We start from the raw sequence: 144,179 nt of genomic DNA on the forward strand, positions 1-144,179 counted from the left end.
TCTTCTTTCCCATAATAGTTTATATTTACTCATGCCCTGGGATGGACCTCCCTTATTGTCCTACACTTGCTGCTACAGCAGTAGAATAATGTAGTATATCACTAATGGTGTTACTCTGATCTGGTACTCATTCATACTGTTTTGATACCTTTGAGTACTATTCTGCTGTTCCTAATGCATAATGCAATGTTCTTTATTATGTTGGTGCTCAAATTTTGGTCTCAATCTGTTACGAACATTTTAGTAGTGTTAGCATATCGATTATAATGTTTATGTGCAATATGTGTATTGATTGGTATTACTCATAATTATGTCTTGTCCCCTTAACCCTTGCGTAGGCTGTCTGTGTAACTTAGTGTAGAATAACAGTCTAATGAGGACCACATGCTTTTTTATGTTATCGTCGGCAAATGTAATTGTAATTTCGAACTATGTGTTTTTTCATTATCTGTATTTGGTTTATTGTCAAATAAAATTATTATTTTTATTATCATCATCATCATCTTTATTATTATTATTATCATTATTATAATTTCAGACGACATGAAAAGGAGACGGTTTAATAGAAAACGGAGACGTGTTCATAGAAAACTTGGATGCATGTGTAGATGGAAGCTGGATTAAATTATATGCAGTGCTGAAACGATAGATGTCAGGAGGGGTTTTGATTGAAAATCTTGTAAAGGAGTAGCACATGAATTGAATATTCAACTCGCAAGTAATGGGAGATGTTTTGGCGCCAAGAATGTGTAGGTTTCTAAATATGTTGTGGGCTTCTTTGGTTTTCTTCGTAACATTATACTCGTAATTATCGCTCCTCTGTTTATCACGCCTTCCGAGAAACAGATTAGTTCAGCAGAAATATGAAATATTTTAATTAATTTACTTATTCATGTTGTGTATTCTTGCATTTTTGTTCAGAATATAGAACTATGGATACATTTTGACCAAATGCCATGTCATTTATTTTGCTTGTTCTATTTGAAGATTAATCCAGAAAAATCAGAGCTTGGCTTAATGTATACTAAATCAAAAGATCAAGAAACGATATCGTTGAGGAAAGACGCAATGACGTCATGTCGTGTACAGCCTCTAAAAGCAAGTATTACAGAATTTTAACAAATCTCATTTGATACCTCTTTTAAGGTTTGAATTCAATCCTGCATTTGGTATTTGTCAGGTATATTTTTCATAACTGAGGGGATACAACACAGTATTTATAATTTATTACTAAATAGCATATATTTATTACTTTGTGTTCTGAGTTCTCCTCATGGGAGCTGTTTGAACCTTCGAGGCGTTGACGCTACTCGTCATGTAGCGGATGGTTACTGTCAACAGGCAGAAAACGCATGCGCGCACAAACGAATGACCATTTCACTTATAAAGTTCTCTAAACAATTAGTAACACTGAGCAATAACCTATATCAAATAATATTAATGAAGATAAGGATAGAATTGGAGTCGTGTGCGAGTATGATAGGTTAGAGGGGGGACAACAATGGTAAGTCCATAATTTTGACGATGAGATTGATCATGTAGGGGGTGCTTACGAGTATCAACCAACTTCATCGTAGCAATGGCATTCTGTAGCTGAATAAAATCGTCTGACGTCAGTTTTTATGGTTGAAAGGAGTGAGGTCTACCACACTACAGCGTGAGGTCTACCTCCTGTTAGTACTATAGCGTGAGGTCTACCTCCTGTTAGTACTATAGCGTGAGGTCTACCTCCTGTTAGTACTATAGCGTGAGGTCTACCTCCTGTTAGTACTATAGCGTGACGTCTACCTCCTGTTAGTACTATAGCGTGAGGTCTACTTCCTGTTAGTACTATAGCGTGAGGTCTACCTCATGTTAGTACCATAGCGTGAGGTCTACCGCTGCATTATCCCTCCCTCATGGATATCACACATGTCCATGCATTTATTTTAGCGATAAACACATAATTTGTACATATCCTAGGAATGAATTAGGTCACGTTTTTGATGGATTTGGGCCGGTCACATGTTTGATGGACATGTGCGGGGAGCGTCCCGGAGGAACGCGAATCACGCACATCTAACATTCGTATTCTAGGTTTAACTTCTCTTAGTAACCTAAGTGGCTTATGCTCAAATGAAGTAGCAAAAGGTAGTATCACGCTGGCGAGAAATGCCTAGTGTCCACCTCATGGGAGACAAAAAACTGAACAAGTTTTCTATTTTTCAGTCTGTCATAAACAAAGCAGCTATTATAGTTCTTGACTATCTTTATACTGATGTCAATTCTTAAGGCAATTATGTATGATAAAATGTGTAAAAAGAACAAATACTGTTGGTGAAAAGAATGTAAACATTTACTAGTGTTTTTGTATTTCCTTCGACGAAGTCCTTAGGCAGTTTGTGATTTGTTAATTTCTTCGTCAGACATTCGCCGGGACTTTGAATGAGAGTTCATACCCGTTGCAACTTGTATCAGAGATTCGTCTCACGATTACGAGTCACAGGACGTCGCATCAGAGGAAAATGAAACAAAAGGAGGAATGCCCATTGGCATATATTGTTAAGTAGCCTTAGAAAAATAGTTTTATCACAAAGGAACCACGTTCCTCAGCTAGTCGGTCGGTTGGCTTCAAGCACAAGCCATCTGTCGTACAAAAAAAGGAAAGTATCAAAACAGGACACACTGTCTGCACACTTCCACAAGGTGTCGGCCAAGCGACTTCTCTTGGTAAAAGTCACACTTCAAAACATTGGGTTTTCACAACCTTTGCATACATTTCTTTTTTCTTATTTGGTTCTACAAGTCGGCAGGTGTTCGCCAGAGATACGAGGGCGAGAGAAAACGAGAAATGGTTTAGCAGTAATGCTGCAAGTTAAGAATTAAAAGATAATATCACGACCCAAACATGCTGGAATGTAGGAAGTAGGACAATTTGTGTGCGGGAGAGGGAGGAGAGGGCAATTGAAGAATTACATGAAGACCCAGTGCTGGAAGTAGAGAACCCGATTCCCTTCCTCCCAGGTGTCTGGGTTGAACAAGCTAAACTTCGTTAGTCAAAACCTGGTGGAGATGATTTTCAGGAGTGCTACTGTATAGCAAGCTTTGAAATCCACATCGTATTAGGCGTTTATTGGCAATTTCTCCCATATAAACTAGTGTTGGCGTGTTTTGAGGTTGTCATTGCATTGGGTTATATGTTTTTTTTTTTTTTGTTCTCTAGATGAGTCTCCATCAGGTTAGAAAGAACAGACTATGGGGTAAAAGGTTGTGGGATTCTTGGTGACGGGGCAAGTGGGAAGGTGCTCATCATGCCCAGGATCAGAAAGTGGACAACCCTTACTGGGCAATAGCTGAGAGGGAGGAAGATGAGGATGAGCAGGAGAAGGAAGGGATGAACACCAAGTACAGTTGATATGGACAGCTACGACTGCAGCTAGCTAGCTAGCTAGCAAACTCCAACTAGCAGTTAAGATTAGTCAGGGAGATACAAAACCTAAGCTAAGGAATTATGTACACTAAGTAGCAAGATGAATAAATATTGTTTTATTATTATTATTATCATGTGTGAGGTAAGATGAACGCTGAACTGAGTCGGTCTTGCAGGGAGTTTTAGTTCTTTTACTTGAGCGTTCTTAGTTGTTTGGTAAAGAGGAGTTTACGGGGGCTAAAGGGGGGTCGGGAATGTGGGGTATGTGTGTGGTGGCCCACAAACAAACGCTCATAGTACCTACAAATAATGATGGCTATTTGTGAAAGACTGCGCCGTGGGAAAAGAGGGAGTGAGAGAGGGGGGGGCACAGAACTTTCCACACTACAAAAGCAAAAACAAATCCCCATAATGTATGGGTTGTGTTCACAATGCATAGGAGGCGCGTGGGTCGTTTGCATAGCGGTAGCAGCAGCACCACGATGGGCCTCTGACGGGGGAAAGGAGGGGGCTGGGATGGGGGGATTCATAAGGGGGACCTTTGGCATCAAATGACTCGTTCGTTAATAATCACCCCTGTTTTATGACACTCTGTCACTTGTCATCATGCATAGCCTTGCATATCATTATGGTTATTGTAATACGAAGTCCTAATGCACAGCATCAACATCACTGTCGCCCTGGTCAAGCATCGGCAGCATTACTACAGGAGAAGTTTCGTAAAGGGCCTCGACACTTGTTCACCGTTTAGGCCGGGGCCTGAGCTAATAGGCCCACGGCGGCGCCGGCAGCAGCGCGTCATGGCCTCTGGGAACACATGAAACTCTTCGTCGTCTCGATCTCCATTGACTTCGCGGGACGAAGGTTAACATGGGGCTTGAGCTTCAAGTCGTGGAAACCTTGGGCTCCTCCTCCTGCGCGTGGGGCGCTCCCAACCTTCCCCACGTCCCCCTACCACCCGGGTGTTCTCGTCGACTTCTTTTCCTTCTGCAGCTTCCTGAGGAGTCTTAATATTCTTTTCTTTGTTTTTCATTTTGCTTGGACGGATGACCAGTGTCACAAGACTCCCACAAACCATCATAATGATTTTTTCATCTTCTTCTTCCCAAAGGAACCAATGGTCTTGTGCGTTCGTTGCAATGCGGAAAAGACTTGAGAACCGACGCTCCCCAGCCGGGGACCACGACGAACTCTCAGTCGGACCTAGTTAGGTCAGGTCAGGTCAGGTCAGACGAGGGCAGCGGGGCGGATGTTGTTTTCTTTAAGGAGGGAGGGGGGAGGGAAAGGATGACCATCTTTGTCGTCCTCGAACTCGAGAGGCGAGGAGGACTTACTTCCCAACTGACGAAGACGACGACAATTTATTCATTGTCAGGGCGGCCCTTGCGCCCACCTCTTCGTCCTCGTAGTCCTCGTATAGCTTAGATCCTTGGGTCATGGCAGCACTCTCGTCCTCGATGTCTGCGAAGTGAGGCAGTGAAGGGTCTTCGTCGGACGGCAGCGTCAGGCTGAAGACGACGGCCGTGTGGCCTTGGTCAGGACGGGGGGAGATCGACTCGAAGTGGCGGGGGGTCGGGGTCGGGGGCGCTCCGCCCACGGCCACAGAGGCGAGCGACGAGTCTGAAGCGATGGCGTTGAGGCCGTGCACGAGGGGCAGTTCGATGGTCGTGTCGTCGGGGGCCAGGGGAGCTGCCGCCGCTGCCCCACAGACACAGTCGACATAGTCTAGACGCAGGTCCTCGTACCTGGAGAAAGAGGGGAGACGTTAGTAAGACTACTCCAGATAAGAAGGAGGCAAAGTAGGCTCGAGGAAGGTTGTGGTCTCCCCTTAAGATTAAACTATCTTCAAAGTAATACTACAAATATTACATGTAATTGCGTGATGTCATTTAAAGAAAAGTTCATTTGTATTGAATTATCTTTTAACAGGGTAACATAAGCCAAGGTAGTGTGGCAACGCTCGAACGTAGTGTTCTAGGTCAAGTATTCTTAGTTTGAGGGAAGAACACTGAGGACGTGATCAATGTTTGACGGATCTGGTATCGCAGACACTACTGATGAAAGTGTGAGGATGTTCCTCTCCCACGTCAACTCGCTGTACGGGTAACGGTTGAGAGAGAGAGAGAGAGAGAGAGAGAAAGAGGTTAGGGTTGTATATAGTGTTCCGCCATCAATAAATTGCTTTTCCGTCTTTAAGGGACACTATCGCAACAAAGACGTTGAATTATCGAAGTGTGAGAGAGGAGAGGTTTAAGGAGAGTAACAGGAGAACGAGGGTTAATATAAATGTGGACAATCCCCACTCACCTTGGTGGTTTCTCTGCGATAAGTGAGAAATAGTCTGGGGGTAATCCATCTAGTTTGAGTATCTGGTCATAACTGGGAGGTTTGTCATCTGGGTCGGAAATGTTCCCTCGCTGCTGCTCACGTATCTGTTGAAAATAAGAAATAAAAAGGTGAATGAAGATGTACGGATAGGCGGGGTAAAATGTTCGGATACGGGTACAAGTGTTCGGATAGGCGGGGTACAAGTGTTCGGATAATTTCTAAGATGATTCTCCTACAGAGTCTTTGGAAAGGATATATTTTTTCCGTATTTCATTCCTCCATTAGTTGCGACAAAATTATTAAGCCTTAGTGTTGTGTACCATTCCCTGAAAAGAGAGAGAGATCCACGGCAGTTCATAGCCAATATCATTATTGAACGCACGGCACAAGATACGAGTATAAGACAGACGTTATAGTTCTTGCTTTTCATTTCAGCGTCTGCCACGTTCATCAGTTATGTATCACTTTTGGTCTAAAAATAACTCAATTCAGAGTAGTAGAGAGAAAGTATCTTAATCGAACGACAGCTGGTCGGAACAGACACTTTGCCTTTAGCCAGAATAAACGACTAAGCTTAGCCGTCTTAAGGGAAAATATCGTGGATCTTGCTTGGTCAAGTGTAAGAAATTCTTTTAAGGCCCCTAAGTTTATGAAATAAATAAAACAATAGGAATAATATTCGAGAACATAAAGGAAATCGTTCAAGAAAACCCACTTTCTTCCACTCTCCTTTCATTGGGAATCGATGAACGAAACACGTCAGTCATTGAGCTTATACGTAATGCACCGTGACACATGTATATTCAAACCGACAACAGTTTGCTAACCCTACTCTACGCCATGCACAAGGAACTACGCCCTATTCTATGCCATGCACAAGAAACAGTATATTTTGACCTCAAATGTGGGAAAACCTGGTTCTTAAGACCCAGGATGTGCATCGTCACCACAACTCTGAACGTTGTTTGGATTCATACGGTCCCAACTACCCAAGCCAACGGTCTCAGCTGATGCACCGTCTAATCCTTGCAAACGACCTTGCCATACCTTGAGCTCCTCTTTAAAGACATGATGCATATATTATTATGACGGTTATGCTTCCTGTCAGTGATATATAAACTTATGTCATCAACAAACAACCGGATAGAGACCTTGGCTGTTTTTTTCTTCAAAAGAATACATAATGAAGGATGCGTCACTACAAGGAATGCGTACTGGCTGTAAAGGCTCTACCACTCCCTAAAGGGGAGTGCTTACATGGTGAAGGAGTGGCAAGTAGGGTTAGGAGGGGGAGGGAGAGGGTACCCATAGAACCAAAATTGTCAACACCAGTTGGATTTGTTGACGTCCTTTGATCATCTTCCTGGTTACCATTCCTGGGATTTAATCACATTTGTTTTACCCATTATTTGCATTATATATACCAACGGGACATGTTATGCAAGCTACTGTAGAATGAGCAGGTGTTCGAAATGGATAGCTACTTTGAACACGGGAAAGGAGTATGACGTCATGTCGCGTAAGAAAAAAGCGCGGGAATGAGTGAGATAAGCACGCGATCAAACTGCCTTCCTCACTCCCCCACCTACTGCGTAGATGCCAATGCACAAACGGGCCGTGCATGCAGGCTCAAAACAAGAAAATAAATATGATCTCAAGGTACGGTGACGGCAAGTCATTAAAATAATTTAAATGCAAGAGGCTATTGACCTTGTGTTCTTCCTTGTTTGACGTGTTTGCAAGTACACCACATTCTTTATGTATATAAGAATCTGAATAGTCGCTAGGCATTCCCAGATGTAAACATGGTGTACCGCACATCGAAGCTGACTTACTACTTGTGCTGACGGAAGCGTACATATAATTTTTCAGCAATGTATACGTGGATACACCGAAAGGCACGTTTGCTAAAAAAAAAATAATAATAAACAAGGACAACAAACGCAGTTCCTTTCGAAGCGAGGAGGCAATGGTACGACATAATCGCATTTGCCAGGTGTTCCTGACCCACTGAGGTGAGTGGGTTGGTGTTGGGAGTGGGGAGAAGTCTGGTGTGGACGGGATGTGTGTATATGGACGGGAGAGGAGTACTGCACGCCAAACTAGTGAGAATAATGCCTCTTCTCTATTACCTTGGCGCCTTACAAATTTGGCAGTAGATGCTAGCATCTCTCACACAACCGAGGGTAGCTATCCATTTTATTTATGTTTAATTACTTATATTCTATTTTTATACTGAGTGGGATCTATAACGAGGGAAAAGGTGGGGAACCAATATAAACAAAATTTCTTTGGGATAGGTAAATGAAAGGGGAATAATACCATCTAGTACGGTACATGCAGATACGTTTTCAGTTTCTTCATTACAGACGGAGGTGCCAGGGAGATAAATGAAATCAGTCGTGTACTCTTCAAGAATAAATAAAAAGTGCCAACCGGTATGAAAGGGGTTGCCTCGCAACCAAACACACATTGCCGCTGCCCTCCACTCTCCTTTACCGCCTGTACAGTTCCGCCTATTTTAGCGATATTCCCCCCACCCCAATCCCAGACAGAAGCGCTGGAAATCGGGGAAGAAACGCAATATTATACTGTTTCATAACGTTAAGGTTAAGAGGCAAATTCGTGATTGAGTCCTCAGTGAGTGATGTACTGTTTTGTTTTGTGATGTGACGTGTACTATTACCAGGCCTGTTCACAAGAGAACGGGTAACAGGACTCAACGCAATAACAGATCGTTGCCATATGCATGGGAAAATTTACCTCCCTTACGGAAAACGCGCCAAACTCGCTGACATATATTGAATTACGGAATCAGTGTTTGTCGTGTTATGAATATATTTCAATTATAGAAACTTCATTTGCCAATTCCTCGCTTTGAGGATTTAGCAAAATTCAGAATAATTATTTATATATCCTCTGAAATCTTTGAGTGCGTACAAAAATAAAACGTTATACGAAAGGCTCGTCGTTCCATTCTTAATAGTTATACAACAACTGGGTAATATAATTACATTTATTATTTTCGAAAGAGAATGGAAACATTTTAGAGTATCGCCATGTTGAAGTTTGTGCACGAGTATCAAATTATAATATACTTTCTCCGACCATTATGATTACACCTAGTTTTGAATTCGTTTGAATTTTAAACTTAGGCGTAGAACAACGTTCCTTGATATATTATCATCTCATCAATATTGTGAAAAGTGAGGTTTCTATGAGTTTGTATAACGGTTATTTAGAGAGGGAGAGACAGACAGAGTGATTAAATATTCGCTGTGAGAATGTGACGGTAGTAATGTCGATATAATTAGCGATGGTAATGATAGCGTATGTCCCGTAGTGGAGGAGGAGGTGGTGACTCGACTCGGCCCGCACTCTGAGTCCGTGGGATTGGAAAGAGAAACGGAGGCAGCAAATGACAGCTGGCGGTAATGTAAAAATTACTCACAATAGAAATAACGTGACCGTCTAAAAGCACGATGACAGTCCTGGCCAGGCTCTTCTTCGAGGAGTAGCAAGCACAGAATGAAGAAGAAACGAGAAAGAAGAAAAGTAGACGTTTCTTGAAGACAAAACTTTTTAACAGTCCATTAAATAAACCTTCTGTTGTGCCAGTTGCCACGAGATTTCATGCAATCGTTTCGTTTTTACCTCAATCACGATTGTAAAAGGTGTCAATATCTTGAAGCGTGAAAAAAGCTAACTGAGGGTTTTCCACAACACAAGAAGACCTTGAGCGCCCACCCCCTCTCGCGTGAGCTCCAAGCGATGTTTCCATCGTGGTCAAAATCAAGTTCCAGCTTATCTCTTCCGTGTAAACATGTATTCCTTGATATGAACGGTAAAACCCACATCACACAAGGTTTCTATTGTGATGCTATTGAAGAATCTTTGGACTAAAACCGCAGAGTAAGCCTTGAATTTTATAACACGAAACTGTTGTTATAGCGTAATCCAAGTAATCTGACTCCCCAATTTAAATATTCCACAGGGCTTGGGAGAGGTTTTGCGAGGAGGAAAATGCCTCTTGGCACGGAAGGGGCAAATTTAATTGAATAACAAGGACACCACTAGTGATGGGATAGAAAACGTGATGACGAAGGCCTGGGGAGTGACGTCATGTCGCAAAACAACGCGAAATTTTAAACGTTGTTAGCTCCACAGACACTATTCTCTTCTAATTATATTTTATGTTGTACAACATTGCCTGGAAATATCCAAATGTTGTTGACTTTTGAAGATAAATGATAAACACTTTTAAATAAGAATGTTTATTCGATGAAGTGTAATTTCGTAAATAGCTAAGTTAGAAGCTGATTCATCCCTATGGAATTTCCAAAAATGCCTAAAGTTAATTAATTTACCCTTACTTTTCCAGTGTGACCAGTAATACCAGCTCTAGTATTGATCAACATTTCTTGCTATACGAGAAGGAAACAGTAAATGAAACTTAAGAAAGGGACGCAATACGAATGAAACACGAAGATCACTCAGCTAGTCTGCAAACCTCCTCCTCCTCCCACACCTTACAACGGCCTTGGTGGTGCCCAACGTCGCCGATTCAACTTAAAATGGATTTCCTCATACGTTGCAATTTACAACCCACTTCGTTACACTTAACAACCCATTACTATGGGCAAATGCCCCTCTGGACGTTGTTCTAGCTGCATTGGGCAGATCAAAGTACCTGTAGAGCCGCGCTATCTAATGGCGGATGCTTGCAAGGCGAACAGGATTGAAATATTCTTATCCTCTCCCAGGCAGCGAAGGTACGGCAACAAGAGGATCTTTGTGTGTCCTGCAGACGGCTTGAGGTGTCTGGGATTTGCGCACTTGCGGCCTGCTCGCACGCACACGCTCGCGTATGCCTAGTTTGTTCACAGAACGAAACACTAAACTCGCCGCAATAATGGGAACGCGTTTATTAGGTTAGCGTTGGGCTGGAAACGCCTCGGCACATAGGGTGTTTTTTATTTACTTATTTTTTAATTTATTTTTCTATTGTTGACAAATCCAGGAGACTTCATTTTACAGAAGTGTGACTTTCGGCCAAGAGTTCTCAATCGATCGTGACCCCATCCTAACCTCAACAAAAACCATAATGCCGAAAATTTGGACTGGTTGAAACCAGGGGTTCTCAACTTGCTTTCTCATGTATTCTCATGTATCCCATTGCTGTTCTTTATCATCTTGGAGAAGACCACTTCAACAATAAATTCAATCCCTAGACACATACTAACTTTAGGGGGGGGGGTTGTGGACCATGTTGTGAACTACTGTAGCGGGGGGAACGACGACATGGACCACACGTTGTGGGCCACTCGTTTAAACAAAGGGAAAGAATTGCAAGAATGAGTTGTAAAGAAGAAAAAAATGGTCTCCAGTTAGTTGTAAACGCATTTTTCTAATTACATTTGGTATGCAAAATTAATATGTTAATGTTTTAGCCTCTACATACAAGCGGTGAGGTAAAACAGCAAAGAGGTGTGTGTGTGTGTGTGTGTGTGTGTGTGTGTGCATAAAGGAGTGACTGGCTTACCTGCATGAGGTGTTGCGAAGAAACGAGAAGCAAAACCGGGGGTGTGGGCTGATCTGGTCTGGGAGGTTCTGCTTTCTTCTCCCGCACCGTGACCCAAGCCAACCAGCTACACGGAGGAGAAAGAACGACGAAAATTAAACAAATATTCAAACATCAATTTGTATTGATCGGTGAAAGCTCTTGCACAGTCACGGCGGCTACTGTCACGGCTCACGAATGAGGTTGACAACATTCAAGATGGTGTATTTGAATACAAACACCTTTGTGGTCTGCCACCAGAGAATTCATTCTTGAAACCCAATCGCTTCCTGATTCAACCTGAATGCAGACGCCTTACAATCTATTCTACTGGCAGACGAAATGTTTCCTTCAAAAGATGGTGAACAGACAGGAATGCGTCATGAGCAAATGACAGACACCACTCCACACTAAATCATTTACATCACGTAAAGCTCACGTCACAAGACATGATCCAGATCATGACTCGGAGATATCAGAGACGACTTGGGACATAAGACAGTTTTTTGAAGGCTAGATTTCGTGAGATCAAGTCTATTTCGAAGGAGACATTGATGCCTTTGGGATTGAAGGCGTCTTTCAAAAACCTGTGGGTTCAATAGCGGTGGCATGGTGCTAGATTATGTCTAAGACTGCACGAATACATTGAACTTCGTGACCCCTTCAGGGGCATCACTCATCGTCTGTCAGTGAGCGACATGACGTCATGTCGTCAGCAACTTTTTCAGCATAGGAAACACTTTACACGCTTATATTTTAGATCCTTCAAAATTGTGTGCTGTCACAAGTGGGCTTGTAATTTCCAATGGTTCTACTCACGCAAATTAATGAGGATAGATCATTGTATCAGAGGGAAAGAGAAAATGAGATGTGGCCCACGTACCCTAGCGAGGACACGACGAAGACGAGGCCGATGTAGATGCACTGCTCGAGGCCGGAGATCATCATGGTGAGCCCGATGATGGTCACCGCCCCGGCTATCACCTTGTTGGTCCGTCGTTCCCATACTGCTGACGTCACTGTCTGGTGCATGCTGCTTGCTTGCACGTCTGGAAAAATGAGAAAGAAGAGCTTGAGTTGCCAGAAACCACATTAGTTTTATTTAGTCGCATGGGATCTCATGAAACAATTATCGATAATCATATTGTCAATATTTCTATTATTGACAATATCTATGGCAATATCTCTATTATTGACATTTGATGTTACCGATGACCGACATCAATAAAACATGCCGTGTCCACATTTATCAAATATTTTCATCATCGATCTAACATGGTCAGTTTTACTGAAAAAGTTTGAGATATTATCAATAAGTATTTATTTGTTTAGAGTTACACAGAATTTCGTCAATATCATGGCACATTGTCTAGTCTAAGTTAAGATATACCCAATATTTCCTCGTTATATTTGTTATGTGGTAGACTAAACTCCCTTGCTGTGCCTCGCTGCATTAACCTTGCCCCGAGATGTGTGACGGGAGTAAGGGTTAACCCAAATTCCACGTGTTGCTGGAACAGGGGATGTGGGTTAAATTGATCTTAACGTGTGTGTGTGTTTAACCTAGCTTAATCGCTAAGTGATGACAATCCATATTTATAGCAAGGGTCGTCGTCAGTTTGGATAATCTTAAATGGATCTATCGCTGTTTATAGATTAAAATTAGTTGTGATTATTTCACACCGCCCCATCATGGAACTGTTTGTTTCGTTATATCCTAACATACTACGAAAAGAAATGGAATATATATATATATATATATATATATATATATATATATATATATATATATATATATATATATAATGCAAGAACAACAGGTACTTATGCACAAGAAAAAATAAAATAATTGCTGCAATATGATTGGTCGGGTGATTAGGAGTAGCAGGAGGGAGGGAGGGGGGATGGGAGGAGTGGCCATGAAGAAGTCAACCCGGCATACGTTTGTCCGACCTGAAGAAAACGGGTTTTTCCACGTGTCACTTCACAATAAGACAACATAACATTGCTCTCACACACGGGTTGCTGGTGTATTGGTTAGTGTCGAGGGCTGTCATATAGTGGTACAGAGTGCGTGCCCTGCTCATGGCGTGTAAGTTTACACCAACTATACAAGCCGTTACTGACCCCCTTGCGCAAAGGATTTGGCGAGAGGAGTGTTTGAGTACAATCACACAATTATCTACTGATCGGACTTCATGAGCTCTAAGCTCATCCGACAAATCAATAACTGTCGATCACGATTTCATATGCACATTCTTGATTAAACTTACGTCTCTGATAACCACAATATCTTGACTTTCAATCTACGTTAAGCGATTTTATCTCTTCATAATTCTGATTACCTTTCCTGGCACTCAACCAATCTTGTATATATATTTTATAATTACTATTTCCTAGTATCTGTTTTCCCAATTGGGAGGTTGATTAATGTTATTTTGGGAATTCTAAACATATAAATGTGTGCGTGTGTGTGCGTATTTGTCTGTGTGTATCTTGTCATGTGCGTTCGAGATCATGCGCAAGCTCAGGTTGTATGAAAATACACGTGTGAAGAAAATAAAACCTCATATTTTATGAAGTCACTCAGATTTTTATTTTCATAACTACTTCCGTGACAAGCAAAGCCAAGATTTCGAGTATTGTCTTATCTAAAACACTATTTTCATTTGTTACCATAGGTGGCGAACTTTATATATTTTCCCTCCTCATGCAAACAACGGGGCATGATGTCTTTTTTCTTAAAAGTGAAAAATATCACAAACTCGTAATAATACTACAGAATAAAACAAAATAAATTTCTATACATATATTTTTGAAGAGGCATATGAGCCTTTCCTACCCAGACTGGTGAAGCAGGCTGAACCGACTGCGGCCACTGTCGCATCGATGCGGAGACGACTTCGAGAGCCCCCCCCCCCCACACACACACATAGACCTTGCCATTATAACGCATTTTCAGCGCACGGTCATTTTGCATTCCTTCACGTTTTTCTACATGGGAGTGTTCACTTTTTTCTATGAAGTGTTCATTCTATTACTATCATAACGCGTTTGCGAACACGTGATTCCCATTGTCGGCTGTGAGCGTGAAGACGTCTTCGTGTCGATTCCCGCCCAATTCTTTTTTAAGTCATGGTCCGTAGGCCCTCGATGGCGGACGCGAGAAGATATTCTTCTCACTGTACTCCTCTTAACCCATTAAACTCCGATAACAAGATTCTTGTTATTTGGTCAAATGGGTTAAATGGGGATCTAGGTACAAGTTCAGTTTAATATCATTTTATGGCAGAATGAATGGTGTCACTCTACGACTACTAATACAATGAATGCTATTGGATACGCCTGCCCAAGATATTATGTAAAATATGCTTTGGAGATCATGCTTGTTTTTCGTGCCTTTAACCGATAACCATAGAAATGTGACGAAAATTGAGTAGATTTTTTTTTCTAAATAATTATTCTCTGGACGTTTCAAGTTACCTGCGTTGGGTGAAATGCGTCCATCCATACCCAAATGAAAATAATAAAAGGGAAAACTGTTACAGGCAAGGCAGCCGCTCCGTCACTGTCAGACTGTCCCAAATTGAATAACTCTATGTTATCGAGGCACATGAGCGAGTTGCCCTTTGTGATCCAATCGGGAGATTCTGCACGGTCGTCAAGTTCCCCTGGGAGCAGGTTCCTAAGTATCTGCAGTACTAGCAGCAGCTGGTGTAGTCTCCGACGTGACTCTTGTTTCCGTTTTCTTTTCACAGGATTGTAACACCGTTCGCCGTTTTATTTATTTTCATCAGACGTTATCCGTGTTTCACTCTTTTGGTTACATTCCAGTCTACAATTTGGGCGCTGTGATGGATCAAATGCTTGCCCATTTTCCACAGGTTCGTCGGTTCGAATCCTGTCCGGGGTGTGTGTATATATATATATGAGAGAGAGAGAGAGAGAGAGAGAGAGAGAGAGAGAGAGAGAGAGCGTAAGTGGGGAGTGAAGGAAAATCCGAACTGGCAACACAGTTAATTGCCAAGCCCTTCACATTGACTTAACCCAGCATTATCTTGAGGCGATGAAATAAAATCTAAGAGTGTTGGAAATGCTTGTTCTCTGTAGTCATTTTGTAATTGTAGTCCCAGTAAATAACCTGATGTTAGTGTGGTGGGTTACCTAAGCCTGATGGCAGGGGTGCTATGGTCGGAAAAGGTTAAGAAAGGTTGGCTTAACTTCTTTGCTGTGAGTGTTTTATCACTGAGGTGGAAAAAAAAAATCGATCCCAACATCACTTCATACTTTTGTTTTCCTGTTCGAATTCCCAGCAAATTCCGAATTTCGAGCAATGTCCGGATTTTCAGCGACCTCGGACGAATTTCCCGCGAATTCCGAAATTCCTGCATTACCTCCCCATGCAGACGGCGGGTCCTCCAGCTAACTCTCCATCTCCTCTCGCACGAATAGGTTACCAATTAATTCAACAAGTACAAATCCTCTCCACCGACTCATCAGTCCTACCGTGTCTCCTGTGAAATCCCTCCTCCCCCCTCCTCCACTGCAGTCCCCCTCCTCACGCTCGCCACCTCGTCCACCGCATTCTTTGTCCCTGAGGTGGAACAGCCGCCGAAGGAGCTAAGTGGTGGAAGAAACAGGGTTCTGCAGTCTGGTAGCAGGGGACGAGGAGCTAAATGCACAAGGGAGGGAGCTATTGTGTATTCATCGTTTTCAAAAGAGAGTACAAGGGTAGCGAGGGTACAGGCACGTGCAGAAGTTAAAGGAAGACAAAGAAGACGACAAATTCAAAGAAAAAAAGAAGAAGAAGAAAAAGAAAAAAACGAATATAGGATCATGAGGGCAGGGTTGGGGTGACCTTGACGACGGGGTGGGGGGTCAAGCGGGAGAAGAAAGGGAAGCAGGTGCACATTTACGAAGCTTATAATGTCTTCTCAGTCCTGTAAAGGTATTTGTTCGTTTGTTAACTCCAGTTCTGACTCGACGTGACGTCCCTCTTGGTCACGACGAGAAGCCAGCTCGCTTGTTCAAGTCCCAAGCGAGTTTGAGTGGCTCAGTGTGACTGAATTCTGTTTCGGGACGTGAATTGAATGCTGACTGGTGATTGGCTACGCGCGATGACGTCATCGTCGTCGTCGTTTCGCACGACTATCAAATGCTTGAGTTACTGTCTGTTTTACATATCGGGAAAATGATATTTTCTTATTATTATCATATATTTATATTAATCTAATTCTTATTTTTAAAATATACTTTCTTCTCCATTTTTCATTGATCAAATTTCATATACATTTTAAGCGATACCATGATGGCATCTTCACGTTTTTCATCATTAATTTTATTTATGATTGAGTAGAGCGTTGTCTTCAGTACGACTTGAGATTGTGTGGAATTCAGAGTTTGCACGAAATGTAAGTGAGCATTAAAACCTTTCAATTCTCCCTAATTTCATTGTTGTATATATAAGCAGACATTTAACTCCTTTTCGAGAACATTTTTTTCATTCACGAAACTCGCTTTTTATTTACCCTTTTTTGGTCGCACAGATATCCGTCTCGCCGAAGACCTGATAACAAGTCTTGCCAAAAATTGAGCCTTGTTTTGTCCAGGCATGAAATTGGGGGGGACCCAACAGTGATCCCTGTGGGACGGACATTGGGCAAAATATTTCCGCTACTGCCTCTCCTCTCTCTCTCTCTCCAAAGACCATCAACACCCCCGCTTGGCATTTCCAAAAGGGGACTAGCGTTCTTCAAGACTGGACCCAAGATTTCTATCAAGTTTAATAAATTTCACACAACTTTTTCCATATAAGGGAAAATTGACACACAACTACCTCCCAGCTACTGGGCCAAAATTTTCTATAATATTTAATAATTTCTACACAACTTTTTCCACATGAGGAGATCAGACATCTACTAAATGACGGACACAAATCTACGCTTGGAGAACACAGACCAAATTTAATCAGGAGATAAGCGAATTCAGTGATCGTTGTCGGTTACCACGAAGTTCCGATAAAAGAAATTTGATATTTGAAAATTCTTTCATTATTCTAATTATCTTTAGCACCACGACCTATCAATAGCGTTTGGCATTCAAGCCTTAACACATTATTTGTAAACCTTGCACACACAAAATCGTAACTACATGTGCGTATGTGTGTTATTCATCATGGTCTTGAATCACGTGCTGGTCCCCAGATGGAAACTCAAAGTTCATAACTTGCCCGATCAATGAGTAATGCTGTGATCTTACACACACGCACTAACTCTTAGATAAAGGGAGCAAATATGACTTGGTACATGACGCTTTCCATCAGGGACCGAGCTCAGGACCGCGTAGATAGCAGGCCAAGTCGGTACCTCAACACCATCGCGTGCATGTGTGCCTGCACGCAAGCAAGCAGGAAGATAGAGTCACAATCCCAATTAGAAACTGGAAGATCTTCAGGAGTTAGGCGGCACATTCTCACAGTATACATACATACATGCATGGGAGACAAGCCTGTTCCCGCGGTTCGGCTATTCAGTCCATTTTCAGACCGATTCTCTCTCTCTCTCTCTCTCTCCCACCTTTGTGACCTCCAGGGTCCTTTGAACCCACCATTGCTTGTTCACCTTGTGTGTTAGGGCTCTGCCCAAGCAAGCAAGCAAGCAAGCAGATCTTCCTCGATGCAGGTCTTACGACCGATACACAAACACACACACACCTGATGGTGCAGTTGATAGAGTTCCCAGCTGCCACCACGGCGGTCCGGGTTCGAATCCCGCTCAGGGCTGAAGTAATTTCAGTATCGATACGCTGCGAGTCGTTACTCCAACTCTCCTGGGTGGGGAGTTGGGGGGGGGCGTGTGCGCGCGCGTAAGGTCACAGGATTACCCATAGATCGGACATGTATGAGCTCCGAGCTCTCTTCCGGGAGGGAAATAGCTGTCGATCACGAGTCCAACACGTGATCCAAGACAATGGTGAAACACATACGTAAGTCTGAAGCAATGGAGATAGTTATGCTGGTCATTAAGACACAAGATAGGCGTGAAGAAAAGGGAATTAGGAAAAGAAATATAAGATATTACTGGACAGATACACGTGTAAGAAGACAAAGAATAAAGTAAGAAGATGAAGGTCTGAGAATTTCACACACAAGCAGTCAGCTCTCACCGAATTACGAGTAGTAGCACAGTGAGTATCGCAAGTGACACTTGTAAGATGAAACATTCATCATTCACACTTGTTCCGGTCATGACCTCGTACTGGTCATATTACATTTAAATAATTCACTAAACTGTACATCTCTGGCTATGGTGGGATATTGCCTTGACTGAATAAAATCAGTTGACGACAGTAAAGACGCAAGGAAAAATGTTAAGAAGAAAAAGGAAGAAATGATGGATGAGCGACCCCTTTCACCCAAGGCCTCAGATTTCAAGAAACGAAATATTCGCCAAGACTGCCCGGAAAATATTTCAGCAAAGTCAAGTTTTTTTTGGAGAAATTTGAGTCCGGGACCGCTGGCCAGGATCACTAGTGACCTTTTCGTTGATTTCTTCTTCTTCTTCTTTTCCTTTGAGGAAAGGAAATCCGCGGTCTTCCCATTTCAAATAAGTTTCTTTTGCAATATTGGGACCGAGACCTTAAATGGCGGTCTACTTTCGTCTTGGCAAATGACAATCAATTCTGTTCAACTGAATCACTGAACACTTGAGTGAAGATACTAACTATACATGCAACCCCTCTTCATTATCACGCCTTCGTCTTTGAACAAGCAATGATGAAGTTCATCCGTGCTCTGAACACACTCATGGTATCATTAATTATTTGACTTCGTTGTCAGAGCCACTAGGAACACTATCTGACCCGTTCACTACAGGCCAAGTCCCACATGTTAATAAAATCGCCTGACGGCACACAGGATACGAGGAAAAGAACCACCCGGTACGTAAGGGTTCAAGCGAAGTAAACTAAAGCTCATTTGGTGCCTATAAAACCTTATGGAGTTGTGTTACTTGCTGTGGACTCACCACGGGAACAATTCTTTTTTTATATAACTTTTCGCCCATTTCTTAAATATATCGTCCTCAAATACAACTAACGGTTTTCGATCGCTAATTTATTTCGAATGGTATCCCAGGTGGCTGCCGTCAGGCGATTTAATTCATCTCCGTCTCTCCCCAGCGACAACGAACAGAATCTTGTTTTCGTATTTGACTGAATATGCAAAACCTAACCCCAGCACTGACTCTTTATGGTAAAGGTGACACGACAATAAACACCAATTGAGGAAAAAAAAAGTAAATGGAGAGTGGTTGGTGACTGCAAGGGCAGCAAGTCCTCAGGGAGCCGATTTGATCCGGTGTTTAAAGTGCTCTGCCCACATCTTCAGGCAACTGGACTTGTGGTCCGATTGGTGGGAATTGTCCGCGAATTGTCCCGCAATGTCTTTTATTAATCCCTGTGGCGCCCTTCCTCTGTAGCGACGGGGTGAAAGCAGGCAGAGTTGGGTGATATCGACGTTGTTTGCCAGTGTGCGCGCGCGTTCCCCAAGACCCACAATCTGCCACTGTTAGGTAAACTCCCGGTCATCGACCGCTTTCCTGGGGGCATGGGTCCCGATCTGACGACGTGACAGGCGAAAAAAGGGGGGTGGGGGCGCTGACGTAAACTGCATTTGAACTGGGAAACCCAGCGGTCACCATGACCACTCTTGCCAAAATAATCCAACATAATGCTTAAAATACCATTCCCGTACGGGCTCACTGCTATATGCTTCAACCCGTTAGATAATGAAGCGAGTTTCCTCCAAACGAATAAAAGCTTATGGTTGGTTGAATATGATCTCGTGCGACAACCCCCTTCTTCCACTCTTTCTATTTCAACCCGTCAATTTCATCAACCTGACCGTCATCACGCAACACTCCACTTGCCTATCGCCACCTCCCTTCGTAGTTTAGTGTCGTTATGCGGCGCTTTGAAGCTTCTGTCTCGATACCACAAGATGGGTTATCTAGCGGGGAAGGAAGAACCAAGGTATAAATGGGAAATATTTAATGGCACGTACACATACCTTAAGCTCAAAGCAGAAAGGGCCCTGATAGAGAACAGAACCACTGACTTGCGCGTAAGGAGCAAAAGGTTGGATGGTGGGAGTCAGGAAAGGGAGAGGGGGAAGGGGGGGGAGGGCAGGCCACGAAGGCGAACGCACTGGGCCGCCTTAAGCAGGTCAAGAGGGAAGGCTCTTCTAGATGTGTTATCACACTGGGCTATTTTTCCTTCAATCTCCAACAAATCGGCGGTACCGCCCACCTCCAGCACTTTTTCCGCCGTCAAATCACTCTCTGGCAAACTATTTTGTTTTCTCAACAATTTACACAGAATGTCATTTGATATGCTGGAGGAAAATTATTTTCCTCCAGCATATCAGATTCCTTCCCGAAAGGTGCGAGCTGCAAAACTGCTCCAACAGTCGAAGGAAGAAATTGCCTAGTGTGATACCACTATATGGGGTCAGTGGAACATTCCTCGAGGCTCACCCGGACGCGCGCACGCAATTCTCCCTGCGACTCAAGAAGCACCGAGTGTACAGTGCATTGCACTATGCAGCTCTCCGCGTTGGGTTGACGATGTCCTTTGACAAGGACACGGTTGCGCGCGCGCACGCACACACACACACACACATTAGATCCATACAACTGGAGAGCAAGATACAAGTTCCTACGAGTGTAGAGCGTTTTCTATGTATTACAATTACGTTAGTAACCACACACAAGGGTCCTGAAATATATTAAAATGATAGACCAAATTAAAACGATGAGTGAATTCTACAATAGTTGGAGGAAACAGACGAATTCCACAAGCGTAGCACCTCCATTGTCTGTAGTTATATAAGGGCAAATACACACACCCATACATCATATTTTGAGTGGAAAACGGCACGTGGAAAGACTATGCGATAGTGGAGCAAAAAGTCCACATTATCTATAAAGAAAGAGAATTAATCTAGAAATCTTTCTCAACCCGTGGAACGAGCTAAATTGCCATCAATCGAGGACGAGAGGTGGGGGAGGGGAAGGAGTGTGTGGAGGGGGGATGTTTTGTGGTCTATGAGATCTGGTAACATCTAGAATTACTTCCATTCTTAGCCAAAGAAGACGACCAATAACGACACCGCCAGTTTACGTTATTGACAATTACGTCTCCTCCCGTCAATCAAGAGTCCTTTAGATGTCTTCATTGGATATCTGATATAAACTTGATATTATCAGTATTGATTAAATTAATTCAATATTGTTAATATTCGAATAGTTTCCTGCCTACTGATGCAGGTTCTGGAGAAAACAGTTGAGGTGAGAGGGCGGGCTCGTATTATTGAAAGTCACCTCTGAGGATTCGAACAATTTAACGAATTCCTCTGACGTCCTTGGTGGATAAAAGCTGAGTTTATAGATGTGAATAAATAAATTAATGAAGCAAATCAATAAAATCAACACAGATTAAATGCACTATGATTTCAAGGAAAGAATTGAGAGTATGTAGGTGGACCAGTCAAATCCGTTAACTTTCGAAGGTGTATCGACATGACGTCATGAGACAGCGGGAAGGACCGAGAATGTATATGCGAGTAAATCGCTCCCATAATTCCATCAAGTGACCTGTTCTTAGGCCAGAATAGGGCAGTGTTGTCCAGAACTGTAGGCAAGGATGTTGTGACGCATTATGTAGTCAAAGTGGGAACGAAAGTTGGGTGGAAGGGTGAAGGGCCTGATGCTATCAGGAAAGTGGAGAAGCTAGAGCGTCGACATTTTATCCTTCTCGATACGATGACGTGCGTGTATTGAGGGAGACGATGCCATACTATTTTTTCACGTTGATTTTTTTTTCAAACCTTTATCACTACCGTAAAGCTACGAACACTGGTGAGTCATTGTGATTCTCAACCCACAAACGAACCTCACTTATACAGTGGCAGAGAAAGTAACATTGCCCTGCCGTGTTGTATTGGCTACTGGTGGTATGTAGCGACTCAAGCGTGTTCTCATGTTTTTCTGTAGTATTACTGCCAGGCAGGAGTCATGCGACCGTGACGTCATGTCGATTATCTAAAGGTCGACAGATTTTGTTTTACTTAGGTCATTCGTTGGAATGTCGACAAAATACACAAATCACACACACGTAAAATTCAAGTTTGGTTTGTGCGAAATTATTACACACCATTCAGTTAACTGGATTATTTCTGTATCTGAGGTTATTTCGATAAAGCCCTTCAACCTTATGACTTTATAATTTGAAAGTTTGTGAAGATGAGGGTGAAAGATGTATGACGACGTGGAAGGGAGGCGGTTGGGAGAATTCAGGGGAAATGATGAGGTCGAGAAGTTTGTAGAAGTGACGTAGCAGAGGCTGACACATTCGAACGACTCGTGGAAGCGGTTAAGGACCCCTTTGTCCAGCAGTAGACTTTGATTTTTACTTAATTGATGGGACAGGAGAGTTCGTTCATTGAAAGAGAGGTTGGTGGGGGGAGGGGGGGCTGACACTGGTGTAGAGTGTCCCGGATATGGGAGGAGGAGGGCAACGGCAATGGAAACGGAGGGAAATGCCGTCGACAGTTTTCGTGTAAACTCGTCATCAGATATTCCAATGTTTTCGTCGGGGGTGGATCCTATACCTGCGTTTCTAGAATAGGGCATGGGTTAAGTCGCATGGCCATGGAAGCACCGAACACGTTGCCAAGACAAAGGAGAGGAGGAGGAGGAGGAAGAGGGTGAAGGATCCACGTGGGACGCCTCGCGTGAGGGTGTCAAACGAGTCCGGGTACCTTCTTTAAACCAATTAACCCCTCCCCCCCTAAGCCACCCCACCCCCTCTGACCATTCCCTGTCCCTGTAATTAACTTGATGTTCTACTAGTCCCTCGCTTTATGAAGTATGTTCTCTACTGCGGTTTCCCAATGAGAAGGGTTCTCATTATGTGAGGACGAGTGAGTTTTGAGGTAATTAATGGCACTGCCCTGAGGACCACAGGTATGAGATGGGTATTTAGAAGTGACGGAAATTGTCTAGACGGGCAAGAGACGGGGAGCGAAGGGAGGAGGGAAGGGAGGAGGAGGTAGGGCAAAGCGACAAAGCGTTCGGATACGTGTTTTTCTGGTTGTTTTCCTGGACGGGAGATAGAACGCGCGGAAGAGAAAATTTCAAAATTAAATTGTTAATATGGTTTGGATGACAGTATTTATAATGTGTCGACGCTTTTCGAGAGTAGAATGCTTCATCGTCTTAGTTAGGACGAGTGTGTGGTCTGAAACGAGTTTCTATTGTAATGTCTTAAGGAAATATAAATATCATGGTAAGAGGAACAATATGACTATTAAAAAATGGAAAAGCGAAATAAATGGGAAGGAGAGAACAGCATAGCGGTAAAAACGAATTACATTAAAAAAGAAAAATGTATGTGCAGTATTATCATTACCGAGAGGTGGTACACGAATAAAATCTCCTGTTAACTTGGAATAATACAAGTGACATTCTGTGCGAATGGGGTTAATATCCACTTCGCCGATGCAATGGTATTCTGCTCTTGTGAAGGGTGCAAGTAGCCACCTCCCGAAAGAGAGAGAGAGAGAGAGAGAGAGAGAGAGAGAGAGAGAGAGAGAGAGAGAGAGAGAGAGAGAGGTTGCCTTTTATGTACACGTGAGAATAATCACGTCCATCAACTCCTCCACGGGCCCCCTTTCAAGAGATAGAAGGAGGAGGCACCTATTACAAAGTACCAGACCCCGAAGACTTCTACTGGGATCTCCCGCCTGAATGGAATAGAACAGAGCGGTAGCTTGTACAAATCCACTAAGGTATTCGAGAGGATGCGGGGAGAAGTGTTCACCTCATGACGGTGACAGCCGACTCACCTTCTGCCAGCGTTGATTCGAATCCTTGAGAGCTCCTGACTCATGCAGGAAACTCTCTCCTTCATTCTCCCTCCCATTTCTACAGTGCTACAATAGTTATGTACCATCACGACAGCGACGTGAGATTGTCCATACGTATAGAAGCGCTGGTTAACGGGTTTGGTGGTCCATGAGAACACGTTGCAAGGAATCCGCAGAGAGAGAGAGAGAGAGAGAGAGAGAGAGGGGGTTAGGGTTAGGATGGGTGGGTGGGTCAAACTGGTATGTGACTCAACGCAGTTAAAATAACATTGGATTCCCTTTCACCCCCCTCCCCTCCCCACCCCTGACTGGCCCAACAGGTAACCATTTCCTACCAAAAGACGAAATTCCTTTTCCTTGCAAGGTGAGACCACCGAGGCGAAGGCGGGAATGAATAAAATCGCCCAACGGCATCCCAAATCAAATAGAAAGTGCCACTTAGCAGTGCTCCACAGGCGTACCTACAATAAGAAGTGCTTCCATGGACGACTACTAAGACTGAGATCTACCACGAGAACCAAACCTCCTAACTACCGATGTAGTTAATCTTAATCAGTTCATCTAAGGGGACAGACGCTCCGACACCGCAGAACTGCACGTCCTATTCGTAGATGTGGGAGGTAAGGTGGGCACTCACAGGTCTGAAAACTAAGAAACACAGACCAACACTCGCCAAACAAACGCAGTGTCAAGTTACTATTAATGAAGGTATGTTGAGCTCCCTACGCGTCAGCTGTGCCCTTGTTGGTCCTTAGCGGATGTAGATTAGGGGCAATGATTCGTTGAAATGTAAGTATGTCTATGGACGGACCACTTGGCCAGTGCCTACGTGCTAGGTCAAGCAGGATCTACGAGCACCTTTCAAAACCGCAGATTCAAAGAACCTTTATATGACGTCACGTCTATTTCCAACGGTCGACGCAATATCCTTTAATTTTTTTAAATCTTTTGGAAATTTGTTCTTTTGATCCTAGTCCTTAACATGCATGATCTCTTAGTGTGTGGTTAGTCCTGTAAAACGGATTATTCTTTGTGGTATAATACGGTCGTGTGGTATACTTCAAAAATTTGTGTACACGACCGCTTTCCCACACGAAGTTATATTGGCTTTCGTACACAAGGGAAGGTAATTTGAGGGATTGAAGATAAAGGTTCATTATACACATGACGAAAAATTGACAGGGAAATGGAACTTTGTACAACAGTGGAAAAAGGCGAAATCTAAATATACAAGTAACGTCCAGAAATAAGGAAACAGTGTTACAGTCGTATAGTGAACGGCTCTACATCATATACAAGTCTTTATTTCATAAGACGAAGTCAGACGTGAGTTCTGGAAGGCTCCGACACATTAGACAAATAAACCTTTAACTTCTTCTTTGAAGACACATCATCAGTATTTCTTTTTACAGCGAGAAATAAAATATATTCAAAATGCATATATATATATATATATATATATATATATATATATATATACATATATATATATATGAATGATCCAAGACAATTTTTATACAATCAACGTAGATATTTAAAGGATGTTTACTTTTAAACCAAACTTTTTGTCAAAGTTATTGTAAATTACCATTTGTCTTTATCAATACGCATAAGACACATAAATGCGTAACAGGCAAAACAGAATATTTTCTGTGGGCATATCACGAAAGCCTTCTGAGATAGTTCGATCTTTGAGTCCTGAACGACATGACGTCATCGATCTCGCAATGTTTGTCTGACAAAATGGATCAGGCAGTGGGTGCACATCCTTACGGGTTGTTCATTATATACATACACACACACACACACACGTGTGTGTGTGTGTGTGTGTGTGTGTGTGTGTGTGCGCGCGCGTTCCACCAAGTCATGTCGACTTGCAAAGGATATTTGCCCAAACACTTTGCTTACGCGCTTGGAAGGCATTTCTGATTCCTAGAACCGAGCAACGAATCGTTTAGGTTTCCCGATGTGGAAATGCCAACGTGTGGAACAGATAATTTTCTGTCATGATCGATTCTTCTTCTCTCAGTCACCGGTTAATGACACGCGTGTAACCCGTTACTTTCAAATGTAACGGTTAAAACGACAATTCTCAATACATCCACTACAGAACTGAATAAAATCGTTTGGCGGTAATTCGTCACACACTGTAACACGTATCATCCATTGATAAAAATAATGAAAATAAAATAAAACCAGTCTGTGACCCTTACATTCTCTACCATCACGTATTTTGTGATGCTCCGTGATGACACGGTGACGTGACGCGACAGGGGGTAAGGTTATGTCATCCTTGCTTTCCACATGCGCTTGAATTAATGGTCATCAAATATTCGAAAACTGTCATACTTCAATGTCAGTCCATCGGTGCACTAAAAGGTGTACAAATTTTCCAGGTCTTTGCCATTACTTGTACACTGTATGTATGTGTGTGTGTATATATATATATATATATATATATATATATATATATATATATATATATATATATATATATATGTATATATGGTCTATGGCTCCTGTTATGAAAATTTTCGAAAAATTAATTATCGACACTGGAGCTTGGACTTTAAGGTTCTTGGAACCTTTAGATTCGTTTTACACGTATCGACATTTCGCCGTCCACGACACGACGTCGTGCTCTCCAATAACCATGGGTGTCTATGGACGCACACGTAACGACTATGACCACGCGTGAAAGCGTCCATAGATATCCATGGTTACTTGAACGCACAACGTCGTGTCGTGGACGGCGCACGGCGAAATGTCGATACATGTGAAACGAGCCTTAACTCCCGGATACAATACGAATACCTGGAAAAGGGACTTCGTTTCCAGTGGACTAGATTTCCCAAAGAACATTTCAGTAAATGCCTAAAATTCGCGTAGGTTGATTTTCTCTTAGGTTCATTCAGCTTCTCGTTATGTTGTCCAATTTTGGACGTTTGGAGATATAGTCGCCCATGGAAAAGGACCAACGATTAACACAATTAAATCGCTAACATTTTTGCCAACGCCTTCCACTCCGTTCCCACGATTTCCGGGTGGAAGTGCGCTAACGATCGTTGGACGTAATGAGGCGGATGTGGACATGTCAACACAGTCCTTGTTGGCAAGGCAGGCAGTAATTGTGGTGACAACAATTTGTGTTTGTTTTGTTTACAATAAAAAAAAACATGGAGATACAAAACAGTACCCATATATATACGAGTATATATTGCACCTGTGCGTGTGTGTGTGTGCGCGTGCGTTTATTTAGTCCCAGTTCTTTCCTCCCGGGATGGCCCCCATCATTCTTACACTACCAGCTAGAGGTGCAATGTATTTTTTTTCTGATACGGAACCAAATTCATCACCTTATCAGCCACACACACGCGTGCAGGCACGCATGAGTAACGAGTGTTACAACACGCGCGTGTGGTGGGGGAGGGGATCATTACACACGTTAACAAAATTTCAACAAAGGATGAGGAGGACAAAACATGTCCCATAAAGAGAGAGAGAGAGAGAGAGAGAGAGAGAGAGAGAGAGAGAGAGAGAGAGAGAGAGAGAGAGAGAGAGAGAGGCATCTTTACCTACATGTACGACACTCCCCCACCCCCGCCCTGTTCTCAATCGAGGACAGCTAGAAGCAGATATCGTGGGTTGCCCGTAACCGTGTCTGGATATTACTGGCTCAATAGATGATATCAATGAAAGATTGACGTCTGCATTCTGGTATTTCAAAAGTGGTATGTCTCCCTTTCTTCTTCTTTCCCACAGATATGCCAACGCAACTTGAAATGTGTGTGTGTGTGATTCACCATGGTCTTGGATCACGTGTTGAACTCGTAATCGACAGCTATTACCCTACTGGATGGGAGCTCAGAGCTCATATAGACCCGATCTATGGCTAATGCTGACTTTATACGCACACACACAACCAACTCCCTCGCCACGAGAATTGGAGTGCCGGCTCGCAGCGCAGTGATATTGAAATTATTTCAGCTCTGGTCGGGATTCGAACTCGGACCGTTAGAGTAACAGTTGCGAACGTTATCACTGCGCCGTCGAGCCGTGGGAGAGAGAAAACGATTAAAAATAATTAAAGAAATTAAATTAATAAAGTAAATAAATTCGACCGTCACAGCGAACAGTTCCCACTTCAAGGTCACGTAGTTACGGCCCTTCTACCACCCCAACCGACCCCTCCTCTGCACAGACTCAACGATACAGAGCAACAGTCATGCCCTTGGTTGGCAACACTGAGTTCCAATCTCATTGGCCCGACTTGCGTCATCTGGTAGGTCCCGTCGCCCCCGTATGACGTCACCGCTGATTGATTAGCCGATGTGGGTGCCCGCTTGCCTGGACGGCCATGCGGGGCTTTCGAGATGTTATCGGGATCCCCGTTTTCTGTAGAAATGGTCGTTAAAGTATATTTCTTCCACTTGAGAAATGGCGTGTGAAAACCAGCGCATTTTTTTTTTTTTTTTTTTTGTAGGTGATATCCTGTACTTCAATTCATCAACACACTTTCCATGAGAATGACCTCGATCATATTACTCCTAATTTCCGACGGGAATTTCTTATGAAAATAATAAAATAAAATAAATAAATGTGTGACCTTGGGACAAAACGGGGTCTCGATTCTTCACGACCTCTTTCAGTCACGTGTCCGTCGCTCATTGAAACGGAATTGTCTGCAAAAAAACGCATCGCCATGATGGAGGGCCTGATGGGACGACGACCAAGGAGGTGTGAGAACGGTCACGTCCTCACCATCCAGGTTCTCGGAAACTGTCATCAACGAACTCGGACGAGGAGAAAGAACAACGTCACATTGATGCGTCATTTTGACAGTTTTTTCCCCATCTTCTGAAGAAGAAACTTGCAACAAATAAATAAAACAAATGGGGGAAGGTTGGCCGTTTATTATGCTTTGATTTGAACACTTTTTGTGAATGGCGGGATTATCTTAATTACCAATCCTGCCTTTGCTATCTGGATCCGCGACCAACACTTGCATCATGCAAGACAGTTTGTCTGTTTATAGACATTTATCCCACTGAAGTACCCGGCTTTCGAGCTACGTCCATAGAGACCCGTCTTTGTATTTCTACACATCAAACTTTATTTCAAACTCATCTACTATAACGCTGAACTGGATGATCTCTTTCATACAGTGTGCGTGCATGTGGTTACTTGTAATACAAAGAAAAGGAAATAACATTATCTCGGGGTATCCTGTCTCTAATTCTCTGGCATCCTCATTACTGAATTCACTTATGGCTTAGGTAATATAGTTGTGCGTGCGGGCTTAGATGTCGTGTCGAACGAGAACGCAATGAAGAGAAACCTGGAGACTTTCTTTTCCTAGAAAGCACATAACTACCTCGTCATTAGCGAAAGAAAATCGGCTCAGCAGTTGGCCAGAGAGAGATGGAGAGGGAGGGGGGGGGAAGTTCTAGAATTTAACAATCCGAGAAATGTGTTCCTCTTTATTGATCAGTTACATTTACAAACACGCACACATCGGCCCGAAGGTCTGGAGATGGATGGATGACATTATGATGAGGCATTTTGTTCCATCTGGCCATCATGTGGAAGAGAAAACAGTCACAAGATGTGTTGATGATTGGATTGGATTAACGTCACAACCCCCCCCCCCTCTCGCCCTCTATCAGGAGGCTAGGACAGTGCCCCTTACAGAGGGCATTGTAGTGTGGAATATAATAAACCATGCTCTTAATTCAACTCGACGGTGGCAGGGTTCGAACCACCATCACCTCGACCGCAATTAACGACGCCTTAACTCGCTCGGTCAGCGGATGTGTTAGTCCATCCAGGATGAAAGGACATAAAGTAAACGAAAGCATGAATGGATAAAGTGGTGTGTGTAATTATACCATGTCGTCACCTACAGCGACTTTTAAGTCTTAAACGCAAGTGGATGGATTGCACTGAACGCCCCTGGATCACACGAAGAATCGTCACCCCAGACTTCATGTGGGTCATCCTGGGCCTCCGTTTTTTTCGGTTGTGTAAGTTGATGACAATAAGCATAACCATAATTCAACCTAACTTAATCTTTATTCCACTGTTGATATTCGGCGTACTGGGGTGACAAATCTTCAGGTAGGATCTCATGGGGTGACGATTCTTCGTGTGGGCGTTCTGGGGTGACAGTGACCCATGCGCCCCCCCCCACACCCATTGGCCCTAAAAGCTCCAGCTGGATATCCCCTCCCTCCCCCACACCACCGCGATCGACTTGTTTTGACATGATACCTCTGGTGACACGCGGCTTGTCCAGCTTTTCTATCCTTGTGGAGTATCTCGCGTTTCCTAGATCAAGGAAATGTGATTTTGGTGAGTGTAATTGTGATGATTGTAGTTGTAGTCCTGGCTGCGGCTGTAGTTGTACATTGGATCACACGGTGTAAAGGGAAGTTTCTAGTTTCCTCTCCTTCGAAGACACTTCTGTATTTCATTTTCGATTGGAGGACGAGAGAGAGAGAGAGAGAGAGAGAGAGAGAGAGAGAGAGAGAGAGAGAGAGAGAGAGAGAGAGAGAGAGAGAGAGAGACATTTTGGTGGAAAGTACACGCACACTAGTTTCTTGTCTTTATCAGTTGGCTTCCGTAGCTGCTGATACTCAATTGTTCCAACAAGCCACGGGCTCTTGTCAACTGCACCCAAGCACGTCACTCAAATTGTCATTCATACACATGTGAGCGAGCGCAAACACGAGAATCAAACCATCATTCATAAAGGCAACGGAATGTGTGTAAATGTACAACGAATGGTGGTAACTTCAGAGCAAACAGACTTAGCTGTGAGAGAAAAAGAAAGAGATCAAACCGAGCATCAACAAATAAGAATGAATAAATACAGAACATGACATAATGTCGGAAACAAAACCTTTCGACTTCAGTTTGAGCAAACTTTCATTTATCCTATATTTATAACATCGCCTACATGTCCTCTCTAACGAAAGAATATCAAACATGACGAACCGTGTAGACATGCCATGGATCATAAGAGCAAGATTTTCTCTCGAGATCGTTCGGATCCAGTAATGAACCCACAACAGCACGTGATGACTTGTTTTCCTTGCAACACCTGCCAATGCCATCAGCGTTATCGACGTCTTTATTTTGACGTCTTTATCAAAGCGATTCCCATCTCTGAGGCGGGTAACAGGAGTTGATCTTGCTCGTGAAATAAAAGGAAACGTCGACGTCTTATTCCACGCCATTAACTCCACTACCGAGGAGGGGAAGGGGGGCACGGAGATGAATGCCTGTCGAGAACCTGAACAGAAGGAAAAACCCACTCGATGCGGAAGTGGTCGGTCGACAAGGGTACCCAAAGTCCACGTAGATGAGGAAAATAACCTGGGAAGAACAAAAGATGGGGGAAATTGTTGGACATGAGTCCAACATTAGCCACTTCATCTGGAAGAAGGGGGGGGGGGCTATTGCTGTTGATTCTGCTGTTCCATGTTCGGCTGCTCCCACAGCTGACGCTCCACTGGTGTTGGTCCCTTCGATCAAAGCCCAGGCAGACGGCAGCCAGCCCTGCGGGTCTTCCTGGGCACCGTGCCAACTGATGCCGCATCGAAGCACACACAAGAACGTCGTCCATTGCGGGTGTTTTCGTGTCATCCTCGTTGAGGATGCCTTCATGAGGAACTTGATTCACACAACTAAGCACGAATTCAAGCAAGCACGATTTTCTTTCATCCATCATTTTGTTTAGTACATCAGGCTCTCTATTAGGCTTGAGCTCATTTACGGTGATTTGGAGTATCCCTCGTAAATTTTCAGCCGTTCAATTGGGCGTTATTCCGTGATAGGTTCCTAATATGCATTTACCAGCCTCATAAACTTCGTTCAAGTTCGTGACAAGTATATCTATTCCTACACCCCATATATACTTAGCATCTGTCTTCTCGTTCCATTGAACTCCTTCCCAACCCAACTTGGTTCTACTTGTTTGAAAAGACTTACTTGGTGGAATCTAGAAGTCTAAATAATGCTGGTTGCCAATCGATAAGGTTTTATGTGCTAAACGGCTGAATGGGAGTAACAGTGTCTTTCGCTACAGGAGTTAGGTCATCATTGAGTATAACAAGTGTGATAGTCACAGTTATCGGATATATACACTGACGGATGTCACAACCATACAGATATGTATGCAGATTCAAGTCTACATGCCCAGCAAAGGGGAGCCAGAAATGATAACATGTTCTCGCTGGGTTACCCCAACGGCTGAAGCAAGGCGCGATAAACCTCTAAACGTTTAGTCGAGAATTGGGAAGAAAATAAAATTGAACGGCTCACTCGTTTGGCAGTCTATTCGAAGGAGAAGCGCGCGCGCGCGCGTGTGTGTGTGTGGAGGGGGGTTCGAGTCTGCGCGGTCGACGTGAACTCGAAATTTATTACAATAATTATTCCAGAGCCCGTTTCCGGCGGTGGCATATTAATCTCGACTTTTCCTCCGAGGTGCCAAGCGAGTCGTACTTCATCGGGTTCGAGTTGACGGGTTGCCTGTCCCTTTTCTCAAGTGTCTCTGTCACATGACAGAATTTATCGACTGCTCAGCCGTCCTTTCTACATCCCCTGTTCCCATACAACGACATGTCTCAGGCATCAGTGGCTCTATAGCCCTGAGGTGCTGGAAGAAGAGGAGGAAGAACAAGAAGGTAGAGGAGATTAAAAAGAAGGAAAAGGAGATGAGAAAGAAGGAAAGGGAGATGAAAAAGAAGGATTGGAAGAGGAAGATGGAAAAGGTAGTAGAAGCAAAAGGAAGAAGACGGAAAACGAATAATAATAATAATAATAATAATAATAATAATAATAATAATAATAATGAGGAGTAGGAAAGGAGAGGGGGGGAAAATCCCTCGGAAATGGAACACAATGCCCCACCCCCACATACGGCTCCTGTCGTCATTGGCCCAAGTCACCAACTGTCTCACCACAGTCACATATGGACTGCATGTTAGACAGTGCATGCAGTGCCTGGGCGTGGGTGCATGCAAGCGTGGCGGTATGCGTGCACGGCGCTTCTGCGCATGCGCGGTCGAACGGTTCGTCGAGAAGGCGATGTTCTAATTGTTCGAACGGTACACACGGAGCGCAGACGAACCGCAACAACCCCCTTCCCCTCCCAGCCACCGTATCTTCAGTCTGCGGATGTGAACGTGGGAGTCCCTCTTTCAGTCAAGTCACGTGACTCTAAAACCCGAAGCCAGTCTTTTATTCAGCTGAGTCGAGATCTTGAGGATCTCGATCACTACCCCGTTCAAATTAGGGGGCATCCGCCTCGCCAGTTATATGAGACGTGTTGCATTGCCTTGGAAACGAATAAAATCGCCTGACTGCAGAAAAACACCTTGTATGTAATGGGATAAAACGCGTTTAGCTCACTACAAGTGTCGACCAAAGCCAGCGCAGATATACAGGTGTTCGGTCTTAAAGGTCAATATGGCCAACAGGAAAGCAGGTCTATAGGCCACACGCCCTGAACGCCGGTAATTGGTAACAAATATCGACCTTATTCTCTCTGGGTACAAGAGCGTTTTCAAGAACACAAGTCATGGTCGACGACTAAACAAGCAGCAGACAGATGTTGGTAGTTCCAGCTTAGTCTGTCTGTGTGTGTTCGTGTTATCTTCTCGCCCATACTTAGTTCATCCTGTATACTTTTATTATTCTACCCAAAGATCCCACCAACCACATCCACCTTCATGGTCGTGTTATCTATCCCTTCCTGTCATACACGTACCCACTTACGTTTGATGTTTTTTCACCCATATACCGCCGCTCACATAAAGAAAATGCACAGAAGCATAGAAGAACAAGAACAGAAAAATATTAATTGTTTATACAAAACAAAATTTAAACAATAACATATACGTTCCACACATTTTTGAATTTGCAGGTGGCATAGTCACTCACGTGCCATGTAATAATTCACTTTAAAATCCTTGACCACGAAGACAGAGAGAGAGAGAGAGAGGGGGATATATATATATATATATATATATATATATATAATATATATATATATATATATATATATATATATAGAGAGAGAGAGAGAGAGAGAGAGAGAGAGGGGGGGGGGAGATAGATAGATAGATAGAGAGAGAGAGAGAGACCATGCCACCGCTTAGTTCAATTCACCTCAGGCAGCTCGACGTACCCACGGCTGCCTGGGATCCCTACGTCCTATCTCATCCTGTAAGTTCCCCCAAAGGAAATTCCCAAGCACGTTACGCAATCCAGACTAGGGTCTCTGGCGAGGACAACCCGATTCTTCACGCAGAGGAAGACTTCCCAGAAACGCTCAACTATTCACGAGTACACGCTCAGTGTTTATCGGAAATGAAAAAAGTTCATCACGTACACACAACATACTTACACAACGCCACCCAGTGGAGCACTGGCCTAGCCCAACCGTCTACCCCTAGAGTACGGCCAGGTTGTCACGTACGCAAAGCGAGTTTCACTTCACTGGCACACCCACGTAGGGAACTGAGAGGAGTCGAGATTCTCGAGAGTATGTGTTGGGTAGGGAAAAACGAGGCTCCCCTATTTACTATGCGTGAGGATATATAGTATACTCTTAATAAGTACGAGGCAACAGGTACAAGAATCCTCATATATACATAGTTCTAAAATTTAACCAAATTGCATATTGTCAGTGTCTCGGTTAACTCAATAAACAATTTATTACTATCATTCACACACACACACACACACACATATATATATATATATATATATATATATATATATATATATATATATATATATATATATATATTGAACAAATTACTATTTACAGTGATGACTCAAACCATCATATCCAGCAGACGAGCTTCAATCTCGGGACCTCATGATTAGGAGGCCCGACTACTATCTTGCCACGCAATGTGTAGGAACCTGATATGAGGTATGGACGTATCTAATTTCCTCGCCACACATAACCCACGACTGAACACTTACCAAACCTTCTATTTCGGATAGGCAAGAGGAGTAATTTCCCTCGCCACCCATGCGTGTTTCCCTGGAGGTAATATTTCTGACCTAGAAGAACTTTGTAACCCCTTTTCGACCGCCTGTGACACGTTAGTCTTTTGTTCTGTCAGTGTCGAGGACGGTCATGTCTACGGGGACTTACATTCGTGAATGAAAGAAGTGATAATGACGATAATAGAGGGAGGGAGTGGGAGGTATGGAACGCGGGATGACCTCCGGTACAGACATGTGGCCGGCCGGCCGGCTAGCCAGACAGTCAGCCAGACCGAGATCCTCAGCCCAACCTCACCCCAGACGCACACGAGGGCAGGGAAAAGACAAAGGGTATAGCGAAGTCAACATTACTCCTTTAACAGTGATGTACACTATGGAATTTGTCCTGGCATAGGAAGATATGATTCTTATGTAAGCGGGCTCCTGGTTAGATGTTGGGGTGGGGGAAATCCTGATCTACATCACCCATAATCAGATCCAAACCATTTGCCTCCGTGTTAAAAAGATTAACGCCTTCAACACACAAAAATCCTCTCTGTGAACTGGTTATTTGTGAGCAATTGAGAAAATAGAAACTCACTTGAGAGCATAGGTCTCATTTAATAGTTGCAGTCACCGGGTTAATGGTTGGGGGGATGGTGTCTTAGTACCTCATCGTGGTGACTTAATCTGGCTTAGCAAGGTTGTACGAATGGTTATTCTTACTTCAAAGTCGAGAGTCGTGTTCAAGATCTCTCGCTGGAACTGCCACGCTTTTGGTCGTACACGAACACCGATGGAAAGAAAATGAATTTTGTGGGCAATGACCATTTGGATGGGTTGGATGTGATTCATGGATATAGGATGAGCCATCCTCAAGTTCTATCAAAGACAAAATTTGACTTCCCAGCATGGCCGGTTAGCTGTAAGGTAGTAAAGGAATCTAGTTCGTAAGCTATGGTATGTTCATGGGAAACTATTTTTAAATCCTTCCCTTGGGTAGGTATTGAAAGGTGTCTTCAAACGGGTCGGAATGAAACCACGAGTCATAAAACTCATTGCAAGACTGAAACGTCTTAGTGGCAGTCTCGTTCTGTGCTGAGATAAAGTGGTTTCCTTTGTGGAGACGGCGGGAGAGGTCGACACAGCTGACAGATGCGACACCTACAAGGCTGTCCAGATTGCGAACGAAGGAAAGCAAAGTAACAAGGTGAGAGCTCCTTGTCAGCATTAAGTAAAACTAAAATAGTTGATGACAAATTGGTGAGTAGACAAGAGCCATGCCATGTGTGTACTGTAGATGGTTGATGATAGAACTAGACACGTGGTTGACAGAATATCCAATGCGGATAGCCAGATTGAAGTTACTAAGTACCGAAAAAAAAGTTATTCTACACAATGTGCAGTTGCTGGTAATCCCAGTAGTCAAGCTCAAAGAGCCAAGTGAACAAAGACTTCTATATCATAAGAACACGACCATGCAAGGCGAACTTGCAGTAAAAACGCGATATGATACACTTACCGGTACGACGTGATTCGAACAGGAGCTGTAATGGCGGAGGGTCGTCGCAGAATCGTGCTTACGTCGGGTCACAAAGCAAACGTTTTTTTTTGTTTTATAGCTGCCTTCGTTTATCTGCTCACTTATGGCACTTTTACAGAAATGTATGGTGGATATTGGTTAGAATATCCTTCAAGTTCTGGTTTTGCGTAGAAAAATGAAAAACAAGATCGAAATGCTGCCTATCGTACAGGCGTGAATGTTTTGACACATGAGTCTTAATTTCGTGCTCTGACGAAAATGCATAGGTTGTTGGGCAGAACTAGATCTGCATTCTGCTGCAAACAATAACACGTTTCGATTTAATGACTTTCACGAAGATAAAATAAACCGGAACAAAATTGGGTAACTAGGCGGTTCGAGTCGTTTGAATCTTGCCGCCAAATCAAGCAAGTGGTCGGGCTAACGTCGTCTGCGCTCGACTGTTTACTTCTGCGGCTGCGTAGGTACTGAGTGACGAGGAGATACCAACAGCTGTCTTAGCGGCGGAGTTGGAGGGTGGATGCGGGTGAGGGAGGGAAGGGTCTGCATGAGACGTTCTCGACGGGGCAATACCAGAGGTTCCAAGAACAAAAGGACTACCCAGCTCTAGGATGCCCCATGATTCAGGAACATTCGATAGATCGTGACGTCATGGTTTACCGTCCAGCTCGTGCAAGCACTTTTGTGTATATCATACACGCGCACACACTCATACACACCCGCGTGCATGCGGGCACACACACACACACACACACACACACACACGCACGCGCGCGCGCGCATGCACACGTTTGCGACGTTATGCGCGCAGGATGTCCAGGTGTAGGTGCAAGTCAGTCGTATGTGAATGGGCACGAAAGTACCGTTCCCTTTCCTGGAAACTAGACACTCGGGAGAATGCTCGCGGGCGCTGATGCAGTACTGAGGCTGATGTCATCATCCAGGTGCTTCTGTTCTTGGGAAAAATATCCCGGAGGAACGGAGATGGGGAAGAGTGTGATGTTAGGCAGGTTAAGGAATGGTGGTTGAATTTGAAATTTGTCAATATTCTTTTTTGAGAAGAGATCAGTCCTTAATCACAACTGGTTAGTTTCTTGGTTCGCAGGGTTGTCACCAAATTCCTAAAATATAGACTGTGCAAAACATGCAGTCAGTACCCTATACTGACATCAGGAATGAATAAAGAGATGCTGACGTCACTCTTGCGTAAGGCGAGATAAAACGTTAAAGGAATTTTGGAGTCATAAAGCTTATGACACCAATTGCAGATAGTAACAATATCAGGGAAAGGGAGAAGGGGTTTCCTCGGCTGAATAAAACAGGTTTAAGTCGTCAGTAGCGTCCAAATGGATATCATATTTGTCCAACAGGACGTGACTGCATTGTCGAAGCGGTTATGTAAAGACTGCAATTTGACCTGGGACACTGGAAGCCGACACGTTTCTACACCTCGTGTCACTTGTGATCCTCAAGTCACCAGTCTTGAATGACATGTGTCTCCAGAACGTGAGCACAGTTCACCCTGGGTTCAGGTTGCAGGGCCAGCAGCTACAGGGAACATCACTGGGCCATGGGTTCCGTAAATGCATATTATGTATAATATGGGTCATCTATCTAAGAACCCCAAGTGCTTCAGACCACGTCCACAGGCAATTGGCTTTTTACAAAGGGATTACAAAGGCAGAGCATGCCGACAGGAGACCTTTTGGTCCATATCTAGGTCGGATGCGAAAAAAAAATAATAGTAATAAAATAAAATAAATAAAAACTATAATAATGTAAATAACAAATAAAATACATAAATAAATGCATAGTTATAGTTAAATAATAAACAAACAGGTAAATAGTAAATAATAATAAATTGACATATAACTAATAATAAATGAAAATCAAACAGACGAGTGATAACAAAACAAAAACAAATAATATAAAATAAATCATAATCATTACAGCATCTTATTTAGGTGTTTATCTAAATAATTCTTAAAGCTTCGAACTGAACTACATTGCACTACCTGTGCAGGAAGTTTATTTGCGCCACGTCAGGTTTACCTCTTGATGGGGGAAACAATACGAGGCAAACACCTTTCTACCTCAGGCACACACCACCTTTACTCTGCGTGTGTGACATAATAGAAAACAACCTCGGCACTAGGATTCCCCCCAATGATTCTCAGCGACGTGGGGGTAGCCCAACGTACGGCGTAGCGTGTTTCAACGAATTACATCCCTCTTTCAGAAGTACCTTCTCACGTAGACGGTTGACACCTGACTCCTTGGTCGTAACAGACGGCTCTGCCAGATAGCTGACGAATGTTCCGTTTATTTGAACCCGGCGACGGTTGGTGTGCCTCGTTCATGTGACTAATTGGCTAACAGTTTTCAGGTTTCACCACGTAGCACGCGAATCCAATAGCTACTAGCTACCTGCTCTGGCAAACCGAGCTTATAGTGCAGGGGCAACGATCTTTGTGACAGCTAAGCGTCTACTGGCGTGAGCTCCATTATGTCAAGCGGGTGCTAACACCCTAGGCACATGAGTCAACCGGAAGTGTTAAATTTGTTTTGAACCGTTCGTCCAGAGGTTCCTTGAGCTGAATAAAACAGTTGGGCGGCAGCCAGGATACAATGCAAGAATGTTACATCTCCCGATCATGGTTCAAATCGTCTGACTCACACGCATCGAGACCAAAACCTTGACTTCGGGTCAAGGTAGGAGACCAACCCCTTCAGACGGAGCCGCGCCACTAAGGCGGACTTGCGTTTCAGAAACCACTTCTAGCTACAGACGGGGTCGACCTCCAGGTCAAAGTACTAGATTGGTCTTGCCCACGTGTATGCATAGAGAGAAAGTGAGTCAGCGGGTAAAAGTCGTGCATGAACGTGAATAACGAGAAAACAGAGGGGATGAATTGGCGAAAAACAAAACAAAACATAAAATAGAGAATGGACAAGAATGCTGACAGAACAGAGAAGATAAATTAGCGAAAAGACAATACACAATGGATGGACGACAAGAATGAGAGAGAGAGAGAGGGGGGGGGGAACTGGTGGACGTACGAGCCTCAAGAGTTAATCCTCCCAAATATCGATGTCGAGCTCCGCTCTCCGACTCGATCCCTCCTGCCATCACTTCTTGCTCCCTTCTGGAGGACTGGCCTTGACTCGAGAAGCACAGACGGGTCATGCGGCCATACATTCCAATAGGCGAGATGGTGATAATGGTCTTAGGTCTTTGTTCATGAGTTCCTTTCCCGTATCGGATCGACCAACCGCCCTCTGGCGAGTCCACTCAAGAGCCTCAAGATAGCATCCACTCTATCCTCGTTTTAGACGGACTGAAGGCTCATAACACGGGCTTCTCCGAAAGAAATCACGATCTGGTCACTGTATGATGTCTACAGTGATGCGTAGCGCAATGTAGATGTTACGAACGACATTTGCGAGACGATATTAAACAAAATAGTTCGGAGGACACCACTTTTTAATCTGGTGAAGAATAACCCCATTTGACGTTCATTTTAACTAAATAGATCAAGTTTATCGAGGTAATGAAGGCATTTGGATTAGACTCAAACAGATTGAGAGAGTGCGTGAGGGTTGAAGCGGCTGAAGGATTTAGGTGAGACCACATCCTGTTGTTGCCTTGGCAACGAAAAGGCAGGTGTCGCAACTTCCACCGTCGCGTTTGGTAATCATCCTTAAGGGTCCACTACAGGACCATCGTCCTATCCCCTGAAGAATAATACAGCCTTTGTGTCTTATCACGATGGTGTAATCCAGCTTGGTAAAGTTATATGGATGATGTGCATCTCCCTGGGACATCAGGGCACGGAAACCACAAATTGTAGTCCGCGTCAGCTCGGTGTCATCGGAGGCTGCACCCGATATGTTGCCCAGTTCGACCTCACACTGAGTTTATGTCTTCTGAAAATTATATCACTCAGGAGATGATATTCTCGGTCATGCACCCGTCACTAGAATGGCTCAGATACTACGATAGTATTAGAAGAAAGAGAGGTGACAACAGTTGGGTTCAGTTCTGGATAAGGAATGGGAGAACGTTGACAAGCGGCGTCTCTTCTTTATGGGCGGAATGGTGACACAAGGTTACGGGAAAAGAAGAAACTAAATACATCAGGTATCTGAAGGATGTCCAGAATCTGATCCCCATGCAAATGTAGGGTTTTGTAGAATAACCTACGTAAGGAAATGGAGAGCATTTTGTTCGGTGAGAACAAAGAATATGAGTGGTGCTGGCGAATAGCAAGTCTGTTTCAACCATGCCTCGCATGAAGCGGACCCCTGTTCGAATCCAGCAATCACTAATCGACTTCTGTTTACCCTGGAAGTCTGAGTACCTTAGGCAAAGGTGGTGAGCTTGGTCAGAGCTAAGTTACACTTATCGTAGGATCTCACCCAACACCGTCGCAGTTAACACGATTAAATAAAGTCTTTGAAGTAAATGTGTGTGTGTGTGTGTGTGTGTGTGTGTGTGTGTGTGTGTGTGTGTGTGTGTGTGTGTGTGTGTGTGTGTGTGTGTGTGTGAAAGACCTATGGATGCGGAAACGAGGCAAAACGGTCAAGCGACAGAACGTGTTGTGAAAGGCGGAATCTCCCCATTGTTATTCATGTATGTATTTAGTATTCTCTCGAGACAGTGCCGTGTCGTGGACTTGCACCTGGACACTGTACCTTCTCATGTGCTTCCTATATCATGTGTCAGCGCTGTGGCAGAAGGTTTTGTTTCTGGTTCGGAGTTGCAAGCACGAACAGGAAATGGTTCTTTGGTGCATGCAAGGACGATCCAGCGCCCATGACCGTTCCTTGTCCGGTTTGAAATCTAAAAAGAAAAGGTTCGAACCCCTCCCCATAAGGATTCCCTAGTAGTCTAAAGGCTTCTTCGACGCAACACGGAGAACTCACCGTTAACTGTGGGTTGGTGAATCAGGTTGGGCTGACAAGGGGTGGGATGGTTCATTGGATAGAATTCTTAACCAATGTGATTCACCATGGTCTTGGATCACGTGTTGTACTCGTGATCGACAGCTATTTCCCTTCCGGAAATGCTGTGACCTTACACGCACACACACACACACAACTGCCCACCCACAAGGGTTGGAGTAACGACTCGCAGCGCAGCGATACTGAAATTAATATGTGCTCAATGTCGTGGGTTTTAGTCCTTTCTAGTGGACTTGCCTTTCTGGAAAAACGCATGCACATACACATACATACATACATATACCAAGGCTTTTTCCCCCTTACAAGGGGGGTAGCCAAAAAGAAAAAGGCATAAATTCATTCCCACCCATTCCATCCCTGAATACACACATAAGTTATATATCTAATCATATAGGATGAGGTGTCAAAATACAACAAGGCATCACCCCCCCCTCTCTCTCTCTCTCTCTCTCTCTCTGGCAAATGTGGACAGGAAACCCAGCTGAGACAAACCATCACATTGGCAAGAACAGTAATTAATGATCGCAAGATGGCAAGTCCAGTCCTTGCATGAAAACTAATAATACCCTTTCTAGTAACAAAAACAAAATGAAAGAAGAAGAAGAAGAAGAACAAAAGGATATATAAATAAGTAAACAAAAAAGAGTAGTGGATCTTGACAATGCAGACGTAAGGAACACCAAAGGGAGGAGGAGGGGGAGGAGGAGGAGGAGAAGGAGGAGGAAAAGGAGGAGTGTCGAATTCCCTGTGTCACCTCGGATACTTGACACTCCAAATCCTGGGTTGGAGAGCTGGAATTGTCGTTTGAGACACATGAATGTTAGAGATTCTCCTTTTAATTATCATTATTCTTTTCGTCACATGGGCTGTTTTGTGGGATAATCATATGTTGCAATGAATTTATTTGTGTATATAATAATTCTTCCTTTTTGTGAGAAAAATTTGGAAATCCAGATTTCCTTGTGGGAACTTTGGAAAATAAAACTCACTCATTTGTAGGAACTGGCATAGATCACAGTTGACAACACGTTTTAAAGTATGGAATAATTTTCTTTATCATTAGATCCATTGATGTTTTTGCCATTAGACCAGCGCTTCTAACATAAGGGCCATGGAGGTTTGGCCAAGGAAAGACTAAGGGAAGAATAAGAAGGATTAGCACGAAATAAGAATGACCAGTAATCTTCACTGAGTCGAATTTAGTCTCTCATTCGTAAAACCAATCTGCGTGGCTCTGATCCGTAGGGGTACCACTCAGGTCCCTTGTGGATGTGTCGGCTGCATTGAACTTTTGCAGTCGGTATGCCATTCGGGGTATGAATATAATTCTATGAATAGACTATAGTTTTATGTTGTGAATATATATATATATATATATATATATATATATATATATATATATATATATATGTAGTGTGTGTGTGTTGTGAATATGTGGACAATATTATGGTGGGAGGTGGGGGGGGGTAGATGTCGTCTTCGGGGGTGAGAAGTCTTTGTTTAATTCTCTCCGGATGACAAGCACCATCTAGTCCGAAATCATCTTATTCCGGTCATAAGAATTATCATAAATTCTAGGGAACCTATCCTCTGATTGATCTAATATAGTAACTGGAGTAAATATACTTAATATTTCAACTTTTTATTAAAATGAAAATGTATCCTAACACTCCATGCGGCGGGAAGGGTTAGTCATATTTTATGGAGCCTTCTCTCATCATTGTTCCAAAAACTTGTTTAAAAAGAGGGCATTGTATTACGACAACATGACTAAACGCATAAAAAAAGAAATGGAGTAAGATGGATTGGAGATTCACTCACATCGCGAAGAAGTGTGAAAAATGAAGAACTAAAGGATCACATGAAGAATCGTCCCCCCCCCAAAAAAAAAAAAAATATATATATATATATATATATATATCCATATATAAACAAACAATCATAATACTGTCGCAAGGATCCAGGCGAATGCTTGTACTATGACTAGTAAGCCTTGTTTGTATGTGAGACTGGTAAACATCAGGGTGAGTAATACTTCTTAGCTGACTGCTCGGGGAAGCACGTTTACACAAGGAACTAAGCAAGTAAAATCTCATTACCGATGCCATCTCACGTAGTTCTGCGTGAAGCAGTACTCGTTGGTGTAATAGGCTCGGTGTGTCCACGATGAAGAACGTGAGGAGCCTACGCCAGGAGGCGCTGAGTAGCTGCGGCCGAAGCCGTCACCTTTGCCCTATGATGCTCTCTGGGCACTGCTGGGAATCGGAGAGTGCGGGATTCGAAGCCATAAATAAGCGAATACGAAAGCAGCACGTTTCCGGTGATATCACATAACTACGACGGGCGTGGTTGAAATGAGATAATTATGTTCTGGTTATTTTTTCATATTTATCGATGACATAACAGTACGGAGTAATTTCTGAGCAAGAAATAGAAAGCAGGAAATGTCTCGTATACCAAGATAATGGTCAAAGAATGGAATAGATTCAGTAATCATGTATTAAATGATGAAACAATTGTTTTTTCTTACGAGAAGATAGCTTTAAGAATAGGGCTGGCAGGTGGTAAAGGACAGGGAACTGCCTAGTATAAGCCTTATGGTCTCTTGCAGTCTCATGTTCATATCCTACGGAGAATTTGAAGAAGTGTGAATGGATGGACGAGTGACAATATACCATGATGGGAATTATACAGACGTGATATTGTAATTGTGTCACGATTGAATGGATATTTCTGGAATCTGCAGTAGCTACTGTTTTAATTTGTCTCTACACGATATATATATATATATATATGTATATATATATATATATATATATATATATATATATATATATCTTCTCCGTAACTAATGTTTTAATTAGTCTGTATATGAAAAGGCTTCTCCCCCTACCAATGAAATATTTCAGTTAATATTTCCCCCACCCTACTGAGGGAGCGCCACTGAGATTAATAATTATGAAATGCCCTGGCGGTGTTACAATATTCCTGGCGATGATGCGAGCTCCTTGAAACAATGAGTATGATACTGAAGCTGACAAATCATTAGCGTTTATCCCTGTGACTGACTCTGAGGTGCATATGGTCACTAAGAGGTGATGTATTTGCTGATAAACATGATCTATTGGGTGAAAAGTGATCTGTCAGTTCTCACTCTGGTTTGGTAAGAGTCGACAACACGGAGCTTCTGATTACGTCATGTCGTCGTGACTCATTGCGTCAGGAAACGGTCAACGTGTTTAAAAAATAGATGATATCCATTATATTTTATCTGTTATTTGACGATTCCAAGTGTCTGTTAATAACAAATACAATGTAAAAAATTACTTGATAATCCTTTTGTGTGTAACGTCCGTTAAAATAGCTTTCGATTCGAAATGACAGTGAACTGTAAAGAAATGATCAGCTACAAGCAAGTTTTCTACAGTTTTGTCTCTAATTTCCCAGATGAAAAGAAACGTATCAATACGAAACACAAAGGAAAAACAATGGAGGAAGGAAGAAATTCAAGGCGTCAGCTCAGACCATGGGAACAAGAGAATGCTGTGTACGTGTCCACCTCCAGGTAAGTGCGATGGGGTGAATGAAACACAACGCCGAGAAGGGAGAGAAGGACGAGAGGAGGAGGAGGGTTTTACAAGGACTTGTGCAAAATGGATCACTTAGAAACGTTTACAAGAATGCGTGGAACTAGAGATTGGGAGGAGAAAAAGGGAAACTGGACTTTGTTATATAAAGAAAGGACGAAGAGGATGGTGAGAGAGGAAGGTAGTCGGAGAAAGATGCCGTGGAATTTGGAAAAGGAGAGAATGAAAGTAGAGTTCAAGAATGCACAACATAAGATATTGAAGAATCTATCTCCTCAATTATAAGTAGTTTTACATAAAGTATGTCGGAACTAAATGAAAGAGGGACATTGTGTGTGTGTGTGTACCCGTGTGTGTGCGCGTGCGTGTGTGTGGCAACAGGACACAAGCCTCACCGTTTTCTTTTCTGAAAGATCGCGACGTCACGCGGGAGAGTAAGTGCAACGTAAACAAACGAAGACAGCAATCGTCTACTCTCTTCGTTTCTTTAGACGTTATCATGCACTCACTTTGGCGTGATATATATATATATATATATATATATATATATATATATATATATATATATATATATATATATATATATATGTGTGTGTGTGTGTGTGTGTGTGTATACATATTGTTACGAATCTCGCTCACATATCTGACTTAAGTAAATGAAATGAGTTCCCAAGACCCCATGTCTTTGGGATAACTCAAATAGAAATTACAAAGCTGTCAGACTCGTAACACATAGTAAGAGTGATGGGTGACTGATTTCCCAAGACCCCATGTCTTTGGGTAACTTAAAAGAAATTCAAGGTCGCCACTTGATTTTATAAAAATCAAGAAAAATTAAACGCACAGATAACGTTTAACACTATTCATTAAAGTTAATAGGATTACATGAAGGATTACAATCACTGAATATTCAAGTGAGTAAATAAGTTTACATTCAAATGAGTAAATAAGTTTCAAAACAGAAATTCCCGTTCGTAAAACTTTTAACGGGGGTGAAAGAAAATTTAATTAATTAATACTTTACCAACGAAAACACTGTCTAAATCACTACTATAGACATTTCCAACACTGCATGAATCACTAGATGAAACACTAGCTGAGTTAATTATCTTACGACTACAGGGGGAGTACAGAGGACTTACTTCAGCCGAATAATCCGCCCCGAGGCACCACACCTTTACATCGTACCCTCTACTCTCAAACTGATTCTTCTGACGCTCAAGGCGCTCTGGTTCTCTGCAAAAACCCTCTGATTGGCCCATAGGAATTGCGTCTATGGAGGTTGAACCTCACTGGTCAATTAACTAAAAACGTTCTCCTTCGTTCTAGGCTGAGTATTAGAACAAATACTCCATTGAGTAGGTTTTCCTTCACACGCGTCCTCCAGTACTCGTCCTGTAATCTGACACCCCATGTTATCGCGAGGCGCCGTTATCCAAGTAATAAAATATTCCCGTCTTACATATATGGGAATATATGTGACAATATATATATATATATATATATATATATATATGTATATATATATGTATATATATATATATATATATATATATATATATATATCACGCCAAAGTGAGTGCATGATAACGTCTAAAGAAACGAAGAGAGTAGACGATTGTCTTCGTTTGTTTACGTTGCACTTACTCTCCCGCGTGACGTCACGATCTTTCTACTTCCTCCTACCATTATCATATTGTTCCCTCTTTTTCTCTTCGTTCTTATTTTCCTCCTCATCACTCTTGTCTTCTACTTCCTCATTCCTTCCCGCCCCTGGATTTTTCGTTATTTCCTCCATCTTTTTTTCACCGTCCTCCATCACTACATTTTCCTCCGTCCCATTTCCGCGCTTCCTCCTATTTCATATTATCTATTCATATTTTGTCCCTTTCCTCCTCCATCTCCTTTCTTCTTTGCGCTCCCTGTTCCCCATTCGCCATCTCCTCCTTACATCCTTCATCCCTTTCCTCCTCCTCCACTTATCTCGTACTCCAGGTAACCCTCTCACGTGGTATGAGGAGGACTGAAGAGTTTAAGGGTTGAAGGCAAAGAAGCGGGCAGGAGGAAGAGGAGGTGGAGGAGGAGGGAGTGGAAGGAGGCGAAGGTGGAGGAGGAGGGAGTGGAAGGAGGCGAAGGTGGAGTATGTCGCATTCACAGGAAAAACAAAATAATAATAATAATGATAATAATAATAATTTTGAGACCAATTATTCTCGGCTCAATAAAATCTTCTGGCCTTGAGGAAAATAGGTCAAGATTTGAGGGGTTCGTATGTGACCCGTCCAGTATGGGGGGCTAACCTGCATACCTACCCACACGGCAATTCTGCGGACGTTACTGGGTTGATGGTGTGGGGTGTCAGTCCATAGAATGCATAGATCTTCGCATCACTCATTTGTTTTTGAAGTGTCTCTGAGAGTTTCTCTCCATGAACACCAGTGCTTCTATCCGTGTCGCAGAGGTCGAATCTTGGTGAAAAAAGGGGGGGGGGAGAGGAACCTGATGCAGACTGACAGTCTTTCCAAACAGGTGCCTCTTCACGACTGATCAGAGTCGCCTAATGGAAAGACAAGTTCCCACCAACACAAAAAGAGCTTGGCAGGATTCCCGAAGAGATAAAAGGATGAATCAACTCATGTAGACAGAGAGTCCGCGGTCCAGAACTCGAACCCACGAGCCAAAGGACGCGACCCAAGCACGCTAGACGCCCGGCCACCACGACCCCCCCCCCCACCGTGTCCACTTCAGGCCAGGTGGTTGGCTCCACGTGGCACTCCCTGGCACTCAAGTCCACCTGCGCAGGTGCCTCGCCTCGTCGCACTTTCATACACAAGAACTTAAGAATGGAGGAGACTGCAAGAGACCATAAGGCCTATATTGGGCAGTTCCATGTCCCTTTACCACCTGTCACCCCCATCCATAAAATTATCTCACCTTCTCTTAAAACGACCAATTGTTTCGGCCCTACATGGTTACTACGTCTATTCCATCCATTAGCCATTCTGTTGATAAACCAATTCTTGCTTTTTTCCATCTTACCTAAGGTTATCCAGTTCAGGTCTATTATTACGAGTCCTTCCCTGCTGTCTTAATATGATGACCTTGCTTGCATCACCCTTGTTAAAGCCCCTGACCCATTTGAATACCGGCATGACAGAAAGGGTGGAAGGTATGTGTGGGTGTAGGTTTGTCGTGATCGACCGACGCCATTTTGTCCCAATCTGCCCCCCCCCCTTCCTCCCACACACCAACTGAATGGCATTAGCTATAATCAAAGTTGTAAAGAGTGCCACTATAGTGAAGATACAACGCACTTCGCTTTCTCTCTCACGCACGCACACATACCCACTTCACTACTTCGTAATCACAACTGAATATAATTTCTTGTCTTCGAGTTTTAATCGTTCGTTTGCGTGTCTGTTTACTTGTTCTCACTGCAGCAGCAGACGCCGCCTCAGAGCAGCTGGTCTTTTGACGGATAGATCTCGTCTCTGATTTCATCGTGCTCTTTCAAAATACAGCGTCCTCCTCTTCCTTCTCGTCGTCTTCGTCGCTGTTCTTGCTGTCCCAAACATCAAGTCCTCCTTCATTCACATATCGACTCTATGCATCTACTCTTCTCCTTTCCCTCCCACATGTCACCTGAACCTCCCCTTCCAACAAGACCTGTGGAGAGATTTGAATGACAATGGGCATGTCAGTCACACGAGCCTTCCCTCTCAAACATTAACACCCATCCTTCCCGCTCTCCATCCCCATCGCTCTTCTGGTATTCCCTCGCGTGGCTTTGTGACCTTCTGTGCTTGCTTGTCAGTCTGATAGGTGCCCCGTCCCGTCACGTCTCTCTCTCTCTCTCATACACACATACACTCGGACACATACACACGCTCGCCCTTTTTGCAACGGCCCTCCTTGTCTGCACACCCCATGCCCCTCCACATTCCGATACTGTTCGACAACTTCTTTGACTCGTCCCTCCCATCTCAGCGCCTCTTCTCCTCCTCCTCCTCCTTGCCTTAACCTTCCACTTCCGTCAAGTATGGAGGCACTGAGGAGGGATGACCATGGAAGTGGGGGAGGGTATTCGAAAAGAAAGGACAAAGAGCAGAGTAAATACGATTAAACCTTCTGTCTACCGAAACGGGTATGACGTAAATGAATGAAATCGTCTAGGTAATCAATCTGTTCTCCGTTTTCTTTCAAAGGAAACTCGCGACCCCCTCCCCCCACCTCCCCGGAAACCGGCCACGATCTCTGGTCCAGCCCGTAATTCAGTGAAGAGGGTTTGTGTTGATCCAAGTGCATAATATTGCATAGGTGACGGCTTCGGCCGTAGCTACGCGCTACCTGGCGAAGAATATTCACTTTCTGGAACAGGTGAGTATTGGCACATGAATAAGGTCTGTGATGTCTGTGCAGTGACTGAATTTGGGTCATTTAGTGTCTGTTGTTAGACTAGTTCTGTGTTGGCCCAGTTTCCGTACTGACTGGTGGCTTGAACGTAGGCGCGTCAGTGTAATTCTTGCTTGCCTTTAGAAAGATTTCTCTATTGGGTTGAGATCTGGAGTAGTTTGGTGAATCATAAAATCTGGATGTCTGTTAATGAGTGTTCGTTTCTCACTGTATAAGTTTTTGTAGTGACATTTTGTGGAGGACTGATGGTTTCTTGTACATGTTCGAGTATACTGATGCCAGAGTTGTTTTCTTGTCATGTTTGGTGGACTGGTAGTGTAACATGATGTGGTATGTGGGGTGTATCAATCACTCTTTATGTGGTTCTCTAAATGCAGATTTTTGGTTTCTGAGTAAATGTTCTATTAATCCTACTTTATAACGCAACCATTTATTGTACAGCCTATTTCATATTGTCTGTAGGCTGTCTTTGTTTTCTAAATGGTTGGACACCATACTGTGAAAGTATAGCCAGGTGTTATTTTTATGAGTTGTTTATATGCAGTGGTAAGTGTTTATTTTTGTCGTCTTGATATCACACCTCCAGCTGTTCATTGTTCACTTTCTCATTTGTTTTACGGATTTTTTTTTCATCTTCGTTCGCCAGAAGAAGACCAGGGGCACAGAAGGTGTTCCTACATTTAACAACAATACTTTTCCTCAGCTGAATGAAATCACAAGGTAATAATTTCGCTAAAATCCCTAAAGATATTCGTGTTATCACATGGATTTGGGAAATTTCCTTTGACCCCGCTATCCTTTCGGTTTGATATTTTTCTTAACCAGAATGAAAACATCAAAGAGTGGTCTTGTTTGTAGGCTGGGGGGGGGAACGCTCCCAGAGGGACAAGAGGAAGTGCAAGGTGTGAATGACTAACGAGGAAAATGCAGGAAAAGGAGTGAACGATTAGGAGAAGGTGGTGGTGGAGGAGGAGGGGGAGGAGGACGGGGGTCGGGGAGAGTAAGGGGCAGACACCGTCATAACACTCATTGTTGCTCATTAGCAAGTCACCAGGAAACCGTCACACCCGGCTGTTGTGTGGCTACCGGTATGTATGCTGACGATATGCACGCACGCACACACACATATATACATCAAGACGGTGATATAATCGATTTACAATAAAAAAAATCATATTTAGTGAAAGACGCATGTAGGTGAACGAAATACCGCGTATCAAACTGATTTACGTAAAATGTCTGTATGACACTATGCGTGCGCGGACATACTTCCGTGAGCGTGGGTGGGCGACTCCAGCAACATAGAACATTTTGATTGTCGCCCGATCCACAGTAGAAACATGAAACTACAACAAGAGATGAAAGCCCTCTTTTCAATAAGAAAGTAAATAACGGGTGTCTGTTTTCTCTTCCTGTCTTTCCTTTCAACATTTTCTCTCCCCTAAACATCTCTCTACCCTTTACCTTGAGAGAGAGAGAGAGAGAGAGAAGACCACATGGAGCACGGTTGAGCCTCTGTATCTCAATGGAGATTTGTATTTCAAATTACAATAATGCCTTTCATTGTGTTCCCACTTGTAAATGTATATATTTTTTCACAAATTTATTAAAGTCATATATTATTGTATGTGTGCGAAGAATGTTTTGAAATTGACATTTCCTTAGATATTTTATGCTTTACACCTTCCGGAACTGGTAGGCTATCTTATCCATCTTTATTATCTTCCCACTGAAGCAAACAGGTTAGCTTACTCATTTTATTATTAATTTCTGTGAGATCTCACCAGTGGCCAAGAATATGACATATCAATTTATGTCTCCATTTGTCTTTTTGTCCAGGTCTATGCCATACTATTCAATTCCTCTCAGCCGTTGTACTTCCAAGGCAGAATTCGCAGTAATGGATTTAAATTGAGCAAGTTTAGAATTAAGAAGGAAATAGGCAAGAACTGGTTTATTAGTGGAGTGGTTAACGAATGGAATAGCATTGGTAACCATGAAGTACGCGCGGAAACTATTGGTTGTTTTAAAAGGTTAGATAAATTTATGGATGGTGATGATATGTGGTAACGGTCATGGAACTGCCTAGTGTATGCCTTATGGTCTCTTGCAGTCTCCTTCATTCTTACGTTCTCATTAAAATTATCACATGTTGATATTCATTTTCGCGTGATTGTGGACGTATGACTTGCAGTGAAAACTGTAAAATGTTCGTGGTTGTGAGGCTTGAGTGTTTTAGTTTTGTCGAAATACCTCGATAGCCTGCGTGGAGCAGTGGGTAACGTTTCTGCCTCGAAACGCGGAAAGCCCGGGGTCGATCCCCGGGAACTGCAAAGCACTTTCACTTTCTAACCCCTCTTCACAATGGCGGAGTCATTCACAACAACGGTCATTCCAGCATACACAAAAATTCACATGTACTTCTCACCGTATATACAATCTTACCAGCCTCACCACGGTGAAGTACAGACTCCGTATCGTCCCTCAGTGGATTGACCGGTCCTGGAGTGGACCATTAAGACCGAATTACACAGTAATACCTCAGAGCAGTCGGAAGCTGGGCAGAATGGAGAAGATGGTCGGTCTCTCGCTGACAGATGTAGAATAACATGCTTATGATCAGAGAGTATCCAGGAAGGAGGCAGGGAGGGCAGGTGGGGTTGCCAAGTGATGGGCAATGTGAGCACCCAGGTGCCCTTGGGATCGTCACCAATATGACTTGGGTGGTACGATATTTGCTGAATATACTTCCCTCTTTCCGTGGCATGTTTGGCGAAATGTACACGGATGAAGTCACCGCGACCCAAGGTTAGGCAATATTCGTGTGTGGGGGGGGCATATTTTCCCACTGTGCCACTGAAATCCTGGATTTAGCATTCATTGATATCAGTAATTCGACCCACAACAGGAAAACCACACGAGGTCTTGCATAGAAAAAAAAATGTCGACGAAAAACATGCTCAGATGACGTCATGTCGGTGCGCAGTACACTGGAGCAAGCGGAAAAATTGTAAAGCAGAACTTCGCCTATACTTTCTATAAATATTCGTCGGGCATTTCTCTCTCTCTCTCTCAACGAGAACCATTAAACTGTACACAATGCTGATTACTGAATGATATTGCTATTCATCTCCTGCAGTATTTTTAATTATTTATTTTACAAACTGCTTTTGGGCTAATGCCTGGCAGTTTTATTCAGCTGAAGGTGGGAGCCATTAATCTAACGAACAGAGTATGCTGAATGAATTACGTTAGACATAATTTTTGTCCTGTGTACTATAACTAGATATATACGAGCGCACACACACACGCGCGCGCGCGCGCCTACACGAACTTAAGACCAAGTTAGACACTGCGAGGTACAAAAACGGGACACCACGTGCGTAGCTCCCCTTTCCGTAATATACAACTAGGCGCGCACCTAACCTCTCTGCTAGCCCCTGGGTTTTTCATCAACTTCCATGACACTTTCTCACGAAAATGTTAAACACCACAAATGTGTGTGGGTGTATGCAGCCCCCCCCCCCACAACCCCAGGTGGCTTCAGCCCTGATAATGTGTGTCGCCGTGACGCCGCAAAAGTTTGATGTTGTAACTCATCTGGTTGTACTCCGTTCCAAGAAGAAGAGGAGGAGGAGGAGGGGTGCACCCAAGAGGCATAATGTCACTGTGGCAATAGTAGTGAAATGCCTCTGCTTGATCGACTTCCGGTTTAGATATTCCTTTCTCTCTCTCTCTCTGTTTTCTCAAGTCACTCTTCCTATGTGTGTATGTGTTCTTATGTATAGTACTTCTATGTGTGTGTGTGCGTGTGTGTGTGTTCGCGTTCTTTAATGTGATTGTGTAAATACAATAATAATTTTTGTAAAAAGTAACAATATTCAGTTAATACTATACATTATTAGTGTAAAGAAAAAACAACAAAAAGGATAATGTATGAGTAGCATAAATAAATGTCAGTTAATAAATGAATGCATAAATAAATAGATACACAAATAAATAAATAAACAAAATGAAAATAACGACGCATATTTCTGCCACGTAGACTAATTTTACTAGATTTACCGGTTAGTAGGTCTTAGCTTCCAGGTTGGTGATTTATTGTCAAACTATCTTATTTCCTAACATTGTAATTCGTCGTCTTCTTTCCCAAACGGAAAGTCCATATTCATACAAATGATAATGGTTTCATATTATATGTGCATGCATTATTTTTTTCTTATGTATTTGTTTGTTTGTTTATTCATATTTATCTACTTGTGTTCATTTTATCAATTTATTCATGTTTATTCTATCTATTCATGAATTTATCTATTCTTATTCAAATTTCAGTCGTTACTCGCCCTGCGAAGTGGCTAGGTACGATACCCTCTTTCAGAGCTCGTTCTGATTTCCTTGGCTCTCTCTTTTCTTTCTCACACACTTTTTTCGTTTTTGACGTTCATGTGGGAAGCTACGTCGTATTAAATCGATCAAACTTTATTGATGTGACAATGACATAGTTCATAATCTCTCAAATAATTCGATCAAATTTCATTCGTTACTTTTAGTCTTTAATTACCTCTAACGATACTCTTATTAATTCGTTTTATGGAAGTATATATGTGTATATATATATATATATATATATATATATATATATATATATATATATATATATATATATAACCACTTCCACTTAAGTGGATTTCTTTGAATATTTTTTTTTTCGTTAAAAGGTTTTATGAGGAATCAAATAACCCAGTTTCATTGGGGTTACTAAAATCGTAACTGCAGCTTAAAGACTATCAAGGTGTGCAGTTTGAAAATAATTTGAAGGTTGGAAATGTTCGTTACTATTCCTTCCAAAACTTTCGTATATACATCGTCAGACGATTTTATTCAGCAGTGGGGCACAGTTGTGGATAAATGTGGAATCTCGATTCTTCTTAATGACTTAAATTTTAATTTAATATAGAATAATTTCGTCACAGCTAGTGATAATAATAATAATAATAAACAAGTTTAGTTTACACATTCTGTCGTCATGGTTTGTAAAGTCGTTCGAATCGACGTGACGTCACATCGTTTTCAAACTCGGGCAAGGCGATATGACGTCATCAAATAACACGTCTTTCCGGTGGATTTTGGGTAATATTCTTTTCAAACCTCACAAAAGAATCGGTGTTATCTTACATCATGACTTAGGCCACATCGTTGACATTTGTCAAAATGCATCTGCCAGGGAAGCTAAATTTTTAATGATGATTAACCTTTGGGAGGCCAGGCAGTCAAAAAGTTAGCAACGTTGCAAGACTAAGTCTTATTATGCTCGTTTCACGTGTATCGTTTTTTCGCCGTGCGCCGTCCACGACACGACGTCGTGGTCTCAAATAATCATGCCTGTCTGTGTACGCTTTCACACATGGCCGCGAGGTATGAAAGTGTTCACATATATCAATGGTTATTTGAGAACACGACGTCGTGTCGTGGACGGCACACCTCGAAAAGTCGATACGTGTGAAACAAGTCTTTTGGGGTACCAGGATTTTGAGAACGCCTGGAGGTAGCTGCACAAGTCCCAGCTGGGGTAGGACGTGCCCGGGTTAAACTGTGACCCATTTGTCTAACGGGAAATAATAAAATCACCAGACGGCAGGCAGAAGATAAAAACCGGACCGAGGCGTTTGAGTAAAGGTCGTCGAATTCAAGGACGACATGACGTCATGTCGACGTGACTTCAGTCAGAAAGCGTGATCACATCTCTCGTTCTTTGGGCAATGGACACGAACGATAAGTACTTGGTTTTGGGTGACGACTGGGATTAAATATCAGGCTGAGAAATCTTGGGGTTAATCCCACACTTATCTAAACCGCTCTTATACTGCGGTGGAGCACTGTATAGATGTGTGTTCTTCCTATCAACACATTATCCTATTCAATTGAGCGCTGGCAAGGTCTTGTTAAGTTAGCGATTTTATGCTTTCGTAGCGATTTCTGATCTGCGATGATTTGTGGTACTTGGGATGTAGTCGGACGTTCGAATGTTGGATATGAACCCAATTATGCCTTTTGAGGCCTGAAAAAGGACAATTTGCCAGAAAGGGGCTGTTTTGTAAGACTTGGGCTCTGGGTCTATGTGTCGTAGAGATCATTTTACAAAATACTGCAACTAGATGATCGCCTTTCACAAAATGTGGTAGTGTGGATGTACATGAATCCCAGGTGAATTACTATTATTATTATTTCCCTGATGGTAAACTCAATTCTCTGTGCGTCAGAGAAGGATGGTAACGTAAAATTTCTCTCACCCTCTCTCTCTTTCTATGTACGAAGTTATATGATAACGAAAATGGTGGTAGAGATATTGATGGTGGTAGGAGTGGTGGTGGAAATTATGGTGATGTTGATAATTGTATCTGAATTTCTCTTCACGGAAACACTTCACCGCCAATTAGAGAATATTAGACAACTTTGTGGATAGGAGTGACAGGTGGTAAGGGACATAGAACTCCGTAGTTTAGGCCTTATGGTCTCTTGCAGTCTCTTTCATTCTTATGTTCTTTTAAGTCTGCTTACGCGTTCGTTGTATCAGCCGTATTTAACCAGTACCCCTATGGACCAGCGTCACACAGCATTCTGCAATGCTGACGTTCACAGAGGAATGATGAGCTACTTTTATAGACTTTTAATTAACCCTTTCCATACGGTGCCGCACACGTAGACGTCATGAGGAGCAAGTGGATTCGCGACGCTGCCATATCGACTAAATGGAATAAGGTTTGGAAATGGGGGGGGGGTCTTTTCCGGCAAACCGTAGCGACATGAATTGACAAGGCAATCCAACTGGCAAGAGAGGAAAAGGAGGACATTGATGTGTGTGTGTGTGTGTGTATATATATATATATATATATATATATATATATATATATATATATATATATATATACATGCAAATGCAGAAAAATACAAAGGAAAATAATAAATTGGTGACCAAGCGCGTCTACTTAGGCATCCTCAGAGTACATGGCGAAAGAGCTCGGTCATCAATTTAGAATTTAGAATCACGAGTTCATGTGATTTTTCATGCCTATATATATATATATATATATATATATATATATATATATATATATGTGTGTGTGTGTGTGTGTGTGTGTGTGTGTGTGTTTTCACTGAGGGTGTTCTTCTTCATTAATTACGAATCTGGTTCACGGGTCAATCTACGCATCGGTGAAACCTGACCAACGACCAATAAATCCCTTCCGTTCCGTGTGGCATTTTCCCTTTCATTCTCTACTGTCCCCAGTCTATTTCATTCACCTCCGTGCCACCCCATAGGTTGTGATGAGGATACAACCTTGCACAGTCAACTCCCTTCAATCCTGTGTGTCATTATCAATCTTTAATATTTTTTTCGGGAAGATTTTTGTTTTCAATTCCGTGGCACGCACAAACGGCCACGATCGTCAGCTGTTTTCTTATCAATGTTGTCGTCCATCTGTTATCTTTGTCTTATCGCCGTTTCTTTGCGAGTAATTATCGCAAATGAAGTGATTGAAAGCACGTGTCAATGGACCGTCTCCTTGACCATTGTGCGTCTGAAGCTTGTATATATATAATACAAATACTCTAGGAGCTAAGATGAGAGGGGAACAAGGAATGACAGATGGGAGTGTGTGTGTGTGTGTGTGTGTGTGTGTGTGTGTGTGTGTGTGTGTGTGTGTGATAAAACCACAGGAGAAATAATAAGGAAATGACAGTATTTTGATGTATTTTACCTGAAGTTGTAATATACGAAAGATTTTAATGTCATTTCGTCATCATTTCTGCTGCTGGTTTTGTCGCATACATACCATAAAATCAAATGAGGTTTCTGCACATATAGATACACACACACACACACATATATATATATACATATATATATATATATATATATATATACACATATATATATTTATTATTCTTTTATAGTAAGTATTGCTGAAGAAGTCTGAAATTAATAGTAGCGGTATTGAATTTTGAAATTAATACATTTGTTACCTAAGTCTACGGGAAACGCACCCATTATGTCGTTTTGAAAAAGTCGAGAAAAGGCAAATAAAGATTGTCAGAATGGAGATCAGGTGGCAATGAAACATTAAGGCTTTACTCAGCTTTATTCAGGTCTCCATGGTGTCGAAACATTTGGTTCTAAATAAATCTCAATACTCTAACGTTTCATTACCACCTCATCTCCAAAATGGACTTTTTTTTATTCATTTTAGGGCGGTAATAGCCTAACCTAATCGACCCTAATCTGGAAAATATATCATATTGGAAAAATGTTGTCAAAGTCGTCGTCGCTTCCGTTTTCTTCGAAGACGGGTTAACAATTCTGACTTGCAGGTGGATCTTTGCAGCTTATCTGGGAATGATAAATTTTATGTCCCTTAAATGTTTTGAGGCAAAAATCTAGATAGGTCATTTTTTTTTTATTCTTTAACAAAATAAAACTGTTTCGTAAGGTACAGGAGCACAAGCACCGCAGATAGAATTAATTTTGGGAATAGAATGTGGACAATATGTCGACATTTGTGAGGGCAAAAATGGCGGGCTTTTATACCAGAACTTGATAGCTGGAATAACTGCTCTTTACTGGAAAAAATAATACATTTTTAAAGGTACTGTGCCTCTATATTGACCGAGTCGTAATAGGAAAAAAAAGACATATGACATTGAAGCGATTGTATAAAATATATTATTTTAAAAATCAATGGCGCTGTTGTTATTGGCTTTCACCCATATGTTACTTCGTGTAATATGTTTAGAAAAATAAATATATTAAGAACGAACGAAGAAACGATCGGAGTACTTACCATCCGAAACATCATAGATATCCTTCCTTCTATATATTTTGAAAAAGGGGCGAAAAAAAAATAATAAACAAAAATATCCGCCCCGAAAAGGTAACTCAAAGTACAATCGATACACCAGTTCCCATATCGTGCCTAAATGCATAGATATGGCTTATGTTAATAGCATGTCATACTTTAGGGGTGGAGGGTGGAAATCGATGAAGTTAAGTTGTTCACCTCGTATATATTCGTAAGTGCGAAAACACGAAGGAAAAAAAGTTGATTCGACGAACTTAGTGCACGTGCACGTTTGTTGTCAACACCCCCCCCCCCCGAACCTCATAGACATCACGGCAGAACTCACAGTAATGGATCTAGATTGGCCAAATTTAGTTTAAAAAGGAAATGGACAAGAACTGGTTTACCATCAATGTTTAACGAACTGGCTTAGTAACCATGCAGGGAACGCTGAATCAATGGGTTGTTTTACGAGATGGGATAACATAATAGATAGGGATGATAGGAAGTAAGGGACATGGAACTGCCTAGTGTAGGCCTTATGGTCTCTTCCATTCTTATGATCAATTTCGTATTCTCTCAACGCGTGGAATCATCTTGGTCAAGGTCTGACAGTCCCACAAGACACCACAAGCGCCAGGAAAAAGCTGTTGATCTTCCAGGGTAATCAAAGACCTGTATCAGGAACTGTCTAAAAACGGTGAGGATGGAACGGGTGTCTGCCTGTGGGCCTGTCCGGGATAATGGTCGAGATGGAGGTGATGTGAGATTGTGTGGATTCTTTGGGTATCTTAACCACTCTCCTGACATAGATTGGGAGATTTATGGTTTGATTTGAGTGCAATTAGAAATGAGGTTGAAAATCACTTACAAATGTATACACGTGTCCACAACACACACACACACACACACACACACACACACACACTTAGAAGGAAATACAACCCAAGTTGAAACCATGCGTTGATCCTTCCCAGTAAACTGAAATTAAGTAATTTATGTAAATACATAAACACGCACAGAGGCAATTTGAAACTTACGTGTTAATTCCACGGAGTCGCCTGTGGCTTATTCCTTATTAATCCTAAACAAACAACGACAAAAATTACCCCCTGAGTTGTCTTGCTCCAAGGCCAAGTTCAAAACCTTTTTTATATGTGCACAAGTATCCTGCAAGGCCACTGGGAAGAGGGGAATATTAAGATGTTCAACACGGTGACGTTTTGAAAGAGATCTATTTCTTACTACGCATTAAACGATTGTATTCAACTAAAGGAGAGTTCAGGAATAGATAGATATTAGGACATCAATTCTTGAATTTCCTTTTTCCATTCTACCACCTTTTTTTTTGTGAATAAATCCATCTACAGTCGGCTAGGACAAAGTAGAGGAGGGGGGGGGGGCTCTTAAGTGCGTTACCGTATTTAAGGGTTGGGTGGGTGGATTTGACGGTTACAGCGCCCGAATACAAAGCGCGACGACATTGCGTAGTTTCTTAATATGTTGCGTAGCAACGTCCACCTGGTCTGTGCGAAGCAGGTGCTCGTCCAGATACGTTCTAGTGAACTTTAGTATGGCACATCTCGGTACAAGCATTTTCTGCGTACCTCTTTGATTCAGGCAGATGGAAGAAAAAAGAAATATGTCACACGGTACGGAAGGGTAAGGTGTCATGTCGCAGGCAAGATCTAAGGATATAAGGTCTAACCACTTCCGACCGAATTTCGAGGGAGTTGGCGCAGCGGGCCCGTGAACGTCACCTGGCTGTTCAAAGTGGGGTTCTCGGGTCCTATAGCTGTCAGTTGAAGCTGGTGCGTCGTTCGGGAATGTCGTTCCTTTCGCTTGCACCGCTCCACGCAATTAGTTATATTCTGACAAATATTATATAAAATATATATATAAATATATATAAAATATTATAGTTCCTGTCTATATATATGAATATATAATATATATGATATATAATATATATATATATATATATATATATATAAAATATTATAGTTCCTGTCTTCCTTGGCGTTTCACAGTTTTCTTCAGTGTTTCACAAAGAGAAAACGTACTCAGCCTAATGACGTCAGAAGCTGCGCACAATAATTCAAACGGTCTGACCTGTATATTTAGACCTTGGTCGCAGGATTACATAGATACATACACACGTACACACACACACATATATATATATATATATATATATATATATATATATACATATATATATATACCATATATATATATATATACATATATACATATATATATATATATATATATATATATATATATATATTCAGATACAACCAGCCTCCAGACTGTAAGGGATGGGGGTGAGGGGATACCACGCAGATGAATAGAATTTGGTGGCGTTAACTCTGAAGAAGTCAGAATAAAAGTATTTCCCTCAGCCCGTGTTCCCTTACCTCCTATCCACATTCGTCATAATGTATACACATTATTGTTATTATCAATATGATGTTCTTGTCAATATTATTAGAATCACTGTCATTATCATATCGTTATCTTATCATGCCATTGTTATGTTATCATATTACTATTATCATTATTATTATTATTATTATATTCATACACAACCACGCAAAACAATTTACTTCACCATTTCCTCCCCTTTGTACAATTACAGCACTTCATCATAAGAGAATCAACAGTAATATTTTTGTCTTCTTTCTACATCTTTATCATAAAAGATTTACTTCATCTAAATAGTGCCGATGTCATACCACATATACCTCTTAAAGTGACACATCAAATTTCTCTTTGTTTGGATGCACTGTTCCAAACGCTGTGGGACTCGTCAATGGCGCGGTATTGTTCAAATCAGAGAAAGATACGTGATTATGAGTTTCTGTTTCCTTGTGCTTCGGCTACTATCTCCTGCCTCTTCAAAGATAATTAAAATCTTGGTTTTCATCCTGAGATTTCTTATAGTAGACCACGGCACTCCTATTTGAACAAATGTCACCATTTTTCTAGCTCTCCCAGATGAGAGAGCGAGAGAGAGAGGGAGGGCTAGGAAGATAACCATCTCAAGTTCCGTAAACACTTGCGGAGAAAAATGTCATAATCAGCCGATCTCCTTTTCAGAAATGTTCTATAAACATCATTGTAGAGCATCGACCTACTGAACGATAACAAAACGACACTGAACGCTAAAAATTGACGAATCTGGCGAGCGCTGGCAATCTTGCACAATTTACATATTAATTTATTTACGTATGTATTTGTTGTGTTTGGGGACGTAATGACACACATCTGAGTAAATATTTACTCAAATATCCGAGATTCTTGTGAAACGGTCCTGTTGGTGAGGGGAAGTTGTTTCTGTCTACAGCATGATTATAAATAAATCCAACAAGGCGAGAGGGTAACCTGGGCATAGTTGGATCAAGGAACGAAAGAGGAGTCTTTCATCAACCGCCGATTGGGGAGTTCATAATGAATGTGCAAAGTAGCAGGTTGGTTTCGAGTGCAGGGTCAAAGGTGACAATCTGAGTGGAAGTTCTGCGTCTCCTGGCGTGAGTGAGGTCTTTCTCTCTAAGACTGAATATTTGAGCAAGAGGCCAAGTCCGACAAATGCTTCTGCTAATGCAGTCATTTACAGATGGCGAAGCAAGTTCTTCGGGGTTTTTAATCGCATGTAGGTGAAGGAAGAGGAAGAAGAGGAGGAGGAAGTGGAAGAAGAAGAAAAGGAGGAGGAGGAGGAAGGAGAGGAAAAAGAGTAGGATGAGGAACAGGAAGGTTTCAGGTCACTTATGCCTCCACTGCTGATTTGGTCGAGATTGCAGATATTCATTTGTGAAAAATAGATACGACAGTTTCCAATGCGTGTTTTGATTTATTTTCATTTAGTTAATTTGTCTATATTTATTTATTAATTTAATTTATTTTATTTATCTACTTCCCTATCCATACGCATTCTATTTCTTGACAACACACAAACCACTATCGAAAAAATTGGCATCGTGTTTATTTCGATAACATTGAGACTGGTCATCTGTTCTATCTAGACGCAGAACCTTAAAACACCGAGAGGGGAGGGGGAAGGGGAGGGAGAAGTTAATCCATTTGATCCTATTTTTAAACACAAGAGTTAAGTGGCTCGCCATCTTCAAAAAGTTTCGTATTTGGATTTGGGGAGGGGGGAATGTAGCTCCATTAGCTTAATAGTATCAGTCGGTCAACTTCCATCAAGTACCTGTCACCCCCGCCCCAGCCCCACCTCAAACTCTGTTTATTTTCTCCAAAGTTTGAAATGATAATGCTCTTGCTCTTGTGTATTTTTCACACACACACATATATATATATATATATATATATATATATATATATATATATCATCATTATTCACTATTGTTTTTAAAATGCACCCCATCTCTTCACTACTAAAAGGGTGCCTCAGAGATTAATAAAATCGCCTGGCGGCAGAGAGTAAAGGAGTTAATACCACCTGGCAGGGAAGGAGTTCATCGATACTGGGGGGAGGGGGTGTCTAGGAGATGAATGAAATAGACTGGAGGCAGCTGGAAGAAATGGTATCTGGTATGGTAGAGGAACCCGCAGAGAAGCTCAGTGGATACCGTGTCGAATTCGCGAGCAGGTGGTCGTGAGTTCGATTACCGGGACCCGCTGCCTGCTTTTTTGCGTTGGTTCCCGACAGATCTGGCCAGGTGGGGAGGCAACCCAAACATCGAAAAGAAAGAGAGAGAGAGAGAGAAAGAGAGAGACTTGCCGCAACTGACAGGACTTTCCCTACCAGGGGTTTCTCACTTCCCACTTTGTGTGAATGGGATGGTGAGTATGGTAGTCTACATAAGAATGGAGGAGACTGCAAGAGACCATAAGGCCTACACTAAGTAGTTCCATGTCCATAACCACTTATCATCCCCATCCATAAAGATATCTTCCCTTGGAACAACCCGTTGTTTCAGCGCTCACTGTATGGTTACTAAGCCAATTCGTTAACCACTCTGATTGTAAACCAGTTCTTGCCTATTTCACTCTTAAACATAAATTTGTCCAATTTAAACCCATTACTGCGAGTCCTGCCTTGCAGTCTTAATATGATGACCTTCCCTGCATCACCCTTGTTAAAGTCCTCGACCCGCTTGCATACCTCTATTAGATCACCCTGGACGCTTCATCTTTATTAATAAATTTTATTGCAACCTTCAAGTGAATCAAATAATGTGGCGACTACTACATGTTTACCTACGGGTTGGTCCCCTCTGGGCGGGGGCTCACAGTGTGTGTTAGGGTCTTGTGTTGCTGGGTTGGCCATTTTCTCCATTTCCAGCCTTGTTTGCATGGCGAGTGTAATGTTGGTTACGAGCGTGCCTCCCACTGCGGAGATCCGAGTTCGATTCCCCAAGAGGAATGACCTGTAATTAGCCTTCTAGGTTGACTAATACACTATCGAGTAGTGTGTGTATTTCCTTAAATGTAATGTATAAAAAGGGGGTTACACTCATAAGTCCCCGTTTTCTCTTCTGCAACTATCATTCCTTGATTTGAAATCTGTAATGGGTTTAACCTAGGTAACATTTATTTCTTATCTCTTCCATAAGTTGATGCATGTATGTATGTATTTCGATTATTATTTTTCGTGTCGTCCATGATATGGAAAACTACTTTTTTAGTAAATGATCTGTACTTTTTGTCCAATTTTTTGCTGATAGCCTTGTCATGTGATAAGTAATCTAGTGACCTAATCTAGATCTCTCTCTTTCTCTCCTATTTTAGTAATTGATACACTTCTCACTAGGTAATTCATTGAGGATCTCTTTGAAGCTTTACAATTTCCACTACTTATCACTGTGGATGTGTATGTGTGTGTACCTGTGTGTATGTGAGAGTGTGTGCATGTGTGTGTGCGTGTGCGTGTGTGTGTGATTGAAAATAAAGAAAAACTTGGGTATATTGAGCACAGAACGAGAGACGGAATTGGCTTGGGAAATAGCCCAAAGTCGTTAAAATCGTCGTCAGCCTCGTTACAATCGTCGCCAGCCTTGTTATTACAGACATGCTGGCATTACGACTAACGTATAATTTACTCCACTCTTCTCCGTGCAACATTGCATGATTGCAAACCCATCTGTTTCCTTGCCGCATCGTAAGGCATACAGCGCTGAGACAGTCTAGACTCATTTCATATAAAAATTTCTTCCCCGTACTTGCGAACTGCCAGGTAGATTTTGAAATAAATTAACGCCTTTGATACATTGGGAGGAGAATGTTGTGGAAAGGCGTTCTTAGCGTTAACAAACAAACAAAAAATCTTGCATGACAAGCACGCTCGTCGCCTTCGCTGGCGTGAGATACAAGCGTAGGATTTCCTCGTCGTTGGTTCGTCTGACAAGAAGAGAGGAAGGAAAGGACAAGGATTAGTCAGAAGGGGAAAAAATCGTGGTGTTCCTGTGAATAGATAATATCATATGAATACATAATTATATTTAAATTATACTACTGTCGCATTCATTGATACAAAAGTGATTTGATCCCATTGATTTGACATATTTTGATACTATGCTTAAGGATCCGTTATGCTAAATTTGGAAGTCTGTGTCGTACTTCTGTATGACGTCATGTCGTTTGTTTCCGCTCCGAAGTGAACCGACATCTTGATGTGATGTAGATCTTAGAGTGGTCTGTGAATTTTTTCTAAACAGTAGGTATTAGTGACTTCAAGGTCCTCGTCACTGGATCGACAGGTTTTTAGTGAGGGCGAGGAGCGAAATGAGAAGAAAGAAGAAAAATAAAAAAGAACCGGCTCCACGAGGTACATTTGCGGAAATATAAGTTGTGCCAAACTATGTGGAATGTCATCATGGTATCTAACATCAAAAATGCAGAAAACTGTCGTATAAATATTCATGACAAACGCACGCATTGTCCTGGTGAGCTATTTTCCCTCCCCCAAAAAATAGCACGAAATAAAGCAAAATTATTTTCACTACATGCTTGTAAAATGTCGACTGCCTTGTTTACCCAACTGGACATGATGCGGTGATTCTGTTAGTGGACTTGCCTTAAGCTCATGATTCAATGAAGAGCGAGTTTGGACATCGCCAGCGTCGTGACGTCATGTCGCTCGAGTTGAATAATCTCGGGGCAACAGTCGAGGTGGTCAGAGTCTGTGGTCGACAGCCACCACAAACAAGATGCCGGTAGATGTCTTCAAGGTAGACCGGTATGAAAAAGAAGTGGGGGTGGGGCGTGGTTCTGTGTGTGTGTGTGTGTGTGTGTGTGTGTGTGTGTGTGTGTGTGTGTGTGTGTGGATACACGTGTGTGGTTTGTGCGGCGTGCCTAAGTGTGTGTTTGTTTATGCGCACATGTATGTGTATACGCATCCAGTGTGTCTGTGTGTACCTGTGAACATGTACGTGAATGTGTGACCGCGCACACGTGTAAACACGTCTATGCATTGTATGCATATTTCCTTTTGTGCACGCACACAATGGCAATTTTAATCTTGATTTTATTGATACCTACGATGGCGAAATCATAGCTCTTACCAATGATATTAACGTCTCTTTGTACAGGAATCAAGAGCATTGATCAAGTGTTCTTTATTACGGAAGCATTTAAGTTCGTGAATTGCATGATAGAGAGCGTATTGTTGGATACAAGAATGAAGAGTAAATGTTACTAAACATATTTTTCCTACGATTGGAAATATAATTAAGGTGAAAGTGTCGTATTCTTGGGTGTAAAAATACAGGTCTGAGTGTTGAATGCACGCACGCGCACGGACACACACACACACACACACACACACACACACACACACACACTGACTAGCAGTATCTGTGTCCAACTGTGCGATATTTGACACTGGGGTTGTGTGTGTGTGTGTGTGTGTGTGTGTGTGTGTGTGTGTGTGTGTGTGTGTGTGTGTGTGCGTATGTAATCCTCTCCAAGCTACCAAGACTTCGGTGATTTATTCTCCCGATTATTTTTTTTAGCTATTCTCTCTCCCTCTTTATCCAGTCCCAACGAAGGAAGACATGCACGGGGACAGGGAAGGGAGTGCATGGGCGGAAGAAGAGGAAGAGGAGGAGGAGGAGGACCCTTCTCCCTAGCAGGAAAGAGGAGTACGAGGTCGACATCGATGCTCCGAAGGAGGTTAGAGCGAGATGACGCGATATACTCCGATGTGGTGGGAAGATGTCCTCCTCGGGTCAACGCAAGGTCATGTGGTGACAGTAAGACCACAAAGTGGTCGGAGAGGAGGTGGTGGTGGCAGGGTGAGGGAGGTGATGGGAGGGGAGAGGAAGGGGTGGTAGGCGAGTAGCAGACAGGAGGGATTAAGAGGATTGGTGTATTGTACGCAATAAGTAGGAGTTTTGTCCTTGGTGGACAATATCGCATCAATACAAAAGTGATCACTAGTCTTTCATTTTTAAGTGGAGATTAATTTCCAGTCATAGATGAATGCCGCGCGCCTCTGGTCCGTAGGGATGTCATGCGCCCCTACGGACCTGACTCGCCAATATTGTGCTGGAATTACAGAGAAAATACTAAACATTCGTTTTGTATGTCTCTCTTTCTGAAGAAAAAGAGAACGAAAGAAAACTCAGCAAGCACTGTCAATGCTTCTAAGAACATAAGAACGAAGGAGACTGCAAGAGACCATAAGGCCTAAACTAGACAGTTCCATGTCCTTTACCACCTATCATCCCCATCCATAAAGTTATCTAACCTTCTCTTAAAGCAACTGATAGTTTCAGCGCTCACTACTTGTTTTGACTATTCAATTCCTTAACCCCTCTGCTGGTAAACCAATTCTTGTCCATTTCCTTCTTAAATATAAATTTGTCCAATCTAAATCCATTACTGCGAGTCCTGTCCTGCTGTCTTAATGTTCTCGTAAGATTTCCACCAAATCTCTTGCTGTTTGGGAAGCAATATCGGCATTGCCAACTCTTTTAATACTGACAACAAAGACCTCCTTTGTGTTGTCAGTGACATCCTCGGATCCTGTATATTTCTCCCAGGTCTTGGCCGTCAGGCTAACATGGTCATCATTATTGAAAATATCGGAATTTTGGTCAATAAACATTGATTGGGTTAGAGTCCAATAAGTTATTCCTAATTGGAAACTTTATAGCCATTCAGCTCTGAAGGCTCGTACCGGGGGAAAGGAGGTTTTGTCCATAACCGCCGTTTCTGACCTTGGAGACAATATTCCACCGAGGTGGAGGAGTCGTAAAGGCGGTAAAGGAGATATTTCTAAAGGAGGGAAGTCGAAAGGAGGGACAACCAAACATCAAAAGTGACCTGCATCTCCTTTTTTTTTCTTTTTCTTTTTTTTTAAAGGAGATAAGCTTCCAGTAATAAAGAATGATGTGTGACTCAAATCCGTAAGGGCGTCGCGTCTCTGCAATCTGGAAAGTGGTTTGGGCTACCCGGAAGTCGTAAAGAGAGAGAGAGAGAGAGAGAGAGAGAGTCTTGAAAACCCAGCTATGGTTTATACTCAAAAATTTTCAATATCAAATCTGATACTCTTAACGATCCAACTCCCACGGCAGAGTGAACATTTTATCTTATTCCTATTTATTTATTAACTTATTTGTTTATTTTTGCAGCGCCTTCATCCTTATCTTTTCGTGGGTTTTAATTTTGTTCGCCAGTTTTGAATTGGAATGTTATGGTTAACGTTCTCTGCAAACATGCCTCCCTGGCCTTCTCTTTTTTCTTCTTCTTCTTCAGGTTCTTCTTCTCATTTTTCACCTTCTCTTTCTCTTCGTTCTTCTTCGATCTCCGGCCACTCTGCTGTATGTGTATGTATGTATGTATGTATATATATATATCATATATATATATATATATATATATATACACACACACACAGATTTATATAAAGAAGACATGGGGTTGTCCACAAATTTGACACTAACAAGGAACTCATGAACTTACTGGACAGCTGCTTTAGGGACGGAAAACAAAAATCAGACAACTACAGGAGGGCAATGATGTCCGCTGCTTATTTATTTATCAATTTGTTTGTTTTGCACAACCATGCATTCCCATGACGGACTCAAGCACTGTCTGGCACTCCCTATGGTGCCAACGAGTATGGCTTCCCCAAAGAGGATTTCCCGGCTGTAGTTCCTCAGGAACTACAGAGCGTCCAAAAAATGTGTATTCATTCTCTGAATCATTTTGTAACGCTATCGAATTCATTTGTCCGCGTTATTGTCAGCTAGCTGTCTGGACGATATCAGTCATTAGTTTGGAGAGAGGAAAAAAAAAAAAAAAAAAAAAAAAAATATATATATATATATATATATATATATATATATATATATATATATATATATATATATATTTTTTTTTTTGCCATAATCTAGCCTAGTCTCTCCTACCTTTTCGCAAACATTCAAAATTATGAACCATTTTCCAGATAATGCTCATAACGTTGACCAATGGATTCGAAAACGTTATTACGAAACGTTTCGAAGAGTGAATACTTTTTCTGTGACACACTTTATATCAGGAATCCAGGAAAAGGTTAAGGAAAATTGTGAAGGAAAGGGTGACATGGAAGGGGATGGAGAGAAGGAGAGTGTGTGTGTGGGGGGGGGGAGAAACCTTTGACTAAGAGCTTCTGAGGGGACGGAGGGAGGGGAAAAGGTAGACTGAGAAGACAAAGAGGGGAAAGCAGACAGATATAATTCGCCAAGAAAGGACTGACAAAGTTGGTTTCAAAGGAATCCGTGGTATAGCAAGGGTGGCTGGGGGTGGAGGTATTATCGTGTTTGTATAAAAGTTAACCCCCTCATTGTGGGCGAAGGAGTTAATCGAGGTTTAACTAAACTCCTTACTTAACTGGGAAGACAATCTAATAGAGGTATGCAAATGGGTCAAGGGCTTTAACAAAAGTGATGGAGGCAAGGTCATCATATTAAGACAGCAGGGTAGGACTCGTAGCAATGGTTTTCATTTGGATAAATTCAGGTTTAAGATGGAAACAAACAAGAACTTGTTTAACAATATAGTTTGATTAACGAATGGAATACAAGTAGTAACCATGCAGTCAGCGCTGAAACAATTGGTTGTTTAAGAGATTATAAAACTTTATTGAAGGGGATGAGAGGTGATAAGGGACATGGAACTACCTAGTGTAGGCCTTATGGTCTCTTGCAGTCTTCCTCATTCTTAGGTACTTAATGAAAGAAATGAATAAAATCGTCTGGCGCAATATAATTAAAATTAAACGTGTCACAGATACGGAAGAAGTTAATATAATGTATCGGATCGAAAGATGTGTGTGTGTGTGTGTGTGTGTGTGTGTGTGTGTGTGTGTGTGTGTGTGTGTGTAATCGAAGGAACCGCGCCCATTTGAACTTGGGCGACACCCCTATGGACCAGCGTACCGCATTACCTTTTTACGATGGGAAACCGGTGTAAAAAGTAAATGAATAAATAAAAAGTATACAAATGGACAAATTAATAGATAAATGAATAAATAAATACATAGATACACCAATAGATAAATAAATGGATAAATAAGTAAACAGATAAATAAACAACTAAATAGACAAAAATAAAGATAAATAAATACATAAATAAATAAATAAATAGATAAATAAGTAAAGAGATAAATAAACAACTAAATAGACAAAAAAATGAATAGATAAATACATGAATGAATAAATAGAATTTCCATTTATGTTGTTCACCATGAAAGGCCAGCATCGTTACCAGACCGACGCCGACAGTTGTGAGTTCGTTTGAGTAAAAACGACTTCGGTTACAATATTTCATTTTTTCAAATCTTCAAATATCAAATCATCTCTCCGTCACATAGGGTAAAGCTGAATGATGAACGAAGAGATTGTAAATTTATACGAGTGTTAGACATACCGCTGAAGTCTTCTTAGAGAAGTGTAGATTTATGTAACCGAAGTTATATTCTAGTTATTCAAATGAAAGTTGGAGTTTGGATGTGGGAGGAAAAATAGGCCAGTGTGATATCCCCTATACCTGGCGCGAGATTGTCCATTTCTTGGCGTTAACCTAAATAAAATATTTAAAGGGAGGTGTGCACCCCCTGTCCTTGACATTTTCTGTCCTGATTCTTCGCATGATAATTTTTTTTTTCTCTGACACAAAATAAAGAATGTCCCTTAGTTGATTTTTTTTAGTCTCAGTAGCACACTTGGTTAAGTTCTTCAGACAATTCTACAATTGTTATCATTATTATTGTTTTTATCATTATTATTGTTATTGTCATTGTTACTAAAATTCTACGTTCATATGTTTTGTATTTATTTTCCACTGCTATTTAATCAATTATTTAATTACTTTGTTCAAGTCAAGGCTTGTTAGCTGTCCTGTTATGGTAGCAGAGATGGAGCGAGAGAAAATCGGCAGGAATAGAGACCTTTCGGTCCATAATGAGCTCAAATGAAATAAACAAATGGTGATGATTCGTATCGTATTATTCATGTATTCATTCATTTGCTTGTTTAATTCACTTGTGTAATTTATATGTTTATCTATATATTATTTCTTACGCAAGAGCAAAGGGTAATTTTATTTTTTATTTTTGTAAAGCGATGACTGGTGAAATATGCGTTAATAAAAGAAAAACGTTATGACGTCATGTCGTCTCCACAGCCATAGCCTGGGACGCCTGTCTTCATCACCCTCACTATTGTTCTCTCCTCATCCTATGCTTCCCCCCCCCTCTTCCTTCACATCTCCCTGCCCTTGCTCCTTCTTCTCCCCTTCTTTCTATTCACTTCCTCCTCCTCCTCCCCTTCCTTCCATACCTCCTCCTCTTCGTCCTCCTCGTCGTATCTGCGTACTTGCTTCCTGACATTTTCTTTGGAATTCCGTCCTCTCCTCCTCTTCGTCTTCCTCCTCCCTTTCTTCAAAGAATAAAAGATGAATATGCTCGATGGAGGTACGTGTTTACTAGCATGTGTCTGTTTGCGAGAGAACAGAGTTAAGAGAAAGATGAGAGAGAGACAACAGACGAGAGAGAGAGAGAGAGAGAGAGAGAATGTAAAACAATAATATCCTTTTAAAATATTTTTCTGACCATCAGGCCCGAGGACAGAAACGGTGGTTATCGGTGACGAAACATCAGTTTTATTCATGTCCTTGATGAGAGTTAGACACGTGTAATGATAACGGTTTGGGGAGCTTTGTGAAGAAACTTAGTTATTAATTATCAATAACATTTCCTGGATGGGAAAGGGAGGTTAAAAACAAGATTAGTATCTTTGTTTGTAATCACCCCTCCCCCTCTTATCTCTTATCACCGTGAACACAGTGATACAGACCATTTACCTATTTACTTATTCATTTATTAATTTTTGTTCAGTCATTTTTAAACTCTAAGAATCATAGACAGATACCACTAAATGATATACTATATTACATTTTATGTCAACATATTATGCCAATATTTTGATATCACCATTCTTATGTTTTGTGGTGCATCTATTGTGTGTATCGGAGATAATTTGAGTTATTTTTCTTTTCTTCATATATTGTAGCCCTGTTATGGAGGCGGGACATCTGCGTGTATGTGCGTGTATGTGTGTGTGTTTGCGAGCATGCGCGCGCGCGCGTGTGTGTGTGTGTGTGTGTGTGTATGTATGTGTGTGTGCGAGTGTGCGCGCGCGAGTGTGTGTGTGCGCGTGCGTGCGTGTGTATGTGCGTTCAGTGAAAACCAAAACTATCTCAGGTTTGTCCGAAGTTAGATCAAACATAACAAAACACTGAGAGAATCGGCAAACCGTCTTTATCCGATTTTCCATAATGTTTCGCCACGTTTCATCTACCTTCGTACAAACCAGGAAAGATCGTTTTGTCTTTCAATGTACGTATATCTTTTCGAACGATAAGCTGCGAGCGAGTGAGACGAGTGAGTTAATCGACTGATCATCAGAGGTAGGAGTGAAGTCACATGGTCTCTAATTGCAATGCCATCCCACAAATTCTTTTCAATCCTGTTTGGCAAATGGATACCAAATCTACTCCACCACCACCTCCTCCTCCTCCTTCTCCTCTTCCACCTCTTCCACATCCTCCTCTCGCTGCCATACTATCAATTCGTTCGCTACAATATAATAATATTCTTCAAGGGTTCGTTCTATCGGTACAATCCAATCTTATATGGGATAGACACAGTCCTTGGTTGAAAGCAGGATCAAAGATTGAAGCCCAAATTAAAGGTGTGTGTGTGTGTGTGTGTGTGTGTGTGTGTGTGTGTGTGTGTGTGTGTGTGTGTGTGTGTGTGTGTGTGTGTGTGTGTGTGTGTGTGTGTGTGTTTCACCGGGGAAAATTCTGGGAATTTGAAAATAACATTTCACCAACCTGCAGTTCATTTATTTCAAGTTTCTGGTCTTTGAGAAATTTAAGCAGTATTCATTTCCCTAATCTCAGTTATCTGAGAGAGAGAGAGAGAGAGAGAGAGAGAGAGAGAGAGAGAGAGAGAGAGAGAGAGAGGAAGAGACAAAGAGAGAGAATGCGTGCGCGCGTGTGTATTTATCTAACTGTACCTAATTGTATTTACAGTATTAACAGTGTTATTATATTTACGGTATACAGTAAGGGTTCAACGCTCGTGGTTATTTGCGTGCGTGCGTGCGTGCGTGCGTGCGTGTGTGTGTGTGTGTGTGTGTGTGTACGTGCCTCTGACCACGTGCGTGTGGATGGAGAAAACAAAAGCACATTATGGGCCACCTGTGGTACCACAAAGTTGGCACCCCACGACGAAGCGGGCACCCACAAGGGTGACACCAAAGCGTTCTCGCGCTAAAGACGGCACCGTCGCATTTTAACCCAACAAAAATGCCATAGCTCTTGGTCAAATGACGAAAAGAGAATTTTCCCAGTGAAGTTGGTGAAGTTAACAGTCTCGTACTCTCTACTTCCCTCCTCACCCTCTCTCTCTCACACACACAAACAAGCCAGTGAACAACTACGGAACACGTCGTCACTTGTAACACCCTGTTACGCATGCGCTCCACATCAAAGGCTCCCAGTGGCGACAACAATTTTAATTACCCTATTTGTATGGTGAGCTTCCCTATTCAAGGTCTGGCTAGTTGTTGTTGTTGGGCTCAAGTTTACAAGTGCTTCTATCCTACTGACTGGTAACAGCGGCTTGGAACTTGTGTAGTTTGGTTGTACAGTGCACAGACACACACACACATATTAGATTTGTGTGTGTGTGTGTGTGTGTGTGTGTGTGTGTGTGAGAGAGAGAGAGAGAGAGAGAGAGAGAGAGAGAGAGAGAGAGAGAGAGAGAGAGAGAGAGGTGGGGGGCAGAGAACGATAGAAATAAATAAACAAAGAGAACGATACAGAGAGATTTACCATGGTCTTGGATCATGTGCTTAGACTCGTGATCGGCAGCTGTTATCCTTCTGGGTGAAATCTTAGCTTACACACATACACACTACTTGTCCAAAGAAGAAGGAATGACTTGCAGTGATGTGACGCTTTTCAGCCATGTTCAGGGACCGAACTTAGGACCGCTTAGTTGATAATCCAAGTCAGTAGACTTAGTACAAGTGCACAAGCAAACTGAGGGTGTGTATGTGTGTGATTCAAGACAGTCTTGGCTCACGTGTTGGACACGTGATCGATAGTTATTGCCCTTCCAGATGAGAGGTCAGAACTCATATATTGCTCAGTTATGTTATGTTGTGACCTTACACACACACACACACACAATTCCTTTTCCACGATAGTTGGAGAGCCATCTCGCAATGCAGCGATGTTGAATTACTTTCAGCCATGAGCGGGAATCGAACTCGGACTGCTGTATTGGCAGTCTCGAACGGTACCACTGCACCGTAGTTTATGCGTGTGAATAAAATCATCTTACGTTACCCAGAATAAAATAATTAAAGTGTGTCACGGGGATATCAGAGGTTGAGATTGTGGTAGAATCGTGGTGCAAATAGTGGAAGGCGGTGTTACGAATGGTGATGAACACGACACATCATCACAGTGCCACTTCGGCAACAAATATAAAATGCCACAATTGACACCACTGACCCCCCTCCCCTCCTCCCCCTTTCCCGTTGACGTCCTTTGTCACCGTCAGATTATTTGTAAATTAGTTTTTGGTCGGAAGACATACGACCGATTTGGAGGAGGGAGAGGGAAGGTGAAGAGGGAAAGGAGAAGGGGTTGGTCATGATTGGGGTTTTGGAAATGTCGATTTTTTAGGGGTTTATGCCCTACGGCAGTTCTTCTTAACCTTTGTTATTGCACGTATCCCCTTGATTATCTAAAAAAAAAAAAAAAAAAAAAAAAAAAAAAAAAAAAATAATAATAATAATAATAATCTCGTACCCCCGTCAAATATAAATACAATGAAAACATATAAAAAGGATTAGAGATACAAACCTTGCTGAGAAATGAATAAATATATTCAATTACTGAACAAAGGTACCTTTTATTTCAAATCAATAATCTCAATTAGTAGAATACAATGAATGCAGATTATGCTTTCTCATTGTTAAATATACAGCGCCATTGCACTGACTGGCTATCATGTCTCGTATCCCCAGGTTAAGAAACACTGCCCTAAGCTCGTCTGGGATCGTCTGGGATCGTCCTGGGGAGTTCTGGGGAGTCCCATCCGATGCTCCGTCGTCCGACCTTGAACCCTGACCTTGAAAGGATAGAGAGATCCTGCAGCAGGGAACAGTCGACGACGAGGATGATGATGAGGATGGATGGAGGAACGGTGGCGAGACAAAAGGGTGGGGAGTCACGAAAAGAAGACGAAAGAACATAAAGAAGACAATTACATATATGTATATATATATATATATATATATATATATATATATACAGTATATATATATATATATAAAAGAATTGAGATAAAACAGAGGAACCTGGAGATAAAGACGTTTTAGTGAAAAAAGGAACTTTTGGAGAAAGGGAAGAGGAGATGTCGAGGAGGAAGCGGACCTTATGGAATTAAGTAGAGTGATACGGATCTCAAGGGCAAGGTGGAGGGCGACATGGAACAAGGATGACCCTCGATGAACTTCATGAGGATAACCAGCTGGGCTTCAGCTGGTGAGAGAGGAGGTGGAGGAGGAGGAGGAGTGTTGGTATGCGGGATTAGTTACGTGTGGAGGATTGGTATGCAAAGCAGGCCGCGCCCACCCAGCCCGAGAGACGCCTCTGAAACGAATAAAATCATCTGACGGCATGTCGAGTATGAAGGAGAAAGGAGCACTCGGTAGGGAAGGGGTTAGGGCATTAAACCTCTGGTTTGCACAGGTGTACAGGTAAGGTGTAGAGGGCACAGGTGTACAGAGGGGTTGTTGATGGGGTTGCAGGTGTACAAAGGGTAGGTGTTGATGGGCTTGGGGTCGGTGTGTCATGAAACCAGCAGGGAGGGAGGGTGAGAGGGACGGAGGCAAAGGAAGGGAGAGGGGCGGGGAGGGAGGACGAGAGAGAGAGAGAGAGAAAAGGGGAAGGGACAGAGAGAGAGAGGAAGAGGGAGAGAATGACCAGAGAAGGTAGAAGAGAGAACTTTATTAGAGGGAGTGTGTGAGATGAGATGAGGTGAGGGAGGGAGGGAGGGAGGGAGGGAGGGTGGGAAGGAATGGAGGGAGATAATAAGGAGGTGGGGGGGGGGTTTCCATCCTGTTGACGCACCTCCTGACCTCCTCCATCCCTCCACATCCTCCATTCCTTGGTACCTTTCCCTCCCTTCCTTCTGCTGTTCCCCTCCCCTTCCCACCAGCCTTCCTGTGGGTATATATAAACAATGTGTCCGTGTGTCCAGCTGGTCCACCAACCCGCTGCTACACCCATAAAAATAACAAGCAAACAAACAGATAAATGAATAAATAAATAAATACGACCTGTTGAAATATATTTCGACGTGCTACGAAGCACCAACACAAAGGTGTGTTCTGGTGTCGGGAGTGTATACGGATGGGATGACGTCACACCAGGGGGAGGGGGGAGGGGGAGGGGAAGGTGGGGAGGGGTAGGGGGGGGCCAGGTTAGCTGTACACTTGTGGATCTTAACCTTTTTCAGTGCCCGTAACCCTTGATATCTAAAAAAAAAATAATAATAATAAATAAATAAATAAATAAATACATAAATAAATAAAATAATAATAATAACAAATAGATAAAAACATTAATAATCTCGTACCACCATCCAATAAAAATGCAATGCAAACGTGTGAAAAGGATTAGTGATACAAACCTTGCTTTGCTTTCTCATAGTAAATATGCAGTACCAATTCACTGGGGCTATCATGTCTCGTACCCCACAAGTGAAGAACCACTGGTCTAGATGGTCCCACATATAGGGTGTATGTAAGAGATTTTTTTTTTTTTTTTTTTTAGGTTACGGGGCTATTTGTATCGTAGGGGGGGTATTTATCCCAGGCACGCCCGTGGCTAGGACTTTCTTTTCTTTTTTGTACGTGAGGGTAGGGGGGCTGTTTGTATCGTTAGGGGGGTTACTTTTTGTACATTCCCTTAAAAGGGGGGGCTTATTGTGAGTTGTAGGGGCTACGCTGGTTTTGTTATGATCGATGATAGCTCAGATGATGTATGATCGGATTAGTAATACTGTACTGTGAAATTACACACACCAAACATACACACCTCATTGCCTAAGGGGGACAGTAACGGTTTACAAGAGGCGTGAAATTGACGGGACATTAGCAAATCTCAGCTAGGAAAACCTTCCCCAACACTGACTAAAATCGTCGGTCTTGATAATAATAAAGTCTTATGAGAGTGGGACACATAATGTATTTTCAATCCTTCATCTATATCAAGCGCAGGTAACCGCCTATTGTTATCGTAGGGACGCGTCAGTTATATCATCATAATTCCTTCAACGGAGATCATTAAAATATCTTTACGATTGAGGGGGTTGGTATGGATATGAATAGAATAGTCTGACGACAGGCAGAAGAGAAGGAAAAGGAACAACAGGGACGGAAGGGGGTAAATCATCTTAAATACCGAGGAACAGTAGATAAGTTCAGGGTGGTCACTGAAAGACTGAATGATTAAAATAAATAAATGAATAATAAATATAATAATAATAATAATAATAATAATAATAATAATAATAATAATAATAATGCAAACATGTTTTTATTTTATTTCATTTGGATATATAATTAATGGAGTTTTTTCAGTATTATGTGTGAAAAACTCTAAAACTCAAATGACCGTCACTTTCCTGCTCACAAATACAGGCATTATCCTAAACGTCGGATTTCGGCTCTAATGTTCTTAAATTCTCGAATTGTTCGAATATTATTTATGTTCTTTCGGTTTTAATGTTCTCCTTAAGTTCTTGAATTGTTCGAGATTTTTTTCAGCGTAAACCCGTTCTTAAGCCCACAAAAAGAATTCTGTTCACTTGATTTGATGGCCAAACATATTCATCATCTTTTTTTAATAATTCGTTCACCGATTTGGCCGGCCAGACTTGTTTTTGTGAGGATAATTAAGAGAACGAGTTTACGTAAGTAAACTTCGAACAAGTCGAGAACTTAGGAAGAACATTAAAGCCGAAATCTGACATTTAGGAACTGAAACCTTGCGTACTTTATTGTAAAATTCTATGGAAAGAGCCTGGTTTTGTGAACAGGAAAATTGTAATCATTTGAATGATACTGTTTTTCACCCATAATACTGAAAAAAATAATTAATTATATTTCCGAAAAAAAGTTTGTTTTTTCATATCATACAATCTTTCAGTGGCCACCCTATATAATTGTATACATGTCCTGTGTATATATGTGTGTTTGTGTGTGTGTGTGTGTGTGTGTGTGTGTGTAAGGTCACATCATTACCTATACTTGGATGGATCAAATCATATGGGATCACATGAATAATCGTCACCTCAGATGTCGACAGGGTGGCAATTGTTCATGTGGACTATCCTAGGGTGACAATTCTTCGTGTGGGCTATCTTGGGTGACAATTCTTCATTTGGGCTATCCTAGGGTGATAATTCTGGGTTTGCGTTTCTTCGGTTGTATAATTGAATGACAATAAACATAACCCTCATTCAACCTAATCTAATCTTTATTTCACTGTTGATATTCGGCATATTGGGGTGACAATTCTTCAGGTGGGATATATCTTTGGAATTGAAGAATTTGTTTCTTAGAACAAGACGACTTGTGGATATGAGACTTAAAATATAAGTGAATACAAACGCGAGTGTGTCTAATCTTTATTTCACTGTTGATATTCGGCATATTGGGGTGACAATTCTTCAGGTGGGATATATCTTTGGAATTGAAGAATTTGTTTCTTAGAACAAGACGACTTGTGGATATGAGACTTAAAATATAAGTGAATACAAACGCGTGTGTGTGTGTGGTAACGACGATCAAGGACGCTATGTTGTTGTTGAGTCCTGACGTCTTCGTCTGCATGCTTCTACGTCATGTCGTCCTTGTGTACCCAATGCTCCCTCCTACTCCCCTCCTCACCCTCCCTCCAGCCAGGTGCCAAGAAAAATATCTGAAGTTTATTTTATTTCTCATTTAATTTATTTATTTATTTATTTATTCATATATTATCTATCTACTCACGATTTCTCTCGACATATTTCCCAGGTTCTCCTTCTTTTAGGCGACGCATTTGATAAACGGATGTATCTATAAAGGAACTCCATCCAATAGGGGTGTTGAATTATATGGATGTGTGAGTAATTAATTTCTTGCTCCCATGTGGTTGCCTACTGGATTGGCCTTGGCGTGCGGGGCCATAGACAATAACCTCTATTATCTGGAAATAAAAAAGTAGGGAACACACAAAACATCTTTGCTATCCCTTTTTCGAGGGTATGAGAAGACGTAGCTGCCTCTGTCAAGGTTGGCTGTAGCAGAAATCTTAAGAGAGAGAGAGAGAGAGAGAGAGAGAGAGAGAGAGAGAGAGAAGGGAGAGTTGATAGGAAGAAACAGGAAGAATAATCTATCAACCATTCCAAATTGCATGGTTGTCCGTTTCATACAATCTTGTTACCATCATCATCATCATCATCCAACTTTAGCAAATTAACAAAACAGTCCTTAACCCTCCCCCACTCCACTCCCCACCCACCCACACCCTACTGGGGGGGGGGGGAGAAAGGAGTAAGCCCGATCGCAAAATAAGACGCAGGCGACGCAGTTGAAGCAGCACAGCACAGTTTGAACTTTTCTCTTGACTGAAATGCTGAGGTAGTCCATCTAGAAGCATATTAGATGACAGAGAAGTTCAAACAGTACTTCAATGCAACAACAGGATGCCTTTGTTCTGTGCTGCGTCGACTGTGTCGCCTGCGTCCCCTGTGTCGCCTGCGTCTTAGTTTGAGCTTAGGATTAGTCCTTTCTCACCCCCAATTCCAAGCTGGGGGGGGGAGTGAAAGAATTAAACCTAAGCTAAACAGGGACGCAGCACAGGGCAGAAACCGTATCACCTCTGAACCGCGCCCTGGGATGCGGGGTGACTGCTATTGGCACGCGGAAGCGAAGTTTGGTGTGCGCGGGCGTATGCGTATGTGTGTGTGTGTGTGTCTGGGGCTGGGATGAGGGAAGGGTCGTGTCTGTGGGTTGGTACGAGATAGCCCGGGTTCACAACTTTCAAGGACGCGTCCAAGTGGGTTACGTGTCAATGCGCGTGCGCAACTACGCACAGCGCATGTCCGAGTTCTTGTTTCCATATTTGGACAATATGCTGTCATGCAACATGACCGTATAAAGAAGGCAGTGGTCGAGCTGATGTCATCACAGGGCAACATGGAGTAGGCGACAGTGTGGCATGCGACACACGGCGATATGTTGCCCTTGGGAGTTGGCGCATGCGGCAAGATGAAGCCTATGGTTTCTGACACTTTTTTGTGACAAAAAAAAAAAAAAAAAAAAAAAAAGGCCACTCCCATACTACATGTTGGCATGTGTTGGCTCTTCTTCCTCATAAGATAAGTCCCAATGGAGGAGTGAGCGGTTTAATGGGTTTTATTTGTCTATGAAATGGGTGCGGCTAACCCCCATGCAAGGGGGAAAGGACGTGAGTGTATTTACCTTATTGTACAATACAGGAAAGTAGCAACGCTCGTAGGGTTCCGTCTCCTACTCTCCAATTTATCACCTAGCATGTGCGTATACTTATCTAGTTGCAGCATATGGCGTTGGAACTGTGGTCATAGTCTCGTCTCAGCCTCCATTCATTAAAATTTACCTTAAATTTGATTATTGGCTTGGATCATACTGTACACACACAATTTTTTTTTCTTTAGCAGATGCTCTCTGCTGCGTCCGAAGAGACCCCGTGTTCGTCTCCACGGTCAACCCGAAGTCGAGGTCGACAAAAAAGAAGTTCTGATATGAAGACAGCGACCCCTCCATCCAGGTCCTTTGGCTAATGGCAGGAATGTTCGCTAGGGTGGAGAAGCGATGGTTAAGCTACAGTCCATGACAACAAAAACAGGATTTGTACGGGTGAAGGGGTGAGGGGGGGGGGGCTGGTTGGCGATACAAAAAGACGCCCTCAACTCCAGAGGTTAGCGTCAGGAGAATTTAGTCACGTACACGGTACCCCTTCCGTTGTAAATATGCGAAATGTGAACAGCGATCTTCTTTGAGGGAATATAAGGAACTGTGGTCCGTATGGGTGTCACCATTAGCTCTTACAATATCGACTTCATACAACTTGTAAATTCAGTACCTTATACGGAGCGTAATGAACGAAGTATGTGTGTGTATATATACTGTATATATATATATATTTTTAATGCACTTTAATTCTAAGCCATCTACATCGGTAGACTCAATGGAGGCCACATGCAGAAATTGAAATGCGGTACTGCCTAAGACTCGAACCCAACAATCACATGACAAGTGCCGTAGTAACTTACCAACTACGCTATCAAGAGAGATATAAGTTGAGCGCAATTTTCCTTTTATATTTGTATGCTCGAGTTACATACACATACATGAAATTTTGCGTTCAACCCTTGCTACCGAATGTTTTATAGCGTATTAAGACAAGCGGATATATCAACGAGAGACCATTTGGTCCGTAGTAGGGCTCAGACGCATAATTCCGCAAACTCAAGAATATCGTCTTTCGTACGTCGAAGTTGATAATAGTTTGTCCTAAGTCGGGGCAACGACACCGAGCTGGTTAAAGAACTCATCAACACAACATCCGAGATTCTGAAGTAAGAGCTCCCAAACTATCTTATAATATGATGCTCCCCTTTTTACTTCCAACAAACACTCACAGCCCGACACTTTTTTTTATATACTTTTCTATTAATATCTTAGAATTTAGCTTTGATAGAAAAATGGTTGGGATGATTGATAGAATGATATTTTGTACGTACTATATGTAATTTATTTATATGAAATTATATTTTTCTATTAATTTCTTAGAACTTAGCTAACTTTATAGAAAATGGGTTTGCGGTGATTGATAGAATGATATTTTGCCCGTATGTAACGCCAGATATTTTTGTTCTTGGAATTATTTCATTACTATTATTAAACAATTATTTTTGAGCAGATGATTTCACACACACTTCCCTTTTGTATCCTCCTCACGCCTCTCTGGGATGGGAGCGGCACCCCCAAGTTAGGAACTACTGCTCTGGAACAAGGAGAGACCTTAAGAATACGTTGAAAGACAGAAAGGAACACTAACATCATTCTTCCAGTCAAGAGCATCCATCTCATCTGAGGACACTCGTGTGGTCCGACTTCAAGGAGGTTCGAACCCCGAAATCCATTTAGCGGGGATCCTCTTCCATCAGACCACTCCTGATTCCAACTCCCTATTATCTTACTCACCATCAAAACCACTTCGTCAGCTGAGGTGCTCACCATCAGGACACTTGTCATCCTACCTTCACTTTCCTGACCATAATTGAATTCAAACATCACGCATCCATCAAGCCCATTAGTAACCCGTTATCCTTCCAGCATTCGAACGGATAAGCGGGGAACCCACATACCGAGATCCCTTCACTCCACGACCTAAGAAGCCAACAATCATTTTTTGTAAGAAACTAAAATGTAATTCCTTACATTTTCTTTATTCAATTTCTGGGTGTAGTTACTATAACCTTTCATTCTCAAAGAGAAAAAATCTAAAATTTAAACTAAATTAATAGAACTATAATTTAGAATATGTGAATATTATGACAGTTTAACTTATATCTTAAGATAACTAAATATCAAACGAAGAAAATTAAGTTGAAGTTAAAACAACTGAACTATGATTGAAAATATGTGAATAATCTCAAACAGTTGAACTTGAATTTAAAATATTTGAACATGTTGATATATGAAATTCATATCGTATCAATCTATATCTAATTGAAAACTTTACTTACAAATAGCAATATAGACTCTTTTTCATATTATTCTTTATTTTGAATTTCGACAATGGAAAGGATATACCAGCAACATCTACAAAGGCGGATCACTAAATTACATACAAACACACACACACACACACATGTTGTTTATGTACAGCGAATACTGATACTGTCCCTGAAGACAGAAAGCAAAAGAAATATCCAAACACCAAATTATATAAATTTCAGAAGAGACTATCTCGCCCACAAGGTGAGTCCCGTGGGAGTTCTATCCCCGTTTCCTTACGTAGTCCCCATACCTATGGACTGCTGTTCTCCGGTCTCCCGAAGATCCACTTCGCCACTGACTAAAATCACTAAACATCCCGTTAATTTTCGGTTCGTGGCTTCACTAGGGAAACTGTGCTTCCTCTTCACAAGGTCAAGCACCCTAGTTTAGTGGCTGAACTAACTTAACTAGTGAGTCACCTACCAACACAAGAGAGTCAATGGGAAGGCAGTCTGGTTTTGGTACGCCAGACAGGCCGAGGGGTCAAACAACCCACATGACTCATACCCACTCACCCGACCTCTCTCCCGGGGTGCTTGTACGACTCAAGCAGACACCCGTTCACCCAGCTCAGTAACCCATGGTCCCTGTCGCCCTCGACGTGGCTCGAGATCTCGTCTAGACGAAGTACCTCTGATGCCTTTGTGTCCTGTTAGGGCGGCGGCAGCGGCAATGCTGACGCTCGTTACGAAGCGGGGCAGGCCACTGGCCCTCTCCAACGAGGAGGAAGAAAGAAGAGGAGAAGGAGGAGGAGGAGGAGAAGGAAGAGGCGTAGGAGAAGGAGGGGGAAGAGTAGGCGAAGCGGAAGGATGAGGAAAGGAGGAAGAAAAAAAGGAGAGGTAGGAAAAGGAAAAACAGGGGAGAAGGAGGGGGAAGAGTAGCTGAAGCGGGAGGAGGTGGAAGAGGAGGAGGAAGAGGGAAAGGAGGAGGAGGAGGAAGAGGAAGAAGAGGAGGGAGGAGTAGGGAAAGGGAAAATGGGGAAGAGTAGGTGAAGAGGATGAGGACGAGGGAAAGGAGGAAGAGACAGAGAAGCAAGAGAAAGAGGAGGAGGAGGAGGGAGAAGACTAGGTGTGGCGAGAGTAGAAGGAGGAGGAGGGAGAGGGGAAATAAAAGGACAAGGAGGAAGAGGAAGTGTGTGTTGGAGCACAACCCAGATGCGCTGCAACAGAGGAAGGGGAGAGGGGCTGGAGCAAGCAAACAAAATGCAAGGGGGCTGCAGCCACCGCCGCCGTCGCCGCTGCCATGGTCTGTCGCATTGCGTGGTGGGGACGGTACGCAACTTGGGACAGTGACATGGGAGCATCATCACCACCACGGCAATGAGGATGTCTAACCAGTCAGCCGGATCTCTTTGCCACAAGTCCGCATACTGTCTTCACCTGAGACTCTATTTTCTCCTTAACTGTTCTTGAATTCTTACTCGACCAATGAAATGAGGATTTGCATTCAGTTGAATAAAATCGTCTGACGGCAGCTGGAAGACATATACAAGTCGTAAACGCAGCGAAAGGTTAATTTATATAAATGTATGTATCCATTCATGTGTGTATATATTACATACATACATACATACATACATATATATATGTATATATATATATATATATATATATATATATATATATATATATGTGTGTGTGTGTGTGTGTGTGTGTATGTGTGTGTGTGTGCACATGCACATACTAAAGGTGCAAATGGCCAAGAGATTTTCTCTTCACCAAGTATCCTTAAATGTGATATTCATGTGTGTGTGTGTGTGTGTGTGTGTGTATGTGTGTGTGTGTGCACATGCACATACTAAAGGTGCAAATGGCCAAGAGATTTTCTCTTCACCAAGTATCCTTAAATGTGATGGTTAGTCTTTATTTGTGTTTCTTCTTTAATTTTTTTGGAGTCTTACGATGGTCTAATCCTCTTCTTTTAAGGTTTTAGGCGACACATACACAGGAACACACAAAAATGGAGAAAAAGTTGAAACGGTAAAATATGTCGTGTCCTACTTCTTCAGACAACACAGATGACACACGAAAGATCTCACCGTCCCTGCTTTAATTTTCTCCTCTTTTATTTATTTGTTTATTTATATATTTATGCATATTTACGGGTACATCAAGGTGAAGTGAGGTTTATGCATACACACACACACACACACACACACACACACATATATATATATATATATATATATATGTGTGTGTGTGTGTGTGCGTATGTGTGTGTGTGTGTGATACTTATATATAATGCGTGTATGTGTGTGTGTGTGTGTGTGTGTTTCTTATGCCGCTTGCATTTTGCACCTGCATTGAAATATGCAGGTGTAACATAAGTCTCTTCCCCACCCCACCTCACACACACACACACACACAAAAAAAAAAAAAAAAAAAAAGCATAATCTCTTACTCTCCATGTGATCTTGCGGTCCTCGAACTGGAGATCGATGGAACCGGAGACGTTTCTTGTGGCCGAAGACACCAAAGGAACCGAGAAGATCAGGAAATGTTATTAACGCGAGTGTCTTGTTTCGCATCGCCTTCAAGGACATCGGCAGGCAAGCAAATCACGTATATTGTACGAATACGCCATGAAATACAAAGGATTACAAAGGCGGAATAAGCCGACAGGAGACCTTTAGGTCCATAACTAGGTCGGATGTGAAAAAAATATAATAATGGTAAATAAATAAAAAATAAATAAAAACTATAATGATATAAATAATATTAAATCAAATAAATAAATGCATAGATATATACTGACACATTCATTTTTCTTCCCAAGCGCCAATAATTCGGGTCGTAGCGTCGATAAGGCATTTTGTAAAGTGTGCGTTTATACTAACAAATTAGTAATCATCCATCCACTTCCAGGAGAGTTAATCTTAAGTCTCATTTAGTGGGCTGAAGATATCAAGTAAATATTGTACTAAATTCGCATTGACTTAACTCCGGCAAACCGTTCTTATATTGTAAGAGTCCAGAATGTTTCTTCCAACGAGATGAATAAAATAAGTGTGAGTGTGTGTGTGTGTGTGTGTGTGTGTGTGTGTGCGCACACACACATGCGTCAACAGTTATTCAGAATCTTCAAAGAGCAGGAAAAGACTTTCCCCCAAGCGTCTGAGAAGAACAAAGCAAAACAGTTACATGAAGAGTTTGATTCTTGGGCCTTGGTTCCTTGGAGGAGAGAGAGGGACACGAGGAAGGATCAGGTGAAGGAGGAGGAAGAGAGGAAGGAGTGCTCCTCCTCCTCCTCCTCGAGAGGGAGAGAGAAGAGCCACACGAGGATTCTTGTCGTCCTCATTTGATGTCTCCCCGACCCTGCATCCCTCTTCCCGTTCTCCTTGTGGGCTCTTGCCTCCGCTCTTCCACGAAGGGCTTCTTCAAACTTCAGTCCTCCTTCTTCATGTGCCCTTCATCCCTCTTTATCGAAGGTTTTTTTCTATTCCTTCCTCTTTATCGACGGTTCATCACTCCCTCTTTATCGAAGGTTTATTTCCATTCCTCCCTCTTTATCGACGGTCCAGTTATATTTATCGACGGTTAACTTCTCCCTCTTTATCGACGTTTTCTTTATCTCCCTCTTTATCGACGTTTTCTTTATCTCCCTCTTTATCGACGCTTCATGCCTCCCTCTTTGTCGACGGTCCATGCCTCCCTCTTTATCGACGTTTTCTTTATCTCCCTCTTTATCGACGTTTTCTTTATCTTGGGTCCATTTCTCCCAATTTATCGACGGCCCATGCCTTCCTCTTTATCGACATTTTCTTTATCTCCCTCTTTATCAACGTTTTCTTTATCTCGGATCCATTCCTCCCTCTTTATCGACGTTTTCTCTATCTCCCACTTTATCGACGCTTCTTAGCTCCCCTGCGTTTCGCTGTGCAGATGCCCCCCCCCCCCGAAATGTCCCTTTCCATTACGGTCTCCTAAGGTAAAAAGCCCTTCCCATTGAGACGCCAACTCGCCGGGGAATTTAACCAGCCTTAACTGTGTTTCGAGAAACCGGGAAGAACACAAACGTAGAGAAATCATTCTAGCAATTGTGAACAAAACGATAAGGATCACGATGAAGAAAGCCCTGTTGCCAACAAACATTCCTGATGTTGTTTAATCTCAGGATAAATGTTGCACCATTCACAAAAACGGTTGCCACACACACACACACACACACACACACACATGCATTTGAAGCTAGGTATTATAATTTGAGCGTATGACACAGGACCCCACGAGCGTTGCTTCTCTCCTGTATACTAAAATTCGGTTAATATATTTAGGAAAACACACACACCTATATCCACTTTACCATTTTCCAGGCATACGAAGAAAATATATATAATAAAACCCACCAACATTTATTTGCACACGCGTTTACTCAAATTCCTGCACGTGATTGTTCGTACGTGTGTATTTCATCACTGTCTTGGATCGCGTGCTTGACTCGTGAGCGACAACTACCAACCGTCCCGATCTCTGGATAATACCGTTGCCTTACACTATACACCCATGACCTCTGCCCAAGGGGGACAGTAACAGCATAACACGCACCGTGATATCCCTCGACGCGAGGAAGACGTCCGATCGGGCCATTTCGACATCATCCCCGGTGTCTTCCTCGCCATTCGGGGCCGTCCGCCACCGCTGTGTGTGTGTGTGTGTGTGCATTGTCCCGCCGACTGGCGCGTTCTCCTTTAAAAATGCGTCTCTGCGCGCGTGTACGGCCAGCGTTCTTAAAGGGAACCATGCAGGCTCGGGGGAGGAGGGTGGCCTGAGAATTGTCACGCACGCACGCAGATGCAGGCATGACACGCGCGCGCACACACACTCATATATATATATATATATATACATATATATATATATATATATATATATACACACACAATTCACAAGGCACACGTGAATCACAAATATGCAGAATCCACTATAGTCAGCGCAAGGAGAAATGACCGATAAGGCGAGAACGTGCGTGTGGATGCAATTTTTTCTTAATGCAGTGTGAGGGGGGCGGGGCCAGAGATTAGATGTAGCGGCAACGTCGCTCTCTCTTTTCCATATGCCATATCTAGACTCGAAGAAACGAAACTTTTGTATAGAAAACATTGCTTTGATTTTTACATCAGTGATGGTGTGTGACAAAAATTATAATATAATCATATGTGGCAACATTATAAAATCACAAAATAGAATTATAAAATAAAATAAAATTATGAAATAATTAGATGTGGCACCACAGGGGAACTCCCAGTGCTCCGCCCTAACGGCCAGTTCTCAGTGCAACGGGTATAGGAAGAGAAAAACACACGGAGTCCGAGCGCTTTCGTGATATATTCACATTATCAAGGAATACAGAAAAGTGTGTGTGTGTGTTGTCACGTATCCCGATGTCACGTGGTTTTCTTCTTGTAGTGATAGTCAATCGTCCGCCAGCACGTCCGCTTTCGGCCACCTGTCAGCTGTGTAGTTTGACACACAAGGTCAGGGGCGTTCTTCTGTGTAGGACTTCCTCTCAGGTCAAGTCGCCGTGGCCGTTAGTCATTTTTGCCTCGTTGTATTATTTTATTACTTTCTGGTTATATTTCTTTCTTTGCATTTTACAATTTTATTTCATAATGTAACCATTTTTTTTCATGCAACTTGTCCTTTTTGAATCTCAGATACCATTTGTCAAGACGTAAGCTGCGTCGTGCGGATGTATTTGTGATTTTTTTTTTAATGATGTTCGTATGGCAACAGTTCTCAATTGTCGGCCGGACATGTGTGCTTCGCGCAATGTCAAGTTGCCACCTTTTTCTTTATTGTAACCCTTTCTACTTTCTTTGTGATTAGTATTAAAGTTTTATTTTTGTTACGTGCATTTCTTGTGTGTAATTTCAAGTTTTGCAACTAGGTTAGGCTTGTTAGCTACCAGTTGAAAGTAGGATAGAAAAACACTTCCTACTGACCTTTCGGCCTTTGGCTCCAGTGACCATCAGGTCAATTGGTGAGCCTATATAGAGAGGGTCAACCCGTTTCTCGAGGCTCTTTTTCCATCTTCCTTCCCCGGAGAGGAAGCTGCCGCCTTCTGTAAGTTTAAGGTAAACCCCTTTGTTTTAAGTGCTGCTCTAGTTAACCTTTTTGTTGTACTAAAGTGCTACGCGTGGTGACCAGACTTTTAGCTTAAACTTAGGAGTTGTTTTAGCAATAAGTAAATGCACGGAGTCTTTTAATTCGCTTTCGTAATATTTAGATTTGTAACGTTTTTGTTTACTGTACCATTGATTTGCATATTTTCATCCTTCATATTTCCGTTTCCGTTGGTTAAATAGGCTAAAATTGTTAACTTATAGTTTATTGTTAATTTTGTTTTGTTTAAATAAAGTGTATAAATGTTTCTTTTTAATTTTTCTGTCACCGTACTACACTGGACCTGGCAAAAATCCTAATTATTTTTTTGAGGTAGTACGTCTGTTACGACCTTGGCCGTAGATAAATCAATCTATCTTTTAATACGCCAAGGTCATAATCTTGACTGTGTGTGTGTGTGTGTGTGTGTGTGTGTGTGTGTGTGTGTGTGTGCGTGAGTGAATTTATGTATTACTCTTTTTACTTCCTTTGCAGGGGAGTGCGTGTTTGTGTGTATGTGTGAGTGTGTGTGTTTGTGTACGTGTGCGTGCGTGTGTGTACGTGTGTCCATTCGCTCTCGCTGACAGCCTCGTTTGATGTCATGTAGGGCGATCCTCCGTCGCCCCCCAATATCATAAACGCCCTAATGGCCCTGTGCCGCGTCCTCAGCTGGTGCTCGGCCCAGGGCAAAGTCCGTGTACTGCCTCGGCAGCTGGTCCCATCTGTTACCAATGACAGCTGACTCCTCTCCCCCTCCCCCTTCCCTTGGCTCTCCACCTCGATGTTGTCTCGTGACGACCTTACTGAAGAGGGCCAGACACTTCCTGAAGGGGGCAGACACTTCCTGAAGGGGGCAGACACTTCCTGAAGGGGGCAGACACTTCCTGAAGGGGGCAGACACTTCCTGAAGGGGGCAGACACTTCCTGAAGGGGGCAGACACTTCCTGAATGGGGCAGACCCTTCCTGAAGGGGTATAGACCCTTCCCGCTACCTTCACCTCTTGTCCTTGAAAGGACCGGCGAGGACAAAGGGCTCAGTGTAGCAGGGGTAAGTGGCCTTTGTCAGGACGGGGACACGGGATGTAGAATTCATGCGAGGAGGAACAGGGAGAGTTCTTGGGCGTGTAAGGATCTCCGTTGGTGAATAATTTGGATGAGATTAGAACTGAGGCGCTCTCTCTCTCTCTCTCCTCGGGTTGTGATCTAGGTCCGGCCTCTCCTCGGAGTGGGAGGGTGGGGTGGGGGTGGTCTGACCCTCCTACACTACCGAGTGGGTGCCACAGAACTGAATAAAATCGCCTGGCGGCAATGTGGGATTAAAGGTTAAGTACCAGCCGGTACGGAAGGGGTCAATCGAGAGAGAGAGAGAGAGAGAACCTATCCTCTTTGTTGCAAAGGTAGGGCGGGGATGGGGTGGGATGGTCGCCACGGATTGGAATGAAATCACCCGACGCCAAATGAAATAAAGGCTAAAGTGCCACCCGGTACGCAAGGGATGGTCGTAGAAAACGGGTGTTGGGTGAAACGGTGATGTGGGTTGGTCACGCACACACACACGCGCGCGCCGTTTAAGAGGAAATGGAAAATATGTGGGCTCAGTTTAATGAATAATCTGCAGTTCTGCTATGCATGTCAAAATGAGGGGAAAATTTTAACAGAAAGGACGTGCGATCGCGCGAGCGCGCACATACACACACAACCTCATGGCGCAGTGGTTGGATTTTTTCCTGCCACTACGGCGGTCCGGATGTTGTGCTTCGAAATGCAAAGTACGAGACTGATAATTTTAACCGAAGTTAACCAACGCGCTTACCCAAATAAGATTCCAGGTAGTAGGCTATTAATCGCATCGAGGAAAACGTTCTTCAAGGCCAGGGTTCTCGATTCCCCAGGATGTTTGTAAGATATTTCCCCCCGGGGGGGGGGCTTGAGTTCAATCCTGGTTGGTAGTACATCAACTACAATTTCATTACTACACACGTAGTATCATTGTAAATTGGCTGTGATGCTTCTACTTAATGAAGTAATATTTTGAACCTTTTATAATATCTATTGTAGGAGACAGTGTATATATCTAATTAGTATTAATATATTACCATTCTATATTCGATGTTAGATGAATGGTAATGGAGGTTGATGGCCTTAGAACTCTGTGGGAAGCTTAACGTGGGAAAATGTCGGGAAACCTTAGACAAGGAGAACGAAGACAAGACAAGACAGGCAAAGCGATATCGCAACAGGCTTTTATCTTCTGCCCTCTCCTCCTTCGCAGGCTCTGTAACCTGAGAAAGATTTATATTTTTTTATTCAGCAAAATCGTCTGAAAGAGTTTCCTCTACCCCGTCCACCGAGACGGTGCCCCACGAGCATAGTTCTTTGTATATTACGAATAGTTATGCACACACACATACACACACTTCTACACACACACACACTAATCTACACATATACACACAATCTCATACCGTCCGCACACTCATTCTCCTACATACACAAACACACTCCTATACACACACACACATACTCGTGTACACACACACACAAACACACTATATACACACACAATACCATACACACACACACACACACACACACACACACACACACACACACACACACACTCTCTTACATACATACGCACACACATTCTCCTACATACACAAACACACGTGCACTCTGTTGTAAAAGTGCAAAAACATCCCTGAAAAACACTCGGCAGTTCCATCACAATAAAATGTTTTTCGTCAAATAAAATAAAAGATGAAATATAACGCGCGCGTGTGAGTTTGTGTGAGTGCGCGCGCGCGTGCAAGGGACCTCCTTGAAGGCTGGTAAGTGCCAAAATGAGCTTAAGTGGAACTTACGAATGATCAGGTAACCTGGCTTTCAAGTGGTAACTCTCAAGTAGGTGCTAGTAACCAAGAACCTAAGAGAGATGGAGGGGGAGAAAAAATATATATATATATATATATATATAAATGTATATATATATATATATATATATATATATATATATATATGTGCATGAGAAATCACATAAACTCGTGATTCTAAATATGCGGTTTTTGGTGGTTTTTTCCGCATATATATATATATATATATATTTATATATATATGTATATATATATATATATATATATATATATATAAAATCAAATTTCTTTCCCCGAAACATGGCATGTACTAAACATCTAGAAACTTCGCTGACACCATGCACAGTGCCTTCTCCCCTGTTGCGAAACGTAACGTTACATCATGTTCTAGTGTGTGTGTGTGTCTTGTTGCTTCTCAAGGCCGCGCGTCACCCGTGCAACAAGGCCCTAAAGGACCGTTGCGTCATGTCGTCGCTATCTACGTCACATCGACGATGATTGTAGCGTTCATGTGTTGGACAGAGACGAAATCCTGTACTGCGACTGGACAGGAGAGAGAGAGAGAGAGAGAGAGAGAGAGAGAGAGAGAGAGAGAGAGAGAGAGAGAGAGAGAGAGAGAGAGAGAGAGAGAGAGAGAGAGAGAGAGAGAGAGAGAGAGAGAGAGAGAGAGAGAGAGAGAGAAAGCGGAAGTAACGTCGAGATAAAGTAGACGGACCCTCAGATGAGGGGCGAGCGAGTCGGTCAACGACCTAGTCCTAATGGCGGTTGGAACGATCAGTCTGTTGTGCGGGGAAGGTTCCCGAAATCTATTGATTAGTTCATTTACTTGTTTGTTTATACATTCATTGATTTGTTTGATTTCCATTTGTGATACGAGTGGGATTGGTCCGTCTAGTTTTGGAAAAATAAAATACGAAGGATAATATATCAAATACTAGCAGCATTTCCTTCGTGATAACCAACTCACCCCAAACAGAAGAAGAAAAAAAAAGTCAGAAGAAATATGAGTGGATATTGGAGGGAGGAAGGGAGGGAGAGAGGAGGAAGGGGCGTAATAGAGAAGGAGGGAAAAAGTGGAGGAGAGATGGAGGGAAACGGGGAGAGAATTGAGTGAAGGGAGAGATTTCTCTGAGATGGAATTCTGGAAGCCGTGAGCGCTCACCGAGAAGTGAATTATTGTAGAAAACGGTGAGATTGTCACTGAGATGAACGAGGTAGTCTGTAGCTTGGCACTCTATGTGGAACCTTGCCAGGAAAGAGGTTAATCAAGGATTTAACCCTCTTCACAACCCATGGGGTGGTTGGCACGTCAAAGGAGTTTAAGGCTTAATAGTTAACCCACTTATGGGGCTGAATAATTCAAAGGAAGGACAGATAAGTTAGACTAGGCTTTTGCGAGGAGATTATGCATAGTTGAAGAAAAACCTAGGCAGCTTCGTGAATGGTATAAAAGCCGTTTGCTGAATGGTAAGGCTTGTTTTCCTGATGGTTAGTTGTAGACTTGTGGGTGGTAGGAGATTTGTGGGTGGGGAGAGCTTGTAGTATTGATTACAAGCTCAAAGTTGCTCCAGGGTGTTCGGTTTGTGTGTGTGTGTGATTCACCATGGTCTTGGATCGCGTGTTGAACTCGTGTTCGGCAGCTATTTCCCTCCCGGAAATAGCTGTGTATTTTACCTAGTTGTATCTTACGGGAAGGGGAGCTATGCTCGTGGCGTTCCGTCTTTGTATCTCGCAGTGTCTAGTTTGCTTTTAAATTCGTGAATATTTTTTGCACACACTATTGTTTCGTTCAGTCTGTTCCAGACATCCACCGCTCTGTTTGGAAAACTTTTTTTTTTCAGGTTTCTTCTATAACTGTTTCTTTTTATGTCCCCTTGTATTTTTCTTATCCCAATTTAGTAAGTTCTCTCTATCAAGGAGTTTCATGCCTTTCATAATTCTGTAGATAGTCAGAAAGTCACCTCTTTCTCCTCTATGTTCTAGAGTCGGTAAATTCAGCTTTGACAATCTCTCCATACATGACAGGTTTGAATGTGTGTGTGTGTGTGTGTGTGTGTGTGTGTGTGTGTGTGTGCGCGTGCTCGCGTATCCGTATCCTAAATAGTAAACTGATTGTGGCATCAGGAATAATTAATTAATAGTACTTCTACATTGAATTAGTACTCTCTCCTCATGTGCCCGCGCAAACAGCAATACATAAAAGTACGCGCATTCCCTAACGATAGACATTCAGTTTGTGTTCTTGGGTGACAGCTGGCTTTCGGAACAGTGTTCCGATAAAATATGGGCTTTTGCGTGTCGTGTCAGTCTTGTTGACGATACACATCTCTCTCTGGGTTTCAGGTCGTCACGATCGATAGCAACGATGTGTGTGTGTGTGTGTGTGTGTGTCTACATCCTTTTCCGGTATATGCGATACCGAACAGGAGTGTCCATTGGTTTAGCCGAATGTGTGGTGTGTGTATTCTGTCCCGGGCGCTCTAAGTATCTGTTGTGATTGTGGTGTACGTTTTGCTTGCTTGTGTAGTATAGATTTCTTCTTCTTCTTCTTCTGCTTCTTTTTCTTATTATTTTTTTCTTCTTCCAATATTGTTCTTCTTTTTTCCCTTTTACGCCGGCGGCATAATCGGAAGCATGCTGGGCTCGCATTTGTTTAGTCCTGGGTTCGAATCCAGGAGTTCTCTACGATTCTATTATTTACGCAAATTCCGAGGGTATGAATATGGTGCAACACGTGTTACCAGCCTAACTTATGATATCCTGTTTGCTGTGCGGACTGTTCTACTCTCAGTGTACCTGGACAGAAACGCTGGCTCATCATAATGACGAGTCTCATTATATGTGAGACTGACAGCAGGGACTACTTCTTACTTGCTTATAAATCTGTCTCAGAGAGATTGGTGAGTTTGCATTGTATACCTTCTTAACTTTGGATATTTTTCAATACTAAGTAGGATTATCCCCTTTTCCTCATTTACCAGAATTCTACGTTCATGTTCGATTGAACGGCGTGGTATTCACGTTCTGGTGAAGGGTGCACTGCCGTTGCTTGTGATGAACGTACAGGAAGCTACGTAGTCCTGCATGCATGCATGCAAGCTCAGTGATACAAACAGTTCGTATTCCCCATTAAAGCTGAATTGATTCCAGCTTCACCCCGCCAGGGCTCTATCTACAGTCCGTGTGTGAGTGCGCGCGCGCGTGTGTAAGCGTGTGTTTGCTAATCATGGTCTGGGATCACGTGCTGGACTCATGAGCAACTGTTTTTATTTTCCCGTGTGCGAGCTCAGATTTTGTATGTAAGAGTGCTCTCTGAGCAAACTTGTGGCCTCTCTCTCTCACATACACATTCTGTGGCGCACTGGTAGAGTTCCCGGCTGACACTTCGGAGGTCCGGGTTGGAATCCCGCCCAGGGCTGAAATAATTTCAGTATCGCTGCGCTGTGAGTCGTTACTCCGACTCTCGTGGGCGGAGAATTGAGTGTGTGTGTGTGTGAGTGTAAGGTCACAGCATTACCCATAGATCGGTCATATATGAGCTCTCTTCCGGGAGGCAAATAGCTGTCGATCACGAGTCCAACACGTGATCCAAGACAATGGTGAATCACACACAGTTGCTCAAAGGGAGAGTACCGGTTGAGTATTTGTATGGACATTTTGTGGGTGCACTGGAGTGTAGATTATTGTAGATATTCGAGTAGAATACCACCGGGGTTGTTTGGTCGGTTGTGTTTGTGTGATGTGAAATGATACGTGACGTGATATGTGACGAGGTCGAGGGTTCGTGCTGCTCCGTGGGAAGAACTTTGGTTTCTGAGTGTATATGTCTTGTTGTTGTTGTCTTGGTGCGTCCGCTTGTTATTCCTAATGCTTTAAACTTGTTTGCAGTGTGTCTTTATTTCATTCCCAAGGAGTTGAATAGCATGTGCATCCTTAAGTGTTCGTTCGTACGATTTGTTTAGGAAATGTATTAAATGTCTTCCTCAGTCGCTTCTGTTAACGCGATCTCCTCTTGACCCTCTTGAAGATATTCGCTAGAGGGAAGGATTCAAGAATAGGATGCTGGGATGCACTAGCAGAGGTGTTCATCTAGATTCTAGAAGGGTTCGAACCTAGAGTACTCAGGGTTTGGTTTGAGAACGTTGACGATTTCTTTTCCTAAGATGTAGTGAAGGTTAATATGGTGAATCTCGGAAATTGTTATGAGTGGATCTCTCTGGGTGATTGTGAATTAGTATAATGATAAGAACAATAATAGTAGTGGTAGTAATAATAATGATAATAATAATATTATTAATAATAGTTGCTTCCATTTTCTGTGATTGGAAACCCACATCCCTACTGTGGTTGACAACTCAGGCCCTCCAATAGATCTGTCTGGGAAGAAACGTTAGACTTGTTTGCGTTATATCAGTGTGGAAAGGTTCTATGCCAGCTTGTAGCAGTATGTGGCAAAGAGCAATCGCCGGTTCTAAGTTCCCTTCGTGTGAAAATATTGAGGAAATACAACCGGTGGTAGAAATATTTTGGGGTCCAGGCCGGGGACCGAGTGTCAGCCTCTCGGGGGATGGGCGTGTGTTGCTAGAGATGATTAATATAACTTGGCGACCCCCGAAGTTAAAAAGTGCCAACCGATACCGAAGGGGCGGACGCTTTGGTACGAAGAATCGACGACTGATCATGCGCTCTTCGACAGGCACTGCAGGGAGTTCGGCTAGACCGCCGTCATTGTGAGAACGACCTCCTTCTCTTCTTCCTGTTTCCCTCTGTGTACTGGAGCCTGGAGGACTGGGCTAGTGCGGCAAGGGGAGCATCTGCGTGACGCTGACGTCATAACAGAAAATGGGAAAAAGAGAGATTCTGATTGGCTACTGCGTAACAAATGGGCAGAGGAGGTTTAACGGCAGTCGACTTGACGTCATACCGCTCGCTCCTCTTTATTCCCTCCAAATCCGTGTCCCTACTGACCCCTCCTCTCCCTCCCTCCCACTCCTTCCTCAATTCCTTCTCTCCTCTCTCCTTTTCTTCTGCCCGTCCCCCTTTTTGATCCATTCCTTCTCTCTATTTCTGTCCTACATATTCTCTTTTGTCCTTTCCCTCCCTTCTTCCATTCCTTACCCATTTCACATCCACTCCCATCTATGCATCCAGCTGGCTTTCTCACGCTTTCTCTTTCCCTTGTCGTCCATTCACTGACTCTGTTGTTCTTCAAGTCTCGCTGTCCCCTTTTTGAATCCTCTCCCCTCTGCTCTTCTCCCTCGTCCCTCGGTATCCTGACCCTGCCTCTCTGCTTTTGCCCGCCCGCCCCCTCTCGCTCTTCATGGATGCACTGCTCTCTTTCCATGTCTCCTTCCCTCCATGCCCAGCCTTCCCCTCGTCCTCCCTTTATACATACATACATACGCATATATATATATATATATATATATATATATATATATATATATATATGTGTGTGTGTGTGTGTGTGTGTGTGTGTATGTGTGTATATATATGTGTATATATATGTATATATATATATGTACATACATATATATATATAGGCAGATTTTCTCTTGTGCATACCTCATTGAAAGTGATGGCTAGTTGTGCACTTTATATTTTCTTAAGATTAATTTCCATAGTAAGACATATGTAAAACAATCTTAAGAAAATATTAAGTGCACAACTAGCCATCACTTTCTATACACACACACACACACACATATATATATATATATATATATGTGTGTGTGTGTGTGTGTGTGTCTGCGTGTGTGTGTGTGATATGATATGGTTTAACGTCACAAACTCTCTCCTATCCTAAGACTAGGACAGTGCCCCTCACTGAGGACTTTGTAGCGTGGAATTTAATGAACCATGCCCTAGGTTCAACTTCACCGATGGCAGGATTCGAACCGCCATCCCCTCGACCTTCGCCGCAAGTAACGACGTCCTAACCCGCTCGGCCAGATGGCGGAGGCAGCAGATTCCGTGAAGGACTGAAGGAGGTTTTCATTCAAGCGTGGGAACTCCTGAGAAGCAGGCAAGGAACTGGTCAAGAGTTCAACATCGCAGAAAAAAAAACAAGTTTCAAACCTTCCGGTAGGTTTTATTTTCGCGAACCCATGACGTACTGATCGTGTAACGGCCATATGGACGCCCCCGCACTTAACAGGGTCTTCAATGTCGAAACCCCATTTATGTGGATCCCATCAATCCTGGTGTGATGGAATCATCAAGTGGCAACTGAAAATAAAGTTAATAAGTTGCCCTGCACCACGTCAACGGTTATCAATCAGTACGTCTGTGGCTCCTAAAGAGTTCGTGGCTACCATAAGGTTTCTTTTTTTGGTTCCAGTTGAGAAAATTAGGCCACACTGGAATCCATGACTGCGGCCTACAGGAATGATTGCGCCGCGCCTCCAGATCCAGTTGGGTAGCAGTGAGCTTGAGGGGATAACAAAAAAGGAGGGAGAGAGAGAGAGAGAGAGAGAGAGAGAGAGAGAGAGAGAGAGAGAGAGAGAGAGAGAGAGAGAGAGAGAGAGAGAGAGAGGAGAGAATGAATGAATGCCCGAACGATTATAACCTTCAGTACAAGGGCGTCACCTCAGCAAAACAAAAACAGTTTACAGTTAGCTTGAACAAAACGAAAGAAGTGTACCATAGTTACGATGAAATTAAATATACTTGGATAGTAACAAGGTTACATTTGTGTGAGGTTTGGACGAGGAGTACTAGTTGTACAAGTGGTGGACAACTCCCTTTCCTTGTACATGTCATATTGTGATACCCAAACATTCACATACAAGTTAATTTTCCAAGCTAACTACAATTATTCTTAATTACTGTGTATAAAGACGCGCCAAAACTCACATAATTTTTTTTAAATGGGCACGTGATTATATATTACAGTATCATGTGACTACACACGCACGTATACACACACACAAACACAAGTTTTACTGTGGCAAACACAGTTACTCGCATACATACAAACAAGGTAAAACACTCGATTTTCCAAGATATAATAAATATATGCACTCTTGAATTTTACTCCAAGATAAATTGTGCATTCACACACACACACGTGTCTGCGTGCAAAGGTGCTATCACTAAGTATAAACACACTCATATATTTAGCTTCCTTTACGTCTTCATAATACACGATCTCGCTTCAATACAGTGGCGTCTCGTTGGCTGGGTAGAATCCGCATGTCTTAAAGTGGAGCATTACTCTAGGATGAGTCACCGTATTCAAGGGGATTAAATATGTTGACCTTGCGCAGGAAAACGCGCACGTAAACAACATTAGCATGCGCAGTCGAGATGCGCAGACCTTCTATTAAGTTCTTGAAACGTGGTAGGTGACACATTGTCTTAAAGATTCTGAGTCATACATGTCGAATTTGTTCTTCCGTTATGTCCCTAAATCCAACGACATTGTTTTCTTAAGTGAAACAAAAACACAACAAGTAGCCCAGTCAAAGGGATGGCACTTGCTTGGATAAGGAACAAATAAACGAAGAAGAAAAAGGGGAGATAATTAGATTAGATGTGTTAGGGGTGAGACAGAGAGGAAGACCGAGAAGATGGATAACGTGAAGCGAGTGTTAAAAACCGGGAAGGTATGCCAACTGAGCAAGAACGGGTAATCGCGGTAGAAGGAAGAAACGAATGGAGAATCGGTGTTGAAAACGAATGAAAGGGTTGACGCAGCCAAGGACACATGTCTTCTCTTCGGGTCAACCAACCGTGCATGACGAAGGCGTGGCCGAAGTGGTAAAGTTCTTCTGAGGATCCCGCTGTTGGCGAAGGTTTTCCATTAGTCACTCGTCCTGAAGAAGCTGTTGTGTGTGTGTGTGTGTGTGTGTGTGTGTGTGTGTGTGTGTGTGTGTGTGTGTGTGTGTGTGTGTACGTGTGTGTCTGTACGAGTCACTATGGTCTTGGATAACGTGTTGGACTCATGATCGACTGCTGTTACCCTACCCGAAGAGAGCTCGAGTTCATTTACAGACTGATCTATGAGCAATGGTGTTACTTTATACAAACACACACACCATCCTCTTACTAAAGGGGGTACAGTAATGATTTGCAGTGTTGGTGAAACTTTCAAGCCGTGAGTGGGACTTGAACTCAGACTTCCCGCATGGGGAGAGAGAGAGAGAGAGAGAGAGAGAGAGAGAGAGAGAGAGAGAGAGAGAGAGAGAGAGAGAGAGAGAGAGAGAGAGAGAGAGAGAGAGAGAGAGACTCCGTCTGGTCTCGAATAAGAGGAGAGGTTGCCAAGAATATACACGATGTAGCTATACTGTCTACGACTTCCTCTATGCTAAGTAAGACTCTTCGGCCTTGGTGTTGATAAAATTCGCCCATTTAATCGGTCAAGACGACACACTAACAAACACACACACGCACACAGCCTTCTTGACTTTGCCAAACGTAAACTCATGGCCAGCGGTGAGGTCTCCGATCCCATGCCTGACTGCTTTATTCCCACCTCTTCCCTCCTTGTCTCTCTCATCCCTCCCTCTCCCACCCACGTTCCCGTCTACATCCCAGTTTTTACAGTCGTCCCTGCCCATACCCGCTCAGCCACCTCCCTACCCACGCCCCTGCATGATGTCATGTCGCGTTGCACACGCCCACAGCGCGCGCGCGCACGTACACACAGAATACCCACGCTTACCCCGCCCTAGTACAAAGACAGTACAGTGTTATGTATACACGTTGGAGCCACGTGCGGAGAGGCGTGGCTGCCCAGTGACGTCATGTCGACCTGCCCGGGTATGAAATGACAGTGACGTCATGTCGACTACCAGGACAATTCCAACAACTGTGGACATATTTTGCAAACCTAGACTCTGCCTTGGGGCAACACACCTGTCGCACGCATGCGCAGAGGAGAGGCACGGACGGAGCGCGTGTGTGAGTATGCGGTTTCTCCTTCCTTTGAATACTGGTGGGAGGAGTTAAGGAGGTGTTTACAAATGGATGACCAGTATACTTGCCTGTGTATACAGCATGGAGACTGAACATTAAAGGTGTTGTTGAACGGTAACTTAAGGACAGGCAGCTACGTGCCTACGGAGAAGGAAGTAATGGCGAAAAGTGGAGGTGGAGGTGGAGCTATCATGAAGGTGGTTGGGAGGATAAGGGGTCCAAACTTTGGAATAAAGGAGGTATGGCGTGTAGTTTGTTGTAGCCGTGACCATCTATGTTTTCTAGGAGGAAACTGGGAATGCAGGAATGTATTTGGAAGGGTTGGGTTAATCTATAATCGGTGTTGAGCGTTTGATGGCCAGGTGCAGATTTAGTTATGTTTGAGAATGACGCGTAACTTGGCCTATAAAGGACATTTTCAGCTTAGAGTGGAGTTGCTATGACAGTGTCCCGCCTGTTCATATAACGGGTGCTTATGTCATGCTGTTAGCGTCATATGCTGCCAATAGGGTTCTATGTTAGAGTTTATCAAAACCCTGCTCTATTTACTGCAACCGTGTAAAAAGGGAAACAAGAATACGTGAAGTCAGGTCGCTCTTTCCATACGACGTGACGTCATATCGACTCCAAGGATGTTGTTTTTTTCAATACGTGAGAGGAGATTTCGTGAATCTTAGGTGATGATTCAACTCTTTGTAGAAATGTATGGCATCATGAATGGACACAACGGACAACGGACGTCTCTCTCTTTGACTACCAATCGATTTATTTCATCATGGCAAACACACTACAGGCGTCTCCGAGATTGGTACGCCTGGTGTGTTGAAAGGCCGGTTGGCAGCATTGTAAATATACTGGCATCATAATCATTGTCAATAAATGCGGATGATATGAAGGCTGGCAAAATGAGTAGGAGAGGGAGTGGGAAAGGGGGAGATTGGCTTTGAGCCAGTTTATATGCAATGCAAGCTACCTACGACGTGATTTTTGTTAACATGTTAATTCATGAGCCAGATGTCTTCTGTGGTGATTTTTGAGTTGTTGACAATGTTGTGGGCGTTCTCCATGAATAATTCTGTTTCTGTTTCTCTGGTCTGTATGTGACTGGGAATGTAGGCGAGCATGTTTGTCATGGGTGAGTGGGTGATTCAGGTCGAACGTGTGTGTGTGTGTGTTTAAGATTCACCACGGCCCTGGATCACTTGCAAAACATGTGACCGACAGCTGTCACCCTCCCAGATGAGAGCTCAGAACTCGTGTGAATCGACCTATGAATACTGCCGTGATCTTACAAACAACATACACCCATAGCCTTCCTCAAGGAAGACAGTAACGGTTCCTTTTTTCTCCGTCCACACACACTCGAATCATTAATAAAATACATCCAGTCATTACAAAGGAAACCACTTTTCTGGGTCGTATTCGTTTAGAAGAGGAAGAAGGGAAGAAGAGGGATAGGAAGAGGAGGAAGAAGTAATGATCACAGATTCTGAGGCATTTACCTACTGCGACGGCAGTGTCAAAGCTGTTCTTGTGAAGACTGCATTTTGGCAGGATCGTCCACTGGGAGGGAATCGAACCCACGGACCGTGAGTCGTCAGCCTTGGTTGAGGCGGTCTAGCTGCCGCACACCAGCACCCGTTTAGCATAACTTAGCGGAGACTTGTTTTAACAATGTTGTGGAGTAGTTGGGACGTGATTCTTAGATGCTATCAATTTATTATCATCAATATATATATATATATATATATATATATATATATATATATATATATATACATATATATATATATATATATATACACACACACAATGCTGACGTGCATTTCCTTCCACCTAGGTTATTCCCTCAAAGAAGAATGTCAATTTATTATTATAATTTTTCTTATCTATTAATCCTTGCTAGGTTCAACTGAGTATATCAAGGGTAGATGGAGGTAAACAGGACGGGATGGAAGTGGATTGGGGAGAGGGGGAGTAGAGGGGGGGGAAGGAGGAGCTCGACTCTTGGGGTAATGGGGGAGGTTGGTACCTTCTCTTTGTTCACTCAAGGGTAGATCCCAATTCATTTTTGGAAAAGATTTGCAAGTAGTCGTTTGTACAAGTTACATATTTTGAGACCCAGAAATAGAAGACACGGGTCTAGTTCCGAGTTTATTCCTGGCCGGTTTCGCTTTGAGGTTCTTCAGAACAAGCTCAAAGCGAAACCGGTCAGAAATAAACTCGAAACTAGACCCGTGTCTTCTTCTTTTTCCACCTTCCTCAAGTTACATGTTGTATGATGGCTAACGGTATTTTTTTTGGGGGGGGTAGGGGGGTTCTGTCACCCGCCCTGACCTCAACCTTGTGACAATTTTGTTTCTGAAAGGGGTCGGGGTCTAGGAGGCACCTTCGTTCTTGGGTCCATCTGTTCGTAAGGCGTTAGCCAAATAAAGTCAGTAAAATCAGCCAATGTGTTGGACCCGTCCTGAGTCACTGTGTTTTACCTAGTTGTAATTTACGGGAAGGTGAGCTATGCTCGTGGTATCCCGTCTCCACATCTCGTTTGTGTGTGTGTGTGTGTGTGTGATTCACCATTCTCTTGGATCACGTGTTGGACTCGTGATCGACAGCTATTTCCCTCCCGGAAGAGAGCTCAGAGCTCATACATGACCGATCTATGGGTAATGTCGTGACCTTACACACACACACAAAACTCCCCGCCCACGAGAGTTGGAGTAACAGCTCGCAGCGATACTGAAATTATTTCAGCCCTGTGCGGGATTCGAACCCGGACCGCCATAGTATCGGCCGTGAACGCTACAACTGCGCCGTTAAGTCGTGTGTGTGTGTTGTTTAGACGGGAGTATGTTCAAATGCGTCACCTGAATCTAAGCAAGGTAGAATTTTGGCCAATATCCATTACAAATGAAAACTCATTGCCAACCCCCCTCCCCTCCCTCCAATTCACCCCTCCTCCCCTCACCACTGTCCTCAATGTTGGTGCCAAGAGAGGAGAGTGGGGGGGGGGGAGAAGGGTAGGGTACAGAACTCACGTTTTCTTTGTGTGCTCTTGTGACTTTATACTAGGTCAGGGGTGGACAACCCGTTGCACGATAATGACTTTTTTTTGGTACGCGAAACCCAGAGATCATCTTAAAATAATAATAAATAATAATAATAATAATAATAGTAATTAAATAAATAAATTTTCATACTCATATGTAGGCCTATGATTTTACTCCGTTGCCACGCGAAATTTTTGTCTCAAAGATTTGGCTCATTTTGGCACGCGCACTTAAAAAGGTTCCCCTCCCATGTACTAGGCCTTTTATCAGTCTACGAGCAACATCGCACGTGAATTTTCTTTTTAATATATTTATCAACTTCGGTCAGAATATTCTAGACTTCCGTAAGAACATCTGAAGATTGTGTCTAACATTCGTATTCTAGGTTTAACTTTTCTTAGTCCGTCATTCAGCTTCTCAAGATGCAAAAGTAATTTGACATTTGGACATTTGTAAAAATAAAATATCGTAATCGAAGTCTTTTCTACTCAAACGAAGTAGCAACAACGAGAAGCATGATATCGGAAAAAGCCTAGTGTGCCGGCACATCATCGAAAACACACCCAAATTTTCTGTTCCATTGTCTTCTAATAGTTAATCAAATGTACAATCACGAACATAAGTTATGAGCCACTCTTTAGCCCTCAAAACGTCAATATCATTTTGTTGTTGTTGTTGTTGTTGAGTACGTGATTTATTTTCCAAAGTATCATTTAGTCTACAATTAGGTAATTTTCTTGAACAGAATAAAGTTGTCAAAGAATTTGAATTTTGTATCATCAAAAACTCTGGGTGGGTAAAACATACTCTGCTCATGACTTCAAAGAGGATCAACTCCCTTTGCTGACTAAAATCTTTTGGCGACGTTTGACGAAGCTATGTCACTCAGCATTGGAACGATCTAGTCTTTTCGCGAAGATCTGCCCTCGCGAAAAGACGTCAGACCCTCGATGGGTTCAAGGGCAACATAACGCTTCCCGTTCGCACTCTTTTTTACGTCCTTTTATTTTCGTGGCATGTGAATAACAATACGACTTTTTCTCAATGGGGTTCCAGCCCATAGTATTCCGAATGCAAGTCTGTGCAAATGAACAAATTAATATTTCGTCCACGATAATCCTTGGGGACTATCACATCAAATAATAGCAGTGTTAAAGGGCATTTTTTTTTAAGTGGGAAATATTCTTGTCATAAAAGAATGCTACGTGAATCTGGTCCTTCGGAGATGTTACTATAATCCTTCAAATCTGTCTAACAAAGATCAGGTACTCGATACTTGTTAGCTAATATGAATGTCGAAACTGGAGCATGACAAACACCATAGTTAATGTAGGTGATTCTCGTTTTCTTCCTCCAGGGGTTGGGTTTGTGATTATTACCAGTTTTTTTTTTTTTTTTTTTTTTAATTCTTCCCTGCAGCGCCGTAGTCGTGACTCTTGTAGGTGGAGCGGACGCTGGGCTGCATGGAGATACATCACAACGCACAATGGTACCAAAGCTACTCAACTTGAATTCATTCTTGTTGGCTACATTTTGACTTGTTTCCTGGAAGCGTTGACAAGACACCCACGGGGAAAGAGAGAGAGAGAGAGAGAGAGAGAGAGAGAGAGAGAGAGAGAGAGAGAGAGAGAGGAAGAGCCTGCAGGGCATTAGCTGATGAAAGTATTCAAGGGAATGGAAGATTCGCAACCGTAGGATTAAGTTTATGAACCCTTTAAGGTCACCGTCCTCCTGAATTTGGGAATTGTCCACGTCTATCACAGGGCAAGTTATACCAGACTTGGGGAGTATTTTCTTTCCTCCACCCAAATGGCCCATGCCCCTATCCCATTTTCCTCAAATGGTTAAAACTTGAATTCTCTCCATTTGTCACTAAATTAAAAAAGGGGCGCGTTTCTACAAATGAAATTCGTTGGCGGTTGGTGTGGAATACTAAACTCAGGTTTTAAAAATTCCCTTGCATTTTACAACGACGGTGAACCGCCCAATATCCCGAGTAGTTTAATTCAGTTGATTACATCGTGCAATCATCGTGTGATATGGAAGCTTTGCCACGCAGTCAAACGAAGAACGGGTCAGTTATTTTTAGAAAGGAAACTTAACGACATGACGTCATGGCTAGGTGCACCAGTCAACTGTCCCGTGCGTTCATTCTACCTCGGCACCTTGCACGCTTCCTCATGACAGGATATTAGTTAGGTTTCTTTCTCAAATGAACTGACCTAGACATAACCTCCACATGCGCAAGAACACGAAACTGGTTCTTGACGAACTGTGAGCCAGAACACGAATCTTTCCACAAAAGGAGAAGCTGCATGCTTTCGTGTTTTGTGCAGCTCGTTCGTGATTTACATGCGAGACAGACACGCCGGGAGGGGAAGAAGGGTTGAGCTACTGCACTGCATTGGCTCAACTCATATCCACTATTACATATGACGAAGACCATGTATACGTATCATGGCTGCATTCTAGACTTCTCTACAATATGGAAGTACGGTAACAATTGTGGATAGTGAAAAGGATCTCGGCATAATTATCACTAATGATCTCAAATCATCTAAGCCAACGTTTTTCAAACTTTTTTTTTACTGCGACCCACAGCAAGAACCAGTTTACATCGCGACCCATTATACTTAAGTGATATATATACACACATATATATACTGTATATATAAGAGAGAGAGGGGGGGAGGAAAAGAAGGGGAGAGGGAGAGGAGAGAAAGAAATAAGAGAGATATTTCAAGTAACGTTCATTTTCATTATCATCTCTTCCTCCTCCTCTGCCTTGCTCTCACTTGCTTATTTTTTATTTCCTTTCTTTTTTTGTCACGACCATTTTATTTTTCACGCGACCCACAGTTTGAAAAACGCAGTATATTTCCGCCTCAGACAAAGTAAATAAGATTCTAGGACTGAATGCGCGATCTTTTGATTTTAAAAGTCCATCCGTCATTAACGAACTATAAATCGTTAGTCCATCCGCATTTGGAATAAATCATACGAAAATCGACTAAAACATATTAATATATTTTCCATATAAATGCGTAGACTTGAGTGATTTGATAACTGTCAAGATTCTAAAGGGAATCGACATCAAATGCGACGAAATTTTCACGCACAATGCTAATCAGACAAGATATAATGGCCTCAAACTGTCACGAAGTAGATTTAATTTGGAAATTTAATAAGCTTCCTGCAGAGGCAGTGCGATGTAGTACAGATTGAAGTTTTAAAACTCATTTAGATAACACATACGAAATATACTGTAATACCCGCCATTTATTTTATTCTATTTATTTATTATGATGTAGATTTTTATAACTTATTATAATTTACTATTTTGTCTGTTTATTATCTATCATTATACATTCTTTTTTCGTATCCGATCTAGTTATAAAACAAAAGGTCTCCTGTCGGCATGCTCTACCTTTGTAATATGTTCACCAACAACATGCCGTAACAGAATTTTAACGGTTAGGTTTTGGAAGTCATTTTCTGCGTCGTTGCCTTAAAAGCATTATATCTCGTTTTTCACATACACACTCACTCAACTAGGTAAATACACACACACGCAAAAGGCCGTGGTTGAGACGCAGATTCTCGAGAAAAGCTCAGAAACAAGTACATGCATGATACGTGTTGCTAGCCGCCGCGAGTCGCCCAGTGTAACAATGGGAGTGCATTGTGTACGAGCGCAGAAGGCTGAGACAGTGGGCCCAGCCCCGACAACCACCTCAATAGAGGTTCGCACGGGAGCCGAGGCAGCGACGACGACAACGCTCCAAGATTTTCTTTGCCCTCTCCTCCTACCCCCACCCTTCTCTCCACTCCTTCGGATAGAAAACTGTACAGCCTGAATAGGCCTTGTTTTTGTCTTGTCTCCAACAGGACACACCTGCCCTTGTTGCTGTCTACTACCCACCAAACTCGACAAAACCTATATAGGCACATGGAGAAATGCACGTGCGCAACACAAACAAGACACAAGGTACATTTGGATGGAGCTATTGTAATATGCACTTCGATTTTAGGAACTTTCCATATTTCCCTGTTGTGTGTGAGGGGGGAGGCGAGCAAGTAAGCTAGTTCGACATGCAAACCCCTTTGCTCATCTCTACATGCAGTACGATAAACAGACACTATGCATGAACTTCCATGGCTCTGTGTGGGGGGAGGGGTAGGAACACTGGGTAAAATAGGAGTATTGTTCCATAAATAATGTATATTTAGAAAAAGTGATTCTGTTTAGACACAAACGCGAGCAAATAATACTCTTGTCAGCACGTGGCTATAGATGCACATATTGCATTACCCAATTTACCGCGCTTCTGTCCTAAAGGACAATATCGCACCACCATCAATATATATTTTATGATATATATATATATATATATTTTAGGAAAATGGGTGTATGTATATATTGGGGTATGTTATTCCAAGAAGAGCCAAGAAAAGAGAGGAGGGTGGTGAATGGAAGTGGAGTATGTGGGGATGAAATGGGTGGGAGTGGATTTATGCCTTTGACTTTGGCTACCTCCCTTGTAAGGGGGAAAAGCCCTTGGCATGCATATATATATAAATATACATATATATATATATATATATAAATATACATATATATATATATATATATGTGTTATTCCTAAGTTATTGGAATCATGTGTTACATTGTTACATTACAATATATGGCGGGGACCAATTATAGTTTCAATTTAGTCCCGTCTCTTGTAGAAATGTAAAGAAAGAAAAAAATGTGTTGATATAACTAAGGTTAGGTGAAGTGTGATTGGAGTTTGAAGGGAGGGGTGGAGGAGTAGGAGTTTGTTGAGAGGTGTTGTGTAGGTCAGCATTGAGTCAGGTGCCACACGTGGAGAGATAATTAAAGAAAGAAAAAACATAAAAACTTACCTAAGACTGGGTATAGTGTGGCTGGAATTTAGATGAAGGGGGCAAAGTGTGGGGTGGTTGGGGGTTGTGTAGGTTGAGAAATATAACGAAAGAAAATAATATAAAGAGACTTACACGGATCCCGTGGCCGCCGGTGGTTGTATGCAAACCGTCCGGCGCTAATTATGGAGATTATGGTGGTGGTGGTAGTGGGGGACGCGACGATGGTGATGTAGGCGGTGGTGGGGTTGAACGTGACGTCTCCAGTCTCTCTTCTCGGATTTGACGGGAACTGAGCTCTGCGAGTCCGTTATCTACGTTGACGTTTTGTTTTCATACTTCTGCAAGTGGCGTGATGGATCGTTGACGTGATGGGATCCCGTCCGACAGGCGACTCATAACGTTCATTCACTCGACGACACCTGATGTTGTCGAGCGTTTAGCGCATTTTCTTTGCACGTCGTTGGAAACGCACGCCTGGGTGTTTTGTTATCTCATCACAAGGTAAAGCAATCGAAGGCACATTTACGGCACATTCGATAAAGACACTATCATGTTCATGTTCCTCATTCAATTTGTTTTGCGTCTTCTTTTATTTTAATACCTTAGAATGATTTTTTTCGTAAAAGGTATGTGATTACTCACTAAACACTTCCATGCTTTCAAAATTGTTTTTTGTTCCTTATGCTCATTTCTTTCATGTACTACCTGAATCCATGCTACACTGCTGCGTGGGGAGGTAACGAAACGTATGGGAATTAATACAAATAATATTTATTATTACTTATATTACTATAATAAAAACAAAAATAATAGTAGCAATAATGGTAATAACGATTTTTATAGCATGGCTAAAATATAGCCATCCTTCAGGTGATAGCATACACATTATTTCTCTGTGACTCATCAAGCCTAGACATTTAATCCTAAACTGTCTTTATTAAAAAAATAAATAGATGAAATAAAACAAATATTTTTTTGCATTTCACTTTCCGAGGTCAGGGCTGGGTTATGAAATCACTTCAGGCATCAAAATCGGAAAACTAGAGGAGGAAACTAGACAAACATTACATGACCCGAACTCAAATAGCAGTCAACACATCATAACACAACATAACTCCAATCCTAACCCGGAAGAGGGGTGAAGTCTTTGAAACGAGAGCACTCGTTTCGCTTTTGTCAAAGGGTTGTTGATGTGACTTTCCCGGTGTTACGAGGACCCCATAGGAACTTGATTTTGTATTGAAATAGAGTTTGTTCGTTTTATCTAATGTTGATGAACTGTACGCTTGCATGTCTCGAATCTTACTCAATTCGTTTAACAATGATATATATATATATAATATATATATATATACACACACACATGCAAGGTAACCACTTATGAAAAGAAACGACCGGAGCAGAGCGCTTTCGTGTATTACATCCAGTGCAGAAATACAGAGTACAAACAAGCATAAACTATTACTCTGAAGGCTATTTTCGTTGTTCAACAAGGACAAAACGCTCCCTTTCCTTTTCAGAAGACGATTATTTTATTTATCTATTCATTATCATTTCCTTTAATCCCTGACGAAGTTATCTTCGACGTTTCAATTGATAACACTGAACGCTTGACCTCCGTACGACATGGTAATCGTCCAAGTGGAGATAATGATATCAGGGACTAATGATCTCTTCCGTGAGCATTTCGTTCACCTTCGTCTCGCCCTGAGGACGCGCGTTGGGGGCCTCGAAGGGTTCAGTAAATCGCCGAGCTGGTGGGGGGAAAGGTCTCTCCAGTGACGGAATTCGATCAATGAAGTCTCCGGTTTGGCTAAATTCGTTCCCGCACCCCTCCCCGCTGATATAATTGAACCCGGCGTTTGCCACAAACAAATGTAAACACGGAGTTGTTGTGTCAATGAGGTAGATGTATCGGTGAATGAACAATATCCTAACGGACAAAACCCCAATTGGTAGGTTAGGTTAGGATATCTCCCCACCCCCCATTTTCCTATTAGGATTTTGTCATGTGTTCAGTTGTACCACTCTGCTGCCGAGGGGTTGTCACGGATGAATGAAATCGCCAGACGGCAGACAGAATAATAGGTAAAGTACTACCAGGTAAAGAAGGGGTTGATGGAGATGAATAGAATCATCCGGCGGTGGCAGGAATCGAAGGGATAGTGCCATACGGTACGGAAGGAGGTCTCGATCCGTTGAGACAGCCTTCAGGCCAGTGTCCACAGTTTGTGCGCATCAAAATGCCTTTCGGTGGTATTCTTCAAAAAAATCTTTCCTTATATAAATAATTGGAAGTTATTTTTTTTTTACGAATACCACAGTGAGAATCTTACGGTGGTATTCTTTAAAAAAATCCATATAAAAATCTTTTATAAAGCCTTGGAAGAGAAAAAATTCTTTTTAAGAACACCACCGTTTGTCTCTAACCATAAGAGAAACCTCAAATGACGTCACTTTGTTAAGTGTTTGTAAGGGACATTTCTTGAGCAACACGGAGTAAATAATAATATCAACATTACTAAATAAAAATAATAACAATAATGATATAATACTACTACCAATAACAACAACAATAAAGGTGGTTCCTGCCGTTGTATAACAGGATCCGTAACCTCTATGGTGATATTTGATTCCCTCCCGTTGTCTGTTGTTACGCCGAGTCCCTATGTCTGGATTTTGTAGTCCGACGTCCGATACTTGTCTGGTATCGGCCAGGACTTGTGCAGTTCCATACACATTTGCTTCTCTCGCATGTAATTATTTATTAGTTTATACATTTACCCATTGTTTTTTGTTTATTTATTTCTCTATTTGTTTGTTTATTGTTTTAGTTATTTATGTTTTTGGCGGAGATACAAGGCATTTTATGTGACGGGTCAAGCTGGTTCATCGTGACGTCATCAGTGCCACGAAGAAAGGGGAAAAGGTCATTGGGTACATGAGGGGTCGAGGGTGACGTAACCACTTCAGTACTGTGTGTGTGACATGGAGACGAATGAAATGAAAAGTACAACACAGTACTCAAGGGGTTAATCGATATGCATGTACTTATGTCACGCTCCAGTTGGCACCCTCAGTGTGTCGACGTAATTTATGTATACAGATTATATTTACATATTTGTACACACACACACACACACATATATATATATATATATATATATGTGTGTGTGTGTGTGTGTGTGGGCGCGCGCGCGTCTAACGTCAAATTATTTCTTTCAACCGAGGCGGAAGTGAAGCAGAACAAAACTGACCTTGTCTCCTGATTCAGCTGAATATATATATATATATATATATATATATATATATATATATATATATATATATATATATATATATGTGTGTGTGTGTGTATGTGTGTGTTATGTATATATATATATATATATATATGAAATATTTTCAAGTTTTGACTTGGCTACCTCCTTTATTGGGGGAAAAGGCCTTTGGTACACACACACACACACACTTATATATATATATATATATATATATATATATATATATATATATATATATATAAGTGCGTATATGTGTGTGAATTTTGGATCAATTTTGTGACGTATTAATAAACATCTATTAAGATCTCACTTTCATAAAGAGAAAAAAGGGCTATAGGCTCTGTATACGAAGACCACTAATTGTGGTCCTCTTCAGCAGGTAGAGTCATGGGGTGAGGAGAATCGACATTCGAAGCCGGATAAGGGAACTTGGGGAGACTCAAGTCCCGTCGCTCCCGGTGAAGTGACGAAGGGGATTGGCAGTAAGCAGGATCAAAGTGAATAACTTTAGAAATGAGTTTGCTAACTTCAAGTAAAGGCGTCAGGTAACCATTATCCTACGGAATGATCAACTTAGGAGTGTATTTCATGAGAGGGGATTGGGCTATTTTTGTACTAAAGCTTTAATGGTATTTGGAGATAATGGCATAGGCGTTTTCCAAGTCTATGTAGTGATTCAAATTCTTGGTGTAATCAAACACACCTGAACAATTTGGTTACGTCTGACAGAATATTTGTGTTCCTTCAACCTGTACGTCTCTCCCTGTTTGACCCCAATATACCTTATCTTGGCAAGGTTATGTTTATATAAACACCTGGGTTACCGTTACTCTGTGGTGGGAATGTAGACATTTACATCTCAAAACGTTATCGAGTTAGGCATAACCGGAGTACTTCTGCTTCCATTTTCTCTGATAGCAGAACCTCGATTCTCGAACGCCGAGCAAATACGTTCTCGATAAAAAAAAAAAAAAAAAAAAAAAAAAAAAAAAAAAAAAATCCGAGAATTTCTTGTTTAGGTAGTCGACCAAAATATCGGTTCTCGACTAACCCGAACGGAGATAAATGGGAAATAGGGCTAAATTCAAAGTTTTGTAGAAAAATATCACCCTGTTGAAGCTGTATCCAGCACATCAGTAAATTTGTTTCGGTCCTCGACCAAATTGGTTCTGGATCAGTTTTCTAGAACGAATTGTGGTCGAAAACAAAGTTTCTCTGTGCATATATATACTGTATATATATATATATATATATATATATATACATATATATATATATATATATATATATATATATATATATATATATATATATATATACATAAGATAATTCCTACTCTCGTCCCCGGATTCGAACCTAGGCTCGTGAATTCTCACTACAGTCGCCTTACTGACTGAGCTATTGACCCTATGAAAATAACAAACCTGGAAGTTAATCTAATTCCCGAGGAACTAAGTCGACTGGTAACTGCCGTCCGCACTTATTATTTCAGTGACCCAGGACATCTTGGCTAGTGGTTAAGACTGTTACGTTTACTTGATAGACTCATCGTCGTTGTCATACCTGAATGGAATCACCAGTGACGGTGATGTCGATCAAATAATTCCGACTGTCGTCCCCGGATTCGAACCTGGGCTCGTGAATTCTCACCTCCGTCGTCTAACTGAACAAAATAGCCTAGCATTATACTGAACACTATTAAGCTTCACTCTAAGTTTTTTGTGGCTCACCACGGTGCATGAAATGAAGATAGCATACAGCATGAATTAGTGCCGTCACTCGTCAGCCTTGAGTGTTGTACTTCATCGCCCGCAATCCTTCACCGACCTATATATATATATATATATATTGTAGCAGGAACATCATCCAACTACATAAAATCGTCTGTAATACAAAGTGAAACTATTGATGGAAATTTAAGTTTCCTTATGGAAGGGGTTCATGAAGTGATTAGTAGATGTACAATAATAATATCTGCTGCATGTGGTATGGTTAGTAGTATACACGGGAGGTTCCGACTGTTCATTTAAGCGATGTTAAATTTTCCTTCTACTATTATAAAATTTTTGAGATACAACTATTCTATATATAGTCGAAGTTTATGAAGAAAATAAAAAAACATTGTGAAAATATTTTTTCGGCAAAATCCTGGGCTATTCAAACAAAAAATGTTGAAAAAAAGTCGAAGTCATGTATGGGAAAGGCAAGAACATCGCGTAAAGAGGGCGTGAGGTCTGAGATTGCTGTTGCTAAGGATGTCTCCCGGAAGACCAGGTAGCCACCCCCTTTCCCTCCCCCCTCCCGCCCGGATGAAATGGCAGAAGTTGGCATCCACTCATCCACGTGCGGGTATCGAACGTCCTTGAGTGGGTGGATGTCATCCGAACTCGACACATACGCGCACGTTTACAATATAAACATTTAATATTGGATAAGCAAAGGAACATTCAAGTTTTTTCTTATCGGAGTGTATAGGTTGGGGGTGGGCGTTGTTCCACCTAAGGAAACTTCACTTATTTACTCATCAGTGTTTATGTTTCAATTTTTAATTGCCTACACGAAACGCGCCCGAATTTCTGTCGTGCTCAATATGTTTACAAAGTCCGTTAGTTTTCCGTTTAATTTTTACTCTCGTCCTCTCTCCCGCCCCCCTAACTCCGAAACCAATGCACCATCCCTCGTCCATTGCGGGAAATAGTCGCACACTAACCGTGGTAACTGCACGCAACGATGCAACACTCATTTTATCTATTGATTGCACCGAGTTTGCATCTCACATAAAACAGGAAACTGCAGATTGTAAACAAAAGCCTACACACACGGAGTCATGTACGTACAAGCATCATCGGTACTGACGACAAGGACAAACTGCATATGCAGGTAGCACTGTGACTGTCCAGTCTTCTCGGAGCCTCAGACCACGGCCAGGCTAATCCCATGAATGCCTGCGAGGACAAAGGAGAATTCCTGAATGGCGCGGTAGCTCCCGATGCTTGTTCTGCCACTGCACCCAGCACTCTGTCCACCCCTTTCCTCCTCCTCCTCCTGCCGACTCGCACCAACCTGGCTGTGACGTCATGAGTGCCTTGCGTCGAGATTTAGCTCAATAGTTTCCTGTTATTCCGAGCGACTTGCAGATTAAATACAACACAACTGAAACAACTAAATAAAAATGTTCCATTAAGATTACGATATGAAGGTCCAAATCATATTTATAGCAGTGTGTTATCTGTGAAAATAAACATTCAAAACGGAGCAGACTAACCGCCAACTCTGCGTACGTTTGTCAGATGGCGCAGATATTCAAACCATTCTAGTCCTTATGAGCCAACGTAGTGGAGGTCACATAAGTGGCCGCGCGGTAACAAGAAGGTACCGTATATTTATATTTATTAACATATACTAATTTCCCAAAAGTTAACCATAACGACGTCCTCTAATGATTAGAATACGGACACTATAATCAGTTCTTGTCCCTTGGTTGCCATGGATACCGAGGAAAGCCTTTGTTTGGAAGAGAAAGAATTAAGTTACAATCGCAGACGGATTAGTTGCGTTGGGGTTCCTGTTTAGGGGATTAATAGACCTGGTAGGCTTGTGAGCACGCTCACGTGTGTTCAGGAACTTTTTGTGTGCGTGTCCGTGCGATATTTACAGGACCAAACCCAACTCATTAAATCCTGTTTCTTACATATTTAAAAAGCTAAACAGTGGTTGCCTCTACCCTCCTTTTGTTCTCACACATGCCTGTACAATGTGCAGTAGTCTTGGGTTATTTACACTCCCGTTTTCTTTCCCATTACCTCGTAGTCATCACAAGTTTTCAAGTCCTAAATGAGGGCCTTTACTACTTCTAAATTATTCCACGTTTTCTCGATCCTGTGTGATAAATATCTTACTTTTTATCAATTAACTGATTAATTAGTTTAATTATTTTGTTTGTTTTTATTTTTGACGGGTCAGTGTTTCCACGTCTCCCCTCTCCCTTCTTCCCTCCAGCGTTGATATTTCTTCTTTTCCTCTTACATAAGTCTGTGTGGTGTTTTGTTACATCTTTTCAAGGTTAGTTATATCCTTCATCTGTTGCGGGCTCAGCTCCGCTACAACATACTCCAGACTATCATGTCCATATAAGCAAGGCCTGTTCTTATGGTCGTCCACCATGCACATTTTATTTATTTATTTATTTTTATATTAGCTGTTTTCATGTGGGTCGATTTTTGTGCGTGTTTGTTGACTGATGATTCTATTTAACGTCGCGACCCTCCCCCCCCCGCCGTAAGCTAGGATGGTGCCACTTACAGAGGTCTTCGTAACGTGGGATGTAATGAACCATGCCCTTGGTCCAACTCGCTGGCGGCAAAGATCGAACTTCCGTCAACTCAACCTTCGCCTCAAGCAGCGACGCTCTAATCCGCTCGGCCAAGGAACATCAAAGTGCTTATTACCCACAATATTTTCCCCTCCTTACTTTATATATTTTTCTCATAATTCGTATGATTCTGTTGCCGCTGTATTCTTTCCCATGTACAGTCACGATAAAAATATACCTACGCTAGAGTATTTATAACGTCAATGTTATCTTATTTTTGTCGAGTACACGATACATCTTCCTATGTAGTATCTAGCTTCAGTTAGGTAATTTTCTGAATTAGACCAAACAAAGTTGACAGACAAAGATTTTGAATTTTGTGTCATGAAAACCTCTTAGTGGGTCAAAACTTTTCCTCGTGACTATACGTCACAGTGCATTTCTTGGTATCAAATTTCATTTGCCATTTGTGGTTCTATTCATACTCCTTGTCAAGATCTGTCTAAAGAGTTTCAGGTGATATTATGATGTTCTCATTTGCAATGTATTATTCACAAGTTTATTCAAATAACTGATTTGTTCCCCTTCGTCCAGTGTTGTATGTGTATGCAAAGAAGAATGATGGCGTCTTAAATCACGTGTTGGACTCTTGATTGACAGCTATTACCCTCCCGAAAGAGAGCTCAGAGCTCACATATGACCGATCAATGGGTAATGCTGTGACCTTACACGCACACACACACACAACTCCCCGCCCACGAGAGTTGGAGTAACGACTCGCAGCGCCGCGATACTAAAATTATTTCAGCCCTGGGGGATTCGAACTCGGACTGCTGGTAGGAGCGGTTGCGAATGCTACCACTGCGCCTTCGTGTGTGTGTGTGTGTGTGTGTGTGTGTGTGCGTGCGTGTGTGTGTGTATGTGTATGTGTGTGTGTAAGCCATTTTTGGTCCACCGAGGAAAAAAGTCTCCTAAACTCTTCCACTACTCCTGCAAACTTTTCTATCTCGTCTCTCCCCCTTCTGTCTGGTCATCCTCTTCCACGCCTCCCGTCCTGCGGCGTCCAGTCAGCAGCACTCTTCATCTCCCTTCATCCTCCTTTCTATTTTGGCCACACCCTTTGCACAAATCTATTTCAACTCCTTAATCGCCTCCACAATAATGTTTTTCTGTTCACGTGTGCTTGTACTGTATATATTTCTGATGCACCATGTTCTTGGATCATGTGCTGGATTCGTGATTGACGGTGTATTACTTTCCGGATAAGAGCTCATAGTTCCTATTATCTGGTCTATGGGTAATGTAGTGACCTTAAACGCGCGCGTGCGCACACACACACATACACACACACACACACACACACACATGTCGCAGTTGGTAGAGTTTCCGGCCGGCACTACGGAGGTCCGTGTTCGAATCCCGCCCAGGGCTGAAATAATTTCAGTATTGCTGCTCTACGAGTCGTTACTCCAACTCTTGTGGGTGGGGAGTTGGGTGTGCGTGTAAGGTCACAGTATTACCCGTATATAGGTCATAGATGAACTCTGAGCTCTCTTCCGGGAAGGAAATAGCTGTCGATCACGAGTCCAACACGTGATCCAAGACAATGGTGAATCACATACACGCCTGCACGCACCCACACACCACCCCCTTGATCAAAGGAGTCAGTATTTGTAGCATCAGTGAAAAAAATTTCATGGCCAGAGCGCGGCGCGAATTCGGGATTTCAACCGTGCATTTACCTGATTATTGTATACAGGAAAAGGAGTAACACTATTGGGTCCTCCCGTCTCCTCCTCTCTAATTTATTGTACCTAACCTCAAATTCATGCACAGTTCCAACTTAGTCTGTATCCTTGATTTCCAATTATCATAATTAGATTTGAATTCGCGTGTTGTTCCAGTTTGGACTATATCATCTTCTAAGCTATTCCAAATATATATGCGTCTATATGAATAATTGTATTTCTTCACATCTTTTAGACTTGTAGTCTTCCTTAAATTGTTCACATGTCCTCCCATCCTTAATGTCCTCCCATCCTTAATGTCCTCCCATCCTTAATGTCCTCCCATCCTTAATGTCCTCCCATCCTTAATGTCCTCCCATCCTTAATGTCCTCCCATCCTTAATGTCCTCCCATCCTTAATGTCCTCCCATCCTTAATGTCCTCCCATCCTTAATGTCCTCCCATCCTTAATGTCCTCCCATCCTTAATGTCCTCCCATCCTTAATGTCCTCCCATCCTTAATGTCCTCCCATCCTTAATGTCCTCCCATCCTTAATGTCCTCCCATCCTTAATGTCCTCCCATCCTTAATGTCCTCCCATCCTTAATGTCCTCCCATCCTTAATGTCCTCCCATCCTTAATGTCCTCCCATCCTTAATGTCCTCCCATCCTTAATGTCCTCCCATCCTTAATGTCCTCCCATCCTTAATGTCCTCCCATCCTTAATGTCCTCCCATCCTTAATGTCCTCCCATCCTTAATGTCCTCCCATCCTTAATGTCCTCCCATCCTTAATGTCCTCCCATCCTTAATGTCCTCCCATCCTTAATGTCCTCCCATCCTTAATGTCCTCCCATCCTTAATGTCCTCCCATCCTTAATGTCCTCCCATCCTTAATGTCCTCCCATCCTTAATGTCCTCCCATCCTTAATGTCCTCCCATCCTTAATGTCCTCCCATCCTTAATGTCCTCCCATCCTTAATGTCCTCCCATCCTTAATGTCCTCCCATCCTTAATGTCCTCCCATCCTTGATGTCCTCCCATCCTTAATCAAGAGATTCCTTCTGTCAATGCAACTTATCCCCTGTATTAATCTGGATGCTGTAATTATATCACCTCTTTCTCTTCGATCTTTCAAAGTTGGCAGACCCGGTGCTTTTGAGACTATGACGCAGTCCACTACACCAGGAAGCCGCACGCGCGGGCTTGTGTGTGTATTTACCTAATTGTACTTGCCTAATTGTACTATAAAGGAAAGGAGCAACGCTCGTTGGGTCCCATCTCCTATTCTCTAGATTTTTGTCATACCGAGCCTCAAATTCATATCTTCTGCAGTAGATATATAGTCCTGCTGCTATGTCGGTCAGGTGATATGTTGTCTTTTATCAATATTCTCGAAGCTTTCTCTTCTTTCGCTTTTGTAATGGGTTCACTTTCCAAAGAATATTTTAAGGATGGACTTTTGCCACTATTGCCCATGTCCTGTCCTTTGCATTTTTTTTTTTTTTTTTTTGTATTGAATTTCATTTCCCATTCTTGATTACACGCAAAAAGTCTCTCTCTCTCTCTCTCTCTCTCTCTCTCTCTCTCTCTCTATATATATATATATATATGTATATATATATATATATATATATATGTATGTATGTATGTATATACTGTATGTATGTATATATATGTGTATGTATATAATATATATATATATATATATATATATATATATATATATATATATATATTGCAATAATCTACTGTCCTACTCATTTTTCACTCTTCTCAATATTTTTGCGTCATCTGTAAACATGTTGGCATATTTTATTGTTCCTTCCATCATGTCATTGACATAGACAAGAAACATTATTAGTGCAAGCCCTGAACGTTGTGGAACTCCTCTCGTTACTGCTCTCCATCTTGACATCTTATCTTTTACTGCTGTCCTCATGTATCTTTCCTTCAAAACATCTTTCATCTATTCTAGTGGTTTGTCTCTCAGTCCTCCAACGTGCTCCAATTTCCACATTAGTCGACTGTGAAACACTTATCAAATGCCCTCTCTAGGTCGAGATAACACAGTTCATGTACCCCATTCTCTCTTACAGTGCATCAATCACTCTTAAGTAAAAGCTTAAAAGGTTCGACACACACAAGACCTTCCAGATGTGAAACCAAACTGACTGTGTCCGAATGTTCCTATTTTCAAGATATTTGGTCCATTGACCTTTCTCAGTCCTTTCAAATAATTTCACTATTGTGCTGGTCAATGATACTGGACTATGATTTAGTGGTGTCTCCTTATTTTCATTTTTGTTAATTGGCACCGCATTTTTCCTCTTCCAATTAAGCGGCACAATGCCTTCTATCAATGAACATGTAATAAGATTGTGAATCTTGTTCGCTAATTGTTTCCTACATTCTTTAATTATCCAGTTTGAGATCCCGTCAGATCCTGAAGCTTTTGTCACATCCAATGATCCCAAAAGAATGACCACTTCCCTCACTTTACATTTATATCTTCTAAACCTGTTGTTTGCTCTCCTCACTTTACTTCAAAGAAGTATTCTCGTTTGTGAAGACCGATCGGAAACTTTCATTTATTTTTTTCTGCCTGAGCTTAAGCTTCTTCAAAGACCTCACCACTCGCTATTAACTTGGCGATTACCTCCCTGTGTCTCAATTTAATATTTGTAAACCTGTAAAACAGTGTTGGTTCATCTTTGCATTCATCTACTACATGTCTTGCAAAATTGCCTTTTTCCTTCCTGCGGATTATTTTATAGTCATTCCTAGCTTGTTTGTGAGCTTTTGTTTTACTGCTTTTTCTCTACCTCCATTTTCCCCCAAGCCAAATCCCTGGCCTTTTTTGCAATCTCACAATTTTTGTTAAACCAGTCCTGTTCCTGCTTCTTCCTTCCACTAGTCTTTGGCCCATTTTTGTTCACTCCTAGGTTGTAAATGTCAGAAAAATCCCATTTCCTCCTTATTCCCGTGGTGTTTATGAATTCCTCCAAGTTTGCTTCTCCAAAGAATTTTTTTTAACCTTAAGTAATTTGCTTCCCTAAAATCGAATTTCCCTTGCCTATGTGGTTAATTCCTTAACTCTATTTCCTCTTCCTCCAGTTGAACTTCAGTTTTTATATGTTCACTTTTTCCTATGGGACAAAGATAGTTCAATGAACTGATGGTGCCTGGCTCTTTGCTTAGTAACAAATCTAATCTTATGGGAATGTCATCTCCTCTTACCCGGGTCACTTCCTTCTCCCATTAGGTCATTGTGTTCTCCATTGCTATACTTAACAGGGTATTTCCCCAGGAATCTGCTTTGCTGCTTTCTTCCCATTCCTCCCAGTTGACCTCACTGCAATTAAAATCTCCAATAAGGATTAAGTTATTACTTTGTTAAATATTTTTTATTAGGAAAAGAGCTGCATCTAATAACATTTCTTGATATTCAGCTTCATTCTAAGCTCTTGTCTTGGGGAGAAGACACGTATCCCGTGAAATCTCTTTTATTCTGCCCTTTAGTACTTATCTTTAGGTGAATTGCTTCAGTTTTGCCTTCTTTCGGGTTTGTTGTCACCACAAACATTACCCCTCCACCCAAATTATTTCCTCTGCGTCTATTGTTTCCAAAGTATAGGTCAAAACTTTTTTGGGAGTTTCGTCTCTACTAGACACAAAATATTAGGCTAGTTTATCCTTAAGTAGTCATTTATCTCCAACCTGGCCGATAGTAAACCATCAACATTAGCATATGCTACTCTGAGTTTCCTTGTAGTGTTTCCTTTGCAATACTACCTTCCTGTTTTTTAGAAACAATTTCTCCACCTTCTGATTGGCAACACATTTTTAGTTTTCGTTTCCTCTAAGAGCTTTCGTGTCTCTGCTTGTTACTCTTTGTCAGCATCTTTCCTAACCCAAATGTTTTTTAACTTTTGATCAAGTGCTAACTTCTAAAAATTCGCGATTACCTCATTTGCCATGGCTTGCGACTTGAGCTTTATTTCCGTTGGACGTGTGCCATTTCTCCTATAATGACCTAACCTATACATGCTATCAATTTTATCTGTTACATCCAAGTATTTTCCTAGAGTTATTAAGGTAATTTCCCCAAACATTTTCATTTCTTGTTCATGGCATATCTTCCATGAGGTGATTTGTTGTTCATGGCAACCAAAGAGTAAGATGCATCTAGACATGTCAACTACATTTCTGACAAGATATATACTCGTGTATATATATATATATATATATATATATATATATATATATGTATATATATATATATGTATATATATATGTATATATATATATATATATATATATATATATATATATATATATATATATATATTATATATATATATATATATATATATATATATATATTCTCTTCTCTGTTGCTCCATGATGTCTTTAAATGTTATTCTCTCTCCAATCCTCTTTCACTTCCATGGTGTGTGTGTGTGTGTGTATATATATATATATATATATATATATATATATATATATATATATATATATATATATATATATATATATATATATTTCTCGTTTGTCATAGTTTCATTTTCCCTTCTCAATATATCAAACTCTGCTTTCTGAGTCAGATTTGTTCCCTTTTCTTGCTTAATTTTTTGCTCCAGATCGTGCAATCTAGCCTCATGAGAGGAAATTAAATATCTAAATATTTTCAGTTCTGATGGAATTTCACTTACCTCTGGTGGATTTTCCAAATTGTATTTTTTTTTCTCCCTGATTCATTCCTTGCACTGCATTGAGCATTTTTAATAGACTTACCATATTGAGTGTGAAACTTTCAAAATCTGCCATTTTTAGTTTAAAAAAGTCAACACTGTGATGTAGACAAACTAGAATTAATTTCGACCCTCTTTTGTTTCCTATTTAGAGCGACTGCAGAGACGAAGGCCACTATTTTCCCTACCCGACTCTCCAAAATGAGCAATGTTTTACCTCTACTATGACTAAATAACTTTTATTCCCCCTGTCCATTCAATTGACAAGTATTTGCGTGTGGCTTGGCGTGTTAATCGCAAATCTAGGAGCGTTGCTTCATGTCGCCGTCGTCCCTTCCGTTGCGTCATGAAAATCACTATTTTTCCTTCCTGACTCTCTTCGAGAGTTGGAACCAGCAATGTTTGGCTTCTACTGTGACCTTGAAATAGCGTTACCCCCCGTGAACTCAATAGCAAATATTTCTATCTAGCTTTGCCTGTTAAAGGCAAATCTAAGAACGCGCGCGCGTTTGTCAGTTCCCTTTACTATGCACGTGGTATTGCACATGACCGTGGGATGCAGTGGCTAGTACACAAAGGCAACGCATCACGGGCAAGGTCGTCTCATATTTAGTCGCGTCTCGTTGCTTCGTTATTCAACTTCACGGAGAGTGTTTATGTATTCTGCCCAAGGAGCCAGTTGCATCATTGATCTTCCTTGACCTTTTTGCCATTTGTCGTTTCCGCCATTGAATATTCTTGTATACCTTTTGTATTCTTTTTTATTATTTCCATGACCATTGTATGGCGACATAAATGATGCCACAACAGTGCACCTGTATTGTGATTTTGTATAATTGTGCGACTTGTAATTGTGTGTGTATGTAGAAGAACAGATTTTTGTGTATACTCCTCGGAATGCATTTAGAACAGAGAAATATCTTTGTGTCCGGCAATGTTTGGAATATTGTGTACATTCCGAAACAAAGAAAAAAGGATCGTTGGCAACTGTGAGCCAAGATGCTTCCTCTCTTCGCATCACTTGCCAGATTTCCCACAAAATATGTGGCACTGTTCTATTTGCTTATGTTTTTTTCAAATTCTTTTTTTTTATCCATGTCACGTGGAATTGATGAGGGGACACGGAAAGAAAATCAAGAAGACAATTATAGAAGAGACCTGAAAAAGAACAGCTTTCCTCACAGGGTAATATACGTTTGGAACAAGTTAGATGAGAATGTGGTGTGTGCAAAAACGATACATGAATTTAAAAACAGTCTAGATAAAACGAGATATGAAGACGGAATACCATGAGCATAGCTCCCCTTCCCGTAAAATACAATTAGGTAAAAACAACTAGGTAAACACACACACACACAATCTACAAGGTACAAAAAACTATGTTAATATGTTTGCTGATGATGCAAAAATAATGAGAATAGTAATAAAACGAGGACTGTGGGCAATTGGAAAAAGATCTAGACAGTATTTTGCATGTAGCCAAGAATGAGAAATAATTTTTAATACCCACAATAAGAAGGCAAAGTACTGGAAAAGGGCAATAGCTGAAAAAAAAAAATCGTTAAACTGTCCTTGGCAAGTGAACCCATTACAAAAACAAATCATGAGGAAAAAATTGGGAGTGTTGATAATTAATAGATAACTTGTCACCTGACAGACGTGTCAGCAAGGTTATGGGAGAAAGGTACGGACTGGTGCAGAAGATAAAAGTTGAAGTGAAGAAAAAAATAAATAAATAAACAAATAAAAAATAGAAATAAAATCTCATCGATACCCTGATCCGTCCAAGACTGGAATATGCGTGAGTGGTATGGTCCCCACACAGAATGAAAAATGTAAACAAACTCGACAGAATACTAAGGGCAGCAACCAAACCGGTCCCCAGCCTGGCAGATAAACCATATTAGGAGAGACTAATAGCATTGGGTCTGCCAATTTTGAAAGATCTAAGAGAAAGAGGTGATATGATTAATTCAGGTCACTAAAGGGGATAAGATTACAGTGACAGATGATATCTCTTGATTAAGGATATGAGGTCTTTAAGAGGTTATGAGAACAAATTAAGGAAGGCTACTTATCCAAAATATGTGAAGAAATATATTTTACATACAGATACATAGAATAACTTAGGTGATATAGCCCAATATGGAACAATACATAAATTCATATCTAAATATGATAATTGGAAATCAAGGATATAGACTAAGTTGGGACTGTACATGACTTTGAGGTTAGGTGTGATAAAATAAAGAGTAGGACATGGGGCCCAACGAGCACTGATCTTTTCCTATATGTTAGAATTAGGTAAATTTGGTAAGCGCGCGCGCGCACACACATACACACACACACACACACACACACACACACACACACACACACACACACACACACACACACACACACACACACACACACACACACACACACACAAGGTGAAAGTAAATTACGTTTTTGGTGAAAAAAAAAACATCCACAAGTTCCTGGGCCATTTTATTTATTTATCTACTTATTATCAAACAGGAGGACACGGGGTAATCTAATTCGTTCACCTGGCCTGCATGCACCGTGGTCTCATGTGTACTTACACGACTTGGTGGCTCGGTTGGTAGTGTTACTGACTGTCACTGCGGCAGTCCGGGTTCGAATCCTTTCCAGGGCTGAAATAATTTCAATATCGCTGAGGTTCGAGTCGTTACTCCAACTCTCGTGGGCGGGGAGTTGGGGTGTGTGTGCGTGTAAGGTCAGCATTACACATAGATCGGTCGTACGAGTTCTGAGTTCTCTTCTGGGAGGGAAATAGCTGTTGTTCACGAGTCCAGCACGTTATACAAACACCGAAGTGAATACACGCGCGCGCACACACACACACAAGAGCGTGCTTCTATAGGGATTGAAAGCTTTAATAATACTGCAAGCAGTTACTATACCCTTTGGGCAACAACTTTATGCAAAGTCATAGATCTGACTACCTCTGCGTTCTCATCCGGAAGGTTAAGCTGTCGATCATGAGTCCAGCACGTGATCCAAGCCCATGGTCAATCACAAGGGGATGACACGTATGCATGCACACACGCAAACACCTACAGGTACATACACATAACACAACTATCTGAAAACACACACACTCCTAATTTAGAAACCACAAAGAAGTTTATATAAACGGGTGTAAACCTGAAAAGGGGGTAATGGACTCCTAGAGAATTGAGGAGGTAAAAGTAAAGTACGTTTTTGGTGGAAAAAATGTCCAGAAGTTCTTGGGCCATTTGATTTATTTACCTACTTATTTTTTATTTATTATCAAGCACGAGACACGGAGTAATCGAATTCATTCACCTGGGGTCCATGTACCGTAGTATCATGTATCATTCGCTGTAAATATTCATACAAAATCTGTTCACATATGTTAAAATATATAGATATATTAGAGACGACATGACGTCACCCCTCAGGTGTTCTGTGGCAACGACATGACGCCCCGCCTCTGCATTCGTCAACACCGTGAAAGTAAACAAAAAGTCTTTTTATCACTAAAACCGTGGACGACGAAACCCTCTATCAGGCTGACCTATTGGTGCTGATAAGAGGGGGATTGACAGCAAAGCGCGAATGTCAACACATTCTTTTGAAAGATTTTCCAATATATTGTATTTATATTTCACACAAACATAATAAATTTTGCCAATAATCGAACGCGACCTAGTTTTATTTTTATTTTTTATAAATCGACAGCCTCCTCCCACACAAGACCATGTGAAAATTTATTTAAACGCTTCAGGATGGCAACGGAATTTAAAGATTTATTTCCTGATTGATTGTATTCAGTTTAATTAAGGACAGATAGATGAGAAAGAGAATAAACTTCATAATGCGATACGGTGCTCAAGGTTGACACGTTTAGCGTGTTTCGTTTTCTGAACACAACGACATCGTCTAAGGGCCAGTCGCAGGTGTTCTGATGGGGCTGCCAATGATAAGAGACTAGTGCGCAATCGCCGTGATAAGAAGCAGGATTTAAGACCAGATAAGGGAGGATTTTTTTTTCGAGAATATCGTTTGTCCTTTCCTCTTCCTCCCTCCCTCCCTCCTTTCCCTTTCTTCCCTCCCTCCCTCCTTTCCTTTCCCTCCCTCCCTCCTTCCCTCTTCTTCCTTCCCTCTCTCCCTCCCTCCTTTCCTTTCCCCCCTTTCCCTCCTTTCCTCTCCTTCCTTTCCTCTCCCTCCTTTCCTCTCCTTCCCTCCCTCCTTTCCTCTCTCATCCTCCCTCCTTCCCTCCCTCCTTTCCTCTCCCTCCCTCTCTTCCTCCCTCCTGTCCTTTCCTTCCACCCCTCCTTTCCTCTCCCCCTCTCCCTCCTTTCCTTCCCTTCCTTCCTTTCCTCTCCTTCCCTCCTTCCCTCTCCTTTCGCACCTCCTTCCTTCCCTCTCCCTCCCTCTCTTCTTTCCTCTTCCTTCCTTTCTCATTTCCTCTTCCCTTCTCCCTCCTTTCCTTTCCCTCCCTCCCTTCTTTCCTCTCCCCCTCCCTTCCTTCTTTCCTCTCCCTCCTTCCCTTCTTTCCTCTCCTTCGTCTCCTCCCTTTTTTACCATAAATATTTTTACACTTCCCGTTGGTCTCCCTCTCTCTCTCTCTCTCTCTCTCTCTCTCTCTCTCTCTCTCTCTCTCTCTCTCTCTCTCTCTCTCTCTCTCTCTCTCTCTAAAAGAGATCTAAGGTAGCAAAATGGAAGGACAACAGAAGAAGTGATAATCATTTTTTGACTGGAGACCTTTTAATTATAAAACAGTGCTGTGTGACTCTGGTCAGTAGGGGGTGTCACTAAAATCCTTAAGATATTGGCAACATAAAACTTGTGCAAATGGGCTTTGTGTTATGGTTTAGGAACCAACCAACAGTGGGTTGCCATGGTTACAGTCACAAAATGGCGGGTTGGTTGCAAGAGGCACGGTGTTCCTGGAAATGGACGTAGAGGGAACACACAAGCACTGTACTGAATTGTAACACACGAATTCGAGAACGAATCACTGACTACAACATTTGGAAAGGAGTAAATGGAATTAGCACATTACATGTTGAAGGAAAGAGGAAGAGAGGTACGGAAGACCCACCAAACTGAGAACCTGTGTCACTCAAAACAATACGAATAGATAAATGAATAGATAAACAAGAAATATATAAATAATCAAATGAATGAATAAATAGATACAAAAATAAACTAATTAATCAATCAAGTACTAAACAAATTCTTCATACCTAGGGTTTCTTCCCCATTATAAGGGGGGTAGCCAGTCAAGGGGTGTATCCACTCTCACCCATTCCACTCCTTGTGGTTGGAGGGTCATCCCCGTCTCCTGGCCACCACTCAGGTCAGAAACAATGAAAGAAGACACAGTACATCCGCAGCAAGGCCGCTTCATTTACACGACAACCCTCCCTCTTCATCCCCCGTGGAGAAAATAAAGAAGACGGGGAGAAATAACTTCGGGTTGCGTCAAAATATCATCCATACACAGCATTTCTCCACGTACACCTATCTCTTCCCCTCTCTCTTCCCAGCTCAACAGACATTCCCCTCTTGCTCAAAGCCCCTTTCACCCCATCAATCCAAAATGTAGAAAGCAGAGGTGGGTGGAGTGAATTTGAGGGGACGACTGATTATGAGATTGATGAATGGATTGAATATATAAACAAATAAAAAATTATTTAAACCTATCAAATAAAGAATTCTGCTTGGATCCAGGGGACCACACAAGCTTTCGAGTTTTGGAGATAGGGTGTTCCATATCTAATAATAGAGAAATGGTTGGATCGACCTTATAAAGATACAATTGGACTTTTAAAATACCTAAGGAGGCCGGAGTGAAAGCCGACAATGATTGTGACAGCAGGGGTCATTATGTTAATGTAGTTGGAAGTCTCGGGAAGGACAGATTGTAAGAATGACAACACATTGGAGTGCCGCAAGAATTGTTGTTGGCACGCGCCTTGTTGACATGCATGGAAGAGGAAACAAACACTTATAGAAATTCGTTTAAGAATAATTCCGGGAGAAATGTTGACAGACCAAGATGATTTTCTTTATCATGAATGAATCTAAGTAGGATAAATATCGGGACTAGGTAAACCGAGAAACTTTAAATAGAAAAACAAACATTGTAATACACGCAGTTTGAAATAGTTTCAGATTTCAGATCAGCGTATTTAGACATGTAACATTTGGCCGCTATATTGTCAATGGCTTAGGACATGGTTGCAGATTCTGATACTATTTTGAGCAAAGGTCTTCTTAAATTTCTGTGGTCCTTGCACAGTAGCTCATACACTAACAGCGTTTCTCACCTTATTACCCTTGCGTAACCTTTAATTGCATGTCTCAAGGAACCCCTGCTAAAAAAAAAAAAAAAAGTACCATATATTTCTCATTTTATTTTCATAGTAATAATAGGTTAGATAGGATGATGTCTATATTACATTATTACAATAACCAAGAATGTGTCGTGCGTGTTTAATTATGTTACGTATAAGAAAAAAAAAATGTATTAGCTTATCTCACTTGTTCTCGTGGAATCCTTATGGACCTTTTGCGGAACCTTAGGGTTCCGGGAAACCCTGGTTGAGAAACGCTGGTCTAACCTAACCTAACCTGACCTGACCTGACCTCAGAAATATGTAAAAGTCATGTTTAGGGTGTGCAGTATCCTTGAAAAAAAACCTGTAAAACTGTTTTCTGGATACCGCGTCGAACTCATGATCAGGTGGTCGTGAGTTCGATTCCCGGGACCCGTTGTGGGCTTGCCGCGTTTGTTCCACGACAGCCCTGGCCAGGCGGGGAGGCGACCCAGCAGTGACCTTAAAAAAAAAAAAAAAAAAAAAAAAAAAAAAAAAAAAAAAAAAAAAAAAAAAAAAAAAAAAAAAAAAAAAAAAAAAAAAAAAAAAAAAAAACAGCGTCCTACCGCAACTGACAGGCCTTTGACCTACCAGGAGTTTCTCACTTCCCACCGCGTGGGAGTGGGGATGGTGAATTTGGCGATTTTTTCTGTATGTTTATATGTATGTTTTATTACATTGTAGCTTGTCCAGCGAGATCACATCAGCCTACAGTGAATATGACAAATTTTATTTAAACTTTAAAAACCTACAAGAAAGGGAGAGAGAGTTAGAGAGATAGGGGGAGAGGGAGAGTGAGACAGAAAGAGAGAGAGAAAGATAGAGAGAAACAGACACAGGGAGAGAGAGAGGGGGGGGGAGAGACAGATAGACAGAGAGGGAGGAAGAGAGAGAGAGATAGAAGACTCCGAAAGACCATAGTTGACCCCAACGGTGCTAAGTGGAACTTAGTGCTAACTTGAGAGGAACTTGGACAACCGTGGAGAAAGTTTACATCTAAGTTGCAGGGTCGACATGCGACTCTCTTCTCCTCATCCCTCGTCTCCCATCGCAGATATATCTCCTCGAGATTACTTCTCCAAAGAAGAGAAACGATAGTCCGAATAGGCAGTGATTCAACATGGTCTTGAATTACATGCTGGACACGTGATCGATAGCTATTTCCCTCCCATATGAGAGCTCAGAGCTTGTGTTGCTCTATCTATGGGTAATGTACTCACCCCTGAAGATGTCAATTACACGAAAGCGCTTGGGAATTGAGTTTCCTTTTTCTGTATGTGTATATAAATATATATATGTGTGTGTGTGTGTGTGTGTGTGTGTGTGTGTGTGTGTGTGTGTGTGTGTGTGTGTGTGTGTGTGTGTGTGTGGTGATTGGTTTGACGACGGCAACATCACCACTAGTTGATACTAGAAAGTGTGATACTAGTTGATACTAGTTTTTATCATCGCATCGCGCGCGGGGCCCCTTCTCGAGCCATAAACACCATTTCATTCTTGCTGAGGTCAGGCTTTCGGACAACATGACCCAGTGAATGGAGTTCTGTTCAATGAAGGCAAGGGTGTTTACGAAGAGACATGTGTCCTATTGTCCAGCATATAGTAAACAGGAAGAATTTAGCCAATCATAGTTGGTTGTAGGAGGAGCCTATCTCTTCCAGAGATTTCATTTTGGCCAGCACACAGAATCAAGTTCAGTCTTTCAGTCTAAGTTAAAGAGTCAAGGTAACTCTCTATTAGAAGTCTACAAAGTGCCTATCGACGTCAAGACTGGCCCGGAGTATCATATAGAACAGTGGTTCCCAAACTATGGGTCGCGAGATCAATTTTGATGGGTCGGAGGGACACGGAAAATTCTCACGTTTTCAGAGTATTTCAAATACTTGACTAATTATTTTTTCCTTTTAACCGCACAATACTTATGTAATGTCTGTTTATGGATTCTATTAATTTAGTTTTGTTAAAGAAAAGCTGTACACATTATTTTTTTCTCCAAAGTAAAGGGTATATATCAATGTCCATTTTCTCTTTAATTTATTCTGGGTCGTGAAGTATTGAAGTGTTCCAAATAGATCGCTTACGAAAAAAGTTTGAGAACCACTGATATAGGAGGTCGGTTCATGAGTCTAATTAAGTCCAGCCTCACTCAAACACCCGTATATTCATTCACACTATAATTTGAAATTAGATAACAACAAATAAACGTCATAGATAGGAGAATTTAGTTTCATTCACCACCACCATTTTTGAGAGATAAGGATATATTAAAACTATTCCTACACTTGTTCGTATTTCCCTGATCTAACCATCTGGCCACAGTTACCATTTGTTTGTATGTACGTAATCAGGGGAGCACGACACACACACACACACACACACACACACACACACACACACACACACACACACACACACACACACACACACACACACACACACACACACACACACACACACACACACACACACACACACACACACACACACACACACACACACACATATACACACAGATATATATATATATATATATATATATATGTGTATATGTATATATGTATATATGTATATGTATATATATATATATGTGTGTGTGTGTGTGTGTGTGTGTGTGTGTGTGTGTGTGTGTGTGTGTGTGTGTGTGTGTGTGTGTGTGTGTGTGTGTGTGTGTGTGTGTGTGTGTGTGAGTGAGGGCTGCTTTACTTCGAGGACATTTTCAACATGTGAACTGCAGTACAGATATATCTTTAAAAAATACGTAATTTCTGATAGATGATAACAGAACGCATAAGTGCAGAATCAAACATGTAGGCAGGCGGGCAGGCAAAGCGCTCGTATGCACTGAGGCTGTCAGGCGAGAAGAGAGAGGAGAGTGGGTGGAGTGTGTATTGCTGGCCCATAGTCAAACTTTGAACCATAAGGGGACTATATGTATTTTTACAACTACAATATATATTGTATAAACACGTAATGAAATATTATCCATTATACGAAATATGATAGAACATAATGCAATGTTTATCAATAAAGTTTTATTATAAGTATTATGGTTTTGTTGTTTACTAAGGGATTTTTATCGTTATCCTTTTCATAATTTTTCTGGTGAGGCTATCGAGTTCGTTATTGGGGATGGGGGTGGGGACAAAGATCCCGCCCCTAGACACTCGTGGCATAGCAGTGACATGCTTGGGTGGGTGGTTGTTGTGTGTATGTGTGTGTGCGCGTGTGTACGTGAATTTTGGGGATTGAAACGCGCGTGCGTGTGCATGTTCTTCGCGCCGGCGACTCTGGGAATTATCGACGTGAATTCACGAGTTGGAAGCATGACAGACCTGCAAACAAGGAAGCAAGCGAGGCGTCATAGAGAGGCGATGCACTTTCCACCTTGGATAGACATGACGTCATGTCGTCTGTACATCATAATCAATTCGCCGTCCCAACGTCTATCACTTAAAAACATCCTAAGAACAGTTGTGTTTGTGTTTTATTTGACATTGAAATACAATCATAATGTATATACAAATACAAACAGAAGATGATTACATAAAATGTATATTTCAATTTTGTTCCACAAGAAAAAAAAATGTAAATAACAAATGGGATAAGACAATAGATGTTGAATATTTGTTATTTAGACTCATGGTCGTATTCACAGTCGTAAGATGGGTTTAAAAAAATTCTGAGATCTAATAATTCTATTTAGAGTAGAAATAAATGAATGCACGACAGCTAGTGCCTGTGATTTCCTGTTTTTTATTTATCGATTCATTCACCTATTTATATATTCATCTATTTATAAATGTATGCATTTGCTTGGCTACTTATCTATTGATTTTTTGTATTTGTATTTTCTGCTTATTTATATATTTGTATTCAGTATCTATCTACAGTATGTATTTTTTATCACACACATACACACAAACGCACACACACACACACACACACACACACACACACACACACACACACACACACACACACACGCACACACACTGCTAGACGGCTCAGTGTTACCGTTTCCAACCGATACTCCAGCGGTCCGAGTTCTATTCCCGCTCAGGGCTGAAATAAATTCAGCATCGCTGCGCTGTGAGCCGGCATTCCAACTTTTGTGGTAGGAGGGTTGAGTGTGTAAGGACACATCATTACCCATAAGACGGGCATATATGAGCTCTGGGTTCTTATTTGTAAGGCCATAGCTGTCGATCACGAATCCAACACGTGATCCAAGACCTTATTAACCCAAACTAAATCCATGAGCTATATATTTCAAAGCTAGGAATGATAGTTGGAGAAAAAAGAGACGGTACCCTATGAGTGTAAGTCCTTTCCCGTATATACATTTAGGTAAATAATACATGTACACGTATGTTTGTCTACACAAGGCTGCCAACCCTTCCGACGTAGGGGTTGGCGGAATCATCAGGTTTACCAACCAACATTTTTATTTATTTATTGATCTATTTACCTTTATCTACTTATCTATTTATCTCTTTATTAATTTTTGTGAGCAGTGAGGGCACCAAAATATATGCCAAATCAACTGCTGATAGATCCCACTATCACTAGTATATAAAACTACTAAAAAAGTTATATTCTAAAGGACTTTAAACTTTACTCTAGAATTACCTTTGAATATCACTGTGAAACAGAATAAGAGGTGTTCTATAAATCGACACAGTACAACTAAAAATATATATAATAGCAATTAGCTTGAAGAGAATTTCAATTAAAATAAGCGATACGTCACGTGGGAAAGACGTGACGGTTATGCTTTAAAGCGACTATAAATGGACACCGTGTTGATCCCACGCGATGCAATTAAGCGGGCTATTGCAGGCAAGCTCTCTATGCTACCGGAGTATGGGGGTGGAGTGATAGGAGGAAAGGGAGGGAAGTAAGATGATTTTTCAAAATACAAGGTTAAAACACGTATCCGGTTGGGATGAGTAGATGGGTAAAAAGGATATGACTGTTAAATGACGATCGAGTCGCAAATCACAATATATATATACATATATATATATATATATATATATATATATATATTTATATACATATATATATATACATATATACATATCACAACTAACACCACAGTCGGACGAAAGAAAAAGTTGCGTAAGCGGAACTATATATTTCGATTGCTACCTGCAATCCTCTTCAGTAGTACAAAGTGGCAGGGAGGAGGCTATCTGAAGTAGCAACCTCTTACAAAAGAAAGGGAACATGAGAAAATAAAGAACATCACTGCCCCAACTCTAGTTGACCTGAGGCTGACACGGGGTCGGGTCAGGGGGAGGGGGAGGAAGCTTGTTGACAATATTTTTGGTGATGAATAGTCCTGAAATGATGTCTGGGGTCCATTGACCCTTGGAAATATTCATCGTGGGCAGATAATCAATTAATGTTGATTCCACCATTTTCCTTCTGAACCCACACCCTGATTTATAAATGAGATCAGATTTCTCCCAGTCCATCCGGTGATTAAATTTATTAACGTGTTGAAACACTGCTGAATTTATTTGGCCATATCTAATCGACCTTTTGTGTTCATTTAATCTCGTCCGACTGTGGTGTTAGTTGTGATTTACAAATGTGTTACTACATTTCTCACCTGTGATATATACATATATATATATATATATATATATATATATATACATATATATATATATATGTGTATATATATATATTCATATATATTATATATGCATGTATATATATACATATATATACATATATATATATATATGCATACATATATCTATATATGTACATATATATATATATATATACATATACATATATATATATATATAATATATATATATATATATAATATATCTAAGTCTAAATAAAAATATTCTAAAAAACGCTGTGGAAGTCGGGGACAGGTGGTATTACGGTGACACTTTGTCCTAAAAATATTCTTGAAAAAGCGCTTGGGTAAGTCGGGGCCAGGTGGTATTCCTCCTCTTCTTCTTCTTCTTCTTCTTCTTCTTCTTCTTCTTCTTCTTCTTCTTCTTCTTCTTCTTCTTCTTCTTCTTCTTCTTCTTCTTCCTCTTCGCGTTCTTCTTCTTCTTCGCGTTCTTCTTCGCGTTCTTCTTCTTCTTCTTCTTCTTTTTCTTCTTCTTCTTCTTCTTCTTCTTCTTCTTCTTCTTCTTCTTCTTCTTCTTCCTCCTCCTCCTCGCGTTCTTCTTCGCGTTTTTCTTCGCGTTCTTCTTCGCATTCTTCTTCGCGTTTTTCTACGCGTTTTTCTTCGCGTTCTTCTTCCTCGCGTTCTTCTTCGCGTTCTTCTTCGCGTTCTTCTTCGCATTCTACTTCGTGTTCTTCGCGTTCTTGTTCGTGCTGGGAATCCCGTGTTGGGGTTCCGCCCCGAGGCTGAGGCCGATGGGGAAAACGAGGGATTAGAGCGCGGAAAGCTGCGGCCGTAGGCCGCTGTTTGCGCAGCCAAGCCCCCGGCGAAGCCGGAGAGGGCGAAGCCCGCGGCTTGTATATATATATATATATATATATATATATATATATATATATATATATATATATACATATACATATATATATACATATATATATATACACACATATATATATACACATATATATATACATACATATATATATACACATATATATACACACACACACACACATATATATATATACACATATACATATATATCTATATATACATATAAATATATACATATATACATATAAATATATACATGTATATATATATATAATATATATATATATATATATATATATATATATATATATATATATATTACTAAGTCGCCTGGGGGGAGTCTTAATAAAAGTAAGTCTCAACCGAATTTTTGCAGACGCGAATGTATGTAAATCGCTTTTGATATTTTTCTTTTAATCAAATCTAATCCAAAATTTTATTCTGATCCATTTCAATCTAATTTTAATTCAATATAATTTTCAATTTAATTTCTTATTAATATAAATTCAAATTCTATTTCAATTTCTTTTGATTAACCTTAGTTCAATATTGATTTTAATTAATTTTAGTTTATTTTTAAATTAAATCTATTGAATTCACTTTTGATTTCTGCTACTTTTAGTCAAATATCTCCACCATCTTTACCATTCTTCGGCGTGATGGTGTTATCAAGGCTGAGACAAGGAAATGGGAACGTTTTTATGGACTCCTGTTCGTGGTGAATCCAAGGCTGACAGTTAACTAAGTCTCTTCATATGCAGATAACTAAGCTCATATTGTCAAATTTTCATCTTGAGATTTCGTTTATCCTTCTAGGCGTCTAGGATCTAGAGTATCAAGACAGCCATTGTTATTGAAAATAACTGAATATTGTCAGTAGGTATTGTTATTAAAAATAACTGGAATATTGTAGATATGTATTGTTATTGAAAATAACTTAAATTATGCCAATAGATGTAAATCACATGAGCTTTCGTCGTCGATAAGATCAAGCAATCTTTGATACAAAATATTTCTCGTTAGCCAACGGAGTAAAATCAAAGTATTTCATACGAATATGGTGCCCCTCGCTTCACTGCTAGGGCCCAGATGCACCTCCCAGCACAGCGTGCGGTTACCTATAGTCATACAAAAGACATTAGATTTATCAATTACTTTTTTTTTTCCAAGGTGAGCTCTGGGTTTCGCGTGCTGGACAAAAAGTCGTTAGTGTGTCAGGTTTTGCACGCGCGCCAAGTTAGGTCTAAATGTTTAGATAAAGAAAAATAAGCAATATGTTGTAGCTTATGATTCCCTGTTTACCTACAGTTCTCTTCTTTCGCGATGTTTTGCAACTGCACTGTGGGTAATCCGTTTTTGGTTCTAGGCCTGAAGGTGAAACAGCCCAGCTCTTTCTTAAGTGCTTCAGGTTACAAGTCAGAGAAATAGAGATAGAGAAAGGAAGAGAGAGAGAGAGAGAGAGAGAGAGAGAGAGAGAGAGAGAGAGAGAGAGAGAGAGAGAGAGAGAGAGAGAGAGAGAGAGAGAGAGAGAGAGAGAGAGAGAGAAGGGGATGGGGTGTGTCGGGTGGGGTGGGGTCCGACAAGACCTATTTTGGTGAACTGCATTGAAGATCCCTATTCTTGTGTTGCACGCTTGCAGGCATGGCCAGGGGAGTTTGCACCGAGCAAGCTGCGTGCAACAGAAGGGTGGGGTGGGGTAGGGGGCGTGCAATTATGGCCTCTGCCCGGGGCATGAGACAGAGAAGGTGAATGTTCGAAGATTTTTTTTTTTTATAGACTGTTCATGTTCTTTCTTTGCTCCTCAAAGATTCCTCGATTTCAGCCGAGTGGATCAGGCTGGCACCAACATTCGACAAAATCCTTTCGCTTAGGTAACCAATTCCCCCTCGGCTGATTTAAATCGCATGACGGCAGGTTAGAATAAACGCATAAGACCTGCAAATGAAGCGAATAGGTTAGCCAAAATATATGCATATATTTCTGCCAATTCCTCACGAATAAAATCGCCTGTCGACAACTTAAATAAAAACGGCTAAAGTTATTTTGGTAATCCAATCGATTTGATCAAAACGCACGCAGACGTCAGCACAAATCAAAGATGAGGAAAGTATGGCAAAACTATGGTTAAGAAAACCCTGAGTATTGCCAATCTGCCGTTCGTCATCTTCCTTATCGAAGATTATCTTAAGCCAAGGGAGAATAAATGAAGTGTGATGATGAGACGACAGTTAAGATGCTCAAATTACAGAGGAGGAACTCTCTCTATCTCTCTCTCTCCCTCCCTCTCTCTCTTTCTCTTTCTCTCTCTCGGAAGCTTTACTTTTTGCATCCGAGCTGGAATTGTCATTACTGTACATCGTTTTGCATCACCAACCATTAACCTAAGACAGAAAATAAACAACTTAAACTCATTTTGATGACATGAAATGACAGCGGTAAGAAGGAAGATCTCTAGAAGTCAGCCATCTATGTTACATCCATCGTAAAAAGCTCCTCACTCCCTGAAGATCGAATGGACATTAAGAAATATTTCCAGATAGAAGAGTAAGCATTTTGCTTCTTTAATTCATCACTCGAACGAGGGTAAATCAATTGAGTTGCAACAAGGCTATCTTATTCATCTCTGTGATATGGTCACCACATCATGACAGGAAACGACTCTCCCATCAGCACATTTTACAAAACACCCTGCAATAACCATCCATTCAGTCAATTACCTCCTCAAACAGCAAAAACTCTGCGCCAAATCATGGGCACCTTCCAACAGAAACCATAACTATTAAACTATGATACCTTGACTAACTAAACCAACACATGAAACATGAGATGGCGCACGGCAGCGGCACGATACAATCGACAAAAAAGAAACATTGGTAAACTACAGTCCACAAAGAGAGAGAGAGAGATAGAGAGAGAGAGAAAAAACAACAACCTTGTGGCAACAACTCGATAGAGGAGGGAGGGTGGGTGTGGGGTGAGGGAGTATCATGTATGTAGCTCGCTCAAGGCACGTCATTCAAGCAATCTACATATGATTTCGTACGTATATTTTTGTTTCAAACCTTACACATTGTTTGGAAGAACACTTAACTCAGCTGGGTAGCTTAATAATTGAATTGCATGCACGAAGATTAAACAAAATCGACAATTACCGCTCTTGCACGGTTGAAATAATTTTTAGCCTCTATGTCCATGGGTCTAGGATTTTCATGTTATAACTGAAACAGCGAAAAAAATTATTATAGTCTCTGATTGCTGAAGCAAGATATAAAATGATTATCTTAATTTTGTTCCAATCTAAAACTCAGCCATGTCTCCATGGTCAATCTGTCATGTCTTTTGTCTGAAAACGAGATCAAATCAAGGAATATCACGTAGACGCATGACGTCATATCGACTCTGGACCGCATGCGCTCTTTCTGTGTTTTTTTTTCCGCTGTGCTCTGTGGTTGATACCATACACATTCAAACATTTTCATTAATATTGCAAAACTTTAAAATTTTATCTATTCTATTTACTTTTGCAACACAATCCTGGGTGGAGGGAGGATGAATATAAATGTTAAATACATTCTTTCTGCATATATATTGACTATTATTGTGGAGTTGAGTTGGGGGTGCAGTAGAGATTGGCAATCGTGGCTCTAATCCGTGTCCTGAGGTCTTGCCTTCAACTGAATGAAATCGCCTGACATTAAACAAAAGAAAATATATAGAAATTACTTGAAATGACAAGACAGTCATCTCCCTTGGCTGAATAAAATCGCCTGGCCCCAGATAGACTCAAATAATGTAAAATGCATTCTTTTTCAAGCTAAATGCTAGAAAAGAGACGGTGAAAATCGAAAGTTGCCGTTAGCCATGGGGTGTGGCTCAAAAGTGAACGATTTAGCCCGACGTCAGTCGGCGTGCAGGGAAAGAACCACCCGGTACGGAAGGTTCTGAGGGAGGTCGATGACGGCTGGTGATGATTGTCATCACTGTGAGCCTTTTACTGTGCATATATTTTGTGGTGACGTCATAACAGAGGGTGAAAAGAAAGGCCCAGGCTTCCGTATCTCACGACTGGTAGAGGTGAATGTGGACCACCTATTGTGCGTGGTGGAAAAACAAGTGTTTTGAGTGGAACAGCGCCCCTCTGGCAGGTAGCCAGGCAGACAAGAAGGGGGAGAGATAGAACCAGAAAGAGGAGGCAGAGGCAGGCAAACAGAAGGGAAAATAAGCAGGCAGACAGGCAGACAAACATGCAGGCAAAAAAGTAAATCAATAAATAAACAGGCATACAGACAGTCAGGTAGGCAGACAGACAAAGAGGCAAGTTAGGTTCCTGGGCCATGACGTAGAGAGGTAACTTAAAGCAGAAGACTCCATTGCGTCCATCGGATGTACCTACATTTTCTCAAGTCATCACCATGAGGACTCTGCATGGGGTTCTTGAATGACCGCCATGCAAGCGTGCATGACCAAAGGTTTTTGAGTCCTGAAGGTAGTGGGCTTCTCTGCATGCTGTCATGGTCCACGCCAGGAGCGTCTGACCTATGGATTAACGGTGTTGGGGTCTTCCTAAATGAGCTGTGGAACTTAGGTCTCGCGCCAACACATTTCCCCCCCTCTTCTTCTTCCTCTTCTTATTCCTCATTTCCTTCACCTTCCTCTTCCCCTTCCTCTCCTTCTTCCTTCCCCTCCCCCTCCTCTTCTTCTTCTTCTTCCCCTTCCTATTCTTCTTCTTCTTCTTCTTCCTCTTCTTCGTAGGGGACAACGACCTCCCGAGCAGAAGTGAAAGACCAGATGTTCCTTTCACCCAGTGAGCAATATTTTTGTCATGAGTTGTATATTTATATACATGTATTACACACATATACTAAAAAGTCTCTTTCCCCCTTATGAGGGGGGTTGCCAGGCTGGCCATGTATTGTACTCTTTATATAAAGTATATATATGACGATAATGCTCAAAAAACAAATAAACAAATAGAGACATACATAAATATCTTCTGTTTCCATATACATGCAACTCAAGCACCATAACAGTGCAGTGGTTGTGCTGGCCCTGCAAGACGGACATCGAAGAGAATCACCTCCCTTTCCCTCTGTCTTCCAAACTCGTCAACGGCCTCATCTTCGTCTGGAGGTGCAGCCCTGGAAGTCTGGCATTCGGTGTCCGGGTGGGGGCAGGATACTTCTCTATAAACTTTAGTCTGTATTTCTTCACCCTTTCTCACAAGAGGACAGTTGGCAACCGGCGACTGATCTCTTTCGTCAACTTCCATACATTCCGCACTAATAAAATAAAGACAACCGTCCAGCCTTTCTTTCCATGCAGGAGAGAATGACCATATTGATACACGGGCTCAGAAATTTACCTCACGAGAAGAGACTTACGGTGGTATTGTTAAAACAAAATCAATCCTTATGTAAATCTTTCCCTTCCAAGAATTTATATAATATTCATATGAAGAAATATTTTTTTAAGAATACCACCTTTAGACACTCTCTGGAAGGACGCAGAGTGCGGGGTGATCTAATAGAGGTGTTCAAGTGGATCAAATGCTTTAACAAGGGTGGCGCAAACGAGGTCACCATATCAAGACAACTGGGCAGGACTCGCAGTAATGGGTTTGAACTGGACAAATATAGATTTAAGAAGGAAATAGGCAAGAACTGGTTTACTAATAGGATGGTCAACGAATGGAATATATTTAGTAACTGTACTAAGCGCTGAAACTATCGGTTGTTTTAATTAAACGGTTAGACAACTTTATGGATGTGGATGACAGGTGGTCATGGACATGGAGCTGCCTAGTGTAGGCCTTATGGTCTCTTGTAGTCTCCTTCATTCTTATGTTAAGGGTCAAGGACCGTTGGCAGCCGCTACGGGGCTACGTGTTCCCACTCAGTGAAAATGGAGGTCAAGAGATATAGATATTATTATCAAATATGTCGCTGGAATAACTGGTACATACTTTACATGTTCGATCTTCACTGTTGCCTGGGTGTTCTATGTGATGTTCGAAAATGGGAGATGAGACAAAAAAAAGTTATGTAAATAGATAAATGAACAAACAAGTAAATAAACGAGTAAATAAATAACAAAACAAATAAATAGATAAGTAAATGAATGCATTAATACATAAAAATGAATACTAAAAACACACCGAAGTGAGATGGTTCCCGCCATTAAACCACGATAAGTAGAAAAAAGATCATATTTTTATTATTTTCTTTTTCCTTTGGTCAGGATTACTCGGCGAAGTCCACGTGAAGTGGTACTTCACGAGTCCTCCTCCTCCTCCTCCTCCTCCTCTTGGCCCCTGCCACTTGTCGGTCCTCCTCAGCGGCGCCGGAGAACCTCACCCTTGAGGAGGTCAATAAAACCTCCTCCTCAGGTGAGCCAGAACGAGGATTTGCATAGAGGACTAACTGCTATAGGACTCTAAGAATGAGCTTCTTCACCCTCCCCAGGCTCAGCAACCCTCTATAGTCAGGTCTAGGCAGTGTAGCGATACATATACCTCTAGTTACAGGGCCTACAGCTGATATGTCACTTACTACAATGCGCTTATTTTTCCTGCATTGCTGTGAAATTTATTTCAGCAGTCCCTGAGGGGTATTAGCAACACCCCTACCCCTAGGGAGAATTTTAGGGACCCCTGAGGGAAGTGTTAGCAATCCCCCCTCCCCCTTGGGAGCGTTAGCTCTAGGACATTGATTGTCATCCTGAAGAGAAAAAAAAAAAAAAAAAAAAAAAAAAAAGGGATGGGGGTGGGGGGGAAGGTGGAGGCAGAAGTTTTCCAAGCAGGACCACGACCTGAAAACTAGATAGTGGACACTTTGGGATTTTAGTGAGCTTCAGGAAACAGACAAAATCGATTAGTTAGGGGACACAAGAGAAAACAAGTTAAAACACATTGATAACCTCCCCCCCCATGTCCAGAAGGCTAAAAGAGACAATTGTTAAAATATTAAACCCTTGGTAAACACGGATGGGTGAGGGGGCGAGAAAGGCTTTTAAAACACCTTTTCCTCAATCGGAACAAAATTCATAAAGAGGACAAAAGGATTTGGAGACCTGTAGGAGAATGGGACTGAGTCCTTTGTACCTGAGGGGGGGGGGCAAAGATTCGGCCACTTGGGAGTCCTACTTTAGAGTCCCACTTGGGAGGGCCCGCATAGCGATGGGCCGTCGTCATGCGGCGGTTGTCCTGCGGACTGGCCTCCTCCTCCTGACGCCCCCACCCTTCCCCCATCAGGATGTGCCACCGTCGCCCTAGGGGATCCTCTGGGATCAGACCGGGTTTCATCGGACTCAGGTCGTCCAGAGGACAGACGACTTGCGTCAGTCACTCGTCGTGCCAGGTCTTGACATTGCAGTGGTGAAAAGGAGAGGGAGAGGAGAGGATTGGCAGTTCTAAAACCACAGGATCTCGTTTGGCAACACTGCTACGGGGGTGGAGGTGCCAAGGACACGAATAAAACAGCCTGGCGACAACAGGAAAAAAATTCCATCCGGCACGGAAGTGGGGTTGATACTTATTGTTTGCTTTTGTGTTCACGATCAAGGCCTCAGCGAGAACAATTTGTTCATTTCTGAAAGAAAAACTGAGAAAATATGAGGAGGCGCAATGAAATTAGACTATCCTTCTCCCATTATATTCTTTCCATTTCAACACCTTGCACAACATGACGTCATGTCGTTTGTGTGTTTTGTTCGCGATTGCTAAATATATCAGTGTGAGAATACGTTTATCTCTTTATCAGATGCAAAGCAGGGGGACATGTTTTGAAATCTGGCTAATTTGAGGATATTTTTCGATGTATCTGATGAATGATAAGATGCATGTGGAGACATTAGAGTCGTTTAGCGTGAGACAAAGTAAACAACAGGGGGTCCTCGAGTTACGTCGGAAATCTATTCCTACGGATCGAAGTGAGGCGATTTTCGACGCACGTTGGAATTACCATAACCTGAGTCACTTAATTAACCTAAAACACTCTAAAATCATGTGCTTGGCCTGCGAGCCAAAATTTTCATAAATCAATCTAAAATAATGCATACATATAATGCATATATATGTATCAAGAAACAGAGCTAGGCCATAGGTAAATGAAAGGAAAAACTTAATTATAGTACAAAAAAGAGGCTGTAATAAATTAATACTAGTATCAAAAATAATAATAGATTAATAGAAAAATGAGAACAATCCCCAAAATGATAAACGAAACTAATTCTGTACCGCCGTAAGTCGAAACGACGCATGTCAAGGACGACGTAGGTCGACGACCCCCTGTATATACAATTACTGGGTGCGTACGGTAATTGTTTCGTTGTTTCATGGACACTGTGTGGAAAAACGCGGGTAACCAGACCACTCAAAACAAAACCAACCGATCATATACGACGAGACTTTGTCCCACCAAGACCTTGCGCCCACGGAGAACATTAC

At 41.9% G+C, this 144,179-nt stretch overlaps 1 protein-coding gene across 3 annotated transcripts; it reads right to left on the bottom strand.

The window, feature by feature from the left end:
- Positions 1–2,518: 2,518 nt before the first annotated feature.
- Positions 2,519–115,117, bottom strand: LOC143021824 (uncharacterized). 3 transcript variants are annotated; one of them, XM_076179590.1, is made up of 6 exons: positions 114,933–115,117; positions 108,947–109,538; positions 12,181–12,346; positions 11,280–11,385; positions 5,717–5,841; positions 2,519–5,154 (listed from the first exon to the last, which is right to left on the bottom strand). In XM_076179590.1, the coding sequence occupies exons 3-6, from the start codon at positions 12,327–12,329 to the stop codon at positions 4,740–4,742; spliced, it is 795 nt and encodes a 264-aa protein (XP_076035705.1). In that variant the 5' UTR covers positions 12,330–12,346; positions 108,947–109,538; positions 114,933–115,117; the 3' UTR covers positions 2,519–4,739. The 3 variants fall into 3 exon arrangements, with proteins under 3 accessions (XP_076035705.1, XP_076035720.1, XP_076035715.1); XM_076179605.1 differs by having other exon boundaries at positions 114,952–115,115; XM_076179600.1 differs by lacking the exons at positions 108,947–109,538; positions 114,933–115,117 and adding an exon at positions 36,749–37,246.
- Between the last annotated feature and the right edge of the window lie 29,062 nt (positions 115,118–144,179).

Source organism: Oratosquilla oratoria, chromosome 3, assembly GCF_046742065.1.
Source record: "Oratosquilla oratoria isolate Oo_2021 chromosome 3, ASM4674206v1, whole genome shotgun sequence".
Classification (NCBI taxonomy): domain Eukaryota; kingdom Metazoa; phylum Arthropoda; class Malacostraca; order Stomatopoda; family Squillidae; genus Oratosquilla; species Oratosquilla oratoria.

What these genes read in the sequence shown, in the direction of transcription:
- LOC143021824 (XM_076179590.1), bottom strand. Translation starts at nt 12,329, where the DNA reads ATGCACCAGACAGTGACGTCAGCAGTATGGGAACGACGGACCAACAAG. An exon ending in TTCGTCGTGTCCTCGCTAGG is followed by an intron (nt 11,386 to 12,180) that starts GTACGTGGGCCA and finishes TCCTCCGTGTAG; the next exon opens with CTGGTTGGCTTGGGTCACGG. An exon ending in ATCGCAGAGAAACCACCAAG is followed by an intron (nt 5,155 to 5,716) that starts GTGAGTGGGGAT and finishes CTCTTTCTCCAG; the next exon opens with GTACGAGGACCTGCGTCTAG.